The sequence below is a fragment of the Mytilus trossulus genome, chromosome 13 (genome assembly GCF_036588685.1).
Source record: "Mytilus trossulus isolate FHL-02 chromosome 13, PNRI_Mtr1.1.1.hap1, whole genome shotgun sequence".
NCBI lineage: Eukaryota > Metazoa > Mollusca > Bivalvia > Mytilida > Mytilidae > Mytilus > Mytilus trossulus.
Genome location: NC_086385.1, coordinates 37052120 through 37159231, shown reverse-complemented (window position 1 = coordinate 37159231; position 107112 = coordinate 37052120). Strand labels below are relative to the sequence as shown.

The 107112-nt window shown below is 31.9% G+C and overlaps 5 protein-coding genes across 7 annotated transcripts; 3 read left to right on the top strand and 2 right to left on the bottom strand.

The window, feature by feature from the left end:
- Nucleotides 1-8149: 8149 nt before the first annotated feature.
- Nucleotides 8150-30189, bottom strand: LOC134695166 (next to BRCA1 gene 1 protein-like). 2 transcript variants are annotated; one of them, XM_063556369.1, is made up of 20 exons: nucleotides 29981-30189; nucleotides 29114-29176; nucleotides 28492-28533; nucleotides 26705-26949; nucleotides 26084-26249; nucleotides 25113-25292; nucleotides 23773-23995; nucleotides 22959-23031; nucleotides 22092-22310; nucleotides 21163-21309; nucleotides 20511-20646; nucleotides 20098-20212; nucleotides 19221-19375; nucleotides 17098-17656; nucleotides 16416-16577; nucleotides 15307-15531; nucleotides 14745-14929; nucleotides 13916-14076; nucleotides 12096-12216; nucleotides 8150-10981 (listed from the first exon to the last, which is right to left on the bottom strand). In XM_063556369.1, the coding sequence occupies exons 1-20, from the start codon at nucleotides 30092-30094 to the stop codon at nucleotides 10625-10627; spliced, it is 3648 nt and encodes a 1215-aa protein (XP_063412439.1). In that variant the 5' UTR covers nucleotides 30095-30189; the 3' UTR covers nucleotides 8150-10624. The 2 variants fall into 2 exon arrangements, with proteins under 2 accessions (XP_063412439.1, XP_063412440.1); XM_063556370.1 differs by having other exon boundaries at nucleotides 10765-10981; nucleotides 12050-12216.
- Nucleotides 30190-37765: 7576 nt separating this feature from the next.
- Nucleotides 37766-55286, bottom strand: LOC134693990 (uncharacterized). Of its 2 annotated transcripts, XM_063554972.1 has the most exons (12): nucleotides 55215-55286; nucleotides 53664-53755; nucleotides 50947-51005; nucleotides 49735-49889; nucleotides 48806-48931; nucleotides 45253-46806; nucleotides 44195-44336; nucleotides 43401-43474; nucleotides 41812-41969; nucleotides 40756-40949; nucleotides 39470-39604; nucleotides 37766-38963 (listed from the first exon to the last, which is right to left on the bottom strand). In XM_063554972.1, exons 2-12 carry the CDS (start codon nucleotides 53715-53717, stop codon nucleotides 37958-37960), a joined length of 3657 nt encoding a protein of 1218 aa, XP_063411042.1. In that variant the 5' UTR covers nucleotides 53718-53755; nucleotides 55215-55286; the 3' UTR covers nucleotides 37766-37957. The 2 variants fall into 2 exon arrangements, with proteins under 2 accessions (XP_063411042.1, XP_063411043.1); XM_063554973.1 differs by lacking the exon at nucleotides 48806-48931 and having other exon boundaries at nucleotides 37770-38963.
- Nucleotides 55287-61358: 6072 nt separating this feature from the next.
- Nucleotides 61359-65260, top strand: LOC134694922 (FK506-binding protein-like). Its single transcript, XM_063556031.1, has 4 exons — nucleotides 61359-61755; nucleotides 63720-63871; nucleotides 64261-64391; nucleotides 65026-65260. Exons 1-4 carry the CDS (start codon nucleotides 61562-61564, stop codon nucleotides 65191-65193), a joined length of 645 nt encoding a protein of 214 aa, XP_063412101.1. The 5' UTR covers nucleotides 61359-61561; the 3' UTR covers nucleotides 65194-65260.
- A 4178-nt stretch (nucleotides 65261-69438) lies between these two features.
- On the top strand, nucleotides 69439-76529 carry LOC134694918 (E3 ubiquitin-protein ligase TRIM22-like). The gene is made up of 2 exons (XM_063556027.1): nucleotides 69439-69523; nucleotides 74628-76529. The coding sequence occupies exon 2, from the start codon at nucleotides 74638-74640 to the stop codon at nucleotides 76324-76326; it is 1689 nt and encodes a 562-aa protein (XP_063412097.1). The 5' UTR covers nucleotides 69439-69523; nucleotides 74628-74637; the 3' UTR covers nucleotides 76327-76529.
- A 4532-nt stretch (nucleotides 76530-81061) lies between these two features.
- Nucleotides 81062-95730, top strand: LOC134694894 (uncharacterized). Its single transcript, XM_063556001.1, has 2 exons — nucleotides 81062-81160; nucleotides 93959-95730. The coding sequence occupies exon 2, from the start codon at nucleotides 93968-93970 to the stop codon at nucleotides 95648-95650; it is 1683 nt and encodes a 560-aa protein (XP_063412071.1). The 5' UTR covers nucleotides 81062-81160; nucleotides 93959-93967; the 3' UTR covers nucleotides 95651-95730.
- The last annotated feature ends 11382 nt before the right edge of the window (nucleotides 95731-107112 follow it).

Sequence of the window (107112 nt, the reverse complement as noted above, 5' to 3'; positions counted from 1 at the left end):
CAAGGATATGACAGCTGTTATCAATTCGTTTGATGTGTTTGAGCTTTCGATGTTGCCATTTGATTAGGGACTTCCGCTTTGAATTTTCCTCGGAGTTCAGTATTTTTTGTGATTTTATTTTTTACTAAATTGGATTATGTATTCACCTTCGCAAACTGAAACCTGGTAAACCAATCTAACTGCTCAATAATAGGTTGCTACTGTGAAGTGAGTGCAGTGAAATGAAAAATGCTTATAAAGCACAAAGGTGTCAGTATTCACCTCAGAAACTTACAAAACCTTTGAATAGACTTATTAAGAAGGATATAATTACGATACTGTTGTCAAGTCATTAAAGATTGCATATTTTGGCGTTAATATTGAGTCACTGATAAGGTCTTTGCGTCGGAACTAAACACATTTATTTTAAAAATAGTTGTTGGCATGACACGGGTTATGTTCTTCTCATATATGTAATGATGGTATGATACTAAACCCCTAACGGGCAGGATTGTGCCTGATGTTCATATGATAAAATCATAAGCTTTCAGTCAGTTTAATTGAAGTCTGGAGCTGGCATGTCAGTTAACTGCTAGTAGTCTGTTGTTATTTATGTATTATTGTCATTTTGTTTATTTTCTTTGGTTACATCTTCTGACATCAGACTCGGACTTCTCTTAAACTGAATTTTGATATGCGTATTGTTATGCGTTTACTTTTCTACATTGGTTAGAGGTATAGGGGGAGGGTTGAGATCTCACAAACATGTTTAACCCCGCCGTATTTTTGCGCCTGTCCCAAGTCAGGAGCCTCTGGCCTTTGTTAGTCTTGTATTATTTTAATTTTAGTTTCTTGTGTACAATTTGGAAATTAGTATGGCGTTCATTACCACTGAACTAGTATATATTTGTTTAGGGGCCAGCTGAAGGACGCCTCCGGATGTGGGAATTTCTCGCTACATTGAAGACCTGTTGGTGACCTTCTGCTGTAGTTTTTTTTATTCGGTCGGGTTGTTGTCTCTTTGACACATTCCCCATTTCCATTCTCAATTTTATTACAATCCAAGTCACGTCAAATAATGTCCGTGTCATGAAATATCCATGAAATGTTAACCTGCTATGATATGAGCAATTGGTTTATACAGGTTTGATATGTATATAAACACTTCTATGCTAATGACATTATATACATAATGGTTTCTAAGAACATAAACATTTGAAATTGGACTTTTATGGTCTAATTTTCAAAATAAAATAGATGGTTAGATTTAATGTTTCAAAGACCCAAGAATTCATTTTTTGTTGAAATCAAACAACGTTTAATTTTATACCCTTGTGGTCAACTTGAAAACTAGGCCAACAAAATTTAAATGCATATTTAGTTTCAAAATAACAAAGGACCCCAATAATTCATAGGTTTTTTTCCAACTACGTTTAATTTTTAGACACTTTGGACCTTAATGTGGCCTAATTTGAACTTCGGACCTAAAATTAAAAATTGGAATACATGGTTACATTCAGCATATCGATGAACCTCAAGATTTCATTTTTTGTTGAAAGCAAACAAAGTCAAGTTTGGGAGCCTTTATACCTCAATGTGTACCAATTTGATAATGAGCCCAAAATAAAAAAAACACGGTTTAATACATTGATCATATTTAAGAATTCGGAATAATGAAATTAATAATGTATGCCAAGTATTTGTAAAATATTGTTTTTGGATCCTTTACCCTATACATATTATCAAAGGACCATAACCCCATAAAGCAATCCTAATCTTCCTCTTTGAACCAATATACCTTTATTTGCAGTCAAAATTTCCACGACCTTCATCTTGGATGCATGCTTTTTGTATTTGTTGGTAATTTGTTCTCATCCTGAACATGCATGAACTATTTGCTCCTGGGTAATATGAAACCACCAATTTATCAATAAAAAAAGTATCAAGAATGAATCAAATTAGTTGTAGAGTGTAGATAAGTCAAATATAAGTTCAAACTGTTGTAATTTAAGTAACTGTCGCAGACAACATTCTAGCAAATGTTTGGAATTGTTAAGAATCATGAAAATGGTTTGTGAATAAACACATCATAGAAACCAAAATTGAAATTTTATACTTGCGCCAGATCCGCGTGTCGAATACAAAAGACTCTTCAGTGATGTTTGAATCAAAAACAGTTTAAAAGGCCATATTCTGCTCTGCAATGTTATAATTATATGTATTGTTTTGTTAGTCCTCAATATAAAGACAAAAGACCAACATCCTCCTCTGCGATATACAAATTAACTGATTCATAGATTTAATAGAAATTTTGCTATTTTACAGTAACAAAACTCAGAACAAGTTTAAACAAAAGATTATCTAACCCATATGACACAAGTTTACTTACTAATGCCTGAATACTTATCTCATCAATGCTTGAACTATATACCTAACTACTAGAACAAATATTGGTAATAAAAAAGGCTTAAGGTAACCAGGTGCTCCGCAGGGCGCAGCTTTATACGACCCCAGTGGTTAAACCCTGAACAGTTGGAGCAAAATTTGGTCACAATACTCAGGCTTGATTCTGTCTGAAATTGGATTGTGATCAAAGGAGTAGGTCCGGTAAGGACCGATTTTGGCCTCAAATTTCAGATTCATCTGACGAAATATTTTTACCACTTTTTAAACACTTAAGTGTCTATTTCATTTGAATCAATTAGTTTATGTGAAAGATTTTAACTGATAAAGACACTTAAAACGATCCAATTAAAGATGAAATATGAAAAATCTACCAAATATGCCAAAAAAGGTCACTTTTCAGATGTTTTTTGTCAAAAATGAAAGTGGTCGCACCCGTGTTCATCCTCAACCTTTATATATGTTATGTATTATCATAAAATGCAACTTACATTTCAATATTAAGGATGAACACGAATGCGGCCACTTTCGTTTTACACGTAACCGTCTTCAATTTAACTAAAATGCTAGAATTGTGTATAATTCAGTAATTTAGCATGACTTTATGGTGCTAGTATATGATATATGTACATTGTTATGTCAAAAACAGCCCATAGTTATGTAGCAGAAGCATTCTACTGTCCAATAAATAACTAAAAGTTTAAATTTTAACAACTTTGTAAAACTCCTATATTTTGGTGCCAAAAAGGGTCTTACTGAACCTACTCCTTTTTGACATAATATTGGTTTGTATCACAAAATTAATGTGGTCAAAGATCTAAACCAGATGCTCCGCAGGGCGTAGCTTTATACGACCGCAGAGGTTGAACCCTGAACGGTTTGGGCAAGTATGGACATAACATTCAAGCTGGATTCAGCTCTAAATTTGGATTGTGATTAAATAGTTGACACAGCATAGGTTTCTGACACAGAATGAATGTGTTCTAATGAAATTAAATTTTTGTTTTCTCTTAGAGCAATTCACTCTGCTGTTGAATATTATTCCTCTCAAAAAAATGTTTGAAGAAATTTTCTTTTTATTTATGAAATTTCAAATGAGAAAATTGAACCCATTTTTTTTAATCACATCCCCCTTTCCCTTATTCCAAAACTAATCTCAATTAAAATTTCTAATGGAGTTTGCAACAATTACTACTCATTTAAATACATCATAAAATATTAAGATGTAAAAAAACTGCTTGTTATCACTGAATGGTAAAGATTATTTTAATTTATCAGTTGGTAGTAAAAAGTGAATATACATTGTAAATTGTATATATAACAAAGATTTAAGTTGATTCTGGACAAAGAAAGATAACTCCAAATAAAAAAAATTCTTACAATTAGATATTTCTTGCTTACTATTCTGGACAAAGAAAGATAACTCTAATCAGAACAAAAAATTGCTATTTCACAATATTTTGCAATAAGATATTTCTTGCCATTGCGCAATACTGTGCAATTGAAAAGACTTGCCATTGCACAAAACTTAATATAATAATTTAAGATCCTGATTTGGACCAACTTGAAAACTGGACCCATAATCAAAAATCTAAGTACATGTTTGGATTCAGCATATCAAAGAACCCCAAGATTTCAATTTTTGTTAAAATCAAACTAAGTTTAATTTTGGACCCTTTGGACTTTAATGTAGACCAATTTGAAAACAAGACCAACCAGATGCTCCGCAGGGCGTAGCTTTATACGACCGCAGAGGTTGAACCCTGAACGGTTGGGGCAAGTATGGACACAACATTCAAGCTGGATTCCACTCTAAATTTGGATTGTGATTAAATAGTTGACACAGCATAGGTTTCTGACACAGAATGAATGTATTCAAATGAACTTAATTTTTTTGTTTTCTCTTAGAGCAATTCACTATGCTGTTGAATATTAATCCTCTCAAAAAAATGTTTGAAGAAATTTTCTTTTTATTTATGAAATTTCAAATGAGAAAAATTGAACCCAATTTTTTATTCACATCCCCCTTTCCCTTATTCCAAAACTAATTTCAATTAAAATATTCTAATGGAGTTTGCAACAATTACTACTCATTTAAATACATCATAAAATATTAAGATGTAAAAAAACTGCTTGTTATCACTGAATGGTAAAGATTATTTAAATTTACCAGTTGGTAGTAAAAAGTGAATATACATTGTATATTGTATATAACAAAGATTTAAGTTGATTCTGGACAAAGAAAGATAACTCCAATTAAAAAAAATTCTTGCAGATATTTCTTGCTTACTATACTGGACAAAGAAAGATAACTCTTAATTAAAAAAAAATTTGCTATTTCACAATATTGTGAAATTAGATATTTCTTGCCATTGCACAATACTGTGCAATTGAAAAGACTTGCTATTGCACAATACTTAATATAATAATTTTAGATCCTGATTTGGACCAACTTGAAAACTGGGCCCATAATCAAAAATCTAAGTACATGTTTAGATTCAGCATATCAAAAAGGCCCAAGAATTTAATTTTTGTTAAAATCAAACTTAGTTTAATTTTGGACCCTTTGCACTTTAATTCAGACCAATTTTAAAACTGGGCCAAAAATTAAGAATCTACATACACAGTTAGATTTGGCATATCAAAGAACCCCAATTATTCAATTTTTGATGAAATCAAACAATGTTTAATTTTGGACCTCGATTTGGGCCAACTTGAAAACTGGGCCAATAATCAAAAATCTAAGTACATTTTTAGATTCAGCTTATCAAAGAACCCCAAGGTTTCAATTTTTGTTAAAATCAAACTAAGTTTAATTTTGGACCCTTTGGACCTTAATGTAGACCAATTTGAAAACGGGACCAAAAATGAAGAATCTACATACACAGTTAGATTCAGCATATTAAAGAACCCCAATTATTCAATTTTGATGAAATCAAACAAAGTTTAATTTTGGACCCTTTGGGCCCCTTTTTCCTTAACTGTTGGGACCAAAACTCCCAAAATCAATACCAACCTTCCTTTTATAGTCATAAACCTTATGTTTAAATTTCATAGATTTCTATTTACTTATACTAACGCTATGGTGCGAAAACCAAGAAAAATGCTTATTTGGGTCCCTTTTTGGCCCCTAATTCCTAAACTGTTGGGACCAAAACTCCCAAAATCAATACCAACCTTCCTTTTGTGGTCATAAACATTGTGTTTAAATTTCATTGATTTCTATTCACTTTAACTAAAGTTATTGTGCTAAAAACAAGAATAATGCTTATTTGGGCCCTTTTTTGGCCCCTAATTCCTAAACTGTTGAAACCAAAACTCCCAAAATCAATCCCAACCTTTCTTTTGTGGTCATTAACCTTGTGTCAAAATTTCATAGATTTCTATTAACTTAAACTAAAGTTATAGTGTGAAAACCAAGAAAATGCTTATTTGGGCCCTTTTTGGCCCCTAATTCCTAAAATGTTAGGACCAAAACTCCCAAAATCAATACCAGCCTTCCTTTTATGGTCATAAACCTTGTGTTAAAATTTCATAGATTTGTATTCACTTTTACTAAAGTTAGAGTGCGAAAACTAAAAGTATTCGGATGACGACGACGACGACGATGACGACCACGACGACGCAGACGACGACTCCAACGTGATAGCAATATACAACGAAATTTTTTTCAAAATTTGCGGTCGTATAAAAATGAGGAATCTACATACACAGTTAGATTTGGCATATCAAAGAACCCCATTTATTCAATTTTTGATGAAATCATACAAAGTTTAATTTTGGACCCCGATTTGGACCAACTTGAAAACTGGGCCGATAATCAAGAATCTAAGTACATTTTTAGATTCAGCATAACAAAGAACCCAACCGATTATTTTTTTGTCAAAATCAAACAAGTTTAATTTTGGACCCTTTGGACCTTAATGTAGACCAATTTGAAAACGGGACCAAAAGTTAAAAATCTACATACACAGTTAGATTCGGCATATCAAAGAACCCCAATTATTCAATTTTGATGAAATCAAACAAAGTTTAATTGTGGACCTTTTGGGCCCCTTATTCCTAAACTGTTGGGACCAAAACTCCCAAAATCATTACCAACCTTCCTTTTATGGTCATAAACCTTGTGTTTAAATTTCATAGATTTCTATTTACTTATACTAAAGTTATGGTGCGAAAACCAAGAAAATGTTTATTTGGGTCCCTTTTTGGCCCCTAATTCCTAAACTGTTGGGACCTAAACTCCCAAAATCAATACCAACTTTCCTTTTGTGGTCATAAACATTGTGTTTAAATTTCATTATTTTCTATTTACTTAAACTAAAGTTATTGTGCGAAAACCAAGAATAATGCTTATTTGGGCCCTTTTTTGGCCCCTAATTCCTACACTGTTGAAACCAAAACTCCCAAAATCAATCCCAACCTTTCTTTTGTGGTCATTAACCTTGTGTCAAAATTTCATAGATTTCTATTAACTTAAACTAAAGTTATAGTGCGAAAACCAAGAAAATGCTTATTTGGGCCCTTTTTGGCCCCTAATTCCTAAAATGTTGGGACCAAAACTCCCAAAATCAATACCAACCTTCCTTTTGTGGTCATAAACCTTGTGATAAAATTTTATAGATTTATATTCACTTTTACTAAAGTTAGAGTGCGAAAACTAAAAGTATTCGGACGACGACGACGACGACGACGACAACGACGACGCAGACGACGACGCCAACATGAAAGCAATATACGACGAAAATTTTTTCAAAATTTGCGGTCGTATAAAAATCTATTGCACATACTGTGCAATTGAAGATTTCTACTTGAAACTTTTAAAAATTTGAAATTTGAAGGAAGGAAGGAAGCCCTTCAAAAAATGGTAAACAAAAAATCCCCCCACCCCCAACTTTTTGAAACCCCCTTAGAGCAATAACCCTTAATCTCAATCCCATGCTTTTCATTGCAGTATTGAACCTTGTAGTACAATTTCAGAGAGATCCATACAATTACACATACGTTATTGTCTTGAAACTAGAAAAATGCTTGTTTTTACCCTTTTTTAGCCCTTAATTCGTATGATTTCAGAGCAATTGAAATACTTCTACACAAGTTATTATCCTGAAACTAGAAAAATGCTTGTTTTGGGCACCTAATTCCTAATCAGTTGGGACCATCATCCCCAAAATCAATCCCAACCTTTCTTTTGTGGTATTGAACCTTCAGAAAAAATTTCAGGAAGATCTATTCACTTAAACTAAAGTTATTATCCGAAACCAATGTGTCTTTGGACGACAACAACGCAGACGACAACATCATACCATTATATGTTCGATTAAAAATGGCATTTTATTTTGACTGAATTGCAAATTAAGCAGATTTTTTATTTGTAAAGTGACATAACTCGAGAACAGTTAACGTTTTTGAACTTGATAAGTTTTAGTTGGTGATAATTATCATATCATTTGGGTACGGCAAACAAACACAAGTTTTGTGACAGATGTACAGACCTATTTATTGGCTGACAAGGATAAAACTTAATATTACGAATTATAAATGTGTCAATTTTTTGGGTGACAACACAGAGATGTCAGAATATATTCAGGATATATCCAAGGGTATATACGACTTTTTTACACCAATTTGAACCTCAACAATGTCATCCTAACAATCGGCACATTCGGTTTAGGGAATGTAAACTCTAACTTCTAAGAAGGGCATGTCACTGTATTATACCATGTTCCTTTACACTTAGCAGAGGGGGCATAAAAAACACCTGTAAATATATGCAATAATGTTTATTGTTATGAAAGACATTGTAAACATTTAATTAAACAGAAAGACTATGTGAACCTGCTATAAACTCTAGATATGCTTTGCTAACATACTCTATTAATTAACAAAACTTTTTTTTCTAAAGCCTGAAAAATCATTGCCATATTGGGCAATTCTCCATTAAAATAAGAAAACATATTTTACTATTGATAACGATACACTTCATTTAAAAATACCTTTAAAATTCATAAACTGATTTATAATCAACATATTGTAAACCAGAGTATTTTTTATGATACTTTTTTTTCACATTTACCCATTTCTTCACAGTTACATATTTCTACCATTTTCAATACTTAGTGTATTCATACAAGAGAAAATTATTGTCTAAAAAACTTTGCATGTTTCAAATTACTGTTCTCGCTTTTAGATGCATATAAAATTGTTCTTTAAAATAAGGTCATTTTCACTTATTATTTCCTTCACTATTAAGGTTTCATAAGCTTTGTTAATTCTAAATTTTGCATATACATATTCAAAAAATGCATTCATATTAACAGATAAAGTTACTTCTTTTCATAAGCTTTGAAAATTCTTAAAAAAATTACAATGATTTTTTTCATTTATGCATATGTTTTTAAATATTTAACATTTCATATACAAATTGCAGTTTAATTGGCCAAGGCCAAAAGACTTTAGACAAAGGTGAATTGATATTTAAAAAGCAGATATTTGTTATTCATTTGAACATTAAACTGTTTACATGCCATTTCGGATAAAGCTTATTAAACTACCAACTTTCAGTGCAGGGGAGGTAATCCAAAGAAACAATAGACTAAATAAATGAAATCAAGTTTCCTTAGAAACCAATAAATGAAAACTTTGAAATATCATGACAGACTATTCAGTAGGAAATGTAATTCTATGTAACTTTGAAATAAATTTGGATAAAAATTTCAAGACAAAAAGTATTCAAAAGTTTATAATATAAATTAATATGACTTTCCATCATTACATGACTATTTGTATCGATAAAAACATGAATGTTTTTCAAAAATCAGCAGGGCTGTTTATTCAGATATTTGTCTTTGCAATGACAAATATTTTCAATCTAATATAAGAAAAAGTCCTCTATAAAATAAAATGAATATATTTTATATACAACATACTCAAGTGTTCACAAATTATTATTTTTTTTTTATAAATAACTTATTCTGAAATTTTTTGTCTGTGATTTTAACAGACACAAACTGTTAATGAAACTTAAAAATTTGTTTTTACATGTTATAATTGCTAATTCTGTATTTCAATCAGATCTCATGGGTTAAAATTATCACAAAACCAATAAACAGCAAATATTTACACAAAAATCTTGTTTGCATGAAATAATCTTCCCATTATCACAAAGCACTAATACACGAATTCAATAAATCATAAAATAAAAGTCAAAGTATTAATAAAAGAATATACATAAAAAATCAAATAAGGGGAAATAACTAAACAACAACAAAAAATTAACCAATCACAGAATTCACAATGTATCATAAACATAATAACGATTCTATTTACATACATAAGATAAAATTAATATAGAAAGAAGATTTTTTTCTAAGAACAATATTTTTCCGGTATTGATTCCTAATTGAAAATGAAGTACAACTTTATAAGTAAGTGTCAAGTTTCATTTTTTTTTCAAACAATGGATACTGTCATTTAAAATGAATGGGAAGAATTCTTTAATCAAATTCCTGAAATAGTTTTGGATGGAAGAGAAATGATTTTTCATCACTCAAAATCTGTACATGCACTTCTACTAATTAAAGGAAAACATTTTTATTTGCTGCATGACACTTCATCAGACCTAGTCACCAGGTTTTAGGTGACTCCAAATAATAAAAGACACAAAATCACATACAAATCTAACAATTATTTTTGATGAAGAAACAACATTAAACAAAGGTACATGTATCATAACAATTGTATTAATAATGTTGTGAAATTAGTTAAATAACTTGTGTATACTTAACGCAAAATATAACATTTCATTATCAAGCTATATGTGCATAATGAGAGACCAACCTTCAATCAGCAAAGAATATAACAAATATTTTCCTATATTTTTTCTTCAATAAAAAAGTAAGTAAAATTAACAATATTTTTTTATCTCATGGCTTCTCAGAACATAAATAGATTAAAAAAATATATGTAAGAAAAATTATTTCAATTTCAGCTGAAGTTTTAGATAGTGTATGTGCATGTATCACTTTTCATAAATTATAAATTGCAGAAGAAATTCCACATTAAATCAATAAAGATCAAATCAAGTATAAAGTATAATCTATTAAACATTGAATAAAATTTAAAAAAATGTTCAAAACAAAATATTTTAAATATAAGGTTCCTGTCAAACTCCATATCTATATGCATCCACTGATTTTAAGCAAAGTCTATAAACTAAGTCCTTTCCTGTGGCAACAGCAAACTAATGTCGCTGTGCCATCCAATCGTTTTCTGTTGTTGACAACAATTCTTGTACGACAGTTTCCACATCATCGTTATGTTTTTTCAGAAGTTTTTCATTCAATTCACGATTGCAAAATCCCATTTCTTTAAGCTTAGCCATTGGTCCTGCTTCTTTTGGAGGTTGCCATTTGTCGCTTTTTGGTTTCCACTCAGATTTTGGTGGTTTGTAATCTGCATTTAGAGCTTTCCATGGTTCTGCTTCCTTGTTAGATTCATCTTTAGGTTTCCAGTCAGATTGTGGTGGTTTAAAGTCACTCTCTTTTGGTTTCCATGACGATGTTGGAGGTTTGTAACTATTTGTTTTTCCACTAGCATTCTGCAGAAGATAACAGCACAATATATCTATTTAAATTACCAGAACATTTAGATGAATAAAAATTGGTATATTGACTGTACTTCAGTTGTCATAAAAAGATTTAGATTTGACATATTTAATGATTGATTGACTGATTGGTGTTTCATGTCACTTTAAGCACTCTTGTAATTAAATGGTGACCAAGTTTATATTGGTGGTGGAGTTTGGAGTGGCTAGAGATAACCAAGACCTTTGACTAAATATTTACTTCGGCCATAGTATAAACTTTTTAGCACAAGGTTCTGGACAACAATGTATGGAAACTTTCTCGGGCCATCATTTAAAATTTTAACACAAGTTCTATAAGGCAAAAATAAACTAGGTTCCTGACTGCCATATATAGAAAGGTTCTTTGACCATAAATAGCCTTTGACCTTACTTCCTGACCTACCTGGTACGCTTTTGCCTGCAATGTATATAAAGTTTCTTTGACCTTACTTATTCACCTCCCTAGTAAGTTTTTGCCTGCCAAGTGCAGTAAACTGTTTTGACCTCAAATAACCTTTGACCTTAGTTCCCAAAATTCCTGGTACGTTCTTTCCTACCATGTATGGAGTTTCTTTGACCTAACATCTTGATCTACCTGGTAAGTTCTTGTCTGCCAAGTGTAGAAAACTTCTTTGACCTTAAATAACCTTTGACCCTACTTTCTCACCTCTGTAGCAAGTTCTTGCCTACCAAGTGTAGAAAACCTACAAAACTTCTTTGATTAAACATCTTGACCTACCTGGTGTGTTCTTGTCTGTCATGTGATGAAAACTTCTTTGACCTTAAATAACATTTGACTTTACTTTCTCACCTCCCTTGCAAGTTCTTGCCTACCAAGTGTAGAAAACTTATTTGACCTGCCAAGTGTAGAAAACTTATTTGACCTGCCAAGTGTAGAAAACTTCTTTGACCTTAAATAACCTTTGACCTACTTGGTAAGTTCTAACCTGCCAAGTGTAGAAAACTTCTTTGACCTTAAATAACCTTTGACCTACTTGGTAAGTTCTAACCTGCCAAGCGTAGAAAACTTCTTTGACCTACCTGGTATGTTCTTGCCTGCCAAGTGTAGAAAACTTCTTTGACCTACCTGGTATGTTCTTGCCTGCCAAGTGTAGAAAACTTCCTTAGCTGTAGTATAGGCATTAGCGGCTGCTTTGTTGGCAGCTTTTACTGCAGTGTGCATCATCTGGTTGACAAGTTCTGCTGGTCTGCAAATACGAAGAAAAACATGAACGGTTTTTGCCTTTACTGTTCAAAAAGATTGAGGAGAATTCTGTTTTCACACTTAACAATAACCATAAGTTTATTGGAGTAATAAAGGTTATTTTGAAGGCTATTTTATAAATGTAATATCTCTTAATACTTTGCAAAATAAGGCACTCACATCAATCAAGGAAACAATTTCTGGAATTATGAGCCATATATCATGGCATGAAAATGATAACATTTATATGGTGTTCTTGAACTGACAGTAACTTGTAGACTGATGAAACTTACATTAATTGAATTGATGCCCCTTTCAATGTTGAACCCTAGTGGACTAACATTTAAATCATATTTATTATTTATTAATGCAATATAAATTCTGATGAGAATTCTTACTTTTATTTTTGAAGCATCCATGTTCTTATACCAGATGTTAACATGAGACCAATTAAGGGGGCTCGTGGGTCTAAATGATTTTTTTTATTTAATATAAGATTTCGCTATATTTTTCTATAAATGAACTTTATCTTATCCTGAATGGAAAAATGAAATAAAAAAATGGGGTCACCGTTCATTTACGCTCACAATCTGCCTTCGAAAGAAGCATACATTTTTGTTAATGTCCTTTTTTTCTGTTGAACTAATAGGAGAAATAGCGGTTATATCGAAATAAAAAAAGAACTTAATTACAGAAATGGTTTAAATTTTACAATTATTTAGTTTATGTACAGCTTATTCGAAAACAACAATAAAAAATATAGGTCACCGATGAGTTAAAAAAGATATTTCTATTATAAATCCAAAAAATGGCATTTTTTTCACCAAAGGGAGATAAGTTAGGGCTTTTTCAATGATATCGACATTTTAAAAGTCACCTGGGGTCAACACGAATTATTTTTTTGGAATGATTTTTGTACATTATGATAAAGTTACAACTACTTAAGGTAATGTATCGAATTTGTAATGTAAAATAAAAGTTTATTTTTTTCGGAAAATCTTATACCCGCGAGCCTCCTTAAATAAGAAACAAGTACAGAATACAGGCCCGTAGCCAGGAATTTCCAAGGGAGGGGGGGGGGTCGTTGGACTCACAAACTTGACTTTAACAGTCACAATTCGAACAGAACATTGACTTTAACAGTCACAATTCGAACAGAACAATGACTTTAATAGTGCTTATTTGTGTCAGGGGGGGGGGGGGGGGGGAGGGGTCGTCCGAACCCACCAAACCCCCCCTGCCTATGGGTATAGAATATAGCTGCACGTCAATGTACATTGAGTTTGAAGTGGTACATAAGGGTCTTGCAAGATCGATTCAACAAGTAAAAGATATACAAGCACATCTTTGAGGCCACTTTTAAACAAATAATGAGTGGTGATTTTCCAAATCATATCATTTGTGATACTGCAATTTTTGTTAAGGTGGTACCTAACACTACAGGGAGATAACTCTGTAAAGTCATCTAAATGTTTTAATTACGTTGTGTTGTAAAGGGAACATGAAGCTTCTCAGTGATCAAAATTGGTGTTTGTCAAACTGCTATTTAATCAGTGTAATTTTTCTGATTAAAATGATTATGAAAATTAAACGAGCCAAATTAATTTTAGTGAAAGTTTTGGGTACCACCTTAAGTGAATCCAGTAATTACTTTTTTTGTTTCTCAAAACTTTTCTTATGTATACAAAATTTTATTTAAGTACCTTTGTTCTAGTTGTTTATCCCATTGTGTTTCCATTGCAGTGGCTCCCTCTGGTTGTGTTGTTACAACAGGGGAAGTAACTTCTTCTGCTTTGTCTGCTGGTCCAGGATGTTGAGTAATTTCTACAACTTTTGTTTCTTCACTGTCAGTTTCACTTGCACTCTAAAATGAAAATTGTTACAAAATTATTATAGTCCTAAATAGACCATTTTTTACCCAAAAGTGTCAATATTAACTGTAAGCAGGTCAAGATGGTGATAAGTGTTTCAGGAAGGTAAGGTTTCATAATTGATGAGAATAAATACCAGATGTCTTAGAAAAATCGTTATGTAATAGTACAATCTGTATGATCATCTACAAATAATTAAATTTGTATTTAAACGGTCTTCATATTTGCTGACAGCGTGCTGTTTTTCAGCTCATAGACATCATTTTGTAATGTGACAATTATCATCAACGTTTTTTCATTATTTGTTAATAACATGTGTAGGTAGCTTTGAGTGTTACTTGTTTAAGTAATGCCCATGACTGGGTAAAGGACCTATTTTAAAGTTTCCTGTGTTTCTTATTAATCCTGTATAACCAATGAACAACTTGCCTCAACTGACAACTGACAGATGCTCTCCAAAATAAAACATTTATTCAAAATAAATATTTTTCCAAAAAATTATTATCCATGAACTGATGAAGTTTTGATAGTTTTAATGATTTTTTTTTGATTTTTTTATTTTATTAATGTTGGGCTTTTAAGCAGTAAACTGTCAGGTTGATGCTTATAAAAATTTATATAAATTAAAGAATAAAATAAATTGAAAACATTTTTTACATACAACAAGATTGTCTTTTTCTACAGATTCTGTTCCAAAGAAATCATCAAGATCAGCTTCTTTCTTTATTATTGTTTTATCTTCTACTTCCTGTGTAGGCATGTCAACAGCTTCTGGCTCCAAAGGGGGCGTGGCTATGGTACTGGATGCAGTCAGTATATCATCTACAGATACTCTCGTCTGTTCATCTGAGAGACAAAAAAATGTTATTTAGAAAACAAGGAAATAACATAAACAGTACAAATTTTACTGCAAGATGCACATTTCATCAATTATCACTCTATTTTCACAGAAAAAATGTGTTCATAACTTCTAGCTGCAGAAGGCAGGTCAAAAAGTGGTACCACTCCAATTTCCCTGGAAACTTGTTTGACAAATTCTGTTTCAAGCCAAGAGGGAATTTTTGCTTTGTATAATTATAAATTCGTTCGTTCACCTTTTCCATGAAATCCATCAAAACTAATAAATCCTCTGTATAAAACACTTGTAATAAACACTTAATGATAAACAAAGAGACCTGTACATTCCAAATAGACATTTTTTTCTGAATTATATAAATCCATACCAGCAACATGAATTCTGTTATGATTATCATCCAAGTTATCTGCCCTTTCATCTTCAGACTGACTCTCTGGTTGTTGAAAGCTGATGGGTTTCTCCAAATTGAAACAGGCAGGCATGGGAACAACCAAGAAATCATCTTCACTATCATTATATATATCGTAGGAACTATCAGTCATACTGTCATCATCATCATCATCATCATCATCATCATCTTCATCTACAGTAACTAGAAAGATATAAAGTGTAAAAAGAATCAAATTTACATGTATTGGGATATATTGGATTCTGATAAACATTATTCATTTATTAAGCTGGATTATCTGTATCTCAATTATAGCATTCGTATGCAAAGGAGTAGGTCCGATAAGACCCCTTTTTGGCCCCAAAATATAGCAGTTTTACAAAATTGTTAAAATGTATAATTTTAGTTATTTATTGGACAGTAGAATGCTTCTGCTACATAAATATGGTCTGTTTTTGACAATACGTTGTATATATATCGAGCACTAGCACCAGTAAGTCAGGCTTAATTACTGAAATCTTCACAATTCTAGCATTTTGGTTAAATTTTAGACGGTTTTCGTGTAAAACGAAAGTGGCCGCATTCATGTTCATCCAAAATATTTAAATGTAAGTTGTATTTGATAATACATAACTTATATAAAGATTGAGGATGAACACGGATGCGGCCACTTTCATTTTTGACAAAAACCATCTGAAAAGTGACATTTTTCAGCATATTTGGTAGAGTTTTCATATTTGAGCTTGAATCGGAGAGTTTTTAATGACTAAATTTGTTAAAATCTTTCACATACATTAATTGAATCAAATAAAATAGACACTTAAGTGTTTAAAAAGTGGTCAACATCTTTCGTTACATGAACCTGAAATTTGAGGCCAAAATCGGTCCTTACCGGGCCTACTCCTTTACAAGCATATGTAGCATTGACCATATAGTTTGTATAATCTCACCAACTCCTGAACTTTATACAAATTATCTTTATCAGGATTCTGCTTAATTCTAAGATATTTATGTCCTTAACTTTAGAAATACCTTTAACAGGATTCTGTAAATTTCTCAGATTTCATAATCCTGAACTTTATACATACCTGTAACTGGATTCTGTAAACTTCTCAGATATTCATGATCCTGAACTTCCTCATCAGCTGCAGATTCATCTTGTGTCATATCTACAACTTCAACACTGCTACTCCTTGACAGAACCTGTCTCTCTTCTATCTGAACTTCTTCTTTTCTATCATTGAGATATTCTGAAAGATCAACATTTTTTTTATATAAATAATAATCGTTCAATTGATTTCTTATTATTTCAAAGTATTTTTATTGTTCCACTAATATTTCTGGTTGAAAGTGCTGCATGTTTCCAATGTATGATAAAAAATTCATGCATGGAGATGGACACACATACAAATTGACAGACTTTCTAAAAAAAAGTATCCCAACTTCCTTAGTTGCTAGGATATAATCATAATTACATCAAACAATTGGTATATAAATTATGGTAAAATCAATTTAAGTTTAAATACTATCTACCAGTTTTTATTGGGGTTGTTTTGTTCTTTCTTTAGTTTCTGATGAATGTTTTGGCTGTCTATCCTTTTGTTGTTTTAATTTTTGGCCAATGTGTAATTTGCTTTATTTGACTTTTGGTTTTGATTGCCAACCTAGAAATCTGCTCTGGCTTTTTATCTAGCTAAAGCAGTGTTAAAATTTTCTGACAAATTGTTCAAAAGTATCTAATAAGAACAGTCTATTTGACTAGATATTTACCTTCAGCATTTTCAAACTTTTCTTCTTCAACAGGAAGAGCATTCTCATACTTGTCATCTTCGCCAGGCTCTACCATCTCAAAAGCAATCAAATCAGGGCCCTGTACATGAAGGAACCCATGTCCGTCACTGAAGTCAGACTCATCACCACTTTTTCCAGTACTTTCATATTTATTACCAGTGTCACTGACTTCTTCCCGATGTCCGGCAAATTCCACTGGAATTCCAGAATCAACATTTTCATTTTCTTGATTAACATATCTGGGTTCATTATCTAGAGCTATGGTTTCTTCATTATTATTTTGAGGCATAAAATGTTCAACATTTCTTGCTTCACTTCTATCCATCTGTTCACACACAAATTCCACCATTTTGTCAGCTATTTCAGCTACACTGTCGGCCATGACTATCTTTATATTTTCCTCTCCTTCTCCTGGTTCCCTCTTTTCTATTTCCTCATTGGATCTAAAACTTGTCTGGCTTGGCTCTAACAGGAAGTCTTCTTTCTGTGATATTTTTACATCTCTTTCAGGGATTTCTTCATATTCACTCTTCTGATGCTGAGAAAAAAGAAAAGATACCAGATAAAAAAAAATTGTTCTCACTATGTTTTAAAATAAATAGTATTTTTGTAATAACTGAATTGAACATAAAGAATATATTATTTTGTCAATAAATATAAACAGCTAGTAACTAAAATTTCACAATTTAATGCCTGCATTCATTAATAAATAAATTTAGTGTATTTACCGTCTTCTGATTGGTTAAAACTATTACTTTTATTTTCATTATTTACAATTTTAATGGTTCATGCCCACTCTAATGTTGTGTATTCATACACCTACATGTGTGTAAGTTGTTACTGTAAATTTATATTAATAATATAAAAAGTTCTTTGAATCTTGTTTTTGATAGAAATTTATTTATTTGTTTTATTTATTTATTGTTTGTATGTACATTGAACGACAAATTTACATGACTTATAAAATTTTCTGACGTCAGACACTCAAATCAATTAATGTGTTTTCGTAGAAAGAAGATGTTTTTGTGTTCGATTAAATTGTCCCCTTTTAAAATTGTTATACGATGATGACTGATGTACCCATATTTTGACTATTTAATTAATTGTGACTGTTTATTTAACGCATCATGTAAATATAACGGAATTTGATGAGACTGTTATTAAAGTGAGAGGGTTAGCGCTATAGAACCAGGTTTAATCCACCATTTTCTACATTTGAAAATGCCTGTACCAAGTCAGGAATATGACAGTTCTTGTCCATTCGTTTTTGATGCGTTTTGTTATTTGATTTTGCCATGTGATTATGGACTTTCCGAATTGATTTTCCTCTGAGTTCAGTATTTTTGTGATTTTACTTTTTATCTATAATAAATTGCAATAATTTATTTTGTAATTATTGAACCCTAAAATTAATTTATGACTCTTCACATTTTTCATAATTTATTAATTTACAGTGCATCACAAAGTTTGTAAACTAAAGCTGTTTGTAAAACAGTTGAACTACAGTGAGTTCAGAAATTATTGCCATGTTTTTTAATATTGCAAAAAATGTGAAAAAGTTATAATCGCAATAATTTAAAGTTGCATTTTGTTATTTTTTATATGAATCAAACAAGATTTTTCTCAATATACATAATACACCACAAAAATTGAAATCACATTTTTGACTATGAAAAATAAAACAATTCTGGGAATCAAAGTTTGTCTGTTCATGCTGTTGACACTGTAAATTCTCTTAGTTTAAACATATTTATTTATAGTGGATTGGAAAACAAGTTTTGCAACTTATATTAATCCTTTTCCACTTTACAGGTACGAGTGCTGCCTTGAAGGGGCATTAGCCTGCTCTTTTTCGAAATCTATAAGGGTGTCTTTATTGTGCAAGAGATATGGCTCTTTCTTAACACAGGTCAGCCATTTATCGTCCCCTTCCGTCGGACTATCATCGTTTCCTCAAGACCATACTCGCAAATGGTGTCAAGGGAGAGCCGAAAATTCAGTCCCTAAAATTTTCATCCCAGACGGGAATCGAACCAGGAACCTTTTTGTTAGTTGTTTGATGCATCAACCACTACACCACGGCTCTCTTTAAATTCTCTTACCAAGTGTTCTGCTTGTTGAGACTGTTGAACAAGTTTGAGTGTGTCATCTTTAGTGGGTTCCAGGATCTCTTTAGGTTCTACTATGATATCACACCAGACACGATGTCCAAATGATCTGTCGTGGTCAAACATCTTCCAATGGCTCTGATAACGACCTGAAAAATATTGAAAAAATTGAGAATGAAAATAGGGAATGTGTAAAAGAAACAACAAACCAACCAAATAACAGAAACAGCCAAAGGCTACCAAAAAGGGTTTAACACATAAAAAAAATCCAAAACTTGTGCAGCTATAAAGTCAATATATGTATCTGTTGGGAATGGATCAACATTTTTGATTTTTTTTTCATTTTCTTATGAATATGAAGTCATAAATTTATGTTTCTAAGATATTACACCATCTTAAATGTCATTTACATGAGGTGGTGGGTTTTTCAGTCTTCTAGAAAAGTTTGGGTGAATGTCAATGAGAATGGTCTTGTTTATTCTGTATTAATAAACTGCTATATATATTCTAAACTAAAGATGTTCCATTTAAACATACTGTGAATTTATTTATTGTACTGCGTACACATTTTTGTGAATTAATGAAAACTTATATTTTAGTGGAAATTTAATTTCATGGTTTGGAGAAATTTGTAAATGTTGAACATTAAAATTCATGGTTCCCCCGTATCCAAGAAATTAACAAAAACTTAGTATTCAACCAATGCTAATGAAAATACACAGTACATGGTAACCAGGTCGGCACTTTGAAAATGAGGTTTGTAACCATCCAAAGAGGCAATTTTTGAATTTTCATCATACACAAATTTTAAGTGCACATACATCAATGAAATTTCATAGTGTTTTCAATGTACATACGATTGTTACTTTACCTGGTTTTTGAGGAGCAACAAGTTCAACAGTTATCTCCCCTTCTTCTGCTGGTCTCAATTTTGGTACATTTTCTTCCTTATGAACAGTAGGTATACAATCATAGACTACTTTCAGCTAAAATATAATCAAGGAAATGTTTAATAATGCTATATAATTCAAAAGAACCTACTCCTTTGCACTTGCTCTTCATTAGCAATGAACATTTAAGTCCTTCCTAAGGCAAATAACTTGTATAAATGAATATTTAATTACAAGGCAAATATGACTATTCAATATTGCTATCAGTAAGAATTGCTTGTTTATAAATAGACGAAAACGTAAGCAACAGAAACCACAGCATAAACTCCTCATTTGAGAAAGGCAAATAAAATATGGAAGAGCTACAGTTATATAGTAGTTTATATAAATGTACCTTTGTTGAATCAGTCCATTTAGATGTTCCTGCATTTCTTATTCTCCAAGTTTTCATTAGTCTGGTTCCTGGTTGTACTCTGGTTCCATCTGGTATAGTTACATCATACAAGAAATCAGCAGCCATTAAAAGTTCACTGAAAAATATTTTTTTATGACATATTAGATTACAATTTGCAAAATTCTCAATATTCTGAAATTTAAACCATCATTTGTGTAAAACTATGAATTAACACATTTGAATGTCTGATTTATATTACAACTAGCATGGTATAGTAACTTCATAGGAGAAATCAGCGGCAATTAAAAGTTCACTGAAAAATAATGGTCCATGATGCATTTGGCATCAATTTGCAAATTTCCAATATTCTGAATTTTAAACCCTCTCTCTCTCTATCTCTCTTGCATTTACGAGTTATAATTACATCAAGCATGGTATATTATTTCCTTTTTCTCTATCTCTCTTGAATTCTATCACTCATTCTCTCTTTCTTTTTAACTTAGTTTTCCCCTGTTGTAGGTGCAGACTTGTATATCATTATTCTTGGAAGAATATAACAACTGCTGAAGTTCTACATTCATAAATCACTCATTCTGTCTCTCTTTTTCCACTTTCCTGTCATTCATTCTTTCTCTCTCTCTCTTATACTTACACAGTTGCATGTCTGACTTGCATAACATCATGTTTTGAAGATTCTAACCACTGTTGAAGTCTATCTTCTTTCCTTTTTTGTTTTCTCATTATTTTTTCTTCCTTTTTCCTCAGTTTGTCTTGTTTGTGTGATAGCTGAGTCTTTAATCTAAATTTGAATGAAAGAAGTATAATTACATGCTTTCATAATACAATGTTGGAAATATAAAATCCTTCACTGCAACAAGTGCATTACGATATTTCTCTAATCGAGACAGTTAAATTTTAATATTTAAAGCATGGGGCTTGCAGAACTAAAAACGATTAAAAATTTAAAACTGTTGAGTTATAGTTATGGAATCTGTTTCTCTATTAATTTTTATCCTCCTTTTTCAAAGATTTGCAGAAAGTTGTGTTCTTTCTATGTGATGTCATCAGACACGAACACCTTTTGCAGGACGTCACAATAAGAAATTTAGAAGAAATCAAGAAATTTTAATGTCATACTTAAATTTGGACCAACTTTTGCTGAGGGCAGATATTACCCTAGTGATAATATTTTTTCACACCGCTCAGGAAATATAAAAATAGCACAAAATTTAGGGAACAATGTGGTCAAAATACAGAACCTCTAACCCTACTTCACTTTAATCTAAATTCATGGGAACCACTTTTCTGAGATTGAGCCATAATTGTATTTTCGTGGATATTGTGTGGATCACTTTTACCATAACAATTTGTATTTCACAAACAAATTTAAATAAACTTCCTTGATGCTAGATAAAAATTAATTATATGAATTTTGTTGGTTGATGTAATATTTATTATAATCAGAAATGAAGAACAGAGAGTTGGGAGAGCTTTTCGAACAAAGACTGTTTTAAAAAAAGTTTATCATAAAATTTTATTCTAACTGACAAACCATCAAAACAATGTTAAACGTAAACTTACTTATCCATTTTAGCTTTCAGTAATTTTTCAGCACTTTCAAACAATGGTTGTCTGGCTTCAATATGTTCAGTTGAAGATGATCTGTAGATTATCTGTTTAAGAAGAGGAGTTTTATTACGTAGTCTAACTGGTCGTCTGATTTTCAGGAACACATGATTGGGGTCATGAACTCCGTGGATGGCCTCACATTCTTCGCATAAATCATAATCACTACAATTACTACAAAAGAAAAAGAAATAAAGATTTGAATGGATAAAATTTACTGTTAAATTATCAATGAAATCATGCACATTTAAGAAAATCAAATCAAGACTATTCCATTTAAATGTATGTTGGAGGGTAGGAAGGGAAGTTTAATCATTGAATGTGGGTCAGGTATCTATTTCAGTATGCGTCTATTACCATTTATATGCATTTTTATCTGAAAAATGGTTCTTGGTTGTAGGGATTTTTTTAAATTCCCTTCTGACCCTCCCTCATACATTTTAATGGAATAGCCCTTATATCAAAATAAGTATTAATTTTTGTTCGATTTCTTTTAACATAGATTATTTACATACATGCATATGGCATCATACATGCATATGGCATCAATCTATTTCTTTTATAAAGCAATATCACTTTTAATCCAAAAACAAGATAAAATTGTGTGATTTTCTTTGAACAAATCAAACTGAAGTTTGGATTTTAGCTTTCTAAACAATTGTTTAGAATTTTTGTCGGGTTATTTAAAGGAAGTATGTTATTTTTGTAGTAGTTTTTAAATTCATAGAAATAGGATTTCCATAGAACCCTGCTCAATGCATATAAAATCCATGGAAATAGCAATGTGTCAAAAGAATTTGTTTTTACATTTCATTAACATACCAGCATTTGTATCTAGCTCCTACAATGGTCCTCTCACAGAAATCACAGGTTACATGCTCATGGTAGTATATTGCTGTAAAGAAAGTATACACACAAAATAATAATACTTGATCAAGAATGTCCAACCTCTGAATATTATAAGTAAACGACACTCCACATTTTTGTACAATACTTAAAGAGTAATAGATTTAATTATTATGTTTTGTTTGTGATTCTAGTTTTAGAAGGGTCAGCTTAATCTTCATGTGTTACACAGCCTTGTACAATGCATTTTAATTGACAGTGAAATGTCCATGTAGGGTCAAATTTGCTGTAATATGCCTACCAGGATATAAGACATGTGAAAATTCCTAGACAAAAAGTATTTCTACATTACACAACTTTGATCTGTAAGTTTGTCTCACTAACAATAGTATTAAACAGTATATGAAGAAATCTATGTATTCACATTCCCCATTTCCATTTACAATTTTATTGTAGGATATAACCATTATACCAAAATTGCAGATCAGTAAACATTTAGTTTTAATGGTAGAATTTATTTGTTTACTTGGCAGTAAACAAAGTTAATTTAATAAAAAAAAATCATCAGTTTCATACAGAAAAAGATCAAATCGTCTGATCAAACATTTTATTTTCAATCTGCAGTTAAATTCTAGCTTTTATCAAAACAGATGTTTAACATTTTCAATCAGACAAAATTTGAATATATCCTTTGTTTCTGGTTTTTTTGTTATAGTTTTTTAAATGTTGATAAATTTCTGTTGTTGTTTTTGCATTTTGTTTATAATAATATTGTTTGATTGATACATACGATGTGAAGTTGTTCCTTCTACTGTTCCCACTTCTTTGTTCTTTACTGGTGATGAGATAGGAGTATCTTCTGTCTTTGTTGGGGATGCAGGTGTTTCTACAGTAGTATCAGGGTTACCTCCCTTCATTGACTGGATCACTGCCCCATCTAATCCTTTCAATACTTGTTTCACTGTTTTCCTGGTAACATCTCTTACGATTTCTGTTCTCAATTCAAGTTTTAACTGTAATAAAAGAAGGAGTGTCAGACATACAAGTAATAAAGGATTTGCACTCTTCATTTTTCTCAAAGTGGTGTTAAGGTGGTACCCAACACTTTCACTAAAATTAATTTGGCTCGTTTAATTTTCATGAATATTTGTCAAAGTATTTACTTTGACCCTTTAACAAAACTATAAAAATTTCAAAAATATTGAACCAACCGTTTTGTCAGAAAAAATACACTGGTTATATAGCAGTTTGACAAACACCAATTTTGATTATTGAGAACACAACGTAATTAAAACGTTCAGCTAACTTTACAGAGTTATCTCCCTGTAGTGTTAGGTACCACCTTAAAACACTATTAATCAATCATTTTCTCAAGATAAGCCTTACATTTTTGAAATCATATCATGAGATAAGATTAGAGAATAAACTTAAAGCAGTATCATTTCATTGATATTTTTAAAAAAAACTACAATTCAGAGTCATTTTTGTACAGCCATACATGTATATATGAGAACTTTACTGCAAACTGTTTACAATTTATAAATATTTTGTTTAGCTGTTCAAATATCTTTTAATGAGCTCCATCCTTCAAAACATGTTTGAGGTGATCCCTGAAGGATAAACATTCAATTAAAATCTTATTAACTTATGTTATTACTAGACATTTATAAGGAAATCAATTTGGACTATTGACAGGTTAGTGCAGGGCTAGAAGCAGGGTTCTTGCTAAGGATTTTTGTAGGTGAGTCCAGGGACTCATCGTTTTTAGCCATGGTGAGTCCAACAGCAAGAAGAAAATATTTTATAGCAATATAATGTAATATTTTGGTCTCCATGGCCTAACAGAGCATTAAAATGACATTAAATTCAGATCACTTTTAAACTTTAGCTATAAAATGATGACATTTGTGTATAACTGTGTTCAGTTTATACAAAATATTTCAATCTTGATGCATCTGTGGACTCAGCAGTTTCGAAAATGGTGAGTCCAGACAGATTTTTATGAGTCCAGGACTCATGGACTCGCCTTAGTGAGAACCCTGTAGAAGTTGTCAGCACAGACTTGTGTCCATTTAAATCAAATTGCCACCTAAACTAATACTCTGAGTATTCTGTTTTGAAATTGCATACCTGTTGCATGTATTTGATGAACACATCATACGGCATAGCAGCATCATCTGAAGTTTCAGCCTCTTCTTCATATCTGAGTCGTCGTGACCTCTCTGCACTTTTACAATGGCGTCTTTTATACATGCGATCATGTTCTAATGTCTTTTCAGACTTTCTAACTTTTTGTCTCATTACCTTTGGCTAAAACATTGAAAACATAAACTGTTGATATATATAGAATAACCATACATTGTCTCGAAATATCAATGTTATTTGTACGAGGCTTAGAAACAGGTAAAAGCGAGGCTGTGCCGAGCATTTTTACCTGTTTCGAGCCGAGTACAAATAACAGATTGATATTTCAAGACAATGTATGGTTATTTTCTATATGCTGCAGCTCTTAAAACTGTTCTAAATGAAATATTTAGGGTAAAAAACATCATTTTTAAATTTGAAGCGGACGACGTAAAAATTCCGCGAACCTGTATATTTTATTGACGTCATAAATAAAACTCTACGGAAACGCATTGTCAACGTCATAAACAAGGTGATATACGGTCAATGACTGTATATGACATATAAATATACAGTCAATGCAATTTGACTGCTCAAATAGGACAGCTGCAGTATATTTACTAAATATTGTAAAGGAAAATTTAAATGATAAATTGTAAAATTCTGGTTAATACAAAATTAAAATGATTATATGCAACTCTGTCAGGGAATAGAAGTTCATATAATATAATATTTCTCCCATGCACAAATATTACAAGAACAGAAATAATATGATTGTTTATATTAAAGTTTCCAGAGATCTTCTATTAGGAGTTACAAAAAAATATGTTGTCAGCTCCTTCAGCCAATGTTGACCTTGGATGATTTTGCTGTATTCTTTGATACTTTTTGGTTTTATGCTCACAATTTCTTATAATTCAACATCCAAATACTGATCACATAAGCCTTTTGAAATTCAGCTGAAAAAATATTAGTACCTTGACATAAACTACTCCAGTCTCTTCATCTTTCTGTCCATCAGATGGCTTCACTTCTCCAGCCTCCTTCTTCTCATCTTCTGATGGAGTAACAATGTCAACTGTATGTGCCATTTGTTTTTCTACCTCTTTAGATCTAATCAATGGCTTACTGTCTTCATGGAGCCTGTGTATTTTAAAGAAAATGTCTAAATTTACAAAACAGAAGAGATCAATGCCTTTATTAAACTGCTATCAGTATCATTTCTTTTCATGTTTTTGGCATTCACAATATTTCTAATTAGTAAACACTTTTTGTATACAGAAAATGAGACAGACATTAGACCAATATATAGATGAGAAAACATTAATATTAGTCTTTCCACTCAACAATAGGACGACCATTCGAGGTTCACCTCTATTTAAGACCAATAAATTCTAAGCTTGGATACTGTAGATTCAAAGTTAATAGTCAAACTAGATTATATATAGGACAAACCAGTTTTGAGGGTTGTTGCAAGCACTTATATATAAATTTCTAAGGATGTTTGTTAGGTTCAGAAAATATTTTTAAATTGTGTACACAGCAGTGCCTACAAAAGATCAATAAGTATTGGATACTGAAAAAACAGAGTTCATTACCACATTTCTAATTTCGCTAACTCTGTCTCACTAGAACAGGAATCTCCTTCTTGTTCTTTCTGAGCTTCTGTGTTCTGCTGAGGTTCAGATCTTGGGTCAACAGAAGATTCCATCATTATCTTTACATCAGTGTCACCACCTGGTGTCTGTGGAGAATTATCTCCCCTGTGTGTTTCCGGATCTACTGGTTGTCCTGTGAAATTTCTCAGTTTTAGATGTAGAGTACTGGAGCAATTCTGTGCAACCTGGAAAAAGAATTACAGAAATGTTTCAGCTATTGCTATTATTTGCCATAAAACATCACAAGATACATAACAGAGGGGGAGGACAGGGGGTACCCTTATCCCTTCTCCCACCCCTCTTCCCCTTTCTCCTACCCCTCTTCTCCTTATTTTTTTTTTAATTTACCAAAAAAAGAGAGATATTTTTTTTTCTTCATATTTTATTTTTTTCTCCAACTTTTTCTCCTTTCTCCCAGCCTTCCTCTCCTTTCTCCTACCCCCTTTTTCATTTCTCCCACCCCTTTCTCCCTGTCTCCATTACCCATGTCCTCCACCTCATAACATATCAAATTTTTAATAAAAGAACAGAGTTCCAATCTCCCTATATTATTTTATCTATCCAAGTAAAAAAGGCAAAAACTTAATTAAACACTAATTTGTTCTTTAAAACAATTTATAAATATCATAGACATGTTAGAGAAATGAAGGCTTCAGAGCAAATGCAATGCAATTTTCTGTATAATTCATTTTCAAGGGGCATAAATCATGTAAATTGTTACAAAATATTTACATGTATCAGCACTGATTTTTGAACATATACATGTATCTAAGACATTGCTGAAAAAGTCGGACAAGAATTGTACACATGATAGCAATAACAAGCCTAGACAGATGAACCCCCTTCCTATTTCAATGTGTTTTCGCTGGAGATAATTACGCAAGATTGCACATTTACTGCATAGTTTTAATAAATTAATATGCAACTTGAACTTTCTTAAGGTGCTACCCAACACCCAGGGTTCTTGCTAAGGATTTTTGAAGGTGAGTCCAGGGACTCATCGTTTTTAGCCATGGTGAGTCCAACAGCAAGAAGAAAATATTTTATTGCAATATAATGTAATATTTTGGTCTCCATGGCCTAACAGAGCATTGAAATGACATTAAATTCAGATCACTTTTAAACTTTAGCTATAAAATGATGACATTTGTGTATAACTGTGTTCAGTTTATACAAAATATTTCAATCTTGTTGCATCTGTGGACTCAGCAGTTTCGAAAATGGTGAGTCCAGACAGATTTTTATGAGTCCAGGACTCATGGACTCACCTTAGTGAGAACCCTGTCACCTTCACTAAAATTAATTTGGCTCGTTTAATTTTCATAAATTTGAACAAAGTATTTTCTTTGACCCTTTGACAAAAATATAAAAATTTCAAAAAATTTGAACCAACCGTTTTATCAGAAAAATTTCACTGGTTATAGAGCAGTTTGACAAACACTAATTTTGATCATTGAGAAGCTAAATATTCCCTTAACAACACAACATAATTAAAACGTTTGGCTGATTTTACAGAGTTATCTCCTTGCAGTGTTTGGTACCACCTTAACCTTAAACATGTTAAAGCTAAGGTAAATACAACTTTACCTGTCTTCATGTCTGATCTTACCTGTAGATTTTTAATTATATAATGAATGAGAATGACACACTGATCTGAAAACTCTTAACATTTTATAAAAGCTGATGAAACTGAATCTCTACTTAAAAGTTTTTATCAATGTACTTACTTTGAAAGCTTCTTCTAACTCCTCTTGACTGCTTAAAATAATCTAAATTAAGAAAAGCAAAACAGATTGTGATCAAGAAGTCATTATAATATACACATGTAACAGGTGTCTGTTGTAGTGAGATTTTTTTTATTAATAACCTAGCTAGAAAAACTTTTAACTGTAACATTGCAATAACAATGAATGACATGATGATTGCCATTGGTGAAGCAGGATCTGCTTACTTTTCATGACATCTGAAATCCCCAAAATATCTTGTTGGGGTTTCTATTGCTAGTATTAAAATGATTATAACACATTATATGTCATGTGTTTACTACAACAAACAACTTTGGAAAAGCTTATCAATTGTTGGTATTTTAATCTTTCAGTTAGTTTTTGAGATAATTTTTGGAGCGAAAAGTACAGAATAGTGAATAGAATGTTGTGTATCCATCAACTACCATCTAATTATAAGGTAAACAAGTAATTGGGACTGACAAGTAGTTAATAAAATTGAATGGAAATGAGGAATATGTCAAAGAGACAACAACCCATCCACAGAGCAGACAACAGCTAATCTATTAAATTATCTAACGATACATTTTGTCATGACCAGGAAGAAATAAGCATTAATACTTACATAATCACCATCTGTATCAACGTAAAATACTTCTACATTTTCACAGTCATACTGGACCTTCAACTGAAAGACAACATACAATGTACATGAACAATAAATGTTTTCATATTATGTACATGTAAGTGTTTTAGATTAAATGTAAGCCTAAGTCATGTTCTATCTTCTGTCTAATTCCTGATATTTATGACTTATGAAAATGTCTGTCATGTCTGAATTAAATTTGGTTTCACAAAATATCTACATTCAAAATCTTTAAATTTAACATCATAAACGTTGACATCAGATTTATTATTTTATTTTCATGATTTTATTCATTTGATGATAAATTTAAAACACAACAAACGTTAAACTTTTTTTGGTGAATATTATCATGTTTGACAGTCTTGCAGTACAAAGAAGAAGAAGTTGAACAAAAAATCAATTAAGAATTAAGTTGAAGCTTTATCCAAAATATTATGAAATTACTGTGTGCAGTACTTTGTCAAAATGGGTGACTATAGTTCTTTATTTAGATACATTGTACAAGGTAAATACATGAAATATGAACTCTATGAGAGGTGAAATGAATTTACCTACAAAAATACCAACATTGGGGATTGATATATATAGCTGGACAACTCTTAAATTATCTAAACAGGTATACATAAAAAAAAATCCCTTTGCCTTGAATCTGCATCTTGATCAGCTGATTGAGCAATATGCTAATTTCGAATTCAGCTTTCATTTTAAAGTACAGAAATACAGATCACATCTGAATAATGTATTTATTTAAATACAACGTTATCAATAATATAAATCATGTTAAATTAGAATTATGTTTGACGACTTTCATAAAGAGGTCATATGACATAAGATTTCTGACTTTACCATGGCTTCCAGATCTCGCCATTGTGTCTTTGGATTTAGTTGAAATATTTGTGAAGCTTCGTTGTCCCCTTCGTATCGCACATTTATTGCTATAAGTTCATCCATTTCTACCATGTGGCTAAGTGTCGATGTTCCCAATTAATGTGTATTCGAGAAATTCCAATATTATACTTTCATCTTCCTTTCTTGTTGACAAATATGACGCATTACCATCTAAACACTAATCTGAATGTACAGGAACAAATAGTGCAATATCTTGACGATTTTTCATAAAAATCACGTAAAATCAAAACAAATATGCATGGGTTATTCTAAATTCCGTACAAAATTTTATCATATGTAGGTTTTGTCTGCAGCATTATTTAAGCAAAGCTAATATTTTTAATGCGACAGATTAGATACTAGCGCATTAATATTATATTTTCTATTTTTAGAAATTATCTGAGTGACGTAAAAATTGATCGCTATTGACACGTCTGTTTTGAAACATGACGAATTTAGATATGACAACATTTTGTCGTCCCAAATATTTACTCCGATTATTCGAGATATCTGATTAATTGATATCTTCTCGTGTTTATTTGTCATTTTGGACCCTTTTAACGCGGAGTGACAGACATATGGACTCTGAGGAGTATTGAACTTGATCATTGTTGAAGGCCGTACGGTGTCAAATATATATATATATTATAGTAAACGTCTTTTCTAGGAGGGGGACTAGATTTCAAAAATCGGCGGTATACCTTAATTTTCATATATTGCGTAGGTATAAATCAGTGTTACCTTTTCCAATAGGCACTGCCTGACTGGCTACGGTTACATGGAAATGTAACAATAATAAAAATATTATTGTTACATTGGAGTCTAACTGCCGGAATGCAAAGTTGGGTAAGGAACCGATAAATTACGAATGTAACAAATATTGTTGAGGCTACGGTTACATTGAGTTATTGTTACATGAAAAACAGCAATGCACGTACGCTAGATTTAACTTTACTTAAATCTTCTATAGTTTTATTGCTTAATTCTTTCATGTGTACTAAATAATACTGGTATAATAATGAAAAATAATAAATATTATTATTCAACAAATGGTTTGTAAATAGTTTTATGTATTAAATGGTTTTGATGTTCTTAAAGATTCTTTGACACAGCTATACAAACGCAGTTCTAAAAAAAAATACATCAAAAGCAAAGTTTGCTTACTGTGAACTTAAATACTGGGAACTGTATACATGTATCCATGGAGGACGTAAGTTAGTTCATCAAAGATCATCAAAATTAAAATGTGTAGGACTTAAACATGCTTTAAAAACCACTTACTAGATACATTTGTAGAAACTGTCATCCTAAATAAAAAAAATAAAGAAATTGTATTTATAATTGTATGTATTTTATTATTTAGTACATATTACTAGTCCCATCGTACATTGCTGTTTTTCATGTAACAATAACGCAATGTAACCGTAGCCTCAATAGTGATTGTTACATTTGCAATTAGTCAGGTCCTTACCCAACCATGCATTCCGGCAATTAGTCTCCAATGTAACAATAATATTTTTATTATTGTTACATTTCCATGTAACCGTAGCCAGTGCCTTTCCAATATTGTTTGAGTTTCGTTTGGTGTGTAATGTAAGATCATGTAACAGTGGAATATCAAAGTGCCAAAAGAGAGAAAATTGGTTAATAAAACACAGCCGGGAACCTGACCATATATATCAAGAAATAAGATGACAGCTAGTTATAGCCGAAGTTTAATAATATGGGAACTTGTTAATAAGTTGACCTTATCATATATAATTTCTGATAATTTTCCAGAGCTATTCACATATTTTGAATTTCAAGCTTGAAAAGGTGAACTATTCCAGCGGCAGGTCATATCACCTTGTACATACAGGCAGTGGACCCTCCGAGGGTCTATATATATATATATATGATCTAACATTGTTGGGTTGATGTTTAGACGAGTTGTATATATATATATATATATGTCATTTTCCGATTTGGTCTCAGTCTTCTCAAACAAACTATTGCTACCACATCTTCTTTTTTTTTATAATTAATTTATATACAGCTGCATGTCCAGGATGTTTCAAGTTTGTCTTAATTTCATGTAGAGAAGGAACTCTTCTTATACCCTTCAGAATCAGAACACGAATTGTGTTTTTTGGTAATTGTTTTATTTTTTCAAGGTTCGTGTTGCGGATTCATGATTCATAAAAAGGGGCTTGATTTTTAACACTGCCGAGCAAAGCGAGACGATATTTTTAGGAGCAATTTTTTTTTTAATTACATAAATATACAGCAAAAAATTATGTTTTTTTTTCTACATTCGTGAACATTTGATAAATATGAGTTATTGAATTTAAACTACATTTATATAAAACAGAATTTAGAAATAATATAACAAAAAGCTTGTGTTTATCTTTTAAAACAAAAAAGTTGTTGAGTCTTAAGGAAAGATACATCCACAAATCCGAATTTTGAGCAAATATATAAAATTTCGACCTCGTTGCCTACATGTATGCATAAATGATAAATGAAGTGTCAATGGATGTATGCAATTATATATGGCTTGCCTGTGTAAAACCAACGACTTAAAATTGGTATCTGCTGATTCCACACCAAGTACGCGTCAGTAAGCATTTAAAACAAAGACGTTTGGGATAGCAGTCATGCAATATAATGTTAACAAAGCCCAAAGCTGTCATAACGATTTGCTACACTGAAAACATAAGACATGGATGGGGGGGGGGGGGGGGGGGGGGTCCTTAATTTGCTATCTTAAAGAAAAAATTGCTCATTATTCTTCAACTTTAATTTTTAAACATCAATTGGCTTTTATGTAATTACTTGATACCTGTATTTTGGACATTGTATTCAAGTTTTTCCTGTAACCAGTATATATGTAAACCCTAATTCTTTTAAAATGTATGTGGTTATTATTTATATTTTAGTCCCCCCCCCCCCCCACCCCCTTTCTTATTATATTTTTTTATATTTTTGCTCTTTATTCTCTTTCTGTTATTCCCGTACACACTCTCATATGACAGGATGATTTTTGTCAAACAGATTAAAGAAAGATATCGATTGTTTTCCCCAAGTAAAACAAATAAAATTCTGGAATACCGTGTAGACAGGAACATCATAATTATATACACGGAAAATGTATATAATTATAGACATGTAAGTGAGAATTACAAAGTTCCACAGGAAGTTAACAGAAAACTTTATATTTATCTTTCAACTTTAATGGGAAATAATTATAGCTAATAGATAGACTTCTGAAATTCAAATCTATTTCTCAGGCTCTAGCAAATATATACATCACGCTACAAAGAAGCACTGCAGGGTTGTCATGCATTTGACCCGTCCGTCCGTCCGTCAGTCATCATGATTTTCGGGTCGTGATAAATCAATAACTTTAAAATCGGATCGTAATTACCATAAATGGACATTTGATTACACATAATGAAAATTATGAATATTCGATTTGATTTTCGATTTATACTACGTCTATTTAAGGTCAAGTTCAAAAATTGATAACAATCTTAATAAATTTATTAAAATACCCTGAATTTTTATTTTTTTTAAGATTACAAGTTAAGAATCTAACAACACTGCATTGAACCAAACACAAAAGTATAGGTCGTATATACGATCATATACGAGTTGCATGTAAATCCTGAATAATCTCATAGGTCAAGGTCATATCCCCCTACATCCAACCGAAGTTGTGGTGAAAAGGGGGCGGGATTATGAAAAAAATTGACTTAGATAATTTTCAATTGGATGTTGTTGGGTTTTTTTATGAGGAGGGGGATTTTTATTTTACAACTATTTTAAATTTGGGGGACTTATTTTTATTATGGGGTGTTATCTATCCACAGGTAGATAACCAATAAAATTTCAAGATTTGTGCTTTATAAGAAATATTAAAGTTATATTTATACCAACAAAACATACTTAACAAAGCTTAAACAAACAAAAAACTAGATTGATACAAATGGCACAGGGGCGGATCTAGCCATTTCAAAAAGGGGGGAGGGGGGGTTCTAACTATATGTCCCCATTTAAATGCATTGATCGGCCCAAAAAAGGGGGGTTCTAATCCCCCACCCCCTGGATCCGCCAATGTGGCAGGTTTGGACATTGGGCCAGCAATTTTCAAGTGTTAGGGACAGAAGCTTGATGGTACCAGATTTCTAACCCATTGATTTTTTTACATGAATGATGATTATAACATTTATAATTCATGAAAAGGTATATTTTACATGTATCTGCATTCTTTTCTATGATACAAACAGGTAATGCATATATGTAAAGGGTAAGGAAATAAACGTGCCTGGTCAAATTCAATTTACTTAGTAGTTTTCTTTATTTCTTTCCCCTTCAAAGTAATACTATTGATATTGATGCTGGACTTAGTTCGTCTCTTGAAATCTTCCTTATTGGCCTAAAACACATATATTGCCGATTATAATTTAATTATATTTTTCTTGATTTCAAAATTGTATCAGATAATTTTTGGGATGCACATCAGTGTTCTACATGTAGTTCATACTATGATGAGACTCAAATGCTGCATTGATATTCTGCAGTATTTTGCATTGCCCCTAATGTGTCTTCAAGTTCTATTGTTGATGTTGCTGTATGAAAAAGTAAAACAACACTACTGAATTCCAAGGAAAATTCAAAAACAGGAATCCTCACATAAAATGGCAAAATAAAAAGCTCAAACACATAAAACAATTGATAACTGTCATATCCCCAACCCAAAAATATACTCTATAACGAACAGCCACAAATATTAGAGGTCTGCATATTGTATACACATGCTCTCTTTTTTTTAAATTCTAAGTTGACTCCTTTTTCTTTTGTTTTCTTTTTCTTCATATTGCCATCTTAAATAAAGGCAATAGTAACATATATCCCACATTTTCTTAAATACATGTTTAATTTATTCTAGTTAGAATGTTGCATTTTTTCGACAATTATCCAAACTTCAAATAATGTACAGTCAGTTAGTTTAATCTATATATTAAAAGTACAAGGTCATCCTTTTTATTGATCTTTATTCCCCAATCTTTTCAAATGCCTACCTTAATTGGCTTCAGTTGATTGTCTTTTGTTACATTCTAATGAGATTAATAACAAAAGGAGTAAAAATATCTGGTAGGTTTTTTTTCTTTTTTAATGCCCTGCTTGTATGGACAGATCTTGAAAGACACTTGTCTATTGTCTGAGACTGTATGTTGACATCCATGCAGTATTATTATTTTTTTTTTTTTGGTATAGTTGTAATTTGTATATTGACATAAATATAACTAGAGGCTCTTAAGAGCCTGTGTCGCTCACCTTGTTCTATGTGCATATTAAACAAAAGACACAGATGGATTAATGACAATATTGTGTTTTGGTGATGGTGATGTGTTTGAAGATCTTACTTTACTGAAAATTCTTGATACTTACAATTATCTCTATCTGTAATGAACTTGGCCCATTGGTTACAGAGGAAAATATTTGGTAAAATTTACAAAAAATTACCAAATTCACAAAAAATTGGTAAAAAATGACTATATAGGGCAATAAATCCTAGAGGGGTCAACTGACCATTTTGGTCATGTTGACTTATTTGTAGATCTTAGTTTGCTGAACATTATTGCTGTTTACAGTTTTTTCTCTATTTATAATAATATTCAAGATAATAACCAAAAATGACAAAATTTCCTTAAAATTGCCAATTCAGGGGCAGCAACCTAACAACCAGTTGTCCAATTTGTCTGAAAATTTCAGGGCAGATAGATCTTGACTTGATGAACATTTTTACCCATATTAGATTTGCTCCAAATGGCTCGGTTTCAGAGTTATAAGCCAAAATATACATTTTACCCCTATGTTCTGTTTTAGCCATGGTGGCCATCTTGGTTGGTTGGTCGGCTCTCCGGACACATTTTTTAAAGTAAATACCCCAATAATGATTGTGGCTGAGTTTGGTAAAATTTGGCCCAATAGTTTCAGAGGAGAAGATTTTTGTAAAAGTTAACGACGGCGGACGCCAAGTGATGAGAAAAGTTCATTTGGCCTTTTAGGCCAGGCGAGCTAAAAATAGAGATGTCTTGTGGTACTGTAAATTCAGAAATTATTGTGATGTTTTTATTATTGCAAAAATGTGGGCGGGTTGTTATTGCAATAATTTAAACTCTCATTTTCAAACTATTTATATAAGTCAAACAGGATTTTTCTCAATATCGCAAAAAATTAGAATCCCATTTTAGTCCAAAATGATAAAATCACAATAATAAATGCACACAATAATTTCGAAATTTACAGTATCAAAAGTACAAGATAAACCTTTTTATTCCCCAATCAGTTTTTATGCCTACCATAATTAGCTTGATTGTCCTTTGTAACATTCTAATAAGTTTAATAACTGGAGAAAAAAATTATCTGGTAGGCTTTTTTTATCTTTTCTAATGGTCTGCTTGTATGGATAGACCTTTAAAGACACTTGTCCATCGTCTGAAACTATATGTTAAAATCCATGCAGTATTATCTTATTGTTCTTTTTCTATAGCAACTGTTGTAGTTTATATATTGGCATCAATATAAAATAAGGAGATGTCACATGGTATGATTGCCAAGGAGACAACTATCCACTAGAGCCCAAATGATGTGGATACACGTAATTACAGGTCACCGTAAGGTTCTTTTCTTTCTATTTTTATGTCTCATTGACATACATATATATCTAGCATCTTAATTGACAATTCTCCAACATCTTTTTGTGAGCATCTGGCCATTGTTAGTTTTGTATTTTTTTTAATTCAAGGGGGCTCGCGGGTCTAAATGATTTTTTTTATTTAATATAGGATTTCTCTATATTTTTCTATAAATGTACTTTATCTTATACTTAATAGAAAAATGAAATAAAAAAAATGGGTCACCGTTCATTTACGCTCACAATCTGCCTTTGAAAGAAGCATACATTTTTGTTGATGTCTTTTTTTTTCTTCTGTTGAACTAATAGGAGAAAAAACGGTAATATCGAAATAAAAAAAGAACTAAATTACAGAAATCGCTCAAATTTTACAATTATTTAGTTTATGTACAGCTTATTTGAAAACAACAATAAAAAATATAGGTCACCGATAATTTCAAAAAGATATTTCAATTTTTATGCCAAAAAATGGCATTTTTGCACCAAAGGGAGATAATTTGGAGCTTTTTCAATGATATCTACATTTTAAAAGTCACCTGGGGTCATAACAAATTGATTTTTTGGAACGATTTTTGTACCAAATGATAAAGTAACAACTACTAAAGGTTACAAATAAAATATGTATTGAAAAATTAATGTTTATTTTTTTTCTGAAAATCTTATACCCGCGAGCCTCCTTAAGTCCATTTATATGTTTTGGAATTTAGTATGACTTCAATTTTCACTGAACTAGTACACATTTTTATCTAGGGGCTGGCAGAGGCCCACTTACAAGTGTGGGATTGTCTCCCTGCGTTTAAGACCCATTGGCGGCCTTCAGCTGTTATCTGCTCTCTGGTCAAGTTGTTATCTCTTTGACATATTCCTCATTTCCATTCTCAATTTTATAATGTATTTGGTTCATAAATGCAGATCTAAGTTGTGACTTCATTCATTCATATAAAGTTTATTTAATATTGAAAGCTGAATGATTATCTATGACCTTAAGTAAATTGTATATAAGAATACTAAAGAAAATGTTTAATTTCAAGGGTTACTGCAAGTGTCTATAAAACTATCAAATATGTAACCCTGATTGGTCTCTGACTATGTTAATTGAACAGCAATTATAACGAAAAACATATAACTTCACTAGTATATCTATTTTCAAAACTATATAAATATTCCACATAATTATATATATAAATATTACCAAAAATCTCATAATAAATAACTTAATTAAACATGTTAAATATTGATTCACAAAACTAAAATCATGACAGCATGCTCTTAGTTTTCTGCAATGCTAGCTGCAATTTGAGAATATTTGCATCAAGAGCAGCAATGCCCCTTCTAAAAGATGTATCGTTAACAGTTGTAGCTGTCGAGGTAGACGTTCTTTCTGACACACTTGATATATTATCGTCAGTAATAGCACTTAATGAGTTATCTAGCGCAGTTCCGTGATACAAATTGTCTTGCGGAGAAAAAGCAGATGGATTATTTCTACTACTACTTCGAACAGGAGAAGTAAATTCTTTTGGCAGTGATGCAATTGGTGCTGAAGTCCATTTACTATTTGAATGTTCATAATGATTTGGTTGGCTGTATGAGCGCTGATGTAGACGTTTTCTATAAGTATCACTGCTGTTTGGTTGACTCTGAGGATACTTTCTAAAATAGTCTGTAACACTATAGCGAGAAGCTTCAGATTGATTACAGCTTTGTTGAACATTTGACGCTAAATAATTTTCCTCTTGAAAATCGTCACTATCATGCCTATATGAAGTTTTAGAGAAATCAAAAGCAACCTTAGGATTTCTAGTATTAGTTGGAGACAAAGAACGATTCAAATTCCTTCTGTTTTTTACTACATCCTCATTTTTTAGCGGACTTTGCTTTGCAAAAGTCTGCTTTTTCAATTCAGGTGATTTATGCTTTCCACTAATATTTCTCTCCCTTAATGGAACTCTTTTACTTGGAGGTGATAAACTATGTCTTCTCCTTCCAGGAGATTGTTTTCTTCTCTGCCCATGATTTACAACATTTAATTCAACTTCAGTGTCTGAATTGCTAGTTTTGAAGTCTTCATTATGATGAGCGTCATAGGTAAACATTTTACCACGGCTGCCACCATGAGGCTGTTTTTTGTCGTGAGTTGCCAATGCCTGCTTTGTTAGTCTTGGAGTTGGTTTTGGTGGTTCCTTTGTGACTAAATACAGACTCTGATGATTATTAGTGTACTGTTGCCGACTTGAAGGTTGTTTACCTTGTGTAAAGCTAAAGAAAATAAACAAAAACATTTAAGATTATAATTTGAAGAATATTTATTTTTCCTATATGTATTTTTGTTTTCTGAACAATAAAACATTTTTTTTTTTTAAACAGGACTATATGTGCATAGGACATCATTTACTGCTTGCATAGTCCTAACTACTGGAAAAAGTAATTTTGGGTATTATAGTGATATATCTGGTAGTTTAGTTAGAATGGTAAGACAATCAGCCTGTTTTGCTAAAAATATTTCATCAAGGTAAGTCTATAATTACATTAATCAAGACCTTTTTTCATATTCAAAGGTCTGAAAAAATTACTTATAAGGGTAATTTTTTATATTTTTAGTGACTTTACAGTGCACAATGTGGCAAACCATGTATTTTTCCTTTGAACAAGACGATACATAAGTGCCTATAATTGTGATTAAGAGATATGTTTAAGCTTTGAAGCTAAAGACACCTTTATGTTCAGATTAGTCTAAAATTGTAATATACTACCTTACAACATACCTTGCAACGCTATCTTCACCAAGGACTTTTATTAATTTCTGTAAACTAAAGCTGTTGTTAGATACAAAACTTTTATCTCCTATTTTACTCTCTTCTAACTCCTGGATCAGTGAGGCCACACAATCTTTTACTTCACTGCAACAAAAACAAAGGCTACTGGTCATACAGAAATACAATTTACAAACTTGCAACAAAAATTACAGACTTGTAAATAATTCTGGATTTTTCATTATTTCTGTAGGGAATTCTTGAGTGATAAAAAGTGACTTTGTCATTTTAAATTTGTAAAAATATAAACTTCATATAGGCTTATGTGCAAACCATGAAACCATAAAATATATTATCCACAAAAATGCAATATATTCAGAAAAACAAGTCAATAATCTTATGTACGAACTTTGTTGCGTATATATAAATATTTTAAATTTGTTTGGGACAGGGCTGAGCATCAGAAAAAAACGTGCTCTCCAGCATTCAAGAAAACCACGCTACAAACATATTAACAAAAAGATCCATTAAATGAAACAATCCTGAAGATAAATAAAATTTCCACATCTTACTATCTTGTCAGCTTCCTGCATTTTATTTATAGTCTTAAAATTTCTCTGATGTAAGGCCAGGAACAAAACCCTGTTTTTGCAGTATTTCAATCAAGCATGCTATCAAGAAACCCATGAAGGGATTCAATGCCCATGAAACATTAGAAAAAAAGCCAGATCTTACTTGACAACTTTCCACATCTTACTAGCTTGTCAACTTCCTGCATTTTGTCTTAAAATTGCTCTGATGTAGGCCAGACACAAAGCCATGTTTTTGCAGTATTTCAATCAATATAAAAAAGAAGATGTGGTTTGATTTCCAATGAGACAACTCTCAACAAGAGACCAGAAATTAACAACTATAGGTCACTGTACGGCCTTGAGCAAAGTTTATATACCCCATAGTCAGCTATAAAAGGCTCCGAAATGACAATGTAAAACAATCAAACGAGAAAACTAACGGCCTTATTTATGTACAAAAAATGAATGAAAAACAAATATGTAACACATTAACAAAGCATGCTATCAAGAGACCAATGCAGTGATTCAATGCCCTCGAAACATTCCCATTCGAGAAATGGCCACATCTTACTTATTAGCTTGTTGACTTCAATTATTTTGTTTAGTCTTAAAATTGCTCTGGTGTAGGCCAGAAACAAAACCATGTTTTTGAAGTTTTTGAATCAAGCGTGCTATCAAGAGACCCAGGAGGGGATTCAATGCCCATGAAAAATGGCAACATCTTACTTGACAACTTCCTGCATTTTGCAGATTTCTGTATCTCTCTGTTGAACTGTGATTTGTAGAATATGATTTTCCTGTTCCAGACTCTCATGTTTCATCTGAATACCATCTGTCTGACGTTGTAACTCTTCAATCTCATGTCGGAACCGCTGGGTATCTGATAAACATTCCTGTTTGACCTTCAACTCATCTGTTTCCTAAAAACAAACAAGGTTCAAAACACTACATATTACATTTGTTTTTTTACATTAAATCAACGATGAATCTCATTTTCTAATAGAATGTCCAGAGTTTAAACACTTGCAAGTATACTTTTAAAATATACATTTATTAAAAAATTCTAGTTACAGAAAGCATGCTACTGTGGATTCACTATTATTTGTTGGATACCCATTTTTTTGGTGTTTCATGAAGAAATCTTATGTCAACGGAAATGCAAGTTTTCAGCAATCCACAAAAATTGATAACCACGAAAAGAAATGAATCCACAGTATTTACTTTAATGGGTCATCAATAAGTGACCTTCATTAGGTCTAAAACCTATGTTTACCAAATCTTATTTGTTTTTATACATAAAATGTTTTAAAGAACAGCTGCCTACAATTGGAGATTTGATGGTAGCAAATAGTTTAACAGGCAAGGCTTGTCCATAAATATGAACCATGAATAATGTGCTTGTTTTTAACCCCGCCACATTATTTCTGTATGTGCATGTCCCAAGTCAGGAGCCTGTAATTCAGTGGTTGTCTTTTTTTAATGTGTTACATATTTGTTTTTCGTTCATTTTTTTATATAATTCTCGTTTGAATTGTTTTACATCGTTTTATCGGGGCCTTTTATAGCTGACTATGCGGTATGGGATTTGCTCATTGTTGAAGGTGGTACGTGACCTATAGTTGTTAATGTCTGTGTCATTTTGGTCTCTTGTGGACAGTTGTATCATTGGCAATCATACCACATCTTCTTTTTTATATATATTGTAGCAACTGAAATTTAAATTGAAAATAAATCTTTACCCCCGGCTAAAAGTTATAATGTTGGACAGAAATACATCTTTACCTTTTCACTGAGAGCAGCCAGAAGTTTATTTCTCTCAATCTTCATTCTCATTATCTGTGAGTGTAAATCCTTTAGTTCCAAGGCTAGCTTTACTTTGGTCTCCTTCTCATCTTTAACTTGTTTCTGTAAAGCTGTATTACTGGCTTGAAGATGTATGACTGAAAAAGAAAGAACCTCTCATAGTAAGAACTTTATTAGTCAAATCCTCCAAAATTTATTGGAAAGTACTGTGAATTCATTTTAATTGTTGGATTTTTTCGTGGATATCGTGGGAACAGGTTAACCACGAAATAATTCAATTAAATGTTCAAAGAATAGCAAATTTTCTATAGGCTGGTATGCAGATTTCAGCAAAACCCCAAAATAAATATCCACAAACATGTAAGTTTTCCTAAATCCACGAAAATTGGTACCCACGAAAAAAAATGAATCCACAGTAGTTAAATGTTTCAAATATGATAGGTATGTGACGTGTGTGAAGCAAAATAGGCAAACTTTAATAGAGCAACCTCACATAACCCCATTCCTACCAAATAAAGATTATTATAGAATAGAGAATGGAAAGAGGAAATGTATCATCAAGACAAAGAGCAGAAAACAGTCCAAGGCGCCTATGGGTCCTCAACCCCACTTTCAAATGAAATGATATTGTTCTGAAATTCAAATCCCTTCAAAGATTTAACTAAATTACTTTCTAATTTGAGAAGAAAATCAAAAAGAATTACAAAGAATAAAAGAATATCTTTAAGCAAAATATTCCTGTATTACTATGAATACGGAGAGTAAAATTGCTACTTTCCTCATTTTTCCAATGACTGAACTAATCTTAAATAAATCAAAATCTGTCTATGGGACACGAATGATGCGACCACTTGCATGTCATGTAAAGTTATAAAAGGACATAACTGAAGAACAGTAAAAGTGACAGTACCCAAATTTGAACTTGATCCGAGTTTTGTGTAAAAGTTTCATAAAATTTGGTTGAGGCAAACTTAAGTTGAAGAATTGAAATGAAAAATGCAGCTATTGTTTCATTTGTAAAGGGGCATAACTTTAGAACAATACATGTGACCCTACCCAAATTCAAATTGAGTTGTGCATAACTCTAGAAAGATTAAAGTGACGCCACTAAAATTCAAACTTGATCTGTGTTTAGTTGTAATTAGCATTGTGTATAAGTTTTATAACATTTGGTTGAGGAAAACTAAAATAAGAGAAGAGAAAACAACTTTGGAATGTATCGACATATGTATGATTGTACAGACGGAAGGGTAAACTTAATGCCCCCTCTGCTACAACAGGGGCATACAAAGATGTATTTTTAACAAGAATGTGTCCCAAGTACACTAATGCCCCACTCGCACTATCATTTTCTATGTTCAGTGGACCGTAAATTGGGGTAGAATGGACGGACGAACAGACCCACAGACCAGAAAACATAATGCCCTCTACTATTGTAGGTGGGGCATAACAATCTAATGTGTATCAAAAGAAACAATTGAATTTCCATTTCCCCTATAACTTTGTCAAATTTTTGAAATATTATAAGTTCAGAACTATTTTCTAGTTTATCATTTCTCCTAATTTACCATCAAAATCTAAGGCAGCTTTTTCTTTCACAACTTCTTTTTCTTTAACTTTTTGGTTAACAAGTCTCAGTTGTCTGAAAATTAATTAAAAAAACATAATTGTAAGCATCACAACAGGAAACATCTGAAATATTTTTAAATTTCTGTTTTGTAACCATCATTTTACTAACTCCATTGAACTGTTTTCTTTATCTTATACCGTATAGAGGTTTATTTTCACGATTTTCATTTAATAAGGTATACAAAATAATTAGGCAGTTATAATTTTGGTGTATTCAAGACTTATCAATACCTTTGCATGAACACTTTAAATTTTGCAGAATTTTTTTTGATCTCCCTGCGAAAAAATTTACACCTCACGAAAATAACCTGCTATACGGTATCTGAACAACAAATTAACCCTAAAAATTGCTATGCTAAAGGTTACATAAAATATTTTAATAACTTTAAATTCTAAGTTCTTTGTGTATTAAAAAATCTGTTTCCACAAAAAAAAAACCACTTTTAAAATCATAAATTTTATATCCAAGAGTCAGAAAATGTACTTTTTAAGTTACTATCTATCTTCTTCTATTATATTTTAGCTACCAAGAAATTATACAAGTGTACTGGAAAAGAGAAATTTTCCTATGTGTGAAATTTTGTGGCAGAAAATATACATCATCAAAACAAGCCAAATTTGACAATAAAGCTTACAGTAGTTGTTTGTTTCTGTGTATATATGTTGTGCCCCTACAAACGTGGTGTCAATACCACCTAAGGAGAACATGTCTTTCCTTCACCCAAAAACTTACCTCCTCAACTGACAATTCTCATTCCTGAGTGGTTGTAAACACAGATCAATTTCTGCCATTAAATTAAATTTACTACTCAGTGTTGGGATGGTTTCTATAGTTTTCTCGACTTCCTTAACAAGCCTTGATACTTCAACATCCTCTGAAAAAAAAACCAACTTTATATGTATGTATCTAAAATCGTCTTACTGCATCCAAGTCATTTGAAAACAACTTGAAGTACACAAATGGTGAAAAGACAGAATTCTGGTGATTTGAGGTACATGTAATAGACATATAAATAAATATACTGTGGATTCATTATTATTCGTTGGATACCAATTTTCATGGCTTTCTTGGGTACAGGCCAACCACGAAATTAAATGTCCAACGAATACCAAATTTTCTATAGGCTTGTAAACAGACATCAGCGAAACCACAAAAATAAATGTCCACGAACATGCATGTTTTTTCTAAAATCCACGAAAATTGGTACGCACCAAAATAAGTGAATCCACAGTACAAAGTAATATTTTATATCTAGTGATTTACTAATAACAATCACAAATATTCACCATAACAATTCACCACCAAGAGTGTACTGTAGATGTAACAGACTTGAACAATGTAATGAAATTATTTTTCGAATGAAAAAAAAGACTGGCTGTTTGAAGATTCTTTAAATATCATATTTTCTCTGTGAAATCTGCACAACATGCACAATGTATCAGACTTGTAAGTTTTATCAGGACAAACTTCAACTCATTGTCTTACGACATCAGAAGATTGAAATTAAAAGTTTTTATTTTACTGGTAAATAATAGTAATTCATTGCAATCATTACAATAAATCATTCTAAATTTCTTTTTGCAATATTGTAAAGTATTTCAAGGTCATTCATAGTTTTCTATGAGGTATTGGTTTGTGTCATTGTTAAAGGCCATATTTTGACTGAGAGTTAATTTTTACATCATTTGGTCTCTGGTGGAATTAGTTTCATTGGCAATCATTCCATATCTTCATATTTTTATATCATATTCAAAGCTGAACTGGTTTCAACACTCATCGTTTGAACTTACTTCCAATCTTTCCACATTCCCTTAATTCCCCCAATAGGTATCTCAACTTCTTCAAACCAGCATCCATTTTAACTTTACTCCATGGATTGGCAATATTGGCATGAGTTGTTTCCCCTGGTATTTCAACAGCTTCCTGTTTATTTGCATTTACCTCTGGTTGGCAAGTTGTTGTTGCAACTGATGCATTGTTTACACTATGCAAATTAGAATTTGGCAAGACTGAGACTGGAATGAGCTGAAACGAAGAGTTATTACCCATTACACCTCCTTGAGAAGTCTGAAGAAGAAACATTTGCCCTTGACCCTGAGAACTATGTCCACTTATATTTTGATCTACTAGATTCCTGTTACCCTGGTTACTAACATTCTGTTTGTGGTCACTAATGTTTCTCACATTGTCAGAACTTAAACTTGTACTCTGTCCTTGGAAAAAATTGCCAACCATATTTGAATCTTGTTTATTGTTTACATCGAAATTCTGTTTAATGCCTACTGAACTATTTGGAACATCCTTTTTTTCTCCTGTTTTCTCTTTTGACTGGTTTCCATCTGAGTTTTTATTGCTTGATGTATTATGAACACTTTCGGTGTTTACGGAAGATTCTGTTCTGGGTGTAATGGTAACAGAAGTTGTCCGCTGACTAAGGGGTGTAATTGTATGATGGGGCGAATTTGTCCCAGTTATGGATGACAGAGTTTCCTGTGCCAATTCAACTGAAGAGGTCTGCCTCACTCCCTGAGGAACAGACGGTCCATTATCTCTCTCTGGAATTTGGAAAGCATCAGTTGCTAAATAACTGCCTCCTAAATCATTCTGGACAGGGCTTGGTGTTTTCCTTTTACCTTGTCCTAACTGTTCACCTGTAGAAGCTGTTTGACCTTGACCCTGCACATTAGCAGGTCTGATTTGGAACAATCCATTTTGTAACTGGAAAACAGGGGTGCCAGGGGGTACAGTATTACCACCTGTTCCCCCTTGAGGCCATGGCAACACAACATAATCAGTTCCACTTGAATTGATACTTTGTTGTCTGGAGATTAAATGTGAAATTTCTTTGGCACCAGAACTGCCAGATGAGTTTCCTTTTGATTCATTACTGTCTTTTGGGTTTTTAGCATTTACAGAAAATCCTGTTGATTCTCTTGGTATATATGCCTGATAAGTTTGAATATCACTATCACGTCTAGCCCAATTCTGAATATCAACATTCGTATAAGTATTTGATGTAGGTATAAATCCTGAACTTGAAGTATTTACTACTTCCCCTGTGTTACCTTGGTGACCAACAGCAGTATATTGACCATAGCTACCAAATGGTATGTTTATACTTGTTGCACTTATAGGCAAACTGAATCCCTGTTGACCATGAGTAATTAAGGGAAAGTTTTGTCTATTCGTAGCTGTTTCCTTGGTTATTGGACCAGAGCTATCTCTTTCTGGAACAGTCTGGAAAATGTTGCCTTGTTCTGCCAGGAATGTTGCTTTTTCTGGATCAGGGGTAGAGGAGGATAGTCTCAGATTGAAAGGGGCGTTGGTATCAGACTGGACAGATTCTGAAATTAAACAAAAAAATATGTAATGCCCATTGGATAACGGATAAACATGAATGAAATGGCATAAAGCTTAAAATGTGCATTTTTTTTTAAATCAATGTATCAGTCAGAAATGAGAGGCAACATCTCCTTAGGTTTATATCTGTAAATGTAAGGATGACTGATACCTGAAGTGTATATACATGTATACACAGTACATTAGTAAATCATCTATATGAAAAGTTACTGCATGGCTTTTCACTACACCAATCTTAAAGGATTTCTCACTCCTGAAAAATTAACACTAAAAGCTTTTCAGATGTTTGCTTCAACCTTCAATGGGATATTGAACATGTACGTGTATACAAGGCATTCTACAGAACTATTGTTCCAATATGATTAAACTGCAAGGCATTTTATAGAGCTATAATTGTTTCAATATGATTAATATTTCGTCATTCAATACTCAATATTTTACATATTTTAGTCTCTGGTATTGCTTACCAACTCTTACTAGTAGATATTTGTCTGTCTCATTGGCAATAACACCCCATCTTCTTATTCTCATTTCATAATAAAAATGATATAGTACTGCAAAGAGCATAGCACATACATTTGTAACAATGTTAATGAGCATCAAATTAATTACCAATTGCATCAATAAAGTAATAAAATGCCCTACTACAAAAATGAAAAATTTCAAAATTAACTCATCCAAATACTTGGAGAAAAGGGTCTATGCCAGGCGGAATCAATTAATTTTTCTCTGAGCCTCTTAATTTTAGCTAAAATTACCCATAGTGGCTATGTATATCATTGCATGGGCCCCTAAATGTCTCCAGCATAAAAAAGTATTAAAGTCACACAAAACAAAGGTAAAAATTCAGAAGTGCAAAACATAAAAAAAAACAATCTTATGTGTGTAGTGTATACAGTCATAGTTGTGATTTGTGGAAGTAGCATGTGAAAGAAAGATTATTTAAGATAGATAGTGATCACTCAATTTAATTTTACACAGATATACAGGATAGTTATTGTTAGTTATAATGATCTGGTTTACCAATTGCTGAACAGAGAACGTCCAATTCTTGTGAAATAACTGTAAAGAAGTATAGACAATTACGTAAACTTGTACGTTTACAGCAGATATAATCCAGTGACCAGTGTACATATGTTCATACAACAATCATTCATAGTGGCATACATTTTCTTGGTATACCATAAACATGATAAAAACAATATATCCGTTGAAAAAAAAAAAAAGAACACATTTTTGACTTCCATGGTATAGCATTCATCTTGATAAAACATAGAGAATTGGGGAACCTTATAAAATCTGATACAGATAGCCATATCCTAAAGCATTCAAATAATATATATGCATTTTAGACATCTTTTAAAAATCATTTTTCAGTTTATGTCAATTCAGAAATTATTGAGGATTTTTATCATTGCGATTGTGTGGCAGACTTGTTGGGCAGATTGATTGATTGATTGTTGGTTGCTTAATGTCCAGTGGCAAATATTTCATGCATATTCAGGATGTATTATTTAGGATATACAGCATACATATAATGCTGTCAAACTTGAAATTTAAAAAAAGAAGATGTGGTATGATTGCAAATGAGACAACTCTCCACAAGAGAATTAAATTGCTTGTTTTCATTTATATGACACCTATCTTGTTACCATTTTCAGCAATAATTTTTTCTGAATATACACTAAATGCTTGCATATCATATTCTATTCAAAACAATAGAAATCAATGAATTTATAAATAAATCTGAAAAATATTCAATTATCAATGACAAAAATTTCATAAATTAATTTCAATAAATTCCTTATTCAATCTAAAAGTCTAGCCATTGTGCAACAATATCAAACAAAACGTAAAATAGCAAAACAAATTAAACCATGTGCAAAAAGCAATACAGCACAAAACAAGCAATGTATGCCAGTGAAAAAAGGCTTCTGAATACAACTCAAACAGACCCAAACAAGCAAGACAAATCAAACAGACCCTGATCATAGGCAGAAGGTAATACAATAGTTAGTCTATTATTAGAATGAGAGGAAGGCTCTGTTTGTTGGCTGTCATCAGAAGAGGCTAATTTATCTAAGAAACGTTGGACATGACTTCCTGTCACTGAAAATATAATATTTACACATGTATATGTGTGTACTGACACATTTTACACTGAGTTCATAAACAGTGAAAGTTAATTGGCTCCAGTTAATATGAACAAACACACATTTTTTTTACTATCTTTGTTCTACCCTACACCAGCAATCATGGCTTTGCAGTTTAAAAAATATGGTTATCGTTTATATAATTACCAGATAATAATATTTACCAGTTAATAACAAACAATTCAAAATTGTTCTTTGTGGGATTTTTTCTGGTAATTTTTTTAGAAAATAATAAACATTGATGTTTAACTGTTTTCTCCAACTCAATTTCAAGTGAAAAAACTTAACACTACTGAAAACCAACTAATCTTACGAAACTTTTTTATTTCACATACAGTTCTTCACAAAAAAAGGAGCTGAATCTAATTTACATTTGCTATCTTTTTCTAATTTGCCAATATTATGTATTAATATGTTTCAGAGATGATCCAAGTTTGACAAAGTAGTGTAAATTTTCTTTTTAATGAACAGCGTCATACCTGCCAACTTTTCAAAATGCCCATGGGGGTTTTACGTGCAAGATGGCTCTTATAGTCCTACAAAACCTTCAAGGGAGCCTTCAAATATATTATTATGTTGTTATTTGGCTTCTCCATACTTTTATAAGCCTAAAGCCACTGTAATATTCATTGTTTTGTTTGAAATTGTGGACATAATTGTTCTTTCAAAATTTAAATTTGGGAGCCTCCATTGGGGAAATCACCCACAAATAGTGAACATGGTGACAGTTGGCAGGTATGCAGCGTATATCACTAGTACCTTTTCTCCTTTCTTTCAGTCTAGCCAGTAGTTCACTACACGTATCGAAATCTCCATTAACTGAATTGTCTGATGGCGCAGAGTATAACGAATATCCAGCTGACACAATAGGTGCTGGCTTAACTTTTGTCTTTTCTTTCGCAGCAGATTTTGGCCTTCAAAGAAATTTACGATCATACATGTAGTTTTAAAAGAAACATTGTACAAGGTTTAATATATATCCTAAAAGTTAAATATGTTCAAAATATATTTTTGGACTACTTAACATCTATTTGTATTTAAATTCATCTGGGTAAAAAGAAATAGTTTTAAGAAGCAGACTGGATGCTCTGAGCAATTGATTTCACCAGAATACTGTAAAATTTTATAAATTTCTCAAATTTGTATGACAATAAGTTTAACTCCTTATTCATGTTATTCTAGTTACAAACAATAAACATGATAAAAGTACATTTGAGCTTCCGTTTATTTTCTTATTTCTCCAGTCAGTTGTGAATCACGTACTGCTTCCTTATTCTAGCATACCTTACCTCTCAGCTTCCAGCTGCTCTAATTTAGAGAACTGATGCTAGTCTTTTTTTTATTCTTTTGGCACCGCTATGGTAAATGATTTTGCTCATCCTAAGATGCGTTCTAATTTCTTAATTTTTGCCATAACATACATGTACCATGCATGTTTGTCAGGGTTCATCATCATGTCAGTCATATAAAAAAGAAGATGTGGTATGATTGCCAATGAGACAACTGTCCACAAAAAACCAAAATGACACAGACATTAATAACTAAAGGTCAACATACGGCCTTCAACAATGAGCAAAGCCCATACCGCATAGTCAGCTATAAAAGGCCCCGATAAGACAATGTAAAACAATTCAAACGAGAAAACTAACTTATTTGTTTTAAAGTAAATTGTTTTGTTATAAACATATAAATTAGTCCGTTTAATTTCTTTATTGAATTGTATCATATTTTTCATTTCAAGGCTTTTATAGCCAACTATAAGGTACCGGTTTTTCCCATTGTTGAAAACCATAGAGTTGCCTGAAATTGCTAACATCCACTTCATTTGAACTTAGATGAATAAATGTCTTATTAGCAATCATATCACATCTTATAATATTTTTAGTAATTGTTTTTTATACTGATAGCTACACCAAACATTTATGTGTAACATTTTTTTTTAGACCTTTATCCCTGTAACTCTAACTATACCTTTTTACTGGTGCTCCTTTTATTCTGGATTTCACTGCAACTGTCTTCTGCTTGGTTGCCTTTAATTAGAAAGTATTATGTCAATTATTATTTTAATTTGACCTGTTAAGTCCAAATGAAGTTTGACCAGTAACTAAAAATGATATGTCTTTTTTTTATTTTTAAAGTTGCTTTTCTTTGCTTTTTGTATGGACCAGATAGGTCAAGTTCTTTCCAGCTGATTTCTACAGTTTGTTCTAATGTTGTTCTGTTCACTACTTTCCAAAAATATGAGTACACAAACATGTAAACTCATTATTTGTTTTGTCCTTGTAGTACAACATTTGTCTTGTCTTGTCAATTAATTTATTAGCTTATATGGCAGATTTTACAATAAGAAGGAATTATTGTTTTTTTGTATCCATCAAAAAAGCAATTGCTGAAACTGTGAAACAGACTGTGTAATGGAGTAATGCATTATGTTATTGAATAAAATGTGTCTTTCTGAGTAAATAAAAATAAAAATTACTCTGTGCTTGTGTTTTTTGTTAGAATTAGAGGGTTTTCAATTTCAAAATATTGGACATGGAATAGACATCATGACCTACTTTACTGACATCCAGCTTATTTGGAGTGGAATTTTGAAGTATGATTTATAAGTTGAGCCTTATCACATGGACTTATATTTTAATAAAAAGTCTTCTTTTGTGTTTTAATCATAACTTTAAGGCAGATTTTTATTGGTAAAGGCTAAAAAAGGTAATTTAATAATATTGTTGCTAACGTCACGTCTTTTCCGTCCATTGTGGTATGTCACGATCGCAATTTTCTTGTTGGTTCTCAGACAGGCAATTGTAGTTATTTTTATCCCGGGTTTTATAAATAATTGAAAATAGCAATCATATTAAATTTGGATGACGTAAGGGGGTCAAAGGACTTGAGGAATCAATATCATTGGCTGTTTTATTTTTTGCGAACGTTACTACTTGAGGTTTCCGTCCAAATCAGTGTCACGTGAGCAACATATATTTAGATCTGTAACTCTCCTGTATAGGAGTTACGATATCGCCCTTTGCAGGATTAGATTCGGAGTCAGTTCCTTCACATGATGGGGTAGCAAAGAAGGTTAGTTGTATGTAATATCGTTACAAGAGGACCTTAAATGTATTCCGTCCATCAAAAAGACGTTCGCAACAAAACGTAATGTCATGATAGTAGATGTTGCTAATGTTACTATTACGAATTGGTTTCATGTGTATAATAAAGTACACCTGCAAATGACATTCTGTATATTTAGAAATTCTAAACCAGACTGTACAATTTTATTACTTCAGGCATATATTAAACATCACTGTGTGCATACATTTGAACTTTTAAAGATGTTGTTGCTCATGTTACATGTCCAAATGTCGCTAACGTTACTTATTTTTGTCTCCGTCACGTTAGCAACATGAAAGTAGGAGACAGAACACAATACTGTAAAATCTGCCATAAGTAATAATGACTGTTAAAATTGCTGTTTTTTTCATATATTGTTTCTTGTTATGTAATCCTTTTAAAGTTTACTATGTTAGAAAGTTGTAACCTACAGTGACATGAAGTTGCTTACATCAATTTCCTGTAATCTTTATTTTAATTGCGTAATATTTTTTTTATAAATATAAAGTGAATTTTTCTAAAGTATATATTTTTAAGGTGTATACAAGTTTGTTAGGTTTCATTCTTTGTAAAATAATTTCAAAACATGGCAGAAAAAAAAAACACTGATCATACCATCATATTTTGAAGTTACTAACACCCTAAGTTAAACATGGTAGATCTTTCGTTTCTGTGTGTCTGGTAATTTGAGAAATCTCTAACTTTTGATTAGAAAAAATGTAAGGGGGGGGGGGGGGGGGGGGGGGGAGGCTTTAGGCACATTGTATTAATAATACATGGGTGATGGGTATCAGAGCAACTTTACACACTATAATGCACTATAATTTTCAATTACAATTGTCTGGGTGGCGGGTGCTGACAAAAACTGCCTTCCAACCCCCCCTACATTTTTTTCTGGAATAGCCCTTAGAATAATGGTAAATGACAGTTATTTCCCCTTAATTGCTAATTTCAAGTACATTTCAACCAAATATATCTTAAAATACCGGAACAGGAAAAGAAATGAATGTTATATTCATGCACCTTTATATATTTTGTGGTTTTTATTTGTCATGTTCTCACCGCTGTCTGATTCTAAGGTAGACTGATAATCACAGTGTAAATCAAATCATACACATAACATCATACTGTCTTGAAATCACCTGCATATATGTATAAGGCCAAAAAAAAAATATATGTCAGTTTCCTGTTTCCCGACCGACCCTGACTCAAACCCCCCGACCCTCGTTCTTTTTATTCAAATCCGGAAAAAAAATCGTTTCCGGTCCGAAAACTTTCGTTTCCCGAGCCCAAACAATCAAAATGGCTGCTCCCAGCACTAATGTGCTACAATTAAGGTTTAAAAAATGTCGGCCCTGGGAGGATTATTCAATTAAAGCTTCTGTAAAGGGATTAAATCATTTTGGGGTAAAGGACCCTAACCAAACATGACATTTCACCGACTGCAAATCTGACATGGTGTACAAAAATTAAAAAAAAAAATTTTTTTTTTTTAAATCCCGACCTACCGACCCTGATTTATTTTGCTTGGCAGCAGGAAACAGACATATATTTTTTTTGGCCTAACCAGTAATAAATACCTTAGATTTATCTGGATTGGATTGTGAATCCTTCTTTTTGTTCATCATGTTCATGACTTCTTGTCTTAATAATACTGTTCAACAAATTTAATCTGCAATGAAAATTAAACGTTGCATAAAAATTATTTAGAAATATTGACTCTGACCTACTCAAAACTTCATGTTGTATTTCTATTCCATATTTTAAATATTCTATTGTTCAAAAGATACAAATGAAAACAAACACAAGAACATTATTGAATGTCTACTGCATGGAAAGGTTTGAACAGATCATAGAATAACCATGACATACAAGGAGGGTTTTCAGGTTAAAGACTTGGAACTGAACAGTGACAGTAGTACTTGATAACTCCTTCGCCTGAATAATTTACAGAAACTGATCTTATCAAGTAATCTGTTATAGAAGGTCTTATCTACCTACCAGTCAGACTCAGTTATTAAAGGAATGCAACTTGTTATGTCAGACACTTGGGAATTACTGGGAAGGTTGCGCAGAACCTTATTACATGCTCTAGTCATTATTTTCTGACAAAAAGTTAAAATACATTGAACATGTTGAACTTAAGCGCTATATATGATGTATGTCTGAGTAAATTTTTTGGAGTGAAATCGAGTTATGTATGACCTAAAGCTAAGCATTGTGCTAAGGTAATTGGGTGTTAATTAACAATTTGTTTGATACCAAAGCTGTCAGAAGCCATGCACTTAATAGGTTACCTAATTTGACAGTTTGCACAGGTAGCTGAACTTCCTCATCATGAAAGAATTACGAAATTTACCAGTATTTCAAAGGCAGAAAGATTTTTCCGCGATTAAAACGGCATGGCGCCTGAAGGACAGCAGAATAAAGGCTCAGGAGTCAATAAAAAGGGCGGGTGCTGCGCCCTGTTCAAATTTAGTAGCTAGAACATGTACACTGCCATGACTGCAACATCAATGGAATTTAACAACAGTACGCCACACATTTTGAATAATGCAAATAAATTCTAAGGGTGGGTGCTGCGCCCTGTTCAAACTTAGTAGTTAGAACACTCCAACATCAATGGAATTTAACAACAGTACGCCACACATTTTGAATAATGCAACTAAATTCTATCATTTAACCAAAAAAATAAGTGTCTCCCCATCTTTTAAGTTAACCAGCGCATACCCTTTTAAAACACAGAGAGGAAAATAAGTTGAGCAAAATGCACGAAAGAGAAAATCTGCACATTGAGACAATTTGTACCAACAGGCCAGAGGAATAAAAAAAATATCTGGGTTCATCAGCTTTGGTTTTGTTATGTTTGTTAAGTGTGTGTTAATAATATGTCATTGACATTGGCAGTAATAAAGAAGTAGTACAAAGAAAAATACGATTGACTTATAACACTAGGGATCGACACATGATATGGTATACTGTGAAAAGTGTAATCATGTTTACATGTGAAAACTAATGTTTCGTGCTTGGACCTGTTTATTTACACTTGCAATGGAATCTTCAACAAGAATCACAAATTTTAAACATGATGAACAACATTTAAGAAATATTTCGTTATTCGGTTTTCATACATTAAAACCCAAAAGGTTTAAAGAATGTATCTCGTCTTTTGGATACTTCATGCTTTGAAAATTCTGCGAAGCCTATTTGCTCAAAATAAAGCGTCAACTTCTGTTTCCGGTTATTTAAAGAAATAGTTCACATCCAGTTTCTTTTGAAATTTTAATTTTTGAAATTCATTTTATTTTAATTTTGATTTTCAGTTATCACATTACAAACAGTTGTTGATATTTAGACAGCATTTACTTCTAAGACTGAAAATACATCAACTATGTATTACTACGCACATGGTCTCGCTAATTACAACAAAAAGAAATATAGCAACAAGAAGCGTCACCATGGGCAAGAAGTGAAAAATATTGGCGAAAAAAGAGAAAAATATATGACAAGAAAGTTTATTTACAAATAAATAAAATCAATCATCGGATTATACTAAATATTCATAAATAATAGAGAAAAATAGCAATTAAAAATTATATATTTTTTAAAAGGACCCCCCTTTTTATCCGTGAAACATTCAGAATACCTCAGTTTTGTTTTTAATTAACAATGTCAACATTTGAACCTTTTATCCAGTTAATGACAGACAAAATCTGTATGGGATCATATGACAGCTTAATTTATTGATAAAACAGAAATTTGAATTAACTTTGAAACTAGAAAATTATCAATTTGATATAACAAATTAACAATATAACAAATTATCAATTTGAACAAAATTTCATCATAATATTGATAGATTCAAAGATTGCGTAAGTTAACCCAAACTGACGCATTTTGTGTATTAATACATTGGTTAAGTATATGACGTCCACTCACAAATTTATTGAATGCATTATATTCAAAACTCAATTAACAGATTACCCAACCTCCTCCCCTTTCCCTTTATTCTAACAGTTTTGGGGACTAATTCCTCAATTTCGTATATGGGACCTTGTGTTTTAGAACGAACAAATTTTAGGGAGAAAAGGGGGCCGAATTGGCAATGTTTGATCAATTTATATTGCATATTTATAATTCAAAACGAAATGAAAAGTTCTATTTAGTTATTGGTGTTTTTAGGATCATAGGAACATGCAAGGGAGACAAATGCTTCACCTTCTTAAAAAATGTGTAAGGGTTCCGCGGAACACAGTGTCTCGCCTACTTTTGCTGTACGTTAATCGCAGGCTCAACAAAAACGATGAAAAGAAATAATAAAAATATTCATCACAATATAATCTTTTGATTGTAAGAAGCTTCTCTTCAAGTTTGGTAAAAATCCAGGATAGTTTATCAATCTAATAAATGTTTTAAAAACTTTAACTGCAGACTGTATGTGATGTTAACTGGCAGAAAAAAAATTAAGTCCATTTATAAGTAAAATACGAAAAAACAGGTAAATTTTTTTAACGAAATTTCTTTCTGTATACTAGCTTTTGATCATAACCAAGCTTTTGTCTAAGTTTGGTACAAATCCAGGATGGTTTAAGACAGTTATTATGATTTCAAAAAACTTTAACCACAGAGTGAATATATTGTTTCCTGGCAGAACAAAACTAAGTCCATTTATAAACAAAATATGGACAAACAGGATTTTTTTTCTCACAAAATTTACTTCTGGATACTATCTAAATAAATCTTAATCGTAAGTTTTTGTGTGAAATCGACTCCTGGCATGTTGCTTTATTAGTTTCAATAAGAACATAAAAGGATTTATCAAACATCCGTCAAATCGTCATCGCAATTGTCTAAAATAAATTTGTTTCAATATGTATTTTTGATTTCGATTTAATAAAGAAACATGCGCTAGAGTTTGAATGATTTAGGACTTCTAATTTCTCTTGAACACATCATACTGTATAAACTGGGCAGCTTAATCTGTTATATCAAGTCATTTATATGTTCTATCAAATTGTAAAAAGTAAAGTACAGTTTGTTCTTGATATGAAATCAGAGTAATGAATTTGTATGTATAATTATATATATATATTGCTTAGTTTTGGATGCTGTGATAAGTGATATCGATACAACGTGGATCGAGCTTTTGTCGAAAAAGCGGGACTTTAACCTGGTTAATAGTTGACTCAGTGGATTTTCTGTATCCATCAAACTCCTTTTTCATACCACCATGATCCAGCAAGACAATCAAGTAGTTACTTTCTTAGACATCTTAAAAACCCATATACTATAATGTTGGAATATGTTCTGAATATGCATAAGTGTACAGCAGTACTATTTGCCTCTTTACATTAATCAGTCATTTATACTAGTTATTATTAATTTCAATCTAGATTTACGATGTAAGCATCTTTTAGTGACGTAAGAATGTTCAACAAAAAGAAGTTGATTGTTGCAGTGTTTTGGCTGGATTCCTTATATTGCTATATTTTTGCATTTCTTTCTTGACTGGCGTCATCAATGGCGGATGCAGGGGGAGGGTTTCGGGTGGTTGGAATACCCCCTTTTAAGGTACGACTAATGCATTTGAATGGGAATATATAGTTGGAACCCCTCATTTATCCTGGGTTTGGGTCCCCTTTTACAAATGGCTGGACCCGCCCCTGAATTCAGTGACTTTCATACTAACTCTACTGAAATATTTTTTCACTGCACCTTTAACCTGGTTTATATTTGACTCAGTGGATTTTCTGTATCCATCAAACTCCTTCTTCATACCAACATGGTCCAGCAAGACAATCAAATGGTAACTTTCTTAGACATCTTAAAACCATATACTATAATGTATGTAACATCTACAACAGATACAGCCATTTGTCATACATATCTTAATTTAATATTTTTTATAAACAATTCATCACGAGTATGACGAATGTCTTTTAATTTATGATTGTTATTTATATAACTTTACTATTTTTATCATTTTTTTTATAACTCTTTTTTATCTGACAATCGTAAAGAATATGAAGTATACAATATTCCGATAGTTACTCAGAATCTACTGCATGGGGATAACAATTGCAATGAGCAAGGATAATGGAAATGAAGGAGGGTCTAGATGAGGGTTTTACATGTATATTAACATTTGAAAAGAATTATGAGCGCAACATATAAAACAAATAAAACAAATAGAGAAAATGGACTGAAGATTAAGTAAAAAGAACAACTGAGTGCTAAAAAATAAAGAGTAAAGAAAACTAGGCAAAAATTACAAAGAGCAGAGACCAATGGTCTTAAATCTTTTATGAAGAACCACCGATCCATATCCTCATAAAGCAAAATACATGATATAAGATATTACCACAGTCAAGCTTGTAATGTAGCCTGTATTACATTAAAATAAATTTGAAATAATAACATTTGGAGTTCAAGGTAACATGTGAAACTCTCGCCAGAAAAAGCCCTTCTTGTTTGTATTTCTTTTTATCCTCGAAATTTCCAAAATCTTAACAACTTGAATATTTAGGCATTCCAATATTAGATTTATTTATCAAGAAATACGATACAATGTTGAATTCATACTGTTACGGCGGCCAGTATTTGACTAAAAAACCTGAAATTCATATTAAATTCAAAATTTGAAATTGCTATGTAGTTTAACCGTATTTCTAGAGCAATGAGTAGCATCATGGTTCAAAATCGTTCGGAATTTAAAAAAAAAAACAAAACCAAACAAACAAGAAAACTAATACCATTCCTCCAAAATTATATTTTAAAATAAAATCATTTGTCGATCATTGTCGGCTTAACTTTCGGTTACTTACCGTATTAAACTATCAATGTTAACGTAAACTATTATTTTTTTGCATCGAATGACATTCTCGTAACTGACAGAGAAATCTTTACAACTTAAATCTTTGGGCATTCCAATATTAGATTTATTTATAAAAAAATACGATACAATGTTTCATCCATACATACATACGTTGCTATGTTGATAGAAACTAAAAGTACACTCATGAAATCTATGTTTATGCTATGAATTTCAATAAAGATTGAAATGATTCGAACTAGGTGCGAGAATTTCTCGCTACATTGAAGACCTGTTGGTGACCTTCTGCTGTTGTTTTTTCTATGGTCGGGTTGTTGTCTCTTTGATACATTCCCCATTTCGATTCTCAATTTTATGCATCACCTGGTATATTGGGAATATTTGCCATTCAACCTTTCAAATTTAACCAGGCATGGTTTTTTTTTCATATTAAGAGCTCGTTTTTGTTTTTGGTTGTAGACAGCAACTATGACCTTTTGTATAATTTGTGTCCTCTAGCACAACTGTGACCTCTAGCTATAGATGAATTGTAACATCTAGCAAAATTGAGACTTCTAGTTTAATTGTGATCTCCAGGCTTATTTTGACATCCTAGCTCTCCATTATATTAAAATCGTTCGATGATAATTGATTGTAATTTATGTTGAATTGTACCGGACTTGCGAGCAAAATCCCGTTTGATTCATTTTATGTCCCACAGCCAATGTTTCAAAATCTCCATGTCTCAAACTATAACTATTTTTTATAACTCAGAAGATAGAAATCAACAAAGTAAATATATACTATAAAATTGATAATGGAAATGGGGAATGTGTCAAAGAGACAACAACCCGACCATAGAAAAAAAACAACAGCAGAAGGTCACCATAGTAGTTTATGGATTGCCACTCAGCACCAACGACACTTGAATCTAGGAGTAATTGCGGAGAGATATTGCTGTAAAATTCATTCGAGTAAAATTTAGAATTTTGTCTCTCGTATTGTTTATTGTTCTTCAGAATTAACGCATTTCTCGTCTAATCCCGTGTCCTATAGATATAGGAAGATGTGGTGTGAGTGCCAATGAGACAACTCTCCATCCAAATAACAATTTATAAAAGTAAACCATTATAGGTCAATTTACGGCCTTCAACACGGAGCATTGGCTCACACCGAACAACAAGCTATAAAGGCCCCCCAAAATTACTAGTGTTAAATCATTCAAACGGGAAAAACAACGGTCTAAAGTAATCTATATAAAAAAAAATCGAGAAACGAGAAACACGTATAAATTACATAAACAAACGACAACTACTGTACATCATATTCCTGACTTAAGACAGGTGCAAACATTAGCACATACATTTTAAAAAAAAAATTTCTAATATAAAATCTAACATAACTGTACTTTCTTGGTCTATTTTTACAAATGTGACGCATTTGAAATTTATTAATTTTTATACCAGTATACAGTCATATTTTTTCTTTCTTTTTTTTTCTTACTTTTTGTAAATTGCCTTTTATGCTTCGTGTCGAACAGATAAGAGTGAAGCCACTTCAAACAGTGTTTTTTTTACACTTTTGTTTAATTCTAATGTCGTACAGCTGTTGCTCCACTTTCCCATGTTTGCGAAGTGTTTAAGCTTTCGATCACAAACATGCCTTTCTTGTTGTCATACATCACGCCGTTGATTATCTTGTTTGACTTGCTTTACGTTTGGTTATTTTTTAGACGTTTATAGATTACTATACAGTACTTTTGGTATGAATTCAAATTTTAACTTCTGTGTAGCTAGACAGAAAAATAGAAAAACAATATAAGGTCTCTCCTACCGTAGTGGAAAGATATTAAGGATACACCCACAAAATAAACACAAAATCGAAACTTGAATAATCTAAGGCAGAAACAGTGCCAAAATGGGCGCAACTAGGGAACCCTCATGTTATACTAAAAAAGATATGCAAAATATATATTTTTCTAAATGCAAAAGCTTTAAATAACAAATTTCTTATAGTTTTAATCTTATATTTTGTGGAGTAGAAATTGCTCATTTTTTTCTTCATTTTTGTCATCACATAGAAACATTCATTAATTTCTATATTGAGAAATTTTATTAAAGTTTTTTTTTGAAATATAACGTAAAAAAAATTAAAAAAAACTTTTTATTATGAAATTTCCTATCAACCTCTCTATTTTATATCAGCGAAGCTTAGTTAGCAAGGCAAAATGTAAATATAAAATAATAGGACTTTCATCTAAATCCATCAAAGTTTTTGAAAAGCTGTTTTTCAACTTTTTTTGAAAATTTAAGAATTAATAAATGTCATTTTCTCTATTGTATAATTTTAAAAAGCAGTCCCTAAGGTGATAAATATTTACAATATTACATGATATTGTGTGAAAACCTTATCTTGTTCAACTCTTCAGGTAAGAATATCTTCTAGTCATTTATATCTATCTATCTTGTCAATACAAAGTTAACAACTTCCGTTTAAGTACCTATACTTATCAACGTGGAAACTTGTTAAGATGCCACGTGGGGTTAAGATAAGGAACTTCCTGGGCGGTTTTGAAAATTTGTATTAAAATTGGATGCACGCTGACAAATGCTAAACTTTTGAATCGGGACACTAAGCCGAGACGAACAATACTATAAACTGGTCATAATGAGGTCCGAATTAATAATTTGTTTCGGGTTGGCAGTTATAAGTACAATTTATGCACAATCTGGAGAATCGGGATTAGTTATAGATGTTATCCAGGCGCCACCGCCAGATTGCGCAAGAAAAGTTCAGAAACATGATATGGTTGTTTTGCATTATGAAGGTTTCTTTGAAAATGGAACAAAATTCGACTCAAGGTACGTGCATGTTTTCTATTGGCCCTTTTGACATATCTTTTTTGCTATATTTTTTTCAATTATCATGAACATGTAGATACTAGTAATTTACAAAATATTAAAAACAGTCCTCGACCGTATTGCATTATTGCTCTATTGTTAAACGGTCATTTTTATTTCCCGCCTGTTTTTTTTTTATATCGAAATATGACACAATTGCAATTTGTTGAAGTAGTCGGAACCACCTATGATGCTATGGACAAATTTGTGGGTAAACATTATTGAGAAAGCAACCAAACAGCACGGGAAAAAAACCAGAGAAGAAATCAGTAAATTGAATAAAGGAATGCAATCTATCTATATTACATTTGTTTAGTGCGTTGCTATAACTGCTTTGAGTAATGCATATGACTAAAATAGATTTTTAAGCAATATGGTTCTATATTTTCAAGTTTCACTGTTTGCTTGCTCGACACACACACATACATGTACGGAGATAAGGAGGCATACAAGTAGGACAATTTGTATTCTTATATACAAAAGGTTATAAACACATCCATATGCGATTTAAAGAATGCAAATATTGTAAGTAAGAAGGCGCGACCATTTAATTTTCGGGGTTGAGGATAGGGGGAGGAGGGGGGAGAGTTTTAAGAATGAATGTCCTGGCCATTTCAAACTTAGAAATGAATAACTTTTCTGATATTAGGATGAAATGAATATTCCGCTACAAAATGTGGCAGGATATAGTTTTAAGGTAAACTGAAAATAATACATTTTCCCGCGGTAAAAATAAGCACGCATAGCACCATAGGAAAGTGAAAAGTCAAGTCACAAAACACACAAAACATGATCTTGTCACCCCACCTACCTCCTCAGTCCCTCTCGAATAGCATATAGTTGCATGTCCCTTAATTTGGTATGTCATATTCGTTTTTCTCAAATAAATGTAGTCAGAAATGCTGTCTCATTCATTTGGCTGATGAAATTTTTGATTGAAAAGTACAAATGGAAAACCAAATGAACCATGCAATACATGAAACATTATTCGTCAACAAAAAAATATTTGCACTTAAAATATGTGGTATTGTAGCTCTGTCACAAATAGTATACAATACCTATAATCCTTTGATGTGTGTATGTATCTAACATAAATATATCATTTTTAACTACCTGTCATTTTGATATGAGTGATTGTTGCCCGAAGTAAGATTTGTGACCTTGAGAAGAGAAACATGGACATTTATATGTGTTCCACAGAGATGAATATGTACAAAATTTGACTTTGAATATAATTGACATGATTTCGATCTCATAGTCTAACATACCTGCATACATGTGTTTTTACCCCGATGTTATATTTTCAAATTTTAAATAATTACATTGTTCCAGGGGCGGATCCAGTCATTTTAAAAAGGGGGTGGGGTCCTAACCCAGGACAAACGGGACAAACGGGGGGGGGGGGGGGTTCCAATTACATGTCCCCATTCAAATGCATTGATCGTCCCCAAAAAAAGGGGGGGGTTCCAACCCCCGGACCCCCCCCCCCCCCCTCTGGATCCGCACCTGAGTTCCGATGTTTCATAAGAATTTATAAATTTGATATGCCAACAATTGAATCATACTGCATTCAACAATATCAGTTATTCCCAAATAAACTGCAACATACTCCCTACAACAACGTCCGTTACAACAATGCACAGAGCAAACGAAACTAGATTTTTTAAAAATACAGAATACAAATCGAATGTATATAGATATAGGAAGATGTAGTGTGAGTGCCAATGAGACAACTCTCCATCCAAATAACAATTCATAAAAGTAAACAATTATAGGTCAATGTATGCACATTTCAGTATGAAGCGCTTTCGGCGTTTCAAACACAATGTGCCATGGTCATCGCATTTACACCCTACTGAAATAATAAAAAGAATAAAATTGAATATTTGTATCTTTAATATTTGGAAATATTTCTTCCATTTTAGTCGCGAGAGAGTAGGAGCTGTTCCATTCCAGTTTCAGTTAGGACTTGGTGCCGTCATCAAAGGATGGGAAGAGGGTCTGCTCGGCATGTGTGCCAATGAAAAAAGAAAATTAACAATTCCATCAAATCTAGCATATGGAGAAAAAGGATCAGGTATGATGTTTATTTTTCTTCAATCGGTGTTACCGATTAGTGGAGGTCAACGGGAAAGTAACTTCTTGAAGAAGTTAAAATGGTTTTATACCCCATGTCCTTATTTCTATTCAGTGATTCTAAAAACGTTCAAAATCTGGAACTTTGCGGTATGGGCTTTGCTCATTGTTGAAGGCCGTACGGTGACATATAGTTGTTAATGTCTGTGTCATTTTGGTCTCTTGTGGACAGCTGTCTAATTAACAATCATACCACATCTTCATACTACCATTATCATAGAACTTATCAAAAATTTTGTCCATGTTTTTAGTTCTCTTTTTTTCTCGATTTTATATGTAAAAATGTATGCAATCTCGTAACTTAATGAACATTGATGTGTATTTTTCCAGGTGAAGTGATCCCTCCAAACGCCAATCTAATGTTTGAGATAGAATTATTACAAGTCCACGATGGACCCAAGCCACCAAATGTATTCAGAATGATTGATATTGACAACGATAAATTCTTAACAAGAGATGAGGTAACATTTTTTTTTTAACACATAGGCATATTTTCATAATTAAATATATGTATGCATACAATATTTTTACACTATACTTAGCAACAACAAAAACGCACACAACATCTATAATTTTCTTTGCTTTGCTTGCAATTGAATGTTTAATGAAATAGGTCAATATTAAATACAATTCTGTAAAAATGAGAACTTTCGTGATTTTTAATTTAACATTTCAAAACAGACATTTTTTTAATAAAGACTGTTGATGTAAAGAATACAAATATATAGAAAGATTCGTGAATTTAACCCTGGGTTAAAAAGTTCTACATTGCAATCGTAAAAGACAACCCGCGAAACAATCAACGTCTACAGTATTTAGATTTTTGTTTGTTTGTTTGATTTTCGCCATTTGCGTGGAGGACATTTTTCAACGAAATTCATATGATGCGAATATTTCAATTTTCATTAAATTCACTTCAAAAAAAACAATCTAAGACCCCAAACGCTGTTATGATCTTTTCCATTACAAAAGGTTATCACAATGCAGTTATTTTTTAAAGTTTTTTACATCCAATAGTTGATACTTTTTCCTGGAAAATGTTCTCAAGTCATCAGACATTCATTATTTTCAATAACCAATCATCTTCTCTTACAGTTGATCATGTACCTGTCCCATCAAGCAGTACAGCAAGGGATACCAGTCGATTTAGCCTCTCAGCAGCAACAGAAGGTCCTTCACGATTTATTTGAAACAGAAGATAAAGATAAAGACGGGAAAATTTCCCACGAAGAATTTACTGGACCAAAACATGACGAACTATAAAGTGGACTTTAAATTATTGTATATTATTATGTTTATTAAATTATTTTGTATTAAAACGTTAAAATAATATATTTTATGAATTAATTTGATAATAATTCGATAACATGGAACATATTTCTGAGTTTATCACGACGAAATAGAAAAACAAAAGATATGGGGTATCTATCTATCAACGAGTTGACACAAAATCAGTACATGCACAACAAACAGCACACAAAGGCAAAGGAACAGCGATGTTATTGCTATTCTTCATCTCAATGTCAGTGAGGCATTCAACACGGAGCAAAACCCCGCTCACCTCACTGAAAGTTTTTAACAGTTCCTAGCACTGGCTTGAGCGAAATACTCTGCAAACATAACTTGGATACACTTGGAGACAACACCTAATCCCCTCATGTTTTATTGCGCAAACCTTGTATTAGTTTTAACAGATTTTATCAAATTGGAAGAGAAAGGCAATGAAACAGGTAGGACCAATTTCCCCTGTATCTGTTTCATTTGTAGCGTCAATTCGTCAAAATGACAGATCCTTATATAACATGTTTGTCCATCTCATTCTTTATAAGCCTGTCCATGATGATGTGCCTTTTTATTTAGTGGTTGTTTTTAGTTGCCGTGTGTCATATTTCTTTTTCGTTTAATGTTTTACCCTTAACTAGTTAAAGGGGCCTTTGGTTTTTTCGTTTGAATTATTTAATTTTTTGTTAAATGTCGGGTGTATATAAGGTATACAAATATATTTAATATAAGATGTAGTTTTTGCTAATTGTTCAAGGTGTCCTTTAAAAGTAGGTAAAGGTTTTGTTTATTGTTGAAGGCCGTTTGTTGGTTATTTTTCCAATAATCAATTAAGCAGAGTTCATTTATCACCAATTTCATTATCATTCTTTGAACAGAGACATATATTGTATATCACGTAAGTACTCTAGCTGTGACGATAATTATAATGTTTTTTTTGTTGAACTAATTTCAATATAAATTGCATACAAACTCCTAATAAAAGTGTGTCTGATGAACTTATTGCAAAGAAATTTGTTTGATAAAAATCATTTTCACAAACTACACTGAGAGTCGAGCTAGAAATAATTCATAGTTCAAATAAAAACTTTGCAGAGAGATTTAAGACGTAGGCTCTGCACATTTGGTCGACCGAGTGACATATGCCATCAAAATTGGTCCTAATGGTGATCTATATGGATAGAGAACACACGTAACGTTTTGTCTTTGCAATAGACGGTAAGACCTTAAAAAAATATAATTTGTCAACGTGCGAAAAACACAAAATAATCTCCGTTATCATGTGAGTAGGTGCGTGACCGCATGTCCATATTCGATAATTGAAGCTGTGATATTATTGGAGAATTCTGGCATATTAAAAACTAACTATCATCCTTTTTAGATTTATCTCATGTTTTTATTAACGCATTTTGTTCTACATGTTGATCCTTTCGGTTGTATTAGGTCTAATTCTTTGATCTATTATGTGTACAACTTATTTATTATTTCTATAGTAATTTGTACCAATTGTAGTTTGTCCAGAAACTGCTCGTACAAATAACAATTTGTGCAAAGTTTGACTGCATTTCACTTATAATTTGTACAAAGGATATTTTGTAGTTTAACATGCTAGAAATGATGGCCTTTAATATATTTTAACAGTTGACTGCATGTTCCGCTAAACAGATGATGTCCTCTCTCTAAATAATTCAAAGTTTGGTGACTATGTTGAACCCATCTACCCAATCACACTTGAAATAAAGTCAACTGCAGATACATGCAGTTTAAATTTAAAAAAAATATGTGGTATGATTGCCAATGAGACAACTCTCCACAAGAGCCTCATATTAGAGAATGATTTAATTTTGGATGTAACGCGTCTTCTGGTTCTGATTGCACACGTTAAAATAACCCACTACGCGGGTTATTCAGTGTGCACCACATTTTTTATGTTATTTCTTCATAGACAGAAAAACATTACAGTCATTCCTTAAACAAATTACAAGAAAAAAAAAATAACATTCAACAGATAATCCTGATGAAAGTACACAAACAGAAAGTTAGCCCCAGTGATAATGTACATCATAATGGATGACACTGATCATACGTGATAGGAAGCATTCACTAAAATTCACTGCGCACTTATCTGACTAACAGATCCAAGGTGAATGAATGTGTTACACAAAAAAGAAGGAGGCGGAATAATCAGAACTTGCTGCGGGGGAATGATGTCACTATACCTGTTCATCAGTTTGTTCGTACCCCACCTTACTGATAATAGAAATATCTTAGATGCAATAGTTAAATCTGGAGATTGTTGGTATTGCATTTCGCATTGGAACACCTGTTAGAATTTTAACAGGACTCGGATTCAAATTGAACCTGTCCAAGACACATGCTTATTCACATCCACATAATTTATCATTTAAATAAACATTTGCTACGTGTAGTTAAAACGCTTTCAAAAAAATGCTGTCCAGGGTTTTCTATGATTTAAATGCAGACAAAGGGAGGGTGAAGCACTTCTAAACGTAAATGTAAAAAGCAAAAGACGTTGTGTGATTTCTGATGCCATACATCACCAACATGCTTAAACAAATAAAACATTCTATTTTGATATTTTGTAAAAAAGCTTAATGTGTGGTCTTCAAAGAAAGTGTGTAACATAAAGATAACAGTAGTATAACGGTGTGCAAAAGTCATAAATCGATTAAGAGAAAAATCCGGGTCACAAACTAAAACCGAGAAAAAACACATCAACTATAACAGGAAAACAAAGGAATATTAGGAACACTGAAGTGCAACAAAAACAATCGCCAACATACATAGAAACGAACTACTAGTAATTGATAACTACTGCCATATTCCTTATCTGGTACAGGACGTTTTAAGAAAAATGGTGGATTGAACCTGTTGTTACGGCTAGACAAACCTCGCGCTTTACGAAAAATGTTAAAACAATATGATATTAGTGGGTAATCGGGGGAGCCACTTACTACGTAATGAGTGGTAGGAATGGGCCGCTGGAATAGGTCACTTTTTCATTCTCTATTATATATGAAAAGGGTGAGAAATTCCGAATAAATATATCATCAGGTTAACTTTATCACTTACATGAATATATCATAAGTATCTGAAACTAATAAGATGACAATATTTAATTTTGATGTGGTTTAACTACTTTTGTAAATGCAGCCAGCAGTTGTCAAACCAAGTAATCTCTATTTATTCAAATGGGGTTTACCACTGATGCTAGCTATCAATCTCATTCTTTTGACATTTACACCTAGTTAACATTCAAAGGTTTGCATACATGAAACATGAAAACAATGATTAAAAGAAATTTCATAGTGACAGCATTCTGTGACTACGCAGTCTACGGTGATGTTACTTATTATCAGTTTTTCATTTGTTTATACATGTAAGTATTCTAAAATTGAAAAAAATATCAATAGATCTGTTTTTTGTAAATTGATATATGACAAGGTATATATTTTTTTTCAACAAAATATACGAAAAGGGCGGGGTACTTGAGAAAGATTGAAGTGCCCCCCGCGAGAGTGGGTACAGTGGTTTTATTAACCAAAAATATGTCATAATCTCGAGGTCATAATAGAATAGTGTACAAGTTATCAGTAAATTTTAGTCAAATTTTGTATAAATTGTACACGCGTTTATTTGGACAAACTACAATTTGTACATTATCAAAATCATGCAAAAATACAAGTTATAATTTGTACATTTTTGTGTAAAATCCTAATTTATTCAAAAGGATAGCTTGAACATACCATATATACATATGACAATAATGTATTCAAATCAGTTTATATTTTGTTGTTGTTATTATTTGGTTTTGTAAGTATCCTGTTCCGTTATATATTTTGACAATAAAGAAAAAGAATTTCCCTTTATTTAAAGGTAAAAATCACTTTCTCAAGTCAGGAATATGACAGTTCTTGTCCAATCGTTTTTTATGCGTTTTGTTATTTGATTTTGCCATGTGATTATGGACTTTCCGACTTGATTTTCCCCTAACTTCAGTATTTTTGTGATTTTACTTTTTTCTAATCAGGGCTAGTAAACATGGTAAATGCAATCTACCACAGGAATAAGTCTGCATCAATCATGTCAATAAATAGGAAAATACTTCAAAAAGATAATCGAATGTAACACTATAGATCTCATCCGAAACTATTCAAACGGTTTAAAATATCGCGCCTTAAAATAATTTATTCCTATCATGTTTATCGGGGTCACTGAACTTGTGTCTTTGAACGGTTACAAAACATAAAGATATGTCGTATATAATATAGCTGACAGCTTTTAATAGCAGGTAAAATTTCTTGTACAATCTCATTGTGTCTGTTTTGTCTTATAAATTTCATACGTATGATCAATAACATTTATAAATGCTTGAAACACTGCGATTATTTTTAGAAAAAAAAAGAATTTGTGGAAAATTTGTAATGTATTCAACTTCCTTGTGTTCAGATTTCGTTATTTTCATGAAATAACGATTCGATCGACTTGTTTCTCGAGAATGGTTTACTGAAATTTGCATTTCCTAACTCTTTCGGTGTCCAAGAGCTTCCAGCTTCTACTCAAACTGTGTACAACATCACAAGTGTTTGAGAAGAAAGTTGATGAACTATAGGGTCATATGCACTGGGTCAAAGAACGTCTCGTTCTATTTCTAAATTATAAGTTCATCGGAAGATACCAAGGCCTTGTTGATAAATATATTCCGTTAGTTCAACAATAATGCACGATGCAGGGGCGGATCCGACCATTTTAAAAGGGGAGGGAGGGTTCCCAACCCAGGATAAAAAAGGGGGGGTCCAACCCCGGAACACTCCCCCTGGATCCGCCAATACGATGCCACTCGCGAAGTATATATTCTAGACCTGTACAGACGTTGTTTTACATCTTAATTACGTGTTTAAGTGTTCTTTTATTGTCTGTGTTAATTATTAATTTTACTGGTAGTGCTATTTTGTTGATGTCCATTTGACGTGGCTCGGTACTTATACAGCCCGTCATTGTGTTATTGTGTTTTGGTAATTTTTTGCGCTTTGTCTTTCGTTTGTGCTGCTGTGCTTTGTATGTATGCGTTGTATTCATTGTTAATATATTTGTTTGTTTTTATCGTGATCAGGATTATAAAACAAAATTAACTGCTGTATCCCTATTACCTATTATCGGTATGTCTATTTGTTTTGTTCACAAATTGCCAATATAAAAGAATTTTATGCGACTGTCATACATGTGGGAGGTTTAGCTAGCTATAAAATCTAGTTTCATTTTTCTACATATAAGAAAATGCCTGTAACAAGTCAGGAATATGATTGTTGTTATCCGTGCATTTTGTGTGTTTTGCCATTTGATTGTAGATTTTACGTGTTGAATTTTCCTCTGAGTTCGATATTTTTGTTTTATTTTACTTTTTGCTTTAGCTTTGAGCTAGGCTTGCCTACATGTGTTTTTTTAACTTCCAACGGGATCTGTCGTGATCATTTTGTCACGAAAATCTTGATTTATTTGCCACAAAATCCTCCTTTTCTATCAAATGCTATGAAACAGTAAAAAATAATGCTTTGCATCAAGTTTCCCCTTGGAATATGTTCAAAATGGCCTATCTCTATTATTCATTATATCTGTAGTTTTGATACAATTGAGGTTTAAAAAATTCGTACAAAAATGGCTACAGAAGGGTCCATAAACCTTAAAGGTCTTTTAAATGTGATTTATACCTCTTTAATACGTAAAGTGAGCTTATAATTAGATTTTATTATAACAATGGGAGAGATTAATATTGTAAGGTCACTCGAAGGTGTGTATATGTTTTAAATTGGTCAGACAATACTTGGTCAAGTTTTAGGTGCATCGACACTCCTACACCTAGGGCTTTAAGTACTCATAAAACATGACCAAGCATTATCTAACCTATATGTATTTTATATTGACAGACATTGACTATTTTTGTCTTGATTATTACTCATTTCCGTTTTCTATAATGATGGTCATTGTTTTACGCTTGATTAAGCATATTTCATTGGTTATATATCTTTTGTAGGTTTCTTTCTATTCTATTTTATAGAAGATTCTGGATTTATATCCAAATTGGAGACACGTATCATATATTTTCTGCTACTGTTTTCTGTTTCTTAGTGTGCGTATTGTTTGAAGGAGTTTCTCAATTATTTCAGGTCAGTTTACACACATATCTCTAGATATTCTATTTATATCTTATTTCATCTAACTGCTATTACATGATTTATCAGTATTTCACTCACAAGTACCTTTCCATTTTAGCATGACATCTAGGGGCGGATCCAGCCATTTACAAGAGGGAGGGTAGTGATTCTAACCTAGTATAAAAGGGGCTCTGTCCATTTGTCCCTATTTAAAAGCATGATCGTAAAAAATAGGGGTTTTAAAACCCGAATCCCCTTTTGAATCCTCCAAACACTTTGTAGTAAGAAGTGTATCATTACCGCATGACTGATGTATTTTTGTTTAGCGTAATGGTTCATAGTTTCCTTTTTTTCAAATATAAACGTATTACAGCACTTATTTTACTTTGAGTGTAAACAAACCTGTACATTCAGCAACAAACATGTAAGGCATGGCTGCACCTAGATGAATACATTTTAAAATCATTTTCAGTTCAAAGTAGTAAAAAATGAGCTGAATTTTGATATTAATTTGTTATCGTTCCTGCAGAAGATACCAAAATATACTAGGAAAGATAGTTTAGAAATATATAAACTGACCTTCAAACCAATGTGTCAATCAATAAAGCATACAATATTAAGATATTGCAGAGAAACCTATTTAAACCGAACCTCTTCGGGACTTAAGATTTTGTTTGGTTTTGGTCGATGTTATGTTTTATCAGGTTCACAACGCATACAATTTGATATGACTGTGCTTAAGAACATGATTGGTTTATACAGGTTTTCGGTTTATTTAGGATTCGGTTTAACCAGGTTTCACTGTACTGACACGTTTGCATTATGACCAGACAATACAAGACGCAAAGAAGGACAATTTAAATGGTGTCTGACAAAAGCAGATATATATTTATATCAGTAAACAAAAATACATCAGTCATGCGGTAATGATACACATTCTTACTACAAGTTGTTTGGAGGATTCAAAAGGGGATTCGGGTTTTAAAACCCCTATTTTTTACGATCTTGTTTTTCATATCAATATCAGTTTATAATGTATTTGTATACATAGAATTGGCTCATGACTTGTTACATGAATCTTTATTTCATTTATATATTGTTTTAATATTATAATTGTCTGTATTTGGATCACGCCTCTATTGTGCTCTTTCCAATAAAATATTGAATTGAATTGAATTGAATAATTATAAACGTCAAGTAAAATGTTTTCTACATAAATACATATCGGGTTGTTGTCTCTTTGACACATTCCCCATTTCCATTCTCAATTTTACATTTGTATGTACTGTCTTTTTAACATGTTTGAACTGTCATTTACATGTAATTTTGTTTAACTACAATTGCGCGCTTTGATTTTATCATAGAAGTGTTCACTTACAACTTTAATTTTACATCTATACATAGTATGCATGTTATTCATTTTAATTTGTGAATTATTTCTTGTAATTTGATTGCTTATAATAGCTGATTAAAAGGAATGGTCACGGAAAATGATTAACATTATAATGACATGCATCATTTCCTTAACAAAGTATGCTCTTCATTTTCAAACTTTATTTGGCCTTTTTAACTTTTTTTTACTTGAGCGTTACTGGTAAGTCTTTTATAAACGAATGCGAGTCTGACACTACCACAAAATTTCAACCCTGGTATCTATCAGGAGTTTATTGCTAAGGAATATTAAAATGCTTCCTCTGAAAACCTTGTTGAAAATGCAAAGGTCCAAAACTCTGTAATTCAGACGCTACGGGATGAAGGCAATTACGACTGACAAACTTGAATAATTTGACTCTTTTATGATTACAAAATGCCTCACATTGAATACAAAATATTCTTTTAGATACATTAACATTGAAAAAAACCCACAGGTAAGAGCTACTTAATTTAGTATGAAATATTTTCGCTTTGCTGCTGCTTCTTTATGAACTCGTATCCCGGACCAATCAGAACTAAAACGAACGTGAAATTCGTTTCGTCCCCGAGGGTATCACCAGCCCAGTAGTCAACATTTCGGTGTTGACCTGAATATCAATAATGTGGTCATTTTTATAAATTTCCTGTTTACAAAACTTTAAATTTTTCGAAAAGCTAAGGATTTTCTTATACCAGGCAAAGATTACCTTAGCCGTATTTGGCACAACATTTTGAAAATTTTGGATCCTTTATGCTCTTCAACTTTGTACTTGTTTGGCTTTATAAATATTTTGATATTAGCGTCACTGATGAGTTATATGTAGACGAAACGCGCGTCCGGCGTACTAAATTATAATCCTGGTACCTTTGGTAACCATTTACACCCCTGGGTGGATGCCACTGATGGTGGACGTTTCGTCCCCGAGGGTATCACCAGCCCAGTAGTCAACATTTTGCTGTTGACATGAATATCAATAATGTGGTCATTTTTTTTTATATAAATTTCCTGTTTACAAAACTTTGAATTTTTTGAAAAACTAAGGACTTTTTTTTTTATTCCAGGCATAGATTACCATAGCCGTATTTGGCACAACTTTATAGAAATTTGGATCCTCAATGCTCTTCAACTTTGTACTTGTTTGGCTTTATAAATATTTTGATATAAGCGTCACTGATGAGTCTTATGTAGACGAAACGCTCATCTGGCGTACTTATTTAGAATCCTGGTACCTTTGATAACTATTCACACATTTTAGAAATTTATTAAGTTTTTAAGTGGATCGGACTGTTCTCTGTCTACATGTAGATTTTTTTTATACATTTTAAAATGTGTATGCTGCATTAACAGCATTGCTGGCTTTGAAGTTGAAATTTTTACATTTTTTAAAAGAGTTATTGGATAGGTTATAGGGGTTGCGCCATTCAAACTTGTTTTAAGAGACCACTTAAGGGAGAGCACAACAGTTGTCTCTTAAGATAGGTGGACTATAAATATAGGTTCAATACATATGGAATGTACTACAGAGGCATCTAAAATTGGTGGTCTTTAACACAGGGTTTTGCTTAATACAGGTGGTCTTACAAGTAGGTTTGAATGTATACTGATATTCAAGTATCGGCTTTCTCATATTTTATTACAGTGATCGATTCTTATCGTATTGCTGTGTTATACATGATCACAGCGAAAAATCATCCAAATCTAGGTCAACAAATACTGGACACATTGAAAGATTTATATTTGATTATAAGTTTGCTTGTTATAAAATGCGAATTACAGAAAACATTGTGAGAATGATTTTATATTATTTAACATATGTCTTTCCATTTCAGGAAGTCCAAAATGGCTTCAGACAAACATGTACCTTGTGGACCGTGTAAGTTTGATGATTTCACGATTGAAGCAGGAAGTTGGTGCACTAATTGTGAAGAAGGGTTATGTGAAGATTGCGAAAACGTTCATAGAAAAATCAAATTATTACGAAATCATAAGGTCATTTCAATAGAAGATTATCGTAAGATTGAAAATGTTACCATTTCTTTGGTTTGTGAACTTCATGGAGAAAACCTAGAGTTGTTCTGTCAAAATCACGATAAAGCCCTGTGTAAGGCTTGTATCAGGTCACTTAACAAGTTATGTCCTGGTGTTGTACCAATTAGTGTTGCATCAAAAAAAGCAAGACAATCAACTGCTTTATCTGACCTTGAGAAAGAAATCCAGGGAACACTTCTTAACATGCAAGAATTCACAAAAAATCGTGAATCCGCTACTAAAGAAATTGAAAAGCAAGAATTGATGGTTAAAAATATAGTTTTTGAAACGAGAACAAAAATAAACCGCTACCTAGACAAGCTACAGGAAAAACTATTGCTCAAACTAGGTTCTATATCTGACAATTGTAAATCGAAAAACAAGGAACTCCTTCAAAAACTAGAATCAAAGACAAAATTGCTAATCAAACTAAATGAACAGACCCTTCAATTGAAACAACTGTCTTCTGATATACAACTGTTTCTCGGAACGCGCCAGGTCAATGAACGGATCGTTAGCGAGATCAAATCCATCAAGAGTGAAATGAGTGCTACCAAAGATTTTGAATTAAAAGTAGATATTCATAGTTTAATTGAAAATTTCTCAAAAAAAGTTGAGGACTTTGGACAAATAAAGGTATTGGAAAGTTGTACTGAGTTTGAATTCAGAAACTACAAAATGGATCAAGCTCAAATTGAGGCCAGCGTCCCAGCATCGGGAATCCTTTCCAATATGAAACTTCAGTTAATTAAAACATTTCAAATGAAGAGGGAAAACGACTTCGTAATAGATGTTAGAGGTTGCGTCATATTACCGAATGGTAATTTGTTGATGACGAATTACTCAAAACAGAATCAACTTGTAGAGTACAAATATACCGGTGAACACATGCGTGATATTCAAGTCTCGGCGTTGCCATTTTTCATTGCAGTTATAGATCCTAATCGTATTGCTGTGACGTACGGGGACACCGCGAAATTCATGGAAATAAGAAATACTCATTCTTTTCGCGCCGAAAAAGAAATTCGATTACCAAGTAATGGTTATGGAGTATCACATGAGGATGGCAGACTTTATGTAAAAAGTGGAAACTCTACAATACAAGTCATGGATTTATCCGGAAAACAATTGGAAACATTGAAATTATCATCTGATAGTGTGCTTAACATTACAACTAGCAGAGACAAGATATTCTACACAGATTACAAGAAGAACATAGTACATTGTTGTCGTTTGAATGGAGAAGAGTTATGGCAGGTTAAAAGGGAATCCGTTTCACACCCTTATGGTGTAACAGTAGACCATGACCGTAACGTTTATGTTGTCGGTCTTGTATCCAATAATCTTACAATCATACAACAAGATGGGAAAGACAGTAAGACACTACTGACAGAATCAGATGGACTATTTTACCCACAGGCTGTGGACTTTGATATGGATAAAAGAACACTACTCATATGTAATAAAGGAGGGAAAGTTTCAATGTACAAAGTCGTGTAACACTTTCACATCATATTACATGAGAACATTCCGTAAGACTTCGCATGTTTACCGATAAGAAAACAAACAAAATGAGCTTTGTCCTCCTTAAAGCAGTGATCCGTTATATTTTTAACTAGATTATCATATGGAAAGTTCTGGTTGAAACTTTGATGATGTTTTGTAACTCGTATGTTTATTAGGATTTCTTTGTATTAGATTTTAATATTCAAGCTTCTAATTGTGCTTTTCATTACTGAGCCCAATCTTATCTGTGTGCAAGGCATTTGACGTCTCATTGGGTAAATTTCTTGCGTGACAGGTTGCATTATCTGGTCCGTTAAGGCAGAATGGTAATGTACCACCTTTTGGTTCGGAATTACACTTTGTGAAATAATATAAAAAAAAGGATATGTGGTATGAATGTCAAGGAGAAAACTATCAACCAGAGTTCATACATGAGTTAGCATGTTTTGATACAGAAATGCAATGAAGTGTAGAATTTTTCATTTGAATAAAGACATTCATTTCATTTGTACCTGCTGTAAGAGCATTAACAGTACTAATTTTTCTGCACCATAAATGCATTTTGACAAACATTTTCTCTTCACAAATGCTCCAAGACAAAATCTTTGAATAGTCAGAAAGATATAACTTTGAGGACCCGATTTAACAAAATGGACCTGAATTATAGTCAAATACGGACAAGGAATCAGAGCTTAGCGTAATGGAGATATATGTCTTGATTTCAAAAAATGATAAGGTAGTAATAGCAATAACTGTTCAAATTTCTTTGTGACGTTTGCATTTTCTGACGCCCAACACGCGAAACAAGGAATGTGTTTTGTTTTAATTTGATAGATGCTTTTTGTGCTTTTTGTATATGTTTGTTTGTCTTCAGATTGTGATGACATCGTTTGATGTGTTTTATTATTTGATTTTGCCATTTGATTAGGGACTTAAGTTTTGAATTTTCCTCGGAGTTCAGTATTTTTGTTGCTTTTTTTTAAAACTGTACAAGAGAAATCCAAATATTTGAACATACAAACATTCATACAGAAGTTGATGAATTATTAAACGAATTAGAACATAAGTTCACAACAAAATGTCTTCCAAAAACAAAATAAGGTCTGTGTCCTGACAGGAAATACTGTGTAGTGTCGATTACAGCAGTTCTTTTTCATAACAATTATGTATCGACCGTACTCCTTTAAAGTCGTTACGTTGATAGATCCTAGTTTTATTATAAATTTGTTGAGTATCAATCTCCAGGAGAGATCACGATAGAAAACATACTGTTTAGTTTCGGTAGTATCGTTAGGGTTTGAGTTTGGCAAAACCTGTTAGGTCCTCAATTTTCTTTAACATGTTGTAACATTATTAAATTTTTGGAGACAGGAATTTGTTGTACACTCCTTTTGCATCTGGCTAAAAAAATATAATAAAAATATGGATATGTGGTATGATTATAAATGAGACAACTATCCACAAGTGTGGAAATGAAATAGGTTTGTGTATTTATAGGCCGTCGTACGACCTTCAACAACTCATACCGTATAGTCCACTATACAGACAGGAAAAAGTGAAACAATACAAACGAGAAATACTAACGGCCTTTACATAAACAATAAGGAAAACAAATATGAAAGACATGAACCAACGACAACCAATGAAAGCAAGGAACTTAAAACATGCAAATACAATGTTGCGGGGTTAAACATGCTTTTGCGCGCTCTACACTCTATATAACATGGTAAAGTGCTGTACAACACAAAATGGTTAGAAACGGTAAAAATCAGTTGCAATATACTATTCCGTATTGAAAAATATTGGTATAACAAATTCAACGCGTGATGTACTTACGTACATTAGTGTATTATACACATTTACCCCAGCAAACAAATACTATAGATATCCGTTTGACCTACTAACTGAATTTTGTTTGCATAACTTTTTTTGTAAGGAAATCATAAATAATGTTGCCTTATATATTAACGTGCAAAGAGCGACGTACTGTCCATAAACTAGGTATCAGTTACTAGGTCTCCATTCCAACAAGATGGGACTACAGATTTATACATCCTGCTATGGGCAAACGAATGTGACTTGTTGGATACACATTCCTCATAATGAAAAACACTAACTTATTTTAGGCTTCATGGACACCCTCAGCAATGATTATATCAAATACAATTTACAAAAATAATACAGTAAATAAATTGGCGCAATCATCAAAACATCTTTCTTCTCTTGTTGCTAAGTGCCTTTGCGTCTAAATATTTATATTTTTTGTCTTGATGCTTTCATGTACATGGTATCCAAATGTTTTTTCCTCGAGCATCACCGAGTATATGTTAGACTGTTATATTATGATTAGCGCCGTAAATTTTCGTCTTTTAAAGGTAACAACCTCGAAGGAGTCTGTATCCCACACTTGACATTTGACTTTGTGACTTTTTGCTTGATACAACTTTGCCATTCCATTTATATATGAGTAAATCGTTGTGTGGTGAATGATGGGATGGTTATGCTTTGTATACATTATTTCCATAAAAGATCGATGGAATGTGAATTACCTGAAAGTATGGGATGTTTGTGCATTGATTTATGTTTACGAATGATGTCCTTGCACACATGATAAAAGTAAGTAAAGGTTTGACAAGTTTGTGATATAAAAAAAAACCTGGCGTAATATTTTTTTAGTAATACATATATTTTATACCATGAGAATCAATAAGATTTTACATATACGAGCGAATTAAACAATTTTATATATATACAAGGATCGAGCATTTGACAATAGGAAATGAAAATGTATCTCTATTATCCTTAACAGTATTTAGCCTTGTTAGAAATACAACTATCATGATCCAGGAAAGGTCAATGTACATTGTAAGTAGTAGCTTTAAGTAAAGTAAGTTCAACTTTATAGATCTCTTTAGTGTACATACTTAAATCATCTTTATATGGTAAATATGAACTAAAATAGTAATCCTTGACCTATATTCTTCAAAAATTCAAATAGATATTTACTTTACAAACTTTAAGTTTAGAACGCGAAAATGTTAATAAATCTATGACTTGCATAAATTATTTCGATTCAAATAGTAAAAATACGGTAATAAAACTGAAGCGCAGATAAGTGTATCTTGTGAGTGGCTGTTATATTATACCCCAATAAATCTATGAATTGTATATGCGTCTCTTAAATAAGAGAAAAATTAGTTTAATCCTAAACCAAATCATTGTTTTAGTAGGGTATTATTTACCGTCAAACCTACAGTTCACACTGGGTCGATACCTCTGCTGGTGAAATATAAGTACTCGAGGGTATCATCAGCTCAGTGGATAGTACTTCAAAACTGACACGATTTAAAGCAACTCATTCTGAAATTGTCAGTTAATAAATTTAAAGTTTATAAAAAAAACTAAGATTTCAAATCCCTCAGGCAAATTTGACATTTAATAGATGGATTTTGCTATTATAAGGGCCTTTTTGGTCACAAAGGTCTAGAACTGTTTCGGTTCTCATATAGATTTTCAAAAATTCGGATTTGAACGTTCCTAATGATGGTTGTCCAGTAAACACGCTTCGTACGAATGTTATTTATAATGTGTTGTTTTCATTATTTGACATGTCGTTACTGAGGAGTGAGCCACCATTTTGACTTTAAGTTATCCATCACTGTACAAATAATGTAAAAGAATAGAAAATCAAACTGCACCTACCTCAAAATTCCATGTGTATGTTGTACTTTCCTGGTTGGAGAGTATACGTAACGGGATAACTTTCAGCTTAAGAGTTTAAAATTAGTCTGACGATATTTTTTTAGAAGACGTCAATGCATCAAGAGAATTTTGAGGAATTTCATTTTGATGTTGTCCATTTGTCCTAGCTCTAATACTTTCATTTTCTTTGCTATCTATTAGTATAATAATTACAGTTCTGTAGGATTTTTTTTCAATTTTAACTTTAAAACATCGAAATCGCACATAGGTTATGATAAATTCGGATTCATATTTGAGAAAATTGCAACAACAATTACTATGTGCATCTAAATCTGAGATAAGTATAGTCGTATAGAGAATTTGACCATAACGATGTTAACAAAGCGAGAAACAAACGTCATATTAGAATAAACGTTTAAATATTTCTACCACGATTATTCAAACGAAGTAAATCCTGTAAATATAAATAATCTAAAATTGCATGTCAGGTCGCTGTGGCATTATATAATATGTAAACAATAATGAATATGTATTGCAAGTTGCATAGAAGACCGATAACATCGTCAGTTCGAGTCAATAGAAAAAAAATGGAAGAAACATTGAATTTCGACGGCCGTCTATTTGCCAGGGGATTGCTTTTCATTTCAATATTCAAAAGGTAAATGCCAAGTACGTCCGAAGTTGTCGAATCAAATTATCATACCTCTTGTATTAAATTGAAAAATCTTTTAATTTGATGCAAAATTTCATAAAAGATAATATTACGCTCGCTTTGATTTGATTTTAAAAGTTTCATCACTTTTTATACAAATCTTTTTTTTCATCTGGTCATGATGGAAGAATTTTCATTTGATTATATGAAAATATGGTAAAGTAATCTTTTTAACAGAGTTTACAAGAACGAAATTGCCCAAATAAAAATGTAAATTATACCATGGTAACATTGTCCTTGTTAAACCGACACTTTTAAATTGTTTAAAATATCCCGCTTTTAAAGCTTATTTATGTAGAGTCACTGTATCGATAACGAGGTATATGTATCCATATGAATCCATAAACAGGTTTTAACGAACTAAACGCTGTGTGTCGGAAAATATTCGTGAAATAAGTGGTAGCAGGAAACCAGGTAATCTTTAGCTTAACCTTGTTATTTTTGCTACTATCATATGAATTGAGAAAAAGTTATATTTCTTAAATTTTTGTGTTTCATTGAAAACAGAAAGTCGAATTGGGAAAATTTGTACTACAATCAACTTCCTTGTTCAAAAGATTTATTCATAAAGATTTGATATACTAATTAACTGAAGTATACACGTATTTTGCCTTTATTGGGATGATTGTTTTGATGATTAGCACATGAGACCTATTCAAATATATAATGTCCTTTTATTTCTGATGAATTTTCTCTACTGACATTAAGGAGGAATTATTTGTCAAATTCATGTTCACCGAATTGACTTATTTCTCTCTTTATAGCAAATGTACTAGGATTGTAATTTAATACAACATATGCGCGTTTAATTTCATCTTCATAAGGCTCATCATCGACGCTCAGGTCAAAATAGTAAATAAGGCAAAGCAAGTAAAAAGTTGAAGGGCATTTAAAACCCAAAATTCCAAAAAGTTGTGCCAAATACGGCTAAGGTAATCCATGTGTGGGATAAGAAAATCCTTAGCTTTTTGAAAAATTCTAAGTTTTGTAAACAGGAAATTTATAAAAATGACCATATAAATGATATTCATGTCAACACCGAAGTGCTGACTACTGGGCTGGTGATACCCTCGGGGACGAAACGTTCACGGGCAGTGAAATCGACCGAGTAATTTTAAATAGTTATCACAGTTACCAGGATTATAATTTAATACGCTAAACGCGCGTTTTATCTACATTAGGCTCATCAGGAACGCTCAGGTCAAAATAGTTATAAAGCCAAGCAAGTACAAAGTTAGTGAGCATTGCGGACTTTAAATTCTAAAAAGTTGTACCAAAATACGGCTAAGGTTCGATTAATGAGTTTGATTGTTCCTCTGAAATCTGTCATCCCTATTTGCTAAACAAAGGAAATACTAAAATGAATATTCAAATTGCAAAATGTCTAAAAATAAACAACTTACTTTGCATGAACTCGATAATATCTATCAATATTTTGTGTTTAATTCTGTCCCGACGTCATCTAATCAAATATCGAGATGACTTGCGAAAAATGCAGACAGTCATATAGCCTGATATACAAAATAAAAAGCTTTGCCAACAGAAAGCGACCATGTGCAATTGGATTTATCTAAAATCATAAATTATGCACCTTGAATGAAATATTAACGCCAAAAGAAACAGATGTAACCAACCTTAAATATATCAATTAGGCTTTTTTAACCGTTTCTTCCAAAGACTCCCTATTCTTGTTTTTTTTTAATTTCAATTTTAAAAACGCTTGATTTACTATATCAAAAATAAATTAAAAAAACATTAAAGTCCATAAAATATATTTTCAAAATTAATATTACACCATCTGACCTATTCCAAAAGTTGTTTCAGTTTAAAAAAAAACCAGTTGTTTGTTCTAACAAACTATTAATTTCATTGACATCAAGTTGAGGTAGCTAAACAACAAATAAATCACATGACCCTGTAAAAGAAACATCCCCAAAAGGTATCATAAAAAATTAGCGTACTCCAAGGTAAAATCAATTAGGAGGAAGTCCATAAAAGTTATCAAATCAATTGTGACACCTTCTAAGCCAACTGAATGAATGGAAAATAACTATCCGATTCCTCCCTTTGTAGCTTCATAGATGTATAGAGGCATTTTTAGAGAAAAAAAATGAAGGGATTTATCTCGTTTTATCGCTACACAAACCTCCCACTTATATGCCAGATGATTGTAATTCCGTTATATTAACAACATTGTGTGGTCAAGCCAAGTAGACATTATTGACTTAAATGAAAATAATTGGGATCCAGCAGTAAAAACTGTGTAAACATACATTATATAAGTGTTTGTAATTTGTAGTGCTTAGAGTATAGAGTATATTAAAACATATCATGCCTTGCTAGTATTCACTTTCCCGATAAAGTACCAATAAAGTAAAATATAAATTCAAGGGGTAAATAAAATGGAAACAACACTGTAAAAATTTTAAGAGGCAGACCGCTTCCTTATGAACCCACTCGCACTAGTAAATCATCAAATCGAAAAAAAACATATGTGTGAATGAACAAATACCGAGTCACTTCGAGAGTCATACGAAATCACTATTATTTGAGAATATAACGAGACGTTATTTTATATAACTTTGGCTCATTGATATTTCGTTCAGACACTGATTACGTATTGCACAATCTGTGAAGCAGCTTCGAGCTCTTGAATATCGTATAAGCTGAGAAATGTATATACCATATACAGGTGAAATTGGAATATTGCTGCTAAGATTAAGAAATTTGATAGCTTCAAGATTGAAATCGTCTTTCCCCCTGTGGTCAATGTGGACGTATAAGAAATGAAGAAAGAATTTGTTTCAATGATTGTGTCTTCATCTAGTTTAGGGAGATATATTAATGCGTACACATTTATAAAAGTTTGTAGGGTTATTAAAATGAACATAAACAATAAAACTCATATGAAAATAAGAAAAGGTAGACCAATAATTAAAGGAACCAAAAGCCTACCACTGGCTAGTCCACAAACTATAAGAAACCCTCTTTATTCTCACTCCTTAAGGGGGCTCGCGGGTCTAAATCATTTTTTTTATTTAATATAGGAAATCGCTATATTTTTCTATAAAAGAACTTTGTCTTATACTTGATAGAAAAATAAAATAAAAAAATGGGGTCACCGTTCATTTACGTTCACAATCTGCCTTTCAAAGAAGCATACATTTTTTTTAATGTCCTTTTTTCTGTTGAACTAATAGGCGAAATAGCGGTAATATCGAAATAAAAAAGAACTAAATTACAGAAATCGCTTAAATTTTACAATTATTTAATTTATGTACAGCTTATTCGAAAACAACAATAAAAAATATAGGTCACCGATGAGTTAAAAAAGATATTTCAATTTTAATGCCAAAAAATGGCATTTTTGCACCAAAGGGAGATAATTTGGAGCCTTTTCAATGGTATCTAAATTTTAAAAGTCACCTGGGGCCAACACAAATTGATTTTTTGGAATGATTTTTGCACCATATGATAAAGTAACAACTACTTAAGGTAATAATTAAAATTTGTAATGAAAAATAAATGTTTTATTTTTTTTCTGAAAATCTTATACCCGCGAGCCTCCTTAACAGTGACAATATTCCATGGCTGAAAAGTACGTTTGATTTAACAGTTGTTGCAAGTGTATGACTAAGAGGGATGGTTTGGTAAATTGCAATGAGACAGAAGAAACATAAAGAAAGAACACAAAATAAATCTTTTGTTTTGTAAACGACAGGTTTATATACCATATGCTAGGCATTACAATTTTCATATTCATGTTATGTGATTAGAATATATTGACAGAAAACAATGAATATTCTACAATTTAAAACATTTTTTTCAGTGAAAAAACTGCAAATTAATACTTACTAAATGTCATGCGTCCAAAAGGCATTTTAGAATTACTAAGTTATGATAGTAAACTTACTTAGAGTATGATAGTGTGGTGGTTTTAACTAATTTTCGTTAAAGATCTCAATCTCCTATCTCTCTCACATGACCAGATGATTAGTAAAACGTACACAAAGGAACATAGAGTGAAACCAGTTAAGACAAACAACTAATTGTAGTTCAATTGCTTAAAGGGGAAAACCTAATAAAATGGAATGATAACAAAAAGAAAAATGCTCCTTGTAAAGTTATCTCTCTTTTTTTGTAAATTTGTAAACCATTAAACATCAGCTGCAAAGTAATCATTGGTTTTAAATGCGAAAAATTGTTCTCAATTACAAGTTTTGTCGAGAATTTGATTTTCGGTAAGTTAACTGGATTGTGACATGGACTTTTATAGATTTAACGTTAAACCCTCATAACTTCCGTACTGTTAAAAAGTGAAAATGTGTTCCAATTTAACGAATTCAATATAGGTGTTTATCGGAGTTTTCACTGTCTTTATAACTCTGCTCAATTCTTTTAAAACTTACAGATCACGGATTTGATACCTAAATAAATTTGATCTTGACATTATCATCGACGTCAAAAATGATGGAACAGACGTTGATTATTTTGGCCCAAACTTATCATGTCATCATCCAATTTTAGTAATAGTTAAACAAAGAAAACACTTTTTTCTGTCATGCAACATATATTCACATTTATCAGATTTTAATCATATTTTTGTTGTAATTGTGGGGTCGATTTCTCAAATCTAACTCTAAATGAATAAACAACAGCTTTGCAGTTTGACGTTTACTATTCATCAACAAAAGATAATGTGACGTCGCCGGTGTGACGTCGAACTTGGATACAATATTACCCCATAGACGCTGCCGGTCCCGCGGTCTACTCTGCATTCTTGGGGCCTAAAAAAAATACTTAACGTGGAAAAGAAAATTGAAATACAATATATAAATTACATAAATTTTAGATTAAATTCTCTCAAATAAAACAAAAATCACAGTTTATAAAACAAAATCGCTTTACAGTCCATATTTTATCACGAAACACATTTTTAATTAAGTATGCTTGATCACTTTCGAAAGTCTATTAAAAAGTTTAATGTCCACTTCAATCGTTGTCGTGTTTCCATGGTAACTTTGCATAATTTTTGTTGTTGTGAAACTTAATTGAAGTCCTTATATAGTTCTCTTTTTTGTGTACTTCTGGAGATTCTATTTCTTGAGCTTCAAGCTTCCTAAATGCTTCTAAGTTGTGTTCTTTTATGTTTTGTGAAATAAGTACATTGAAAATACTTGACGCTGTTGATGAGTGTAATTTTTCTGAATGTGACAGTCCAGGGAGTAAGTTTCCTAGTTTTGATTTGACTACAGTGGGTCCGTTTCCGAGTACAACTTTTAGTACAGCAACCAGAGTTCTTTTTCTAAAACGTTAATGTTCGGGTAGAACACATACCTAAATTATATATTGCTGTTAAGAGGAAAACGTGTACAATAAGAACAGGTTGGTCGTAAAAATGTGGGGTGATCAAATTTTGGTGAAATTGAATCAAAGGTCAGACCTAAAAATATCAATATTTCAACCACAAGGGCAAAAAGGAGGAATTTTTCTGAAATCTATTCAAAAGAATGCTACAAACACGGTTCAATTATAAACATATGCTATAGACCATGTCAAAACGACAAACTACTTATATGCAAAAATGCCATTACAAAATGGAGTGAATCTGGAACCTTTTTAATTTTTTTCAATCTATGATATAGCAAAAGAAGTAACCTTGACCTTTGAAAAAAACACAATGTTTTTGACTAACCAATTTTTTATGGAAATGATGGAAAATAATACAATGTTATGCCAATTTGTTTATGTTGTAATTTAAAATCAGGCATGACCCTTCTTTAATTTGTCTTTTAAAAGCGACATACAATAGCTCTAGTCTTCATTAAATATGAAATCATATTCGGATTCATCACGCGTATTAGCATTAAAACACACTTTTCGTTTTTGACACGAACAAGTTCGACGCAGGACAAAGTTTATTCAAGGCAAACACAGTTTGTGAGCACAAAGATTTACTTTTGCAGGTACAAAGTTGATCTTGTAAGTTATTTGATGAAATTTGTCCTATGAAAAATGCTGGGGTTTATCCATTTTTTTTTCTCGGTCGGACTTTTGAAAGAATTCGGAACGCGAACAGAACTTCTCTTACCTTTTTATAACAGCCGTTAACGATGATGCACTGTCAGTCAATGGAAAAGTTTTATCTTGACCTCTCTTCGCTTTCATCTGACGCATTCTGGAATCAATTGTGGATTAACAAACCTGAAAGTTTGCTCGTGCATTGGACTGAAACTTTCTTCACTATAAATTGTCTGGAGTCGTGTTGTTGACTATATTGTCGGTATCTTTTTGTATCAAACATCCCCATTGGTGTTTTGAAACAATGCCATATGGAGTGTAAAACTTTCAGACCTAAACCAAATGGAAAATCAACTTGTCTAAAATTTAATTTCAAGAGTTATTTTGAATACTTCTATTATAGACCTGTTTGTAAACAAAACGTGCAATCTTAAATATTCTTTAAAATGATATTATTTCACACCTTCTGAAATTAAAAATACTATATTAAAAGCTGTTTATTAAAATATGTTAGCTCTGAACATACTTTTGAATTATTAAAGAACTTATATAAAGTAAGAATAACATTTATTTCTTCATTTTTTTACGATATTTCAGAGTATGAATGTTGAACAGGCGGTCTAGTGACATGCCATTTTGGTTGTTTTGGACCATTCAGGGGTCAATATCTTATCAATCCCTCTAAAAATAGACTTTTCCTTTGCTTTAAAATGTTAAATCTAATTCAATGTATTGACTGCACAAAATTCACTTGCAAAGATCAAACACAATGGCTGGGACAAGAAAATACGTTTTTATTGAAAAACGCCCAAGATACCGTCTTCATTCGATCAAGCTCGTGCATGGAAATGTCTGTTAGGTAAAGTGTTATTTCTGCATAGGAAACACAAAACCCATGTGAGTAAAAAGTTTAAATCAAATTGAATGTTCGTGACCCATATACTCATATTCATGATATAACTGTTCGGCCAATTCCAAATGTTGCTACAAAAACGATTGTTTTTGTAATAGAAATACATTTACGAATTTGTGTTATCTTTAGGGACAATATACGGTTCAGAAGCGCCTTTGTGTAATTTTTCAACAATTAACTCTTTCAATGTATCCTTGATATCTTCAGACACACCTTGGTGTAATTCTGAAAGTCTTAACATAAACTTCAAATTTCCTGCAGGAGATATATAGCTAAATGCTATATTTAACATCCCTTGGCCCCGCTGTGTCTGAATTGTAAGGTGTCATATTATCTAGTTAGTTTGCTCTTGAGTTTGGCAGTTTGGTAAGCATCAGAGACAATTTTGAGTCAAAGTGACCGGTATATGTAGAGGATGTGTTACATGAGAAAGGCCTATGTACTGAAAAATAGATCAGCACTAACAATCGTTACCAGTGAATTGACAGCAAGTTCAAATTCGATTTTTTAGCAGCTTTTTTTACCTGATTGCACAGGGGTTGACTTCAATAAGTACTTGGTAATGACTGCTGAAAGGTAGACTGCATTTGAAATAAATATGTGCTCGAAATTATCTTTACCAATCAAGGATGGGCACGATTACTGACAAATGTAATCGATTAATAATCGATTACATGAAGGATTTTTGTGCAATCGATTAATAATCGATTACTCAAATTTTAGTATGTAATCGATTACAATCGATTACTTTATCAAAAGTAATTACATTACTTTTCGATTACTGTCAATTACATACTTCAACATTTCAACAAAAAATAACATGAGTAAAACACAATAATATAGCTCAACATTTGTATAGTGGAAATTAAGAACTTTACAAAATGCATCATTCAAAGCATTGTTTCTAAACTATAAGTTAATAGCTGTTTTTTTTAGATCAAATCTCTTCATGAAGATTAGAAATTTTTAAAAAGCTTGAAATTTTAACTTTCAACAATGAACATAAATGAAAGATGTCATTGCATTGCAATAATCACTTATTCATAACTAATTGTTTTTCAAAAATTTAGCTTTCTTACCGACTGACGTTAGCTTTTTTGTTTTTACTCTTTATAAAAGAAAATATTTTAGCATAGTCAATTATAATGTTTACATGGTTTAAGGAAATGTAAAAAAAAGTAGAATAATTAATTAGTTCAACTTTTTAGATCAAAATTTATTTTTATAATGACATGTATGATTTAAACCTTTTGTTTGGATAACCACCCTAACTACAGATTATTTAATTGCCACTGGAATACAATTTATAACCTGGGGCTAAATATTGTAAATTTTCTTCTTAATTAGACATAAGATAGATAATTGAAATAAAAACAAAGTATGTTTGTTTTTGATTAAAATACTTTGATCATTTCATTAGTAAAGGCAAGACTTTTGTTAAGATTTGTAACTTCTTCAATCAAATTATATACAAAATATATTTATAGTGTCAAAGGGATACATGTATCTATTTCTAAAAAGAATTGCTATGCATTGCCATTGGTTCATTGTTAAAAGGATTGTGTGTTCTTTTTTAATTTAATTTATATACATGTATATCATAACATTTAAGAAATGAACTGTTTATCTATTCTAAGCTTTAATTTCAACTCTGTTTGAAATTGTTGTTTTCAAGAAAGTTAATACAAATTAGCTTACTACTTTTAAAAAATGTAGTACAGAACTTAAAGAAAGACAGACACATTTCTTATTTAAGATCTATTTTATTTTTTCAAATCTATTTTCTTATTCAAATATTAAAGCTCTTGAATTATTGACAAGCATATACATCCATTTGTTTCAAAAGCTAGATTTAAAGTAAATTTAGGTAGGGGATCTGGTTACTCATAATGCAGCTTGAGACAATAGATAGAAATAAGGCAGTTGCTTAACTCTCACGTATTGTTGATGCATAATTTTTTATCTGTACTACAAAGTGATAACATACATATTTTCCTCTGAAATAGGTTATTTTTCATCAAACTATTTTACTAAAGTAATCGAAATGTAATCGAAAAGTAATCGATGATTACATCCAAATTTTTGCTGTAATCGATTAAATTACGATTACATGTAATCGAAAATGTCTTCGATTACAGATTACTGTCGATTACTTGAAAAAATGTAATCAATTACAATCGATTACGATTACAGATTACGATTACCCCATCCCTGTTACCAATCCATGCATGGAAACATAATTACATACCCCAAAAGACTTTCATAACGTTCCGACGACACAGTATTATGTATGTTTCTGTCTTTTTAAAAGTTTGGCTTTCCTATCAAAACAACAAGGAGTAAAATGATCAAGAGATCGTATCAGTGTCAGGTTGTGAGGATACATGTAGATCAGTTTTATCACATATTTGGCTCTCTGCTGATTCTTACTTAAAGACAAAACAATTTCGCTTTCTTGTGTAAGTCTTATAAGATCACTGATGTTTCACAACTTTTTCGCCCAAGGAAAGCGGATTAATCAAGAGATGTTGGTTATAGCATCACCATGTCACACACCAAATGTCTGCGAAACTTCAACAGTACTTTTCCCCCGACCACTTACATGCATATCAATTGCTCTGAGTTTGAACAATGATATACAATGTACCCCCTCCCCTCCCCCCCACAATATCAACTAGTCATTAAAAAAACCCATCTTATCCGAAGGATTTGGTTAACTCTTATGAAAAGTCAAAATTTTATTACCAAAAATATACTGTAAACCAACTTATTTTCGCGGATACTTTTTTTCGCGTTTTACCCTTTCTTGACAGTTTCGCGGCTATTTAATTCCGCGATTACCTGATTTCCTTGATGACGTTTATTAAGAAAAGATCAAAGATTGATATATTCGCGACGATTAATATTCGCGTTATTTTTCTACTCGCGAAAGTCGCGAAAATAAGTTGGTTTACAGTAACTAATTCACAGAAAATACACGAAAGAAATACTAAATATTTATTCAAATCACTCAAAAATAAATTAACATATCCTAGAAAATGTAAATAATCCCATCGAAACTATCAAATTCATTGTGAAGGGAAAAATAAACGATGGAGCTGATTGACGGATAGGAAACTTCCGTAATTAAAAAAGGTAAAAAATTATGTTTTTATTTTTGAGTTTTTGACAAAATTGTTTGGAATTTGCCCAACAAAATTTGCATGCAGTATTTCAATAATATATTTTGTCCTTTCAAATGAAAAATGCTGTTTTTGAATCATATCTTTATTATTTTTCAAAGAAACGCGTTAAATTTCATTCTAAAAAACAACCAACTTTAAGTTTGAAAGTTTTTCTCGGAGATGGTATTATATTTATGTCTTCATCATTCCGATGATCCATGATGATATGTGCATCGAAAGTATTTACGAAAATAGCGGGAAATTTAACCAAAAAAAATTAGTTTTTTGGATTTTAAGGTGACTACCAAAAACCGTAAATTGAGGGGTACCCCATTAAAGAGCTAAAATACCAAAATTGACAACAGAAATTTTAACGACTAGACGCAAATTAGAATATAGATATAATTATATCCTTTAAAACAATTTGAAGTGGTGTGTTATTCTGGAACATTAAACTCGCTAACTAAGCGTCTTTTTTTAGGTCAGTTGCAGTACCTTTTTATCTTCAACTGTTTCCCAATAAAACTCGGCTCCAATGAATAGTAAAATATCGAACGTATCCTGTAACTACAAATGTAGATGTGCAAGCTAAAGTCCTTGTAAATAGTTATTGTACCTGTAAATGAAACGATTGTGGTTCTATAACGGCGTAGCTATCATAGGGACGATTAACACCTGTATCGGGATTTTATGTCTAGTTTTAGTTTCAAAATAAACTGTGACTTTATTAAGTTGGCATGTATTAGTATGACGAAAGTTGAATAAAGTACTTGCAACCTTAGGCGTTACTATTTCAGCGATCAATCAGCGGTCATCGATCAGTGACCGATCAGTCAAGTTCGCGTCAGACTCACGTCAGCAATCCGTCAGACTTATAGTAAAAGTAATTGACTGATCGGACTGATCGGACGGATAGAACCGATCGACCTTGATGACGGATTGACCTGTAATACGTCACATGATAAACTAATACAAATTACGGGATCTTAGTTTCGTTTTGTTTAATTAAAATGGCGACTAGTGAAAATCGAACGTTCAATGATCATGATGATACATTTTGCTTTAATAATAATAATTTAGCAAAGTTTTATTGAAATGAAATGTACAGATAAAACCTAACATAAATATATTATTATTAAAGAATGGTCTTTTTCTTTTATTTAGGTAATATATTTTCAAACCCGGCGGGTTTTAAAACGGTGTCTGCATCGCGATTTTGATTTTATTATTTTCCAAACATACTCGGGAAAAGCAAAATGAAAGGATCAGTTATTGAAAGATGTATTCTATATTCAAAATTTTTGTATCCTTATCATGATAAAATCCTTTAATTTTTTTTTATCATAATCAAGGACTTTTTATATTCCTGTCACAATCGAAGCCTATAAAATATTAAACAACGCGAATAAAATTTAAGTAAGATTTATCTGACACTCTTAATTTCATGAAAAAAACTATTCTAAACTTTTCAAAGTACAAAAATCAAATGGCGGTCAATAATTTTTAGTGAAATGAAGAAATATTTGCATTTCAGGCAAGGCATACAAAAAATTGAATATCTTTTTCCTTAAAGTAAGCATATTTTATGAAAAACAGTCAATCTTGATGTACAAAAAGTACTGAAATCATATGACGGTTAATAATTTGTATCAAAATAAATCAACAACTGCATTCTTATTCAACAAAAATTAAAGTTTAAGTATCTTAATTCTCATTATATCTCAATTCTGATCAGAAGACTTGTCTGAAGATGGTAAAAATAACTGATTTTAAATAAAATAGCTTTTTCTTAATAAAAAGAAGACTAATTTTAAACAACGCGAATGAAATGTTAGTATGATTTCTCTGACACTCTTTTAATTTCATGAAAAAAACCTATTCTAATCTATAAAAGGTACAAAAATCCAATGGCAGTCAATAATTTTTAGTAAAATGAAGAAATATTTGCATTTTAGACAACGCGTACAAAAATTTAATATCTTTTTCCTTAAAGTAGGCATATTTTATGAAGAACAGCCAATCCTGATGTACAAAAAGTACTCAAATGATATGACGGTTAATAATGTGTATCAAAATAAATCAATAACTGAATTCTTATTCCACAAAAATAAAGTTTAAGTATTTAAATTCTCAGTATATCTCAATTCTGATTAGATGACTTGTCTCATGATGGTAAAAATGACTGATTTCAAATAAAATAGCTTCATTTTTAATAAAAAGAAGACTAATTTTGGTTATTTTAAACAATGCGAATAACATTTTAGTATGATTTCTCTGACACTCTTTTAATTTCATGAAAAAAACACTATTCTAATCTATAAAAAGTACAAAAATCAAATTGCGGTCAATAATTTTTAGTAAAATGAAGAAATATTTGCATTTTAGGCAACGTGTACTAAATTTTAATATCTTTTTCCTCAAAGTAAGCATATTTTATGAAGAACAGCCAATCTTACAGTTTAGGCAATGGGTACAAAAATTTGATATATTTTTCCTTAAAGTTTTAGTATGATTTCTCTGACACTTTTTTAATTTCATGAAAAAAACCTATTCTAAACCCTAAAAAGTACAAAAATCCAATGGCGGTGAATAATTTTTAGTAAAGTGAAGAAATATTTGCAGTTTAGGCAATGCATACAAAAATACAAAAATTTGATATCTTTTTCCTTAAAGTAAGCATATTTTATGAAGAACAGCCAATCTTGTTGTACAAAAAGTACTGAAATCATATGATGGTTAATAATTTGTATCAAAATAAATCAACAACTGCATTCTTATTCAACATCGCCGATGTGATGTCGAACTTGGATACAATATTACTTCCGAGACGTTGCCGATCCCGCGGTCTTCTTGACAGTAATATAAGCTGCTTAATAAAATATGAGACTCACTCGATCAAATCTTTGAATTGTGACTCGCAGCTGATATTTCACAATATCAATATGTAGAAAACTTTATTATCGGAGCATTTTAATCAGGTATTGTCACAATTGTATTTATACATTTCCAATAAATCTTCTTTTATTTAGAAGTAGAGGAGGGCCCTCAACCTAATCAAAAACCAAAATATACATAAAAAATAAAAAAAAACAATCTTCTTTCATGTTGTTTCAGGGAGTCCGAATGGCTACAGGCAAACAAATACCCTGTGGTCCATGTAGCGTTGATGACGTCACTAAGAATGCTTGGAGATGGTGCACTAGTTGTGAAGAAGGATTATGTGAAGATTGTGAAAACGTTCACAGAAGAAGCAAAGCCTCAAGAAATCATCAAGTTATTTCAATAGAAGATTACAGCAAGATTGAAAATGTTTCAATCTCCCAAGTTTGTGGGCATCATGGAGAAAACCTGGAGTGGTTCTGTAAAATTCATGACGAAGTCCTCTGTGTAGCTTGCGTCCCGTCAAAACACAAGGCATGTTCCGATGTTGTACCAATAAGTGAAAGTTCGGCAAATTCACGACAATCTGCTTTATTATTTAACCTGGAAGAGACGATTGAGGGAACTTTGCAGAACGTGACACTTTGCATCAAGAATCGTGAATCCGCTACAAAGGAATTCGAAAAACAAGAAATGGCTGTCAAAACCATGGTTCTTCAAACAAGAACGAAAATAAACGTCCATCTAGACAAGCTACAAGAAAAACTATTATACGAACTTAGATCAACATCTCAAACTTGCAAATCAAAATATATGAAAATCCTTCATAAGCTAAAATCAACGGAAGAAATGCTTAACAAACTAAGGGACGAAACAAAACACATCAAACAATTTTCTTCTGACATACAAGTATTTCTGGGAACGCGTCAGATAAATGAGCGGATAAAACAAGAGGTAGAGTCCATAAAAAACGAAATCGGTGCTGCCAAGGACTATGAATTAAAAGTATCTATTCATAGCTTAATCGAAAAAGTATCCAACGAAGTAAAAGACTTTGGTAAAATAATGGTTTCAGAATCATGCGCAAACCTTGATTTCAGAGACCCAAAATTCGATCAAGCACAAATTGATATCAACGTTCCAACGTCAAGAAACATATCCAACATAAACATGATAAAGCTTCAGCTTATAAAATCATTCCAAATGACGAGTGAACATAAATTGAATATTACAGATTGCGTCATATTGCCTAATGGTCATTTGCTGATGACCAATCACACAAAAGAAAGTATTTTAATAGAGTACAGCTATGCAGGTGATCACATTCGTGACATTCCTGTCGTTAGCGCACCGAGTGGTATTGCAGTGATAGATCAAGATCATATTGTTGTGTCGTACGGAGACTCGTTATTTTTAGAAATAATGAATTACATTAATTGCAACGTTGAAAAGAAAATCTGTGTAGAATCAAGTTGCATCGGAGTATCTCACGAGGATGGGCGAATTTACGTATTATATGACGACCGTATACATATCATGGATCTATCGGGAAAACCATTGGAAACAATAAAGATAGAATCGAAAGGTCTAAGTTGTATCAAAGTAAGCAAAAACAAGATATTTTACGCTGATTACAAAACAAACAAAGTCTCTTGTCGTTTGAAAGGCAAAGACTTATGGCATTTCGAAAGTGACTCTATTAAATTTCCATACCATACAACAATAGACTCATACCAAAACGCTTATGTTGTAGGTTACAAATCCAACAGTCTAACAATTATACAGCATGACGGGAAAACCAGTAGGACATTACTGACAGAATCAGATGGATTGATGAATCCACAAGCCGTGTATTATGACAATGATAAAAGAACATTGATGATATGCAATGAAGGAGGAAAGGTTGCGTTGTACAAAGTGGTTTAGAACTTTTCATAATTCATGAGACATCTTCGTTCTAGAAATTTATGATATATTTACACAAGGGAAATAGTATAATATTTTTTCTTAAGGAAAATGGATTAATTTTACTGTAACTTTGAATAAAATTTTGTTCAGTGATGATCTTTTATTATCAAGTTGTGTATTTCCAAACAAACTTTTGAACCATGCGTTATATTTTTCACTACTTGGTTCGTACGAACAGTGTTCGACAGACTATTGGTATTACTAGTAATTAGATATATGAAGATGTGATGTGAGTGCCAATGAGACAACTCTTCATCCAAATAACAATTTATAAAAGTAAATCATTATAGGTTAAAGTACGGCCTTCAACACGGATCCTTGGCTCACAGCGAACAAAAAGCTAAAAAGGGCCCCAAAATTACTAGACTAAGTGTAAAACCATTCAAACGGGAAAACCAACGGTCTAATCTATATAGAAAACGAGAAACGAAAAACATGTAAAAATTGCATAAACAAACGACAACTAATGTACATCAAATTCCTGACTTGGGACAGGTGCAAACATTAGCAGCGGGATTAAACGTTTTAATGGTACCAAACCTTCTCCCTTTTTGAAACAATAGCATAACATCACAACATAGAAAAACAGACGATAAAATATCAATTGGAAGGCTTATCTCAATCAAAAAACATAAATTAACACACTATGAACGAATAAATTTGATGTTTTACCGTAAAAATAAGTATAAGCTTTTTTTAATTCATGAGTGTTTTAAATTGTTATAAGGAGATGTGGTATGAAAAAAACTCTCCATCCGAGTCATTATGTTTAGCATTAAAGTGGTTAATCTAGATATGAATAATTCTACTACAAATGAAAAGAAAGGTTTTTGGTTATCAAAAGATACAATGACTGTATTATTTAAAAAGAAAGGAAACACAGATACTTTGATTGGCTGTAATGGTAACAGTATTGTTGAAACAGGTATAGGATTTAAAATGTTGCCTGTATTATTTATCTGAAACGTAATTAGCGTATTATAATGCAATTTGAAGATTATAAACTTGAAATGAAAAAACTGAGATCTCATTTTCCAACGAAAATAGTGTTTCACAGTAATTTATGTATTTCTCGTGTTTTATTTTGAATATTACTGCTGCAAAACTTGTTTCCACATACTTAAAAATGAGTCCAAAAAAATCATATCGAGTGCCTAAGAAACCATTTATTGACTATGGATATCTTTAGCTGTTTTTTACAAAACCGTCCCGATCTTTTCGGAATTTTTGTTCTTGAATGCTCTCCAAAATTAATGTTAATGTAAAGACTGTGAGTAATGTATTTACAAACATGTATTCAGGTTCACAACATTGACAACTTCAAATCTTTGGCAAAACATTTCCAAATGTTGTGTCCGCATTGCTCTTCTACTTGGTACTTTTTTTAACCCTTTTATTTTCAAAGATTCGACTGCCACTGATGAGTTTTTTTCAGACGAAAAACGCGTCTTGCTACAAAATGTTGATATTGGTATATCTTATTAGTTTATTTTGACTTTATTTACTCATATTGCACAAGGTACATTTCCACTTATAAAATAGTGTTAAATAAAACAGATGATGACATGTATAAATGAAGTGTTCTCTGCCTTTTACTACGCATCGATATCGCCGACTTACTCCACACGCCATCTGAAACTTCTAAGGTATCATTGTCAGATCCAGAGGTCATTCAAACTGCCTTTGCCTTAAAAGAAGGTGCAGTTTTATATTGTAGCTCAGGATAATCAGCTGTGAAATAGTGATTTATGTTTTTATGTTTTTGCAAAATGTCATTGTCTACTGTGCCATGCACTTTTAGAGGTAAATTTGGATTTGTGAGACAACTCTTACAAATATCTTTCTGATCTTTTGTCGGGTTTATAACCTAGCATTAACTAAAACAGTGATCAAGCATTTATGCTTTGCTCATTTTGTTATGATAGTAATGCAGGAACATCAACGAAATTGTGACATTTTGATCCCATTTTACGTAAACCTATCCATAAAGAATGTACATTTTTCAAGATTTCAAAATCCAAAAGGTAGAAAGGTAAAAAAATAGCATCACAATAATATCTGAAATATTTAAGAAAATTTATATATACTCAGGAGTTTGAGTATGACTTTCTTGAGTATTACTATTTTGCTTATGTACTTGACTCTAGTTCATTATCTACCTAATATTAATCAAAATAATTCGAAATTTTCGGGAGATTCATTTCAACATTCATGTATCTCTTTAAGAACAGGAGGCCTTCTGTGCGAACCAACAACAAATGTTAGTGATGACTTAAGGAAATCAAATCATCTTTTGGTATTTTTGTTTAAAGTGTTTGAATGGCTACATGAAAACACATACCCTGTGGTCAATATACATTTGATTATACAAATTGTGAGGAAGGGTTTTGTGAAGATTGCGATCAGGTTCATAGTAAAAGCAAATCCTCCAGAAAGCGTCAGGTTATTTCAATAGAAGAAAACCACAAAATTAAAAAAAGTTATAATCTCTGTGAGAAAGACATGGAAAACCCTTGGGTGGTTTATGTAGAAGTCACGAGAAAAGTATCTATTGATAGCCTTATCAAAAAATTATCCAACGACGTTGAAGTGTTTGGTAAAATAACGGTTAAAGAATCAGCCACCAACCTTAGTTTTAGAGATCAAAAAGTTGATCAAGCTCAAACTGAGATCAATGTCGCAACGCCAAAAAATATATCGAACATCTACTGTGGCAAATAGCAAAGCAGAACATAAATATAGTACAGTCATGTAGTCAAACATATCCGTGACATCCCAGTTTCTAGCAAGCCATACAATATTGCCTTGATAGATCTTAATTGTATTGCTGTTACATATGGGGACGCACCATACCTAGAAATTATGAATAACAATACTTTCAGTGTTGAAAATAATATCAATTCACAGTACAGCTTCTTGGCGGTTTCTCATGAAGAAGGTAATCAACAAGTGCCGACACAAGATATTTTACGCAGATTACAAGTCATCTCAGATACATTGTTGTCACTTGAATGGTGAAGAAATATGGTATTCGAAAGTGACAGCATTAAATTTCCTGACGGTGTAACAGTAGATAATTATGTCACATTTACATTTTGTGTTATATATCTGATAACATAACAATACAAACCATGACTGGGAAAACAGTAAACCACTTCTTTCAAACTCCGATGGACTGCTGTATCCGCAAGCTATTTACTATGATAAAGATAAAAGAGCATTGCTGATATGTAATAAAAACGGAAAGGTGGCAATGTACAAAATTATTTAAAACTGTTCAAATAATGTCGAATGAGATTTGCTATAAACTTAATATACGTTATACGAATCATGCATTTAATAACTGAATATTCTCATTAATGGCCTTCGTATCATAAATGTATTATGACATTAAATTCCCAATCGTTTTCTAACAGTGTTAACAGTAAATTGTTGAAAAAAAAGATAGGTTGAACTCTCACTTTTAGTGTTCAATCTATCTTTTTCTCACAGACATTTCTCTTTGAAAAAAAAACCTGCATATACCTGTATACCTTTATATAACACAAGGTCTGTAACTCGAATGTTTGATCAATAACTCCTGGCCGTGTAGTTTATTTTACCAGTTGTTTTACCTGCTGAAACTTGCTCATGTTGTCATTAATCTGCATTCAGTTATGTACGAAATGATGTATGACAGGCTTATTTATGTTGTCGGAATCAGTTATAGAAATCCTATCAGATAGATAACCGCTAATCTAATCATCAAAGTGAATACTTTTTCCCTAAAACATCTTCTTTTCTTTCTCTAAATAAAACTTATTATCCATATGAAAAAAAGGTAAAATAAAATGTGTTAAAATATCTAATAATTGTTAATTTGGTCAATCCGAAAATTCATTTCTGGCAGGAGACTTTCGTTCTTGAATTATTTCGAAAACATGTGATACAAGTGGAAAATATCAATGAATTTAAAAAAATATATATCATAATCAAACATAACCCTGTCAAACAATTGTTTATCTATAATGCATCGTTTTTGAGTAATATAATTGTTAAATTTTACAACCAGTAAAGTCAGTTTTTTAGCCAAAATTTTGAGAAAATGGTTGAGGGATACATAAAAAGATTTGCACCATCATAGGATTTTTTAATCACCAATTATTTTGTTACAGTCTTATAAACCCAGAAATTCGGTTCAGAAAAAAAGTTTAATTCTAGAAATTTTTGGCTATTCAGAGGTGTACATCCTTAAAAAGTTTTAAAAAAAATTGCGGAAAAGGAGACAATGAAGACGAAGAGGTCCATTACTGGTAATTATCATCATAAACTCATATTTAGTATCATATTCAACTATTTGATGGCAGATGATATTAATTTATCATTCTTTGGTTCAGCCTATATGCTTTCATGAAGCAGCTCGATGTGGCTATTACAAAGAAATATAGCTCTTATTGCTGTAGGTGTCGTACATTATCATTGATTTTTCTCAAACTATTGAACTGATTATGACAATACTTGACAGTAATCCTTGAAGTAAAAACAATTACATTCAGTTTATTCAACAGGGAAATCTTACGAACAGAAGGATTGCTTTTGTCTGTATAAGGTTTAAGGGTAGTTACAGAAACAGACACCAATGTTGTGCATACGGTATTTGTTTTCACACGACAGCTAGCCTCGCGTTTTAAATTTGAAAACTTAACTGTCTTGAGTCGATAAATATCATATCACATCGCAGTTTAATAATGTATTTTTAATTAATCACCTTATTATCAAAAAGTCTCACAGTTAGAAGACAAAAAGCGCTTTGTTATTCAAAATTTCAATTATTTTACTTATGGTTAGGTTATTCAAAGAATAAACAAATAAGACATTACTGCTTACAGAACACCAAGAGTGTGAGACGCATCAGAATGGGATGGCGGAATGTTTTTGAATGTTATTAAATGGCATTATTTTGGAGTGCATATTTGAAAGCGACCTTTTTCTTGTTTGATAATAAAGCTACATTTTTTTTTATTGTAAAATATTTAATGATTAATACTATGTGTATCATTGCATTCCCAGGCAATTCGGTTTAATGTTTGATAATTTTTCAAAATTCGAATATTCAACATTAAACTAAACGGGATGTTTATTTGGGCGTATGAAATTTTCGTCGGTTTTTAAAATTTTCAGTTTTTCCTTTGAGCCGATCCAATTTTTGTTCCTAATTGCATTTACAGTTTGACAATGATGAATCAACACTGGCAATACATATAGGAAGGTCAGGGGAAATAATCGCGAGAAAGTATACTTATTTTTTCTTCACAGCTCAATCGTGAATGTATTTGCAGTGACGTGTCTGCGATATTTATAGAAGGAACTTTTATGTTCTGTACGAAATACTTTTCTCAGTTTTAAACTCTACACGGATGTAAACATGGCAACTACATACTCCTTGTTTACGCCCTCTTACTAGCGAAAGATGAAAAATGTTACGAAGTGATTTGGAAAAAAAATTGCGAACTCTAAAGACAACTTTCTTTGATGGCCGAGGTTATGCATGTTTATTTGAACGAACAATGCAAACGCAATTATGGATGCTTTTCTACAAGGTATAAAAGATTGTTGTAGTTTTTAATAGGCTCAGAACTCCAAATGTAGTTGAGGAAAATCCAGTCTGTTGTTCTGAACACAGAGTATAAAGACAAATTCGGTAACATCGGTAAATGACTATCCCAATAGTTATTGACAATTCATACATTTGTACAACTGGTTAACAGAAGAGGTCTATAATGATAGCTGCAAAATAACATTCACATGTAATTTACCTGTAAAAAATCGTCGCAAATTAAATACAGATCTGAGCAAATGCGAAACCTGGGTAATCTGCAAATTAATCTACGAGTCTGAAAATATGTATTAACAGTCTAAAAAACAGTATTTTCGAGGAAATATATGACAAAGCACTATATGTACGTACATATCATTAAGAAATCGTTTACAAAGATATGTGGCTGGATTGATTTTGTATGTTTTATAAGTTAAATTTAACTGCAACAAAAAAAGTAACGATAAAATGTATATACGGAATTGGTCGTTAAAAGGAAAACTTAGGGATCCATGTGTAGTATAGGGGGTAGAGTATAGCTCTCAACAGATGTTGAGAGAAATTGAAGAAATTCCTATCATTTTGCTTAAACAATCCAGAAATAGTTGATACTGTTGATACAGTTTGTGGATACTTAAAAAATCCAAAGATCTTTCAGAGTACATACAATTTAACTCTCTTTCATCTTGTAACAGTATTAAAACATTTAACTTTTCTACTCTTTACACAAGTATTTCACATTCCAAATTTAAAGACAAATTGAAAGAGTTGGTATTATTTTGCTTCATAAAAAAGAATGGCCAACGTATATACAAGTATCTTGTCTTAGGGAGGGATAAATCCTACTCTGTAAAGAATCACTCTGATTCAAACAAAAAAATCTCTGAAACAGATATTAACAAGATGCTTGATTTCTTGATTGACAACATATTTGTTACGTTCGGAGGACGTGTTTTTCAACAGACTGTCGGCATCCCAATGGGAACAAACTGTGCCCCCCTACTTGCCGACTTGTTTCTTTATCATTATTAGGTTGACTTCATGCAGGAACTTCTGAGGAAGATAGATATGAAGTTAGCAATATCCTTTAACTCTACCTTCCGCTATATAGATGACGTTCTTTCACTAAATAATTCAAAATTTGGTGACTATGTGGAACGCATCTATCCCATCGAATTGGAGATAAAGAATACTACAGATACAGTTAAGTCGGCTTCATATCTTGACTTACATCTAGAAATTGACAATGAGGGTCGGTTGAAAACAAAACTTTACGACAAAAGAGATGAAATTAGCTTTCCAATTGTGAACTTTCCATTTCTAAGTAGTAACATTCCAGCAGCACTGCATACGGGGTATATATTCAATTTATTCGATATTCCCGTGCTTGCATATCCCACCATGATTTTCTTGATTGAGGGTTACTGCTCACAAAAAAGCTATTAAAACCAAGAGTTTCAAATGGTGAAGTTGAAATAATCCCTTCGTAAATTTTACGGACGCCATCACGAGTTGGTTGACCGTTATGGAATAACGTTTCACAAATGATATCGGATATGTTCCTTACGTTGTAACTACAATCTCCTTCCCCTTAATGAATGTGACCTACCGAATTAGACTATTCACCGGATTTGTAATCATATAAGCAACACGACGGGTGCCACATGTGGTGCAGGATCTGCTTACCCTTCCGGAGCACCTGCGATCACCCCTAGTTTTTGGTGAGGTTCGTGTTGTTTATTCTTTAGTTTTTCTATGTTGTGTCATGAGTACTATTGTTTTTCTGTTTGTCTTTTTCATATTTAGCCATGGCGTTGTCAGTTTGTTTTAGATTTATGAGTTTGACTATCCCTTTGGTATCTTTCGTCCCTCTTTTAAAACATTAGATTTTTCAATATATGTTTTAACAAATACTCTAAAGATGAGCAGATGAGCTTTTACTTCAAGTAGACATTGAATGACTTTAATAAGGTATATATATATGTGTAACGTAATTAAAAAGCGAATAGATGGTTTGAATTTGGTGGTATTAAGTGTCGTCAGTTAAGTATTTGTTGGAGTGTAATCATGTATGGTCTTATTTTCAGTAAAAGTGGCAGGCATAACATTGCATCGTACCCAGTTCTGAGTGCTTACGTCATACAACATGTGTTGGTTACTTCCTACATAGAATGCTGCATATCTTTTTAACAGAACTTTACATAAATCGAAAACAGTTTTTATAGTTATATAAGGTATGTCTAAACAAATTAAAGTTTCAGCCATTCACCAGGGAATTTCCTGATTTGTCATTCTAGGTAGAACATAATCTGTGTCTTTTAAAATTTTGACACATGTAGGGAGGTAACCTCAGCTTTAAACATGTTAAACTTTAAAGGTTGTATACGCATGGATATTTTGCATCAGACTTGAATTGCAGTCTATATAATTATTCATTTTAACTCATTTTAACATCAACTTTTATTTCAGAAAAACTTATCATTTTACGATTCAAAATAATAGTATTTTCTTGATTTAAATTTTTCAAAGTTTATATATATTGTATCATTATCATTGTTTACTTGAGATCAATGAACCATGTACTCTAACAAAGAAAGTATTTAAAATGTATTTTGATTGCAATTGAGGAATATTTCAGAACTAACCATGCAAATATACCAATTATTTTCGGAATTCCATATAGACACTAACTGATGGTGTCATATGTAATATTGTAAATGCCACAGACAGTGTTAGATGAGGTTTGAACACTTTACCACATTTTTTTCTTCATTTGTAGACCTATTTTTCTCTATTAAAAATGATGTCCGATCTTTTGACATTCCAAGTATAAATACAATTCCACGTTCATTTTACTATATCGAAATTGACTCCTTACTATTCTACTACTTTAATACTTTTTATGTTTGGCACTACATCAGTCATGTCTTTTTCGACTCTCCATGACGTTAAAATACTCAACCTCTGGGATATTTTCGTCTAGGATGCATGTTTTTTTTTATTACTTATTGTTTGTGGATTTTAACTAGCTTTCTGTAAATGCGAGTTCTCTCAAATCGTACATTCTTCTAGAATTGAATTTATGCTGCAAGTTGTAATGCTTTTTTGTTATGTAATGTCTGTTTTATTAGGGTTATATCTCTCCTCTCCTTTATATATATATATCCATATATATCAGCTTTGATAAAATATTTACAACAAAACTATTTAATTTAAACAAAAATATTTCTGTTCTTCATTTATACTGTATACCTCACAAAAGAAATATTTCATTTACCTGTGTACATTATTCTATTTGGCGGCATTGTGTTCAATTTTGTTTTTCTGTGTTGATAAATATTCCGTATCATCTTCAAAAATAATACATGATGGTCTTGGTGTATATTGTCTTGGTGTATAGATTCTACGTACTGATGTGGTTTATCATCTTTAATAACGTGTAATATTGTTCTTTTCTTTGTCTTAGTTCGTTTATTAAGTCTTTCCACTTTTCTGTGGGAAGACTTATTGTTTTTGTTCAGATTATTATTAGGTCTTTCCACCTTTCCGTGTGGAAAGACCTATTGTGTTTGTTCTGATTATTATTTAATTTTTTAAATTTTTTTTTCTTCCGCTTAATTATTTTTCTTGCATAGTATTGATCTATCAAAAGATGTCGCTTAGATATTTGGAATATCATATCGTATAGTTTATACGCTTCCAAAATTTACAACGACGTAACAAAATACTTTATGTTGTAAGACTTATCTCCCCAAACACTGTTTTTCTTGTGGCCACTACTCCTTCGCAACGGGAAAAGATTACGACAAATTTATTTTACCAAATTGCTCGTTACATCTTAAAAATTAGGATATTTATTTGGACCGAAGCTTTACGGAGACTCCATATTAAAGTTATTCCCACTTTTTCGTTTGATTCAAGTGATATGCATTTCTAACAAGTAAACCATAAGTGATAGAGACCTAGGGTCTTCAGATTTGAGGTCCTTGGTCCAAAAAAATGAAAATGAGGTCAAGGTCAAAGGTCCAGGTCGTATTCTAAATTTAGATTTTGGCTAATTTTCACTTATTTTCAAAAACCTTATGGTATATTGACAAATGATAGTTCATAAGTTGTTAATTGCGACCTGTCCCTACTTGTATATTTTGGTTGAAAGGGTGCGCAGACAATAAAAAAGAGTTTTTGCCCATCTTACATTTAGAATAACGCGTAAAGTGATATTACTCATTTACCAAACATACTAAAGACCTGGGGTCTTTTGATTTAAGGTCCTTGTTTTGTGACCTTGAAATTGAGGTTAAGGTCATAGGTTTACAGGACGTTCTAGACTTTGACCTTTGCCTTAAATTAATATTAATACATCATAAAGCCATAGCAACAAACATTTTGAACTGATTTTTCACTTTCAAAATAGATCTTTACTAGTGGAAAGACCTTCAATTGTTCTCTGAACAATTGGTTTTAAATTATTATTTTTATTATTATATTTTTTTTTCCGCCAAATTTTGTTCTTGCAATGAATGTTTGTTTCGCAATATGTCGCTTAGATATTTCTTATATGGTATCGTATAGTTTACGCGCTTTTTAATTTCACTCTGTTAAGGCGAACCATTTTCTTTTTCAAGAGTTATCTCCCTATTCACTGTTTATCATCTGTGTGCATCTCCTTCGTAACAAAAAAAGATATCGACAAAATTCTTTTTACAAATTGTTCGTTACATCCTCAGTAATTTTTGGTTCATTTGGATCGAAGCGATTCCATGAGATTTTATAGGAGTTATCTACCTTTACAAAATAAATTTGTCGATATGTTTTTTTAATTCATAAACAGTTAACCGTATAACCCTGGAATTTTTTTGTTTGAGTTCCCTAGGTCCTTTCTTAGAAAATTAGGTCAAGTTCTCAATTGTGACTTTTCAATGTTTTTGCATTTTCTCCAACACTTTGAAAGATACATATAAAAGAACAAGTGCAAAATGTCTGCTTTATTGTAATGAATATATGCTACCTTTAGTCTGATACAATTTAATGGCATCTTATAGGAGTTAGTGCCCCTGAAATGTCTTGATATGATGTTATTTGATTATAACTTCAACTTAGTTCATTATAAAGGCGTTTAACCTTGTACAAAAGGTTAAGTGACAAATGACCTTGAAAAGAGACTACCGGAAGTGACCTTGAGAAAACCGGAAGTAGCTTTTTTGCAATTTTTCATATAAAAGTACTCATAATCCAAATATTTTGTCATATAGATACATACATTTAATAACTGAGGCTAAAAATTACTTCCAACAAACCGGAAGTGGCCAATTATCTCCCTTTCTACTTACAAAGTATATAGAAACTATATATTTTTGGAATCAGTGTGAAAGAAGCTATCATATGAGACCGAAAGTGATATTCATTTCACCGAAAGTAGCATATTATCTTTCTTATATCACTAAAATATAGTTTTGAACCATTATTTATTGCATCAGTATGAAGAAACTATCTTCTGATTTAAATTTCTTTAATGTGGAAAGACTTTCAATTTTTCTCTGAACAATTGGTTTTTAATTATTATTACTTTTACTGTTTGGTAAATTTTCACGTAGCTCGGTACTTAAATATCCCGTCAATGTGTTGTTTGTATTATCTTTCTTTTTTGCTGGTGTTATGTATATATGACTCTTTTTCTTTTTTTTTGTGTGCTTAAAAAGCGGATCTGTACTTTTAAATATCCCGCCATTATGTTATTGATCTATTATAATGCCATTATCGTATTGTTCTATTATGATTTTTGAAAATTCTTTGAACGACAAAATCATTTTATATCTCTTCTTGTGTATTTCAATCCCTTATGGGT

Bases quoted from the DNA above. Each gene is read 5' to 3' on its own strand.
- LOC134695166 (XM_063556369.1), bottom strand. From the start codon at position 30,094: ATGGTAGAAATGGATGAACTTATAGCAATAAATGTGCGATACGAAGGG. The intron at 28,534-29,113 runs GTAAGTATTAAT...TTCTTAATTTAG, and splicing joins TTGATACAGATGGTGATTAT to ATTATTTTAAGCAGTCAAGA. The intron at 14,930-15,306 runs GTATGGATTTAT...TTTGTCTCTCAG, and splicing joins TAACAGAATTCATGTTGCTG to ATGAACAGACGAGAGTATCT.
- LOC134693990 (XM_063554972.1), bottom strand. From the start codon at position 53,717: ATGAACATGATGAACAAAAAGAAGGATTCACAATCCAATCCAGATAAA. The intron at 43,475-44,194 runs GTAAGTTTTTGG...ATTAATTTTCAG, and splicing joins GAGAATTGTCAGTTGAGGAG to ACAACTGAGACTTGTTAACC. The intron at 41,970-43,400 runs GTAAATTAGGAG...TTTCTTTTTCAG, and splicing joins AGCTGCCTTAGATTTTGATG to TCATACATCTTCAAGCCAGT.
- LOC134694922 (XM_063556031.1), top strand. From the start codon at position 61,562: ATGAGGTCCGAATTAATAATTTGTTTCGGGTTGGCAGTTATAAGTACA. The intron at 63,872-64,260 runs GTATGATGTTTA...GTATTTTTCCAG, and splicing joins ATATGGAGAAAAAGGATCAG to GTGAAGTGATCCCTCCAAAC. The intron at 64,392-65,025 runs GTAACATTTTTT...CTTCTCTTACAG, and splicing joins AATTCTTAACAAGAGATGAG to TTGATCATGTACCTGTCCCA.
- LOC134694918 (XM_063556027.1), top strand. From the start codon at position 74,638: ATGGCTTCAGACAAACATGTACCTTGTGGACCGTGTAAGTTTGATGAT.
- LOC134694894 (XM_063556001.1), top strand. From the start codon at position 93,968: ATGGCTACAGGCAAACAAATACCCTGTGGTCCATGTAGCGTTGATGAC.